Raw genomic sequence first — 144,179 nt, 5'->3', positions numbered from 1 at the left:
TGGTAATTACCTCTCTACAAAATTGTTCCGAAATCGCCTGAGAATTACTTAACTAGAAGTTTAATTCAAAAATTACACTTCAGTTCTATGTTGTTGTCTCGTTTTCGCTTATGTGATAAAATAGAGTACACACTTGTCACTATCAGTCTCGGCAAGCCTCGACTTCTTCGTGACAAGTGTGTAATATATATTAACGTATCTGTCCGTTTTACTTCAATATACTCAATGAAGAGTATACCTGAAGTGAAGTGAAGTGAATCGCAGCGAACCGGCGATTACCATTTTCATCCCATAGCTGAAATGTCTGTCAAAATGAACCTCAAAAATTAAAGAAAATAAAAGCGGAAACAAACAGAGTTTAAACACTCTTCCCTTGCCCACGGCTCACGTTAAGTGACTGAATGCAGAAAAAGACGGCTGTTTCGACCTCGAGAACTAGCGGCGGTCCAAAAGTCAGAGTGGACTGACTATCTTCAGTTGTTTCCGCTAGCCTCTAACACAAGACAGCAGTAAACTCAAATTGAACGAGTATCAGAAGTTTACTTGAACGTGTGGCATCTGCCGATGGAAATTATCAAATCAACATTCAAACCTAAAAACTCACGTACAATTATCCGGCAATCAACCACCATTCACACAGCCCACGAACACCTTGAAAATTCCTTAATTGATTAAAACCAAGTTCTTTCTCGACCGAAACCAATCCGATTGAAAACGTTCACCGATTGAAAAGAATTTGATTTTGCCTCCTGTGCAACAGCACTGAAAGAAATCAGTGAAAGAAAAATCAAGCAGTGAGTGAAGTTCGGCTACAAGCTACACTAATTACCCTTGACACTGAAAGTCAATTTGCAGAGAATGATTTGCTAGCACTCGATCTGCAAAGATCAACTTTAGACGGCTCTATGATCGAAACACCAGACACAGAATCAATCGAGTCTTTCAATCCCTAAACAATAACCGAGTCCATGAAGATATAAGTAGCGAAAGCGATCGTAAGCGAGTGAAGCAATTACATAGGACTGCAATGGCAAAGCGATGATTATCAAGTGAAACATCATTGTAAGCGCAGCTACAAGCGACAAAAACATTGGTCGAAAATCAATTTGTAAAGAATGACTCACTACACCCGACTTGCAAAGACTGACCCTTGAAACAAAACGAAAACACAAGAAAAATTCTCCCAAGTCTTGTTTGAAGCATGTAAACGGATATTCAGGTATGCAAAGCCTACACTTGTCAAAATAACAGTTGTCAACTAGCTCAAAACCACACTTGTGGGATCAGTTCATTACATGTTACAAAATTGATTCCACAATCATGTATATTGAAGTGATTGAAGTGCAAACGATGCATCCAATAATAGTACATTACTTCCAAGGTTCCAAGTTGTGTATTTGATAAGTGGGGTGTTAAATAACAACTTGGAACCTCGTAAGTACAATGCTTTACGTGATGAGGCAATGTAAATGAAAATGAAACGTGCCGTAACACGTAAAATCTACTATATATTTGACGCACTTCTTGAAATAAACCAATTATTACCGAGAACTCGAGTGGTTTAGATCGACTGCTGACACTATTATATAATGCTGTATGCAAATCAGAGGAAACGTACAAAAAGACGAGAATGAAGAGCAACTGGAAATGATGATGTTGCAGCTACGTTCTTACAATTACAACAAAGTTAAGCGAAGCGTTCACATGAATGTTTCTTGTCGCATAAACATAAACTCAGACACTTTTTAATTCACATCGTACGCTCTGAATACACCACAGAATTTGAATGCACAAATAAACCTAAATGTATCTAAAATTTTATCCTCGCATATATGAGAAAGTTTCTACCAAGAATTTCGGATTTTGTTTCCATTTACTGGGCTAATGTATTTAACGAACTGGGATCACAATGACCTTCCAAGTTCAATGTAAGATTTAAGAAATGGTTTAAGTTTGTGATTAACGCAGGTTAAATTACGTCTTTCAAAGAATTTGACGCATGCATCTCTACTATTTGGGTTTATCTGTTCATTTTTCGAATTTTAGGCTTGATTTCCACTAAAAAAATAAATCCCCGTTTTGCAAAATGAAAACGATTTTATGGTAAAATAGAGAGAGTTGGCAAGATGGCGCTTTTCTACGGAAATGCTAGTTCTAAGAGGAAACCAGCATTTTGGGTGCCGATGCTCCTTGAAAAAGCATTCTGTGTGGTCAGTAGCCATTTTGTTTGACAAAATTTCGTTGTTAGCTGATCTCATATTTTTAGCCCCGTACGAAGTACGAAGGGGCTTATAGGATTACGATGCCGTGTGTAATTGATGGAATTCGAAGCAGACGGTAAGGGCAAAGTGTTTGCCTATGTTCATAGATAACGAATCCGCAATAAAAATTTTGTCCGTCCGTCCGTCTGTCACGTCGATATCTTGAGTAAATCAAATCCGATTTCAAAAATTTTTTTTCCCTGAAAGATAGTCAAAATAGTGAGGCTAAGTTCGAAGATGGGCGATTTTGGGTCGACCCTTCCGAAACTGGGGCCCAATAAGTGATTTAACGTTTTCCGAAGATATCTGCGGTCATTCAAAGGCTACACATGTAAGTGATACGTCAAATAAAAGGTATTTACAATACCGATCGACAAAAAAAAGTTTATGGAAATCGGATGATCGACTCGTTAGTTAGACCGCTTGGTGTGAACTAGGTACAGGGCGGCAAGCCGTTTTTGCTTGTAGGTTGGCCAAATTTGAACGGATTTAGATGGATTTTGCTTTATTAGATAGGTATTGACCGTATCAATCAGAGAAAAAAAAGTTCATGGAATTCGGTTTACCGGAGCGTGAGCTAGGTCTCTTGGAGTGAGCTTATATGTGGCTACTCGGCCGTACAGTGAAGGTGGTGTTTTTTGTTAATATATCGAGTAAACTTTGACCGAATTTCATGAATTTTTTTTGTTTGAAAGGTATTATTGAATGTAAAGCAGCTGTACTAATTTCCACCTCCTAACAAAATGGCCGTCGGCCGCCATTTTTGATTTTTGTAAAAACAATAGAAATCGGTGAAAATGATACTTACAAAGCTACTGATCAGTGGGAAGTGATTGGTTATGTGTGTGGGGTGTTTCAAGCATCCCAAATATGGATATCTATTTATAAATATATACAGCTATATTGAGCTATATAACGGTGTAGATAGTTCTTTTGAGCTATATACTAGCATATTTATTCGAAAATTGTTTATTTATAGGTAAATATAGGTTAATATAAATTGTTGCAAAAATTTTTAAGTTTGGGTTACAGTTGAAAGGAACGTCGTACGGGGCTTCGTAATTGCGCTATGCGCAATTTTTAAGACGTGCACATTTCATAAGAATTTTAGGTTAGTAGGTTTAGGGTAAGAGTAGGACGACCGACGAACTAGGGTCGCGTACGCAATAGATGTACGGGTTCGTACGGGGCTCAGTCGCAGCGAACGCTCCGACTGTTCTGACGGCTCGTTTAGATTCTGTTACTGTTATGTATTGCTTGTTTTGCTTTTTTATTCAGTGATTTTTGTAACTTAAATGTTCAGTGCTTATAGGATAATTATAAAAAGTGAAAGAAAATTGTGCAAAATGAGGATGTATCTAGATTAAATTGTGTCGAAAAATTAATTGTTTTTGTGTTTGTGTCATTGTTCGCATCAACTTTTTTTGGAAATTTTCAATAAAAATTTGTTTCTAAAATGAAAGCAAAATAAAATGAATTTCAATTGTCAAAAACCAGACACAATCATTTTATTTTGCTTTTACCTTATCATTCATTGGATTTGGATCTTAACATTTTGGACTTTATTGTGTTTATTTTCACCGCCGAGGACAAATAAATCAAAATTGATCGTAACTGTTTACGGAAGGAACGTTCTATATTTTTCCATTGTAAACAATTTTTTTTTGCACATCACGTGTAATGAGTCGATTATGTTTCACTTCTTGGACTTTCTCATTTGTCTTCTACGTTATTTTGTTTAAATATTAAAAAAAAAACGCTGAAATCGCTCCACTAAAAACATTTTTGTTGTGTGATTCATATCAAAACACAAAATTTCACAGGACATGTCATGTATGACAGTTTGACATATGAGTCAGGGTTCGCTCTCACACAGAGGGAAAACGGAGAGCGTTTTTTTTGTCTAAACCATATTGTGAGTTAACTAAAAAATTCGAAAACCGCGGCGAAACATTATTGAGAATTAAAATTTGCGCAAAATCGCCGCAGCCAATGACAGACGAGATTTGTTCAATTCTCTCATACCTCTCTCGTTCGGTTAGTGTCACATTATAGAAAAGTCAAAATAAAAAATCTCGATTCAACACGTTGCTTTAAGTTTGCGTAATTATAAATAATGGCTGGTGAAAACGAATCAAAGTTTTTCTTTTTTGCTCACATCTTAAACCGTGAGTTTGTCGGCCAAAAAGCGCTAAACGAGGATATTGAAATGATTGTGACAGGTGAAAGCATCGACGAAATTTTAGATCATTTATGGTCAGCGTCGGTTCAGTACATCAAACGCGAAGTACTTATGGTTGGTCAAAACTTTAATTGGGCAGTCAATGAAAAACCAGAACGTTCCGAGGTCGAAAAGTTCCTCGTACTGCAAGAGCAAACCGGCAAGAAAGCAGCAGTGCAAGTTACGCAGATCAACTTGGAGTACATGAGAAAGATTCGAGGAAAGCATGTCAACGTTTTCGTTTACGCCTATGGGAAAGTGATTTGCAACAAGGCGATGCACAAGGAGTTTTCGTCGAAGTTGTTAATACCGGAGAAGCGCGATAGATCGAATGCCGACAGCACAATGTCAGTGATGGAAATGGTTGCCCAGCTGAAACAAATCCACAGCACGCACTATTCGGGAAACCATTCAAGTTGGATGATGTGGGCCAACTATATTCAGTGTGCGCCACCAGCTGAGTCACGCGAACGACTTCTAAACGAATGTCCACCTGCACATTTGATTGCTCTTTTCCGCTCGGTACCATTTACGGAAAATGAACGCATGCAAAGCGCCCGAAATGGCCTCCAAATAACCGACAACATGATTGATGGTTTCCGGAGTCAATTAAAATTGTTGCGTGATGACTTCGATACGATGAGACAATCATTTTTGCGAGCAATGGAAGTAATGGAATGGCGAATCAAGGGAATGGAAGATGTGGTGGAGAGTAACCATAGATTGGTCGTTGCTATGACCAATACTTTGCATCCACAAGAGAATGAGGTAAGTGAGCGACAGGAAAGTCTCATCATGGACTGCGATGATGTCGACCACTCTAATTAAACACTAATTCGGCATCGATAAACGTTCATAAAACTTCACTCCGACACAATGTCTGTAATTTAATCCTTTAATTATATGTATTCTCCAATAAAAGAACTTGAAAACATAAAAAATGCAGCGATTGTCTCATTAAAACCCGAAGAGAGTAGGATCTTGCGTTTGGGCAACGCTTGGGTCGAATCTTCCACTAGCTACGTATCCACAGGATTTGAAAATTGATGTGCAATTGAAGTTCGACATTTTCTTAAATTCTGCGTTCACTTCAAACTCCATGTTCTCGGTTGACTTCGCAAACGTTTTTTTCAGGTGCTTCTTGACAATCCCAAACACAATCTCAATAGGATTGAAAAACGGGCAGTATGGTGGCAAGAATATGGGAATTATGCCAATTGATCGAAGGTATCGAATAATGGGTGCATGGCAATGGATTTTGGCGCCGTCCATGATCCACACACTATGATTACCGGGATAAACATAACATATTCCACCCAGTGCGAAGTTCTTGCAGCAATCGAAAAATTTCTGTCTCGAAAATGTTCCTTCCGTTTGATACGTTTCTATGATGCCAGACTGTCCTAAAAAACACAGCAAAGACATTCTCGGCTTACGATTAAACTCTCCGCGAAACACCAGTTTTTTACCAATTGCACCATATCCCTTCGACCGAATTAAACCACGATTGTCCACAGAAACTTCGTCTAAGAAAACCAGATTAGTGTAATGCCATTCAATGGAATTCATTTCGTAAAAGAATTTCTCAATCTCCTGATCCTTTATTTGAATGGCCCGAATCTCCAATGTCTTCCAGGTGAATTTGTTTGCGTGCAGAAGTTTACAAATGTATGATGCCGAAATGGTCACACCGAAATTCCGTTGAAATTTATGTTTTGCTTCTTCCAAGTACAAGATTGGACATTTCCGGTAAAGATTGAGCAGCCATTCACGTTTTTCATCATCGATTTTCAGTGGTTCTCGGATCGTTGACTTTCTGCACACTGTTCCGCTTGTCTCGTACCGCACAATCCAGTTGTTGATAGTTGTGGGGTCTTTGCAATAAATTTTCGCGATTTTCGATTTGTTGTGCCCCAGAAAAAAATATGAGTACAGTGCATGATATTTCACATCATCTGAGGCATGTTTGTTGCGAACGTTTTGCAAAATTAGAGCCATGATTGAGAAAAGTTAACTTAAATCGACAGGCCAGACTTCCAACAAATGATGCGCTGTTATACACATATACTACGTTTTGTGCTATACTCTGCTGACAAATACTTATTCTGATTGCTTTGCTAAAATAATCAAAATCATAATCCCTAATTATTAGTTTATCAACATGGGCTAAACAGGCATTCTCTCATCCGGTTAGTAATGAGTCTCCTATCGACAATTCAGAATAATAATGTAGAAAATTGTCGCACTTTGGATCCTCTATTGCATAAAACGTTGTATGAATCTATAGTGCAAAATCTTTCATTAGGCATACGAAGTGGGTTGTAACAGTCGACCACAATTACACATCTCACTCCTAAGAAAATACTTCGCAGTCGATTTCATTAATAACACCAAGACCAAGGAAACCAATTAAATTACTGAATAAGGATTACATACATTTGTGGACAGAAAATGCTTTTACTACTGTAACAAGCATAAGATTGTGTCGAGCTCATAAATATCCAGCGTAAAAAATCTAGGGTACCAACCTTTCATAAACTAAAGTACCAATATAAAGAGCGGAATGCGTTTTTAACGCATTTCCACTGTAGTTGCCAGACAGTGCATAAAGTATGACCAGAAAAGCAAAACTTTGATTCATTCTCACTAGCCATATGTGCATTGTCTTTCAAACAATAACACGAAATTTTTTGTATTAAAAACATAAACAAAAGTTGATGAGAGAGAAAAAATTTCGCCACTTCTGATTGGTCGACGGCAATAGTCAGTTCTCATAAATAATCTCCACCAAACTCGAAATTTTGGGTAAACTCACAATACTTTATTGTGAGCTTAATTTCCTCTTACTCCGTTTACGCTCCGTTTAGCTAAACCACGCCTCCTTTTTATTGTTTAAAACGTAAACAGAGTGCAAATGGAGCGTAAACGGCGTAAGAGGAAATCAAGCATTACGCTCGAAACGCTCCACACTCGCCGTTTAGGCTGAATTTACAGTCACTCCGTCTTACATAGTCATGCTAGCGATGCGAAAATACTTATTTTGTCCACTATGAAAATGGTGTTTTGTTGTCACTCTGAGAGGCGCCGTTATAGGTGAGAAAATTACGACTAGTCCTGAAAAATTCCACTTTTTATCACTCAAACGAAATAGTATATTTTGTGCTTGAAGACTGAAATTCGACGGATTTCGACACGCATTCTACGATCGAAAAGTTCAATTTTTCTGTACTTCTCAGATAGATGGATATTCATATACATTTTTCCGGCGCGATCAAGTGTACATGCTTTGTTGTTGAAATGGCTGTAGAATGATTTATAATGTTAATGGTGTTGTGGTTTCGATCCATTTCAGTTTTCAAGCACAAAAATCGTCGTTTGTGACTCGTGATGAAAGTTGAATTTTTCGGTACTAGTCGTAAGCTTATCCTAACGGGGCGGAGCCGAACACTCGTAACAAAATGTACTATTTTGTACGTAGGACTAAAAGTCTTTTTTAGCGTGTGAGGGGTTTCAAATACGCTAAAAAAAGACTTTTAGTCCGTGGTACAGAATAATATTTTTCATATTCGATGGTTAAAAAGTGTCCTCGGTATGAAAAATACTATTGTTGAACTAGATAGATTTGGTGAATTTACAGTTTAAGCATGAAATGCATTTTACTCACTGTTTATTGTTTAAAAAAGACAATGAAAACTGTTCCCACTTTGTATTGCTCTAGCGTGTTGGGATTCGCAAATTTTGTTGTATTTATGTTTTTGAATGTATGTATACCGTACCACCCACCACGGTGGTGTATCTATCTGAATAAGTATCATTACACGCTCTTATACGTTCAACATTTGTAACATTGGTAACGTTTATTCTCTAATATCCTCTTGTGAATTGAATACGAAAAAAGTTCCGTTGTATCGCTTCAATAAATTGTTAGCTAAAACTGCACTTGTGTTTAAATATAAAGTTTTCGTTGTTGCAAAACGCAATCTTGATGAACATCAGACTTTAGCACCGCACCATCATTCGACTTACACTTATAAAAACAAGTTCATGCAACTAATAGTATTTTTCCTAACGCATGCTAACGGGCTTTTTTTAGAGAATGAAAGGTTTGCAGTAAGAGCCGTACTCCAATCCGTAATCCAATTCGCCAAAAAAAATGCCCTTAGCATAAGTTAGGAACAATGTTTTATTATAGTGGGCCGGAAATAAGCGACGAAGTTGAGATTTTTCAACACTAGATAAAGGAAATACTTTTGATGACTTTGTCAAGTCCAGCGGTAATTTCGGTGCGTTGACTTTAGACATAATAAACTGTAATGCTGCTGACCCAGACCTCTGCAAAGACTATTGCATAGTGTCTTTAATACGAACGATTCACGTACCATTGGTGATACAGGCTGATTGAGTATTTTTTTTCCCTTCAGAATATCATAAACGAAGCATTCACTTCACTTAAAGCTACAAAGTCCATCTAAAACCTTTCCAGGAAAAGGAAGTTTCGCGTTGAGATTTATTTCGTGTTTGCAACTATCTCAAGAGACAAATTTAAATCTATATGCTTGTTTGCATCATGCTACCATCACATTGGTCTCAGGAGGAGATTCAAGAGTCAACATTTTCTAAGGCTATCGTTCAAAACCAAACAACATGATGTAAACTTTCTTGGGTCAATGTTGGCTATTCAATCTTATGCGTTCGTATACGGGGTGATTCAGTTCCATAACTTTCCATTGGCAAACTTAAATTTTCACTGTTGTAACATCTAAATTTCGACCGTCCAGATTCAAACGAACCACCCTACAATGGTAATAGCGGAACACCTCACATATATGATTAGTAGAGTTGTCTGTATTTGGCTATATCAAGGCGACGTACATCTTCAGTGATTAATGGTTCACTATTTGATATGGGTGAATAATGGGTGTTGAATGTTCGGCGCATATTTATTTATCGTTGGCTTTCATTCGTTAAAGAACTTTGCTTTAGATTTTGTTTTAAATAATTTACGATTCATCACTATTCGCTCTGAAACATTAAGAATATGTAGACTATTAAATACAGTCGAAACTATAGTCGTCCAATAAAATAATTTGGTGGAATCTAAACGGATTTTTTAAATTTTCAAACTAAAAATCCTTTTCCCATTAGTATTACCAAGATTGTACGTGTTTGGCTCGAAACAACAACATTTTTTTTTCTTCATCTAAACATAGAAGCAACTTAATTTACTTGATCGTACATTGCCTGCCTCTAAGAATTTTTTTTCTTCGAGGAAATCAAGAAAAAAAACTAAATTTCAAAAATGAAAAAAAAAAACGAGAAATTTTAGAAAATTCTAACTTTACCTCACGTTTAAAGTATAAAGTCAAAAGCGTCTTTTTGACTGAATTTTTCCACAAACTGCACGTTTATCTCGTCACACAATAATTTTCACTATAATAAATGTTCACACAAAACATTTCTGCCGTCGAAACTGACAAAGTAATGGTTCCACTTTTTTAAATTTCGTTTTGTAATTTGCACAAACTAATAAAATCCATTTTTATTGAAGCGAATATTCAAAATGGCGGTAGCCATTTTTGTCAGTTCATTTTGAGATTTCTATAGAATTTTTCACAATCTCCGCTACGCAACGCCAGGTGGCAGAGTGAATTTGAATATTTTGGTGGGTGAAAAAACTAAAGGAATGGAAACTCTTAAGAAATAAAAAAAAATGAAAATTAAAAAAAGACGAAATGTTTTCTCAGAGACATACAAGGCATAATAGATACTGTGCTTACGTACGAAAAATTAGAGGTTTATTATGTTTATGTTCTTCTTACTAGTTGTTATAACATGCACAGAAACACTATTTACCTTCCTTTAAAAAATGTTCCTCCAAATTTCTTGGAATTTCATGAATTTTCTTGATATCTAGTTAATCAGTAGTTTCGAGAAACCAATTAAAATACTCTCAATTTTTCTAAATTGTCTCAAATTCGAGGAAATGAGGAAAATTCGAGAAAATTTTCTTGACTTTTATTCAAAAACGTGAGGTAAAGTTGACTTAACTTCACGGAGAAAAAAACTTTAGCTCAAGTTTTTGAATAAAATTTCTTACTTGGCAGTGGAACAAATGATGAAAATTGTACTTCTTGTGTGTTTACCAACCTCAACTACGCCTCGATGGACAAATTTCACACGGGAAGTACCAGTTCCATCGTTTGTTCCATTGGTAAGTAATGTACTATTATCAAAAATAAGCAATGCACGCACAGCAGACAGTAATACTTTATCATCGCTCTTTCTATGTAGTAATTAACTGGAAGTCGAACAGTATTGGGCGGGCGTGTCATTTTGTTGCGAAAACATTCGTTAGTTAATCAGGGAACACATGCACAATTTGCACGATTTTAGCAAGATACAATGGAAAAGCAAATTTTCATTCATACAAGCGACTATTCTGTTACTACTAGAATCTTCCATCTGCTCAACATTATGTATGAGTGATGTTATTTATTATCCTGGATTATGCAATCATACCCAGAATTTGAATAAAGTTTGCGCTTTATCTGTACATTTGCATTCGCTATGTAACAATACTCCAATTATTTTCTACAATCATTTGCATAATCATATGCAATTTAAAATCTCTTTATGATTTACAGAAATTAATTATGGAACATTTTAACGCCTTATATAAATAAATGAATAAATTGGAAGGAAGAAAAACATGGAATCGATGCCGACATTGCTGGAAATGAATGCAACTTAATTTAATATAAAATGCAGAGCATGCATAGCGAGTGTGAAAGTTTCGTCACTATTTAGGAATCACAGTTTTTAAATATTGCCCCCACTCATGACATTATCATTATAGGAGAGCGATGAGATTTATTTTTAGAATCGCCCACTTGTATACAAATTGACGCATTTTGGAATATTGAACTTCAGACACGGTGAGATTAAAAATTTTTTATTCGACCTCCCGTGCACATGGGATATTTTTATGGAAATATGCTCAGGGACCTCCCAGGATGACGAAATGACTATTCCGAAAATTTTGAGATAGGGCGACCCAAATTTGGGGTCAGGCACACTGGAAAAAATATTCCTTGGAAGTAATACGTAGGTCATTTTTTGCATGCAACATCCACTTCTTTGCAATCAGCGACATCTTTGCTTTCCATAGATACCATATACACCATGTCCCGTATTCCTTGAGTATGATCAATAACGTACTTTATCTATTGAAGTACGAATTCTAGCACCTTTTTCGATTGTTCAGGAAAAAATACGCAAAACTTAACAAAATAAACAATAAATTCATTTTTAAATATATGTTTACATGTGGAGGCTATTAAACTCACATACTGCTTGTAACTATTGATCACTGAATTTGGGATGATCATCACCGACCATTTATTTTTTCCATACTTTAGTAAATTCAAAATGTGTCGCTTCTACGGATTGCGCACAATAAAAGCCTAATGCCTCATGCTTTTGTGAACAAAATTCCTGAACAATGTGTGGTATTACTTCCAAGGAATATTTCTTCCAGTGTGCTTGACCCCAAATTAGGGTTGCCTTATCTCAAAATTTTCCCATCGAAATATTTTGGGAATAGTCATTTCGTCATCCTGGGAGGTCCCTGAGCATATTTCCATAAAAATATCCCATGTGCACGGGAGGATACAAAATTTTTTAAGCTCACCGTGCAGAGCAATTTTCTAACTTTTGATGTTTTCTCAATAAAGAATTCCACCAGTCAGTAGCATTCGATTTGTCATAAATTCATGTAGGCTTTTGAGGATTAAGTAAGAAGCTCAAATATAAACTAAAATCTAAGAACCATCGTAGGAGCAGGTAGGTTATGCCGAAAATAATCCAAATTCATCGAAAAACCTTATGGAAGTTAAGAAAGGCTAGAGAAATCACCTCAAATCCAGGAAGCATCATTGGAGGTAGGTTATGTTGAAAATAAACTAAACTCACTTGATGGAAGTTGATAAATGCCAGAGAAATCACATCAGATCCCAAAATCTAGGAACCATTGTGGGAACACCTCGGTTATGTTGAAAATAAACCATATTCTTTGAAAAACTTGATGAAAGTTGTAAAATGTTAGACAAATCACCTGAAATCCAAAAATGTAGGAACCATGATGGGAGCACGTAGGTTAAATCGAAAATAATCCAAATTCATCGAAAACCATGCGAGAAACCCTGATGGAAGTTGAGAAATGATAACGAAATCAGTCAGATCCCAAAATCTATGAACCACGTTGATTATGTTGTAAATAACCAGAATTCAAAAAAAGCTTCATTGAAGTTGAGAAACGCTATAGAAATTACGTCAAAGCACTCCATCTAGGAACCAGCATGGGGGCACGTTGATTCTGCAGAAAATAACCCAAATTCATCGAAAACCCTGATGGAAGTTCATGAATTTTAGTGAAATCACGTCAAATCCCAAAATTTTGGAACCACCATGGTTATGTCGAAAACAATCCAAATTCATCGAAAAACCTAATGGAAGTTCACATCGAAGCCCAAAATATAGGAACAGGAAATTCCAACAAGAGTGAAGTTTTGCGGCTAGAGTGAAGCAAGGGATACTAATCGATCGAGTTGGAATTTCCTATTTTTCCCCGAGATGAACACACCGTTTTTCATGTGTACGCAGTGTGAAATGAAACGAAAACAAAAACAAAGTGACAATTTCTGGTGAGAAAACAGAAAATTCCCGAAGATTTAATGTTATATATGTCACGGAGCGTAAATCCTTGTATACACAAAAGGATAACAGTCTCATATATCTCATAACAATACGTAGTAGTAATCTCAGTGCATTTATAACAGATTGTTATACTGCGTCTAAAAGGAACGACCTGAAATGTTGAGATGGTTGAATAATCGTAAACTTATGTTAGTGTCCCTGGAGGCGAATAGAAGAGACAAGTAAAATGGTTTTCCGTTCAGCACATATTGATTTACCACCTAGCTCTTCAGTTTCAATCTACTTTACTCGGTTTGATAGATGGATTACAGTCTTCTGGTGTATAATTTTGCACATGAAAGCAAACTTCCCGGTACTTTCGTGAAGAAAACGAGAAAAAAAGCGCAGCGATGTGTTTGATACACGAAACACTTACGATATAAATTGAAAACGATTGGTAAATCAATCAAATCGGATGTTTTCTTATCGTAGCTTAAGTTAACACTATTTTCATTGCAGAACTATTCATATCAGGTTATTGCAAGAGATGTGTAATTGACATTTTTCTTTTCCACTTACAAAAGAACTGATATCGGTGTAGGTGACACAGAGTCGACACGCAAAAAGATATGGGTCACAAATGGCAGCTGATGAGGATAGTACGCGAACGTTTAAAATCTTACCAGAAAAATTTTAGGAAGAAAATTATAACAAAAAAAATTGCGTCAAAAAGTGGCAGATGATTTGGCTTTCTTCCGGTTGAATTCCATTCTTTCACAATTATACAAATTTTCCTTACTCAACATCTGCCACTTGTGACGCAAAATTTTTTTTACCTTTGGGGGTAGTAGGAGCAAAGGGGGAAAAATCAAAAAGTTCCTCAGTCCTGCGGAAATTTTTGTTGTCAAATTTTTCAGTGTGAACGGACTTGCGTCACGGCCCTTCACTAACGTACGACCGTGATATGCAAGTCACCAAGGTCGAAATAGAACGGAACGTAAACAGTTTGTCATCAAAGAAAATCCACGAAATAATAACAAGAGTGTCGATCCTATTTATGATTTCGTTAATGAATAGCCTTATTTTCTCCACTAAAATTCGGTGAAAAGATGGTATTTTGTCGAAGCTTTCTCTGATGACAGTTCGGGTGAGAAAATTTTCATTTTCTCAACTCTTGTCACTTTGTTTTGGTTTTGAAATATGATTTAAGAACTTGATGTGTTTGTTTCGCGGATAAAAACTGTTTTATTATTTGCTATGTGAGTGACGTCACTATAATTTACACAATAAGCAGTCGTTGCGTTCACTTTTTGATGTGTTTGCGCTTACATCATTATCAAGTATCATATTGCTACTGTTAACAATTTTGAACACATTATAACGCTAAAAAAAGTTACAGAGTTTACTCGTATCCAAGGTAAATATAGTGAGGAGGTAATGCCATATATAACCGAATCAGATGTGCGGTGGCACGAAAGTTCGATACAAACGCCATCTCATCCCTTCGTTGAAAGCAAAAAATGGAATAGAAAGTCGGGCCATCTGTTGTGAGATGGTGAAAATATTTTTGTGAAATACAAGTAAATCGCAGTTAACCATTTAAAAAAAAGATGTCATTGGCATCGAACTTATGTGCTAGGCCGCGCGTCTAAATGGCATTACCTCCTCACTATATTTACCTTGCTCGTATCAAGCGATCACTGACATTTCGTCCTTATGAGAAATGTCAGTACATCGGTATAGAGGTATATCAAGTCATTTCGTCCAATGAAAGTATAAACCATGTATGGTCTATTCATACAAACCGGAGGACATGAGAGGTGAGTTTGTTTATATGAAATCGCTATGTCCTCCGCTACATACAAAGTTTGACATTCGACCATATCTTATGTTGACGTTCATTGATCTCGTCCATTTCGTATATCGTTATGATGTGTAGTTAATTTTCCCCCTGGGCACGGTTCCCTCAGAATTAATGTTTTTAAGACTTAGTAGAAAAATATATTATTATGCGAAAAATGTGCACACAAAATTCTCACAAAATATTGTTGTTGCAAATGAAGCACTAGAGATTTTCTAGTGGAGAATTGTTTTTAAAATTTTAAATGTATTTAATCGCGAAATTTCAAACACTTTTATGGCCCACCATTGGTGAACGTTTTGAGCTTGTCTCCTCCACTAAATTAACAGAATGGTATTTCCTTTGTCTCAAAGCTCGTTCCTTCTCCTTTAAGCAAAGACGTCTTATTGAAAATAAAGAAGAATTTTTTTTATCAAGTTGACATTTCAAAAAATCTGTCTGTTCAATAAAAAGCATCCGCCCTCTTGGGTGTCTTAACCTGTTCTTTCAGAACCTTGACAAAAATAATATCATAAAATGAAATATCCACCTCCGACCATGGCCTATTTTAAGGAATTTACATTCCACAAATTTCCAAAATTTCACAAATTTCACAAAAATTCTTAAAATTTCCAAATTTTGTTTTTTGTTAGATCTCATTCCGAAGTAATCAGTTAAGCTCAAAAACATGAAAAGCAACTAAAAAGGCAGTAAAAACAACATTTACAATGCAATCTGTTGTGTTTTTAGAAGAAATGACGAAAAGTGATGGAAAAATTTGAGAATTTTTGGAAATTTAATTTCCTTAAAATAGGCCCTGCCTCCGACCTAGGCTGTAAACTTTGGGGACGGTGACGAGAATCATCACAGAAGTTGAATTTTTGTATGAAATCCACCATTTTATCGTCAATACCTGCGCCAAAGTTTTCAGCCTTGCCTCCGAACTCATACTTAGATTTTATTCGGCAGTATAATGTGCTTCTCTAAGCACCTTGGTTTATCCATTAATATTGCTCCCTGGTACAATCGACTCAATTGAACATTATAATTTATGTCACGTCCTTTGAGATGTAACATGACTAAATTCTGAATTACATTATATTGGATTGATTGACCAATGTCCATACTATGATGGACGTAATGTGTTATGTGTCAATATGAATTCAATATATTTCATCACGTTCTGCAACTAAATATTTATATTTATGGAAGAAGCGTCGAAGCTTCTGCTTAGACATGGTGAAATTGAAACATTTATATTAACAAGTAAGACAAGAATTACAAAAACTGGCAGTTTCTAAGTTGGGTAGAGACATCACCCATTCATATGAAGATTAAATTTCATAAGAAAAAATATTTCAATAATCTCATATTTTTCCCATGCTGTCGACAACGCTACCAGAAGACGGTATCAATCTGTAGAGAAAAAAAAAATAACAAAAGAAATTCGGAGCCATGTCACATCAATACGAACGCTTTTGGTGCAAGAAGTCATTCACAAAATACGCACGCCAAAAATTACGATTTTCAAACCCCTTGTAGGAAATAGATTCCACTGAATGTGCGATCGTTTGTGCGAAGAGATTGAAGGGTTCAAGAATTGTGGTTTGTCGTGGAACGTTTGCCAAAAGAGAAAACAGTTAGTGTTAAGCATTGTCCGGAGAATGATTGACAAAGAAAATTTACCCTTACAACACTGAGTGTTACATTTACCATGGGCGAAGCGACTAAATTGACGCAAAATTCTCTATTTGGGAATCGCAAAATATTTGAAGGAAAATAATTTTTTTAGACAAAACCTGTACAGTCAGAGGCAGTGAAATTTTAGCATGAATTTGCTTCAGCTGTTTTTCAGCTGATGCACACATACAATCAAAACAGTTTTGTAATTGTTTATACAGTTGATTGTTTGTTTGGATCAGTTGAAAAGCAGCTGAAGCAAATTTATGTTGAAATTTCGATGCATTTGATCTTCATTAGACATTTAGTGCAAATGACGTATAGAATTTATAAGTCACCTTATAAGTTGGAAATTATGAGTAACCTTCCTGAACTTCTTGTATGAAGATGAGACGTATACGTCGTTTGCGCAAACTGTCTAATAAAAGTAGTGAGCAAAGTGGAATTTCGATTAATACGAACACAAGACTGTACCATATAAGGCTATGTACACAAATTACTAACGCTTTTCAGGTGTTTGACATATAGTCTGGTGCGAGTTGTCATTTCGCTCATATTGGATTTAAGAAGCGATTTTATTGTTGATTATTGTAGATTGAGGGGCAAGGAATTGAGTACCCCATGTTGTCAAGCCGATGACGCACTAGTTTGGGCGGTAGAGCCGATGCCGATGAAAACTAGTTATTGCTATTTGAAATCAATTTTTTCAGCAAAATCAGCTGGCGAAAGCGCGGCACGGCAACTTCATCACAAAAAAAGTCAGTGTCAAATTTGTCAAAATAAGTTAGTATTTTGACTGCATCAAAACCAAATTTGTTTGCTAGAGAGAGTATTGACCCATCGCAATTCAACGCTCGTCGAAGCGCTCATAACATTCCTCATAGAGTTTTCACACCGCACATTCTTTCCCGATAAAATCTTCATTTAAAATTTTGTTCTGCAGACTTATTTAATGTAGTGGAAAAGAAATTGTTGCGAATAGAGAAATTATGCAACGGTTTGATGATTGTAATCTTTACACAAAAAATTGTCATCACCAGTTGTTATTTCCGTTCCAAACAAAAGTCGACCCCATTTCGTCAGGATTTCAATGTAAACCCTTTTTATTGCCGATATATTCATGATGTGGCTTATAAAATGGCCTGACCTAATTCCCAAGTAAGAAAACAGTCGAAATACAGAGGAAACACGAAATGGATACCGATGGTGTAAATTATATCAATTTTTAATTAAAGTATCTTTCACAGACCTACACAACATATGCTGCACAACAATTTAATTCCATTTGCCTTTGTTTGGATTGTAACGAACATGTAAGCTAAGCACAATTAATGAAGTCGGAATTGTTAACATAAACTTACTGAGAAGCGAATTTATTTTTAGATACATGTGTGCTACAGAGGTTCTGCTTCCTATTATGTGATCAGGGTCTATTTTTAATGAAATTTCCTAAATTTGTTTATTTTTTGTCTTATTAGCCAATGAATACAAACTCCCAGACATAGGCTAATGTCATCACGGAGGAAATTACCAGGGCTGTATAGAGTGTTGTGATGATATAGAAAGACATATTTTGACAAGTAGCCCAAGGCAAGTTATAATAAACTGGTCTTCGGTCCTCTCGCTCTCATCATAAGATTTTGAAAGAGAAGCAAATACTTTGACAAGTACCAGAAGGCAAGTTATAATTAACTGGCATTCGGTCGTCTCGCTCCGATCATAACACTCTATATGAGGAGGCTACGGAATTTCAACTGAACCGAAATTACGCTACAATTTTCAGTGGAAACGTTTGTGTAGCGCATTTAATGTTATGCATTTAATTGTCATTTTCACAAAACTAACGTCTAAAAAATGAAATTTCATATAAATTCAGAGAAATGGTACACATGCGGCGATCTTGCACTCAACCCACTTAACATTCTGTATAAATTTTTCAAAGGTTGAGGTAAGCTTCATTAACTCCATACAGCAAGGAAAAGAATTCAATTGAAAAGTACGAATATATTATACAGCTTTTGAGCCTGGACCGTAAAATGATTACGGCTTGGGCAATTTTTCGATGATTATAAATTAAACAAATCAGAATTAAGACACACCGGTGCTTTGCTGAAAATCATACATTTGGGCATTTTTAGCCCCGTACGAAGTACAAAGGGGCTTATAGGATTACGATGCCGTGTGTAATTGATGGAATTCGAAGCAGACGGTAAGGGCAAAGTGTTTGCCTATGTTCAGTTCATAGATGACGAATCTGCAATAAAAATTTTGTCTGTCCGTCTGTCCGTCTGTCACGTCGATATCTTGAGTAAATCAAATCCGATTTCAAAAATTTTTTTCCTCCTGAAAGATAGTCGAAATAGTGGGGCTAAGTTCGAAGATGGGCATATTCGGGTCGGCCCTTCGTGAGTTAGGGCCACCTAAGTGATTTAAGGTCTTTTGGTGATATTTATGGCAAAATAAACGATGGAAATGTAAATGATAGGTATTGTCAATACCAATCCAGGAAAAAAAAGTTTTTTAAAATCGGGTGAGTGGACCGTGAGTTAGGGCCTTAGAAGTGAAATGCTACTAGGGCCCTATGTGTATTTTACATAGAACTCGAGTAAATTTCATTCGTTTTTCGTTATTTTTGTTTGATTTGGAAGGTAATCGAATGCCGAATAGAATGTTGTTGAAAAAAAATTAAACTTGGGTCTTTGGCCTAAGGCCGCTACTAGGGCCCTATGTGTATTTCACATATAACTCGAGTAAATTTCATCCGTTTTTCGTAATTTTTGTTTCATTTGGAAGGTAATCAAAGGCCGAATAGAATGTTGTTGAAAAAAAAAATTGGGTTCTTGGACTAAGGCCACTATTAGGGCCCTATGTGTATTTTACATATAACTCGAGCAAATTTCATCCGTTTTTCGTAATTTTTGTTTCATTTGGGAGGTAATCAAAGGCCGAATAGAATGTAGTTGAAAAAAAACTAAATTTGGGTCCTCAGACTGAGGCCGATACTAGGGCCCTATGTGTATTTTACATATAACTCGAGCAAATTTCATCCATTTTTCGTAATTTTTGTTTCATTTGGAAGGTAATCAAAGGCCGAATAGAATGTAGTTGAAAAAAAAAAAATTGGGTCCTCGGACTGAGGCCGATACTAGGGCCCTATGTGTATTTTACATATAACTCGAGCAAATTTCATCCGTTTTTCGTAATTTTTGTTTCATTTGGAAGGTAATCAAAGGCCGAATAGAATGTAGTTGAAAAAAAAATTAAATTTGGGTCCTCGGACTGAGGCCGATACTAGGCCCTTCAAAAAAATAAAATTTTAGGGCGATTTGAAATTTTTGTTTCATTTGAAAGGAACGTCGTACGGGGCTTCGTAATTGCGCTATGCGCAATTTGTAAGATGTACATATTCGAGGGGTTACTCACTTCTAGATTAAATGGATTAAATGGATTAAATGGATTTAATGGATTAAATGGAATAAAAATTGGATTAAATGGATTAAATAGGAAAAAAGTTCATTTTACCAAATACTGTAAAAGTCTTAAAAATTGTTGATTTTGATCGAACCACGTACTACAACTCATACTACAATGTTAAAAAGCGAAAAAATCCACTTTTAGGAGTTTTTGGTGTAAAGTGGATTAAATGGATTAAATAAATTTAATACAGCCTGTAAATATTTTTCATATGCATAATGAGCACCAGCTGAATATCACCAGCTGGATCTGCTAACACACACTTATTGTATGATAAACAATCAAAACACATTCTTAACAATGTGTTTACTTCATTCATACGTGTTATGTGTGCGTAGATGACGTTAACGTAGAAATGCACTGTGTCTTTGAATTGTATACAATACAAAGTGTTTTTGTTTGTACACCAGCTGGTGATATTCAGCTGGTGCTCATTCTGCATATCAGAAACATTTAGCATTTGTACCATTTTTAACAAAAATTTTTTCCTATACCTCACGAGTACTTAAACGAGCTGGGGATCGTGCAAATCTATTTTTCGCAATTACTTTACAAATGTTTAGGTGGGTAGCCTAATTATTTCGGTAAAACTAAAATTTTTTTTGGATTAAATGGATTAAATGTAAGTGCGTCACCCCTCGTACATATTACATAATAATTTTACTTTAACTACATTAACCAGCGCAATAGGCTTACGGTCAAAGTAGGGTGACAGACGCACTAGGGTCACGTACGCAATAGATATACGGGTTTGTACGGGGCTCAGTCGCAGCAAACGCTCCGACTGTTCTGATGCCTCGTTTTAATATTGGATTTTAGTTTACTTTTGATAATATCTTTCCACCAGAATCCCTTTTCAAAAATGTACGACCGCAATAACAACCACGAATGTGGTATAGCTTTAAATAAAAATTAGTTTTGGTTGTAGAAATTTTACCAGCCCTGAGAAAACTGAGCAGTTTATGAAAATTTCTTTTAACAGCTGACGTTTCTCAGAGCTGGTCAAACGACTACACCCAAAACTAATTATTATATAAAACTACCACATTCGTGGTCGTTATTGCGGTCGTACAAATTTCGAAGGATTCTGATGAAAAGGTATCCTCAAAAATGAAATACGAGGCACACAAATGTAGTCTACAATTGTCTAAGTACCGATGGCTCTTAACCGAACGTTTTCTTGGAAAAATATTTACTTTAAGACAAATCGATACGTAAGGCCTTACCTTACCTTAGGTGCGTAGCACACATATTTATTGTTTTTGATCAAATTCTGAATTGACGTAATTACAATCGAAACAATCTGTGCGTGAACTGTAAGTAATAATATTTGATCAAGTGGAACACTAAATGGAAATCTGTTTTATATAAATAACGAACAATACAGGCGCTACAAGCTATTTTCGTCTTTTCAGTCGACGGTTGATCATTTAAAATGAAATATTTCGGTTTCATCGCTGTGCTTTGCATTTTTCAATCGATTCGCGTTACGTTTGCCTGTGTAAGAAAATGTTTAAATTTTAATTATTATTGCGGACTCGGAAGTATAAAACGGTCGGTCACCGAGAAGATCATATTTTTACTCATAATGTCAATCCCTTACAACTCAGAGTAGATAAGTTTAAAACCCATCAAGATACTATTTTTTTTATGAAAGACTAAAGTGCATGAAATTACCTTTCCAATGACACCTCACTCGAACTTGTACGTTTCGTGTAGGCGGAGATAACGTCATAAGAAAAGTGCATGTTGTCGGTTTTCAATCGTCTCCCACTAGCCGCACAAGCATCGAGGAATTTTTTTGAAAGTGGTTTTGGCTTCTAGAGACCAATAGCTGACTAGGCAAGGTAACTTAAATTTCGAGAGGCTGTTTTTCAAAAGAGTCCCTCTGACTAACACGTTGAGCCTCTCTAACGAAAAAAGTCACCGTCTATGACCAATTTTTTTTTTGCTTAAAAGACTCTTCTTGTCACGAGGAACAATAATCAAGAAAAAAATTGGGGTTACATCTCACTTTCAATTAAGTCCAATTTAACCGCACCGTGCAACAATTCACTTCCTACAATAAATCCCTGTCTTTTTTGTTACGGTTCCGCAGACTACGGCAATTTTTCTTTTAAAGACTTTTTCTTGAAATTGGACATGCGTCACGGCCGCTATGCTAACGCGCGGGCATGATATGATGAATGTACACTGTATTCGATAGCTATTCCGTTTTATGTAACGATTTCAAAAGCTATTCATAAATAAAATTCCATTTATACTTTTGCTATTCGCATTCATACCGTTAAAGAGAGGGAGTCTTATCGTTCCGTTTAAATGCGGTAATGTATTTTTGATGGATATGACCTCTGGTCGTAAGACCAGTGCATTTTTTTGTGTTTAAATGTCCCATTTGGATTCATGGAATGAATAACATTCTTTGCTAAATGGCAGCTCATTCCTGTGATTCATACCCATATATTCACCTCACATTAAAATCACTCGGCAAGGAAACGTTAGGTAAGCATTTTTTTAAATCTTTTTCTAAGATTCTCAATGAATCTGTGTAGCATTTTTACATACAGCCAGCCTGTCGTCGATTGAATCTATCATTTCCTTTGATCAACATAGTTTCAACGTTTTTGCACAAAATCTATTACTTCATTATTACTTCATAAGCAAACACGGGAACAGAATTTAAATAACTGATAGAAGGATGATATCGCACAAAAAATGCGAGATCAACACCTCGAGTGTCCTCAAGGCATTTTGGACATTGGGGAAGAAAACTCTCAAAGTTTGACAACCTCCTTTTATTACTCCCAATTTTATATGAGAACTTTCCGTTAAAAAATCTGGTCTGGTGTCTAATACTTGTTTCAGTGTAACGATACAATAATGATAATACAATGCTACTCATACGCAAAGCGAAGATCATTCAAATTTTCGCTTATCTAGTAAGTTGAAGCGAAAAAAATTACAGAACAACCATCTTCTTTCATTGCATCGTTTCGTTCAGAAATTACACGTGCGGTTTTGTAGATTGGCAATATGGGGTATCTAAGTAAGGTGAAGCAGAGTTTCAAAGCTAATTTCGTTTACAGTGATTGGCATTGTGTTTTGCCTCAATTAGTGGAATTATTGAGAAAAAATGTTTGAAAAATCTGCCTAAAGACTGATTCCTCAGGTCATCATTATTGGTTCAAAAATATTTACAAAAAAATCAAAGAAAAACCTCGAATAACCTTCCAGGAAAGACAGTTCTAAGTACTATTAACCCGGATGTACAATTGACGACAAATTCATTCAGTGGGCGAATGAATAAAAATAGAAAAAAAAGGTCACACGCGTCCACTGACGACGGCTGAAAAATCCCATGTCGATTGACTGTCCACAGAGAAACGTTTCTTCAACTAAATTTGATTAATGTCTTTAATAAATGGCATAGTGGTGTAGCACAGAGAACAGCATTCCATCATCAACATTCATATCACATCTCGAACAGCTAACAAATAACTGAAACGACAGTACCTACCTACCTTATACGAATTCCGAGAAAAAAGAAAACGAAGGAAAGAAAAAATATAAATAAAAACACAGAAGAAAAGTCACCGAAAATGTGCTTTCGCTTTTTATAAATGGGGCTTGTAGGCTAGTCACCTCTACCACTTATCAACGTAGCGTTTATGTTTCCGAATTGGGCACAGCATATTAAACGTAATATGCGAGATGAATATATTAGAATTATTATTTGTTTGGGTGGATCTTGAGTATGTGTGGACCTGAACATCTGTAATATAGTATGTACATCACCATATACAAAGGATGTGTAGGTCCGAACATTTAGATGCGGAAAAAAAACTTGGATAGATAGGCGACCTTCTTACAAATGACGGTCTACAAACTTTGTCCTAAATAATTTGAAGGAAACTTGGTTTAGATTGAAGTTGGAAAAGAATTGCGTTTTTATTTCTATGGATTGTGTAACGAACGGTGCTTGTCTGCGAGGGGTAAGTAACTTTCGATAGAGTTCTGGAAAACGTTGTCAGACAATCTAATTTGTCCAGAATATAGTGAAATTCTTCACAGCACGGAGTTTACGGAGCGCGGAAACTTACGCCGGGCTTAGTCCTAATTCCCACTTACAAAAAAAGCATTCCGTTTTCTATCCGGTTTCACTTTAAACAATAGAGAAGTGCCGTGATTTTTCACGTGGAAATCAATCCCTACTCTAAATGTTCTTTATTCATTCATGAATTTTTGACAATTGAGCCACAGATCAGTTAAATTTAATTAGTTTTTTGATCTCAATGAACACTCTGTTAACGGAGAGAGATTTCGGCTCAGTTACACTTAAGCCAAGAGAGAAGAGAAGATCCACATACAAAATCTATACTTTGAGAAGTCAAGCTTTGAATTTCGATTGATTTTCCATCCATAAATTTTGGCCTTAGGCCTGAAAGGCCAGTTAAATTTAATTGATCTTCTATCTCCGTTAACACTCTGATGATGCAGCGCATTGCAGTACAATTCTAGGCTGTAAATTTTGTGTAGGTCAAGCTTATCGCCATTTTATTACATACGTGTAATCTCACCAGTTCTGATGATTTTAAATACAAAAAAAATTCACCAGAGCATCACGACGACGAAAATCATCACGTGAGGTAAAATTTTTTGAATAAAAGTCCGTCAAATTATCGTCAATTGTGGTGTGTCATCAGGTTTTTCCAAAGTATATAAACACTGAAGGTAACGCAAATCCGCAAGAACACACGGACCCCTACTTTCGAGTGAATATAGTTTTTATAATGTTGGACAAATTCACTGTGTTACGTTGCAAACACATGCCAAAACTCAATACTAAACAACACACTTCCAACAACATTATCACGCCAAACGTCACGGATGCAACATAACAAATCTTATATTCACCCGGAACTTGTGGTCCGTATTTCTTGCTATTCCCTGAGGATTTGCGTTACCTTCAGTATGTATATTTACCTTGGGTTTTTCTATCTTCCATCTGCGTGACCTCCTCAAAGCATGCAGCCTTCAAGTTTTCTTTTTCTTCTGTCAAGTTTGACAATATAACAAAAGAAAAATTTGAATCAGCTATGAATGTTATACCCATTTACATGCTTATGCACGGTAAAGTGCGCTTTACATCACTGTTTGTGACAGGAAAAATGCACTTACCGTCCACAAACATGTAAAATGTGTTACTTCACTGCTTGTAAATGCTTGTTTAGGCACGTGTGATTACTCCACTCGCCTTCGGCTCGGTCCGCAAACCTCACACTTGCCTAAACAAATATTTACAAACAGTGACGTAACATACTATGAAAGCCTTTGTACATTACCCCCCGCTGGTCGTCGGACTTCTTGTTATTGTTACAATACAGTGATGTCAGTGATTGTTAATTTCACTTTTGAAGAAAATTGAATTCTAAAAAAGCACAACAAGAGAAAAAAATGAGCAAACATTTTGCTATGATATCAGAAGTAATCAAAAAGCACGCAGCGCAATTGTTTTTCCTTCCATTCATTATTTTCTTTTCTTTTCGGATGTCGCATAAGAAAAATGTTTGTGTTCGAATTTTGGGATGTTTAACTAAGCGTATTATATATACACCGGGGCTAATATGAAACGATGGTGTTTTATTATTGTACGCTATTTCTCAAGATGTTGTCGAATGTCGAAGTAGGAATTTTAATCAGATTTTTTTTTCTGCTACACAGATTAATGTCATCATAAAGATTGTTGATTGTTCCGGCAATTGGCAATTTTGCTGGAAAAAAAGTCGATTCATTAGTTTTACAAAAGAATTATGACGACCATTTTAGGAAGACCTTATCAGCGATTTGTTCATTTTTTCCGCCTATCTTGATCTATCTTTACTGATAGTTGGTGATTGTCTTATTCAACAAATGGAAATATTTTACGTTTCCCACATACAGGGCAGCATGTGACTTACTTTTCTCACTAATTTTGACTATTTTTGAAAGAAGTGATAGTGAGTCACTTTTTCTTGATTTTCTTACTTTTCTCACTATTGTCAACTATATTTTTAAAAAAACGCAAAAAGAAAAAGAAAAAAGTGTCCTGTGGCCCTTCTGGGAATATGTAGAGACGTCAACTCATATGTCAGTAATGTCATGGTCACGATTTGATTGGAAGATAATAAGTAGAAAAATGCACGCAATAATTTCAAGTTGCTATCTGTTGCATAATCACTGAAGTGCAGAATAAAGTCAAATTCACAATGACACACTAATGATTCTCTCATCAAAAAATGTTCTTATTCGATTGACACAAGCGAGGGAATACCATTTTTTCCTGATCAATCGATATTAAAGTTTGAACGGATCGAAAGTTCAAAAGGTATACTTACCACCATTTCGTGTAATATTTGACTATTAGACTTAGGTAAGTTAAAAACGGTTATTCGATACTCCAATATCAACGGTTCTCGAAACCTAACCCCAAAACGAAATCTGCATGTGGTTTCAGGTCATGAAACGGCGTCCCATTCGCAAACAACTTGCTTTCTGGGAACGCTATCGCAAACGACCAGTTTTTAAATACGATTCAAGTTCATCAGAGGACGATATTGAAAGAAGTGAGAGGAATAGCATAACAAAAAGTTGTACTGCATCCGTTACAACTCAAAGTGAAGAACAAGACACAAGTGCGACATTCCAGCCCAAAACTGGTACAGAATCATCTGCAGCCCAATCAAATCTTGCTTCGACAACTTTTGTATCCGTTTCGGAATCGGAACAACCGTCAGCTAAATCATCGACAACATTATCTACAGCGGCCAGCAGCACAACCGTTAATACCAACAAGATAAAAATCAGAAAGAATCTTAATTTGTAAGGTAAGAAACGAATCGACCTTCTCAACAAGAAATCGACAATTCAAAGTTGCACGAGTCCTAAGTGTGAGAGGATTTTTAAAACGTTTTTCTGATCGTTTTCAGTAAGATGACTGGAAAGTGCAACGTAAACAAAAGTTGGTTCCTTAAAAACGATTTAGACAACTTGCCAGTAAATAGATGGCTAAAAGGTGACCCGGACTCCAACGGCAATGTGCAATGTTCCATTTGCGCATCCATAATTCAATGCAGCAAGAAAGGGTTTCAAGCTATCGAACAGCATATGCACACTCAGAAGCACAAAAAAAATCTACAGTTGAAACTCGCACCCTCACAAGTTCGTCTATCTGCAACACAACCCGGTCCATCGAAATCAATTTCGTCATCACCGTCACCGTCGCGATCGTCTTCAGTTCCATCACCGACATCATCATCGTCGTCATCTGTATCCGAAGAATCATCAGCGACGTCTGTATCGAGTCAATCGAATTTCTCGACCGGTCAGAATATGGTTGGTACACCAGCAAACCTGCCAGTGCTGTCATTGTGTGACAGTCGAAATGATTCCATCAAAGCAGAAATTATTTGGACGCTCAAAGTTGTCCAATCCGGGTATTCTGGCAGATCATGTGAAAATGTTGCAGACGTTTTCAAGGCCATGTTTTCCAATCACATTACCGACCAGTTTTCGCTTGGAAAATTCAAATTGGCGTATATGCTGACTGATTGTGTCGGCCCATATTTTCGTAACCTGTTTTTAAGTGACGTCAATGGAAGCTTCTTCTTTTTATGTTTCGATGAGACAACCAACGAGGCGTCCAAAAAGGAACTTCAAATTGCTGTGAGATATTTTTCTGAGAAAACGCGAAGAGTCGAACAGCATCACCTACAAACATTTTTTATCGAGAATAGTACTGGCGAGACAATCACAAAGTATCTGGAACTGGGCCTTAAAAATGCGAGTCCCTGTTTGCGGTTGATCACTTGCTTACAGTTGGACGGGATGGTCCGAATACAAACAAGAAAGTTGCTCGTTTGATGAGCGACGGATTTAAAAAAGAAACCGGAAAACCGTTAATGGACATAGGTAGTTGCAATGTTACACACTGTGCATAACGGATTCAAAAAAGGATTAGACGTTTTTGGTGACGATGTTAGTGATCTGGCAGTTCATTTATTCCATTTTTTTGATGGTGAACCACTACGGTTGGAAGAATTTAAGAAACTCCAAGTAAAGCTCAACGTTCCACAACACAAATTCATCAAGCACATTTCGACGCGGTGGCTGACTTTACGCGACAGTGCAGTTCGCATTATAGAACAATGGGAAGTAATTCATGAGTACTTCATGAAATGGCTTCCGAAAAATCGACCGAAGGGGACAGATTCACTCAAATTCAAAAACATCGTCAAACACTTGAAGTGCGGAACTATGAAAGGTTGAGACTTTCTACTTTAGTAAAGTTTCATTCTAATCTTTTTTGTTTACAGCTGAAATCTATTTCGTGATTGATAGCGCGTTGATATATGTACCATTTCTACGCTACTTCCAATCGGATCAGCCGCTAATTCACAAGCTGCACGATTTTTTGGCCGAGCTGTTGCTGAAAATTTTGAATAGAGTCGGTCATCCTGAGAAGATTATTAACATTGCTGCGGATAAGATCACATCAGCCTCATTCGAATCCATAAACTTGAAATCAATCGAAAATATCAATTTGAGCGAGGATACAGTTCTAGCACTTAGAAATTGTAAAGAAGCTGAAACGGCGAAATTTAAATTAAATGTTAGAGAACATTTTGTCGCGTCGGGCCTGCACATCTTAAAAAAAACGTCTTACGGGAACCCTATCGTAAAAAGTCTAAAATACATCGCGCCAGGTAATATTCTGAAACCAGAGAGCGGGGAAGAAGTGTTGAGCGTCGCGAAACTTCTCCCATTCCCTACCGCCGACTTTTTGGATGAATGGTGCTTGATAAAAGCATTTGTCAAGGCCGAACGTTTGGATACATTCAAAGGTCGACTTGATGACTTTTGGAACAAAATTTTCGATCTGAAGGACATGGAGGAATATACAAAATTTCCATCGGCTACCAAAGTCATTAAATGTTTGTTGTCCTTAACACATGGGTCTGCCGGTGTCGAAAGAGGTTTCTCCGTTTCCGGAGATGTGTTAACAGAGGATAAAACGTCCATGACAGAGCGAACCTTGAATGCACGCCTGAACATCAAATGTGGCCTTACAATGTTTTTTAAAGATTCGCCCATTTCGGTTCCAATAGATAAGGACTTCATTTCATCCGCTCGTCGCGCGTACCAAAACTATACCTTGTATATGGACAAGTGTAAAGAAGACGAACTGAATAAACAAAAACGAAAAGAACTCGATGAACAAAAACGATTACAAAACATTGAAATGTATGAGAAAATGCATTCGGGCAAAAAAGACATTGAAAAATTAGAACGAGAATTATCCGAAAAAATCAAAAGTCAATCAAACAATGCTACTAAGCTTCTAGCGGAAGCTTCTGAACGGCTTCGAAACGCAATCGCAAAGAAAGACTTTACGGGAATTAAAATGGCACAGGGAATTATCGAAGGTTCGAAGGGGATGCTTGAAGAAGAATCGGCAGAGAAACGAGCAATCGATGAACTCAGAACGAAAATCAACACTCAAAAAACTGAACTCCTAAAAAATTGTCTAAAACAAAAGCCAGAGACTTCAGTATCAGCTAAACGTTGACCGAACAGCTGTTTGTACTTTTAATAATAATAAAAATTTGTTTTTCTTTGAATCAGTTCGAGTTTCTTACTTAAAAAGTAAATTTTTCCCTGAATTTGACTCTGATTTTCTCACTATTCAGTCACTTTTTTCATAGAAAAATATAGTTACAAAACCCACTATTTCCTCACAAATCACTAACTATTTCACTATTTTAAAGGAAAAAATCACATGCCGTACTGCACATATGAATCTGTTGCCGTAACCGGAATCGTCAACGATATTATATTTGTACTTTGATAAATTCAGCTGTATTGAAATCTTATCGGTCCTATTTTAAGACGAATCAACTAGTGTCCCAGTACGCAAATTTCAAAGAGAGTACATTTCCAACTAAGTTGAACTTGAAAAAGAGTACAAAAGAGTATGTTATTTGGGTACAATTAATTTGGCCGAAAGAAAGGCTTCCTTCGTAAAATTTAAAAATTCCTCACGATTTCTGTTCTAAAAATTTTAACATTTGTGACGAGTTTATGATTACAGTTTCAGCATAAATTTGATTCAGCTGTTTTTCAGCTGATCCACACAATCAATTTACTAGTTTGTTGTATTACTGGTCATGGATACTTCAATTTCTTGTTGATTGTGTAGCTTGTAATCCAAACCGAATGAAACTCTTGTTTATCAAAAGTAATTTATTGTCCCGTGCATTCGACCGTTTGACCAGTAATATTCATGGCTAAACAATGAAAATTACAATAAACTTAGTTTCACTTAACAATTATTCCGTGGAATTCTTAAACTTACGTAAAATTCACACAATCAAAACTGTTTATACGTCATTACAAGGTTTAACGACTACCACACGCGTTTAGCAGCTTGAACAGTTTTGATTGTATGTATGGACCAGCTGAAAATCAAGCTGAGATTTCAATGACTGTATTGAACAATAAAACTCCGAATTGAGTTTTTCGTTTGAGGCGGTTTCATTAAATCACATTAAGCTTAAATTTTCAATATTTCTTCAAAGCTTCAGGCTCCAAAGAAAGGACCATACTTCAGAAACCTTCCAGGAGTCCTCTTAGCAAATTTAGTACTCACTGACTCACTAACTCCATTTCCTTTTGCTTCAGCGCTCGAACAAAAGTTTTGTATGAACGGCCAATTTATAAATGTTTAGTTTAAGGCGAAGAGTACATAATCGATGAAATAGTAGCGGGCTAGTTACTTCCAGTCAAAAGTAATAGCAATGTCGAAAAAAGTGCATGTACTCTAACATGAGTAGAGTACGACTGGGATTGTTTCAACACAACGTATCTTTTGTTGCAAATCAGATTTTAGACTATGTTTATTTGCAACTACTTTGGGACAAGATCAAAAATTCGTAAATGAATAAAGGCCGATTCGCCAGAGAAATGATAAGTTGGTACGCCTGTGGCGAGATGGAAGGGCATGTTGAAAAAATTGGCACCTATCTTGAGAGAATTCGTATGTAATTCTCTCCCATACCGTAACCGTACATAATTTTTAACCTCTCTCCAAAGCACTGTCAGTGCGTTGTGTCTCTCGCCACAGACGTACCAACTTATCATTTCTCTGCGGTTCGCAGTCACTCCAGTTTTTTCGCCATTTTCAAAATGACAATTACAATTGTTCTCTCTTTCAATTGTAATTCGCGATTTTAGCGTTCAATAGATCATCTAATAGATGACACCACTTTTTATGTTTTATGTTGAAATACTGTTCGACAAGTCCACACTTGTCCCAACTTACATTTACGAAGCTTACCGAAGCTTGTTGCTCTACAACACACACGTGCGATTGCTCGTATCTCAAAATTGTTCCCTCATGTAATGAATCATTTTCGCAGCATGCACTATAACCTACTATTATGTAATTACATTCATTTTGGCGTGTGACCCACAAATTATTTAAAATTAACTAAGCAGAATTCGATCGGCCCAATTATTGAACCCCAACAATAATATTGGGATTTTGATAAACCAAGGGATACAAAATTCAAAAGTCAAATTTTCGTGTGAATTTTGTTGATCCTCGGTTCCGAGCTCAATGAACACATGAAAAAAAGACTTTTCACATTTATTTCGAGTTCGAGTTTACGTGTTACGGCAATGTAAATGGCGCTTTACTCATATGAAATATGCATTCTAATCACATAAAGCACAGTACGTTCGTGATTCCAAATTTTTATTCTGACGAGTGGGGACGTTATAACCACGGACATAATGTACTATTATAAGTTGATGCCGTCGAAAGTCCTTTCCCATTTAAAGGATTTTTTGTGCTTCGTCGATTCTTGGTTACTTACATATGGTCCTGGATGTTCGACAGAGTTACAAATAGAAAGAAAATCGTTTCAATTTGCTTTAAATGTGAATTTATTTTCTGACATTAATTTAGTAACATTTTCACTATATAAAATGGGTTTACTGGTTATAACACGTTTGACAGTTTGACAGATTTTTTTTCCAATTTCATAAGCAAAAGTTACAGCATGTCTTGTTCTTTCATTTATTTTTTTATTTTTTGTACATAGTACTCTCTAGTAACGGTACAAATTGATTTCATAGAGTAGAGTGCAAATCGGCAAATAGTGTTCAAAGTGCAACTCTAAAATGGTCTCTATAAATATTGTGTCGTGGCTAGGAAGTGCTATGGTAGGTATTATTGATTTTCATCGATTACTACGAAGGAAACATTTATAATTTTTTTGTAAGTTTATAGACGGAAATTTGTTACACAAAAGATTTTATTTTTTATGTTTAGTTTTATGTCGTTTAGAAGGTTAATTTATGTTTTTAAACTTTAAAATGATGTTTATGTGGCGGATTCATTTATTAAAATTTTTCCATTTCAAATACACGTTTCATCTTTTGCTAGCGACGAATCGGCATTATTGCTGGGAATTTGATTCGATGTAAAACATTTAGGCTGACCGTTACCTGTATTTCGGATGACAACTACTACATCAGTTGTCGGTCCATCGCTCGTTGGACTGGTTTCTTCCTGGAAAGGAAACGTTTCGTTCAATAGCGTTCAACAAAGTATTTTTTGTAGAATATATCAGAAGTAGATTCTTGAAATTATCGTGATGAATTTTCGAAAATGCAAAGTGCCACAGCAATGCTCCTAGCATGAACACTTAATTGACAAGTGACAATTTTGGAGGCCTCCGAATATTTTCTATGTTCATGTGCTCATCGTGCAAATAATTTTTTTGTAATACTTTAGCTACTCGCACAATATAAGACTATTCACAAATTTGATTACAGTCAACCGCACCAGCTATCCATTGAACATAAGGATGCCGTGACAGGAAACGTATTCCAAGTTTAATCTTTCTCTTGAACCTAAAGTTGTAGAATAAAATTTGGATACGTTTACTGCTAGTGGTACTACAGTAGGTCGACCTATCAGGTTAACGCTGTAGTTGATCTTTCTGGTGATTAGACTTTGGATATGTTTACTGCTGCAGCACCGATATGTGCATCGGAAATCTTAGTCTGGCTAACAGCAAATCACACTTAATTCGATCTATAGCCTATATAAAGGCACTGAGTTAATTTTGTATGACCTGAATATGACCTGTTCCGAGCCTTGACACATCTTGTGTTATGCTCACAAAATTAAAGAAAAAAAAAGTTTTCTTCCTAGTTCGATTAAAAGTTATCAACAAGATTACTTGACCGTTATAAAAGTAGTATCTATCTCCAATCAAAAAACCATCATCAACCTTTGTCGTACACTGCTGGAAAAATAAATTTCAGATGGCATGGCTAAACTGCATAATTGAATCAATCCATGGATATATAGACACATTCGAAAACACAATAAAACCAAATCGAATTGTAGCTAATGCTACAAAGTCGACTGAAGCGTCCGAATTTTACTGCCGACTACTAATGTTTCACAGAATTCCCATTTAATTTCGCACGTTCACCCAATAAAAAAAAAAGTTTTATTTTTATCTTCCTCGTTCTGTGAACAGAATAACCGGCATAAATATTTTTCTTTCTGGAAAAATATGATTTATATTGTCTGTGGCAGAAAACGAGAACTGTTCCGGTTCATTAAATTATTTTTTTTTGAGATTTTCTGTGTGGCTTTATCTTTTGATTTGAGATCGGAAATGGTTTTGTTTTTTAAATTGTATTGGATTTTTTTGATAGAAGGTGACTATAATGCGATATGGAATAATCAATCAAAGAATGAAAGGAAAATATGGGAAAATATTTTGCACGAGACCGTTTCTTAAAGAAGAACAACTCTTGTCTCCAATTTTTTACATTTTGGGTTAAAGCTATGCGAATGAAAACAGTTTCGTATAAAAAATCAAAATTTATTTCGATACAAATTTTCGTGCATGTGTGGAAAGTTTAACTTTGCTTAAAGTTTCGTTGTTTGTAGCTCACCAGAGACTGACACACTAGTTATCAGGGTTAGTGATGAACTGAATAATCATTTTCAATTATGATTCGCTAGAAATATGTAGGATAGTAAGTACAACCATGCCACAATGTATAAATAAGTTGAATATTCGTGTGACGAAAAATCATATGAGTTGGTAACACTGATTTTGAGCTAGTTAGATGTCAACAACAAAAATTTACAAAGACATTTGTTGACGTTTAGGTTATGTTGATATCTGTGGATGAAATCGTCGTCGTTTTTGTTGTCAAAGTTCGGGTTTACAATTATTTGGAACAAACCTACATGGTGCCACTGTCATAATGTCCTGACCTCTGACGAGAACTCGTTTGAAGTTTTTCGGCGACACTTACAATTCAAAAACAGTAGAAGATACGAAAAAACTTTGTTCCAGGAAGTTGTTCAATAACGTCAGATGAATATCCGGAACGAATTAATAATTTGAAATGGTCGCCAATTAAACCGGAAGTGTCCCTAACTCTTCAACGACCGACACGATAAATCGATTCAGTTTCTTTACTAAAGTTACGGATAGTGCTTTAGACAAATTTGCTATTATTTGAAAAATATAAAATGGCAGCCATTTAAACCGGAAGTGGCTTTTAATCCATATACAATACAATAAATAGATGCCGTTTCTGCACTAAAGTTATTTAAGGTTCTTCCGATAAATTTTCCGTTGTTTTAAAAATTCGGAATGGCCAGTACTTAAACCGGAAGTGACCTCAAACTCTGAAACGACACGATAAAATGATGCCGTTGTTTCACTATAGTTATGGCTCTTCTGCTTAATTTTCCAATATTTCAAAAAATCAAAATGGCTGTTATTGAAACCGGAAATGACACTTTATCTTAAACGGCACGGTAAATCGATTCAGTTTCTTCACTATAGTCGTGCATGACTCTATCGCTACCCAGGTTACAGCTTACAGAAATACAGATCGTTTCAAGGAGCTTAAAAGGAGTTGTAACTATTTCAAAGAGATGCAAGTTCTTATACATTGAGAAAAACTTCAATTACGCAATTTTTTCTTCAAGAAGCACAACTACACCACTCTGAAATGTTGCACCTCACACCTCTATCCAAAAGAGATATTAATCTAGCTACAACCAATTTTTCCACTGAAACTTACTTCAATATTATCCTTCAGCAACGACGTTTTAGTCCATGTACTGTTAACATTCCCGTCACGATCCTTTATCCTTGACTGCCTGGTTGATCTCATGCGTACCTATAACAAGCAACAAATCAAAAACCAACTAATTAAACGGATAAACTTTATTGTGTGTGCAATAATAAACGAATCTAGACTCAAGTGACAAGTAAAGGTAATCCGCACAATACACGAACTTTATTTCCAATTACCATACATTAAATAACGCAGACAATTTCAAAGTCATAAGTAAAATGTTTCGGAAAAGTTTAAAATGAGAAAATTGTTGCTGCGAAAGCAGTCAGTCATCTGATAAATAAACATAATGTGTTTACGCGTTATGGCAACAGAGAGAACCATTCAAGAGTGTATAATATACCAAAGTCTTGTTGACTTTCACGTACACAGACCTATGGAAAATCTGACTTGGTGTAAAATGGTATAAATCAAAATTGTCGCCCATGGTAGGAAAGTAGGAAAAACTCTTCTTCATTTCTGTACTTCTGTTAAAATGAAAATTTATGACGCTCATTTTCCCGGAAGGCTACAGCCAAGCCAGACAATATATTTATAATAAACGAAGTGTAGGTTATAACAACACACAAGAATATTTATTTTCCAAAGAAAATTTATATTTTTTATGAATTGTTAGCTTCGATGTACAATGAGCCACAAAGAAAAACCATCGCCAAGTTTACTCCCGACGATGCGATACCGCAAAGAACGTATATATACAAATATTATGCACAGCTGCCGTAGGGAGGAACTTGTACTTACATAGATCTTTCAAGTGAAAATGTTTAACCAATTTGTTTGATGACAGAATTTAAATTGTGCTGTGTCAGCGACTGTAATATACGCTTTTAAATGGAGTTTTTAGTGACGCCCGTTCTCGTCGATGAGGAAAGTTTTCCGGTTAGGTGAAATATTCCCTCGTTTTTGTTTCGCACTGTGATGATGATGACGGTTTTTCTAAGAAAATTTTATGAGTTGTTCGCTCCATTCCAAGTGCCCGAAGCACTAAGAAATTATATTTAACTGTTTGGGTACACAAAGTAAATATGTTGAAATAATCGCATCAAAGTTTGTTTTTTCTTTCTTTTTTAAACTGATATGGAAGAGATGCGCGAGTATTTGGAGCGGTTATGAAATTTATTAGTTCAGTGCATGGGATGGGGGTTACATTTTTGAGACGGAAATATGTCTCATGGTTGTTACATAATCCGATAAAAGTGAATTGATGCAAAAGAGAAAGTGGGAGAAAGTTTTAAAATTTCCATAACTTTAAGACGAACGAACCAACATTTTACTAGCATTTTATGATGAAACTATTGGTAATTTTTTAATGATTCGTCAAATAATCAGCATACGGAAAACGTAGCAATTCGTTCGAAATATAAATTATTAGTAAATTTATAAATCCGAATTTATAAGTTATAAGTAACTCAGTTATAAGCCAGGTGGTCACCAGTCATAAGTTGTAAGTCAACCACCTGCAAAGTTCATAAGTTTATGGGTCAAAAGCGTGAAAGTCACAACCTATAGAGATAGGAAGATAGTGGATCATGTTGAGTAATTAAACTATAGGAACCGACCCGCAGTGACAGCGTTAATCCCAAAAAGAAGTTCTTGGGCTGAGAAGAGTTAGAAGCGACAGAGGAGGAACAATTGTTACATCATACTACCTAACTTGACCTCGCTTATTCCCAAGGTTAAAAGAATGAGCAAAGTATTTTCTCTCGTCGACCACTTCTAACTCTTCTCAGTCCAAGAACAAAATATAATGAAAAATACTTCACATTTTCCTAGTACGAAGTACCTCTTTGTGTACAAAAACTATTTTATGTAGAAAAGGGATGATTTTATGTACATAAAATGCTGATTGTTTGTGTACAGAGTCTTTTTTTTGTCTTTTTTGTGTACAAAAACGATATGATCAAGTGGTATCGAAGGTTTTCCAAACTCCTATCACGTAGCAAATATTGGTCCGATTGAAAAACTAATTACTGCTCCGGAGTCCTGAGGTCATTTGCTATACGCTAACACTTTATTTGACGAAAATCCTCCGAGAAAAATTTGATAATTTGTCTCTTGATATTACTAACACTGGATCTGATATATTCGTGCCATAGCGACGCGTTTTTACATTGATAACGTAAAATAATAGTTGACGATAAAAATGACTGCCATAGTACCGTTCCAGATGCTGTTCCAGCTGTAGAGCCCCCGGAAAGAAGGAAAAAATCTGCATTTTGGCACCAACTTTTTTTTCAACACTTCTGTGGGCTTACAGCACAAAAGTACTGGGTTCATTTATATGTGGAACGATAGTGGGTGAGGCCAGCTCCAACACCCCATACTCAGTTTCGTGGAACATCGAAGCTGCAGAGAAGGCGGACTCTCCGAACATTCACTACATTTTTAGTCGTAACTCTCGTGGATCTACTCGCACCAAGCGGTGCGTATACTCTACCTGTGGGTCTTTCCAAGGCCGAAATTCTTAAAACATTACAACAATTAAAAATCATTTTTTCTTGAGTTATTGTCGAAAAGTTGTTTTCGGTACCGTCTGACATGTCTTCACTTTTGAATGCTTTTCACAGAAAACAATTTTTTTTTTAGAAAAAGTGAAAGATACGTGTTTCCTAGAATTGAAAGACGAATCCAACGAGCTATCACTCATTAAAATCGGAGACCGCTTGTTCCCCAATCACCTGAAGATTTGGCAATATCACTCTTAAATAAAAAAATTTGCATAGAAACTCATGCCATCTGGTTTGAAATAGGCACATTATTTTGTGCAATGGAAGTAAATCAGAGCGATCAGAGCCAACCATATTTTTTGAATGGCGTCGCCTCCCCAACTATATTTACCTTGGGTGAAACTTTGGGTGTCTTTGTTGTGAAAAATTATGTGATTTTCTCGGAAAGACAAGGTAAAGTTGCGTGTTCTCTGGTGCCAGGAAAGACTTTCGTTTAATTTTATTTTATTTCACTTGAACGATAACTGCGTTTGCGAGGATCACAAGGATATTTCTGAATTAACGAATTACTCAGCAGCATCCAATGTATTCTGATTTATAGATCACTAAAATGACCGCTGGCGTGACGATCGACGGTTCGGTTTTGTGTGCAAACTAATGGCAACCAACTTTGCTTCTAAGGGAATTCCCCGTATTTAGTTCATTTACATTCATTTCAAAGAATTGGACGCACTCACTTATTCATTACTATGTGAAATTGTGAAGTTGGTTTCAATTAGTTTGCACACTTTTCCCACCATTCCTCACGTTTCCGTCATCAGTTTCACCAAACGAAGAGATCTATTGCCTGCATCATGCGAAAGTTGATTAAAAGGTAAAATGAACCGAAAATAATCTTCTTCTAAATGGATTATTTACGCAGGGGCCAAACTGATATGTCATGGTCAACTTTCGTATGGGGTCGACAATAAAATAAATTGTGCCACTAAAATCTCAAGTCCACATCAAAAATGACCTGTGTGACTACGCTTATACTGTCCAACAATTTTTTTTTCTGATGTTTCATTTTATTGGAACCAAACGAGCATGAAATTTATAAATATTCACCCTCTCTGCACACCGTTGTAAAACTACGCACATCTGGCCGTATACAACAAAGCAATAATTTTCATTATTAATAATCGAGCGAAAAACACTGATTCATTGTCGAGATTGGCAAAAAAAACTTGAATAATATTCGACCCCATATGTAAGTCAGGCATCCTATAGCCCGATTGCAATATCTAAAATCGCCCATGGGAACCATTTTCCGTATTTTTAACAGTTAAACTGACGACGTGTGTCCAAACACACCGAAGCTTTCACTATAAAAAGCAAGATTTACGCACTGCCTGAGAGCAATAAACATTTTTGTGATTTAAATTTATTTTTTAAATATTCCGAACCCATTCAACAAATTCTGCTATGGAAATTTCTACCGAAGAAATATGTTCTGATGTTGGCTAAAAAATCACTGTGCGAACTTCAAAAGCTGAGAATGCAAATCATAATTCATGAAGACATCGGGTTAACTGCTTTAGTATTCAAATCGGGTATGAACGACAATTTCTTATGAATCAAAATGCTAAATTGAAACCTGAATATAATATTTTAACCGCAGCCAACAACATTTTACCCTTACGACCATATGGCGGATTCGGATGAATTGTGATTCCAACAACTTTATCTGACTTTCAATGAACAAACGATACATTAGATACAATTATCATCATAGATGGCAAGTGTTACATTTATTTTCCTCGTAGTGAGACCCGATATGCAATCAGAATCATCTTCATCGCACAAACGATTGAAAAATAAAACTATGTCCCTGAACGGTACTCAACCATTCAAACCACATGTGGGTGTGAACGAAAAAACCCGATTTTCCTAGATGGGATTCAATGAAGTAAAATAATCGAAAGAAAAGTGTTGCCATAGCCATAAACTCATTCACATGGAAGTGGAAACCGTACCGAATAGAAAAGGGTGTCGAGACGGGTTGTTTTCATACACAAACTTGAGTAAAAAAAAGTTCTACCAAATTTTTGTGCTAGATTGCAAATAAACGACACAGAAAAAAACTTACCAAATGCGGGTCGTAGCCACTAGTGCTGGAAATCATAGTTTCGCGTACGCTAGATTGTGCCTCGCGTGAAAAGCCATTGGATTTGTGGTATCCATGACGTTTTCCGCACAGTGTTTCCTTGAATGCAACTCGATAGCGATGGGACATAACGTTGTACAATATTGGATTTATTGTGCTGAAATAATTAAACGGACAAAGTTTTAGCAGATGTTAAAGTAGAGGAAAATGTTAACCAGGGAATTAGCGGAAATGGGTTGGTGTTCATTTTAGTTTATCAGAAAGAGAAATTTCATTTCTATAAATTATGTGTTATTAGACAACGGAAAACAGGGTTCGGACTGCGTGTACATCCCAATGAATGAGAACGGTACATGACATAGATTTACTTTATTTAGAAAATTTCTTTGGCCAAAAAAGTTCTTTCGAATAGGGCGAAGTAAAGCATAATGTGTTCAGTTCAGTACAGGCGACCAAAGTCTCACTGTTTATAACTCTGGGTATGAGTGGTACGTTGGTGCAATCGAAATAACGAAGGCCTAGTCAGAGTGTTCAATAGTATGTTGTGTTATAAGTGTTGTAATGTTGCTGCTCGCTCCGCTCGTAAGGAAAACTTGGGTCTAGTGCTGAAAAAATCTCATTACAATACGTGTAACACATCATGCTTTGTGCCAACCGAGAATTGAAATAGACAAATGCCCAAAAAATCATAATTTTCATTGTAAACAATCACTCTTCAAATTTGATCGATCACATTGCTTTGCATTTTCTAAAACGAATGCTGTAATAACTCATACAAATTCCATAACAACACTGCTTTGAGTGTTGTAATATCACATCAAACGGGTGCTGAAATAAGTCACTTTACTACACTAAAATGAATGAACTGAATGAGTATACTATTGGCTTACGTCGGATGTGTCAAACAAACTCATGCCCCCTAATGTAAAAATAATCCTCTCGATATACGAGTTAACGCTTATTCATGAATTTTTTGTGTTCACTCCATGTGATGTAAATATCTATTTTTATTTTTTTAAACTTTGTAAATACTTGAAAATAGCGACAATGTCTTTTCAACATTTATAGTGTTTCTTTCGCTGTGTTTATTCTTTACAAAAATTTCAAAGATTTGCAAACACTCTCAAGTGATGCAGCAATATTTTCTAAGAGTTCAGTTCGAAAGCATTGAAAGCATAAAAAAATATCTGCAAAAATGTATACGCTCCCGTTACAAGATAGATAAATTCATGTCGTTCATATACACTTTGTATGCAACCGTTGTTGAAATCGTATGTTGTGTACAATATGATGCAATAGCTTCAAGTCTAGGATGTGTGGAACGGGACGTTTAAAGCCTTATTTTCGCGGAAATGTATTCGACAATATTTTTCCTGAGAATTGTCGTCGTTCGATTCTATGCAAAAATTGCAACAAACTTGCATTGAAAGAAACGTTTAAAAACCCAATTGTGATGAAAATTGTTGAATGGTATGTTATGTTATACAATATCGGTTAAAATGTTTTTTTCATACCTAAGGACCCGAAAAGTGCGACTTTGTCGCACCCTTTTTTCGTCCAATATGAAAAATACCATTCGTACCAGACAAAAAGTCTTTTTTAGCATATTCGATTCCAGACCTTGCCTTCGGCTCTGTCTGGAAACCTCTCACACGCTAAAAAAGACTCGTAGTCTTAGGTACGAAATGTACTATTTCGGTTCACTTTTTCATCGAATCGAATCGAAGGAAGACCTCCGCACTTTCCATTTTTTTAAAAATCGGGTTAATAATCCCTGTGTGTCTCTATAGCCACTGCTCACCATGTTTTGACGTCGTGGCTTCGAATTCCAGCTGGCAGAATTTTTATGTATAAGAAATGGAACCTAAATATTATATTTTTCGATAAAATGTAAAAAAAATGGATTTGGAAAGTTGGCTGGTTCAAGGACATCAAAAACACCTAAGAAAGTTATAAAACGAAAATAAGAATTTCGATGGGAGTATAGCAAAAGTCGATTCTGTAAGAATTTAAATCACTTAAAGTAGTCCCTGCATCCAATGGAAAGGTATGAAAAGGTGAGAGCTTCGTCACGGTATTGTAAAAACGATTCACAGTGAGATTGAAATTTTTTTTAGTCAAATCGATTTAAACATTGGGTTATCTGTGAAGCATCGGGGACAGCCACACGATGATTTTCGTGTGAAAACTAAAATCGTTGAATTGGGCCTTTTTCAACTTTGTTGATTTTTCCGTTTGTTGTTTTGCTAGTGAACTTTCAACGGCTTTACAGCTTCTGGAAGTTGATACGTTTTTTACACTTTAATTTAATTTGTTATATTTACAAGTTGTTAAGCTGTTAAAAGTTTCTTAGCAAAGCAACAAACCGAAAAATCGACATAGTCAACGCACTTCAAGCGAAAGTGCTTCGAGTGACAGCTGTCAAATAGAGTACTATTTTGTATGGAAAATTTGTCCAGATTTTATTACTGTCAAATTTTGTTTGATACGCTGTTCCGTTTCAGTACTATATTTACAGTACCACTCATGCTTGAAGTGCTTGAAGGGCAAAGTTGATAAAAGACCCAGTTCGGCGATTTTAGTTTTTAAACGAAAATCATTGTTGAACTGTCCCCGATGAGTTCCTGAAAGATAACCCAAACCCAATGTGTAAATCGATTTGACTAATCGTTTTTTCAAGCTCACCGTGGATATTTACAGTCAACAGTCTGAACACATTACCATAACTGTTGTTATTCTCTTTGAAATGAAAAATTATTTTCAATTTGTACGAGTTGCTATTGTGCGGCAATTTCTTTTTCTTTTCTTTTCTGTTGGTAGAGAATTTCACAGGGCATGTTCCATTCATAAAAACCCTGGAGACCTGATCACGTAAATTCAACACCTTCTCACTCAGAAAGTTAAATTCTTATTTTAACGTGAAAAGGAATATTGTTTTCCCTTTTTATATTATTTTATGTTAAGCAAAATTTTATAAATGTTACCTCCACAACAAATGGTGGGATTTCCAACATTTTGTTGCGCTTCGGTTATAACAATAATAACACAAAGTATGTGAAGATATAATGTACGTTACAACTTAAAGAGGAGAACTTTGTTTGTCACGAAAAATGACTTGTTGTTGGTGAAACGAGTCTAGACTTTAAGACGTCTTGGTAACGAGTAATCATAAATTATGTTTTGAATAACTGCAGGTGTTACATGCGAACGAAAAATTGTTATGGGCTTTCACAGCCCCCATGTTTGGCAGTCAGATTAATGGGAATGTAATTGGGGACTTTCACTTACCACGAAAAATAATAAAATAGTCCGGCAACGGAGAATAGCCACGTGTTCAGAGTTTCGTATTCAGGCCAGTCTTTTGCGTAGAGAAACATAAGTCGTTGTGCGTGAAACGGTGCCCAGCTGACAAAAAAGGTGATTACAACAGCAGCTGAAAATGAAAAGTTTCGTTTTTATTTCAGATCGAAAATTTTTGTTATTTGGAAAACTCAATTGTTGGCTAAATAGGAAAACTCTGTTAGTCTGTAGAGGTGCCATATTCTTTTCAGTACTTCATTCTTTGCGCTCGAATTTTTATTGAAATAACTTCACTCCGGTAATTATTCATGAGATGTCATAGCAGTGAAATTAGTTCACAAAAAATAGAGCACTGACATTAGTAATTATGACGAAAAGTACTATAAAACCTATATTGAGAATATCTCGGAATGTCGAATACAAACAAACACTTTTTGGTCATATCTCCCCGAGACCGCATTTTACAATGACCTCATATTGGTGTCAAACTACGCGTCTTGTCAATAGCTTTCAGCAAAAAAAAAGTTTAGTGAAATCGGTTCAGGTTTCGTGAAATAAACTAGAATTTTCAAAAATTTGCTGAAAACAAGCATACATTTTTATGGTGGTATATCCCCGAGATTTTTGGCCCACCGACCTAATATGGGGCTTAAACGACGCGTCTGGTCAACAGCTTTCAAGGAAAAAAAAGTTTGCCGAAATCGCATTTCAATTGGTGAAAATATTTCGAACAGTCACAAATTAGCTGGAATTACCCATATACGTTAAACATACGTGATGTGCGTTTAATTTCCGTCCCACCCGTAACTTGTTCACATTCAACGTACATCATTACAATACGTAGCACATGAATGTTCAAATCTGACAATCGAAATACGTAACTACGTTGTCAACGTGTCCCACGTATTGAAAACATTGTCCATGTATCATATATGTCAATGATGTATATCATACCGTTTCGATGAATTTTACACATACGCGTCAGACTCTGAAGTTTCTTTTTCTGGGTGTAAAGTTTTTGTAAAAGGAAATATTCTAGTGGTCGTTCCACTCCCACAAAGAATAATGATCGAACATGATTTCCCTTTTGTTGTTGTTGTCTCTTAGGGCGAAGACCCTTACTTATGGCGTGGATCTACAGATCCGTTATCAGCCAGGTCAATTCACAAAAAAGTCTAAGATATCGTACGCGCTAATGTCGATCACGCGTACAATTTTCACAAAATTTAAGATGGCGTTGCAGCCATTTTGTAAAATAAAAGTCTAAATTATTTGACTTTCACGTGTTTCCCTTTTAGATGGTAGGATAACCCAAGGTTCTGAAAGAACAGGTTAAGACAACGCTGAGTTGATCACGAGGGCGGTGACACATAATTGCGTCAACGGCTGTGAAGTTTATATGTAAAATGGAACTTAACAAAAACAAAATTCTGAATTTTCGAGAAAAATATTTTTTTCAAGTTGATTGCTTACACTATCTGTTTATAAAATTCGGTGTCACCCGCCTTTGTGGCTGTCTTCAAAGTTCTGAAAGAACAGGTTAAGACAACCACGAAGGCGGTTGACACCAAATTTTATAAACAGATAGTGTGAGAAATCAACTTGAAAAAAATATTTTTCTCGAAAATTCAGAATTTTGTTTTTGTTAAGTTCCATTTTACATATAAACTTCACAGCCGTTGACGCAATTGTGTGTCACCGCCCTCGTGATCAACTCAGCGTTGTCTTAACCAGTTCTTTCAGAACCTTGGTTGTCTAAACCTGTTCTTTCAGAACTTTGGGATAACCAAAGTCTAATTTTCACAAAACACGTTCACTTCAGGGCCCATTAAGGTGGCGGGCTAACCATGACTTCATCACAATTTGAGCTCGCTCCAGTCCCCAAGACTGGCTCAAACATACGACACTCCACTGAAGAAACCTGGGAACCCGAAGTATTTACCAAGGACCGCAAGTCCTCACCGGCCGACGGCTGAAACAAGACTGGATTTCCCTTTTACGTAGTACTTCATACTAACATGAAACTAAGCCAAATGACATCAGTAATTTTATGACAGAATGTACTAAACCAATAGATCTAGAGAAAAATCTATTACGTTTTTAGTTTAAGGACATTATTTCCTATGAAGGTCATTTTATAATTATCACAGTTTTTCAAGGTCTTTATTAAGTTTATAAATTACATAGATAGAAATTTTCCTACACCTTCTGATAGACCCATCTACTTTGATCTGCACTACTGTATTTTTTTTAACAACCTTTAACAACTAATTACTGAGTCCCTAAACAGAATTAATGTCCAGCTCGATGTAATATTATTCAAGGTCGTGTCATGATTACAAGTGAGTATAATAAGAAGCCATGTATTGCTTCAATTTTCATTCACATAGATTTTTACCTTATTTTATGAAGGTTATTTTAAATCTTATAATAAGTCTTATGCCTAAAATCGGAAAATATTTACCCGGCAACGGAAGTTCGTACTTAAAAGAAAAGAATATTTTCATGCATCAATGATTCTGGGAGGATTGTAAATAGCAAATTCTGTGAGGCCTTCCGATTTAACAATTTTTTTTTTTTAGAATTACACCAGCACCAAAATAAAATTTATTTTTTATAAATCGCGAGAATGGAGAGACGCCACAATCCAATAGCCAAAATTTAAAATTTTCTCATCCGTTTGCCGATGAATAAAAATTCTGCATAACAACAACCTCGACCATATCATTTAGATTTTCCTGGTTAAGTATTCAATAAAAAGGCAAAAAATATGAAGATTACAAAACAAAAATGCGAATCTAGTGCGTGTCACGGAATTGTGATTCAAGTATAATCTCTCGTCTCATATTGTAATTTCTTCCAAGAAAAAACTCAATTTTTTTATGATATTTGCCATTTTTCCATTTAATGTTACTTTAAGGATTTGAACTGATTATTTGAGCACATACACACACCCACCGAAAGTGGTAGAAATAAATTGGATTACGTTTCGGAATGAATGGGATAAATTTATGTATACAAATTCAATAGCACTGCCGGTGTCATGGGTTCTATGCATACTCTTGTGTTGTGTGGATATTTCCGAAATTTGCCACACGACAATATTCTCTTTCGTTGCGTTGTTAGAATATAGCGATTGTTAGGCAACGTTTCATACAACTTGTTACACAAAGCTGACGTATTATGTTCTCTTGATCAACATCTCCGTCGACGTAACTAACTGAAAAGAGTAAGCTTGTGGCTTTTCGTTTGGATATTCAATTAGCTAATGAACACAATAATTAACGCAGAACTGTTGAACGTTTTGTTATTAATTAGGGAGAATCAAGAGTGTTACGGCCAGCTTATGTAAACTTCATGATTTTACAATAAAATTATGCGTACTATAGTCCATATCAATGTCACTGGACGGTGGTTAGTAAGATGAAACTGACCAGAATTAACTCTGATGTCTTTTTCATTAAACCTTTGAATTCAAGCCGGAATCATTTAATTTCATAATGTAACAAGAAAACCACATGCAGAACATGGTGATTTAGAATCCGTTGGGGTGCAAAAACAGTAAGCAGTTAGCAGATGGATGAAGTTGTCTGTTATGGGCAAAGAAAACAAAAATAAGCGATGCCGATGAGCTCTCGTAAATAAATCTTTTCTCAAATCAGTGACAAAAATAAAGCTTTTATTGAGGAAAACTTTGCGACACAAATCGATGATAAATGCTGTTTTGAGCACACAAAGTGTATTGTCACACTCAGTCTGCGGCCTAGAGTGCCAAAACAGTATATTGTGTTACAAGTGTTGTAATGTTGACTTTTTCATCACACAACCCAATTTTTTACTGCTGAAAAAATCAACACTACAACACCTGTAACACCACAAAAAGTTATCACACGATGGCATAATAGCTGTTTTTCTAACTAGTAAGTAAATGGGGTTGTTTGCGCACTAGATGTAGGACTGCTGATAGGAGCTAAGCGACTTCCGCAACACATAGTGCAACAGCCCCATTTACTAACGTGTAAGCAACAAGATGTTATCTAATGTGTTAGAATCACCAAAAATTAACACAATTTTAGTCAAAAGATTCATTATTTCCTGCAAAACCACATTGCCAGCCATAACTAGCACATATTGCAATACAAATAGAATCCGCTATATAATACAAGATTAGCGCAAGGACGTGTCAATGTACGCACATGTGTAGCGTCCACTACAATATGTAACATCTGCGTAAACGAACCTGTCAGTGTGTAAATCTACTCCATTCAGATACTCTGAAATGATTCGACGGTTGATATGCTTGGCGTCTGTTAAATTATGGATTCGCAATATCGTAGAGTTTCGGTCTAAACAAAAATTAACGAATGGTTGACTTAAGGGATGCAGCAGAAGTAATTCATTGAATTCACTACATGAGGGATCAATTTCGTGTAACAAGTATGCCCGAGCGGAAGGTGAAGCATGCAACAACGCAAGGCGAAATAATTATTTCCGAAGCTCACACGAAAACAAACGAAAATCAATTAATTAGAACAACAATTGACCAGTATTAAATAGCGTCAATACGAACAACACACACTCTACGGATAATAGCGGCAGAGTCGAAATTTTGCTTGATTTTTGCAAGTGGTTCCAGGTGGTTCCAAGTGGTACCCGTGGTCCAATCGAAAAGTGATGTATGGAAGGTGCCCCTTATTTTTGATAATGAACAAGTCGACCATCATTTTGTCCAAAAACTTCAAATTTAGCCGATATAATTTTGGGTCATTTTGACTCTGCCGCTATTATCCATAGAGTGTGTGTTGTTCGTATTGAGGCTATTTAACCAGTATTATTATCTGGTTTATTACTTCCATCGATCAAAGTATTTCTAATCTGTTGATTTCAAATCTTGTACTTCAATTTTTTAACATAAAGTGGAAGCAAAATGAAATGATCGATTCTGAGTGTATACAGATTTGAAAGCCAGTATAGTCTTACATACCGCCCATTTGAACTGTTTATGGTGCATTTGTTAGGTTTTTTTATCTGTAAACAGTTCCAATACATACGCATAAGCTCGAGTTCGAAGTATAAACGTGCGCGCGCAAGCTCAATACACCGAAAAAACGTTGTGAATGTAATGCAAATCGACAAAAAGCTTGTTATTTAATTCTATACTCGTTTTCAAATCACAATACGCTAAAAATCTTAATAATCGATCATTTCAATTTACCCTGCCTTTACATTTTACTATATATTTTGTTGTCGTTATTGACAACAGATGAATAGCTGTATGTGACAGGTTAATGTAATGAAGGCTTTTCGAGGGTGTGCTGAACATGTGTAATGACATCTTTCCGCGTGAAATATTGTGTAAAGGAAGATTATGTAATTATCTGGAAATTTTTATTTTGATCATTATTGTGGCATTTCGAGCCGAAAGTGAGGAGTACAGCCCCGACACTAGTCAAAATAAAAGTTTCCAAAAGGAACTAATAATATCTTTTGGGAGTGAAAAGTGATTTTTTCTTTAGATTTGTTCACAGTACTCGCTTCTACGGCTACGTTTACAAAAGTCTAAACAAAGATCCGCAATTTTCCAACACACGAGCTTCATTCAGTTGCCACACTCGTTTTTATCTTTTTTTTTTTTTTGGTTCGTCTCAAATCATTTTTATGTCAACGTTCGTTGGTTGGCTTTACATTTTATACTTCAATCTCTTAGAACAATGTCTTCTGCCATCAGATAAATGGACAAAATAAATATAAAAAAAGCTTTTAACTTGTTTTAGCTAAAAAAAAGATTTTTTTTTGCTTATAGCATAAGTTTGCATTTTGAAGCAGCCTCTTGTTATCATCAAATTCATTTATGACCGAATAATTTTCCCCCAATAGATAATAATTCACACGTCGATTTTCTCAACATCACCCCCAGTACGGTAATGTTTATTTTTATCTTTTTCGAGAAAGAGAAAAAAAATTCGAATAAAATTTGCTGGGTAAAAAGTGAAAGCTGATAGCGGTTCCAGTTTACTCGTATAATAAGCTAAATCCACGAATTGATTTTTATGTGTTTTTGGTTAGATTTTCCGGGTTGAGAGAAGATGATTTAAATCGATGAACGGTATCGTCATAAACTTTAAATATAAATGTTTTAAATAATGGGCCCGAGCATCAATATCGATTGTTTCGTTTACAGTTGATAGAACCAGGCATTTCCGAATATTGCAGAGAAAAAGGATGAAAAGGTATGTTTGGTTGATCAGAAGTTAATTTTCTTTGATATTTTTTTTGAGGAGGTTCAAAAGGAAAGTTGGCAATTTGGTCACCTAATTTACCGATTAATTTATCAAGGCCAAGTTAAAGTTGGTTCTGTTGTACTCGCCGGGAATCATAAAAGGAATAACTTTAATCGTTTTCGAAAGCAGTTTAAGATTCAGCAACATCATCTTTCAAATAAAATTGGACGTGAGACCTTTATATAATTATTGTCTCGCTTGGAGCTACTCCCATGATGGTTTCTAGTTTTTGGGATTCAAAGTAGGCTGCTAAGACTTTCCGTTGTATAAGGAAAATGTCACTTTGTGGGTTATTGTGAATGACGCGGCGCGAAATTCCTCAACACCTCAATGCGATTTCTCTAGCATTTCTCAACTTTCATCAGGGTTTTTCGATGAATTCGGTTTATTCTTGATTTGCTCTCATGATGGTTCCAACTTTGTGTGATTCGAGGTTATTTCGCTAGCATTTCATAGCTTTCACCGGGTTTTTCGATGAATTGGGGTTGCTTTCGATATAACGAATCTGTTCCCATGAAAGTTACTCGATTTTGGGATTTCAACATAATCAACCTGCTCCAATGGTGGTTCTTAGATATTGGGTATTGGTAGATGGGTGAGATAACTCCATGAACCTAAGCCTTCGTTATGCACAGCCTAATTATTTGAAGTAGACAAGTCATCCTTAAAAAATTTAACCAGTAAAAAAACTCTTAATAATCAGTTCAGTGATTGTAAAGTGTTCACCGGAAGAGACTTGATTTTGCAGGATTTTCCCCTTATAACTTCCTAAATGTTCGCTCTTCAGCAAGCTTATAGTCTTGTATAGCATAAAATCAACGTACGGATGTTGTTGCCACTTATCATTCTACCACAACCGTATCAAGAGGATTCCCCATAGGGAAGATACATCATTAAGACGATGAGAAGACGTTACGCTATATGTATGTGTTCCATAGCGACATGTTAGTATAAAGATAAAGAAAGCATTTTAACTCCAACCAAAATGAATAAGTGCGTAAACTTCTGACAACTTCAAAAACTTAGCACATTGTTAGCTGACGAAACACATATATAAATCAGAGGCATAAAACATAAATGTTTGCCGATATACGATACCAATCTTCATCATCAACCGAAGAGCGCCTATGTCAACGGGTAAATGTTAAACGAAAATCAATTTTTTTTCTTCTTGAAACACAGAAAGCGAGCGGAGTTTAGTAAATACAATAAATACACAAAAAGAAAATCGTTCGTCGTCATCAATCAAATTGTTTTAAAAAGTGTTGTAAAACATATATACGAACATTTGAGCGGAGTGGAAAAGATTTTAAATTAAACAGAAAAAAAAAACTGGAAACGGAAAGTTATTTAAAGGGAACATAATCTCGTTTTGCCTGTTTTGTTGCTGCTGGCTGCTTAAAGTTTCAATATATTTATATGCGGAGGTCGTTTGATTTATGACTGTAAGGTGACGGGGTTGTAACAAAAAATATGAATTTACTATGGGAATATTAACTTTATTAGATCAAATTCGTATTCATATGGGTTTTTCTTTCGTATTCCCGACCCAACATGGACGCATACGTGTAGGCGACATTTGGAACTTGGAAGCAGAAAAAAAATGTAATTTCTGATTGTCATATGTTTTGGAAAGTGATACGGTTCGGATGATATGGGGAAAATATTTTTTTTAAAATTTGTAACAATTCGGAAATATTTTCTCTTTTGTAACGACTTTTTGGCTGTAACGACCCATTTCTATGATATGATTGTTATAAAATATGCCGTGGAGTATACACGAAGTAAGGTTACGTATTTCGTGTAGGATTGTGTGCTTATTGGTTTGAAAAAACTTTCAAAACTATAGATCATTTTCACTTAACAGTAAACACACATAACCAAGAATTAAAACAAAGGAATTGAGGTTAGATTTTGGTATCGTGTCTGACAGCTCCTTTGTCTTTACTGGTAATATTGGTATCGTGTCTGACGTTTACAAGGTCATGAAAATGATCTATGTGCAAATCCTTCGTTTTGATCAGCTTTTTTGTAGTAGGTTCACCACATACTGTACAGTACTTAGCAAGTTGGCGATGAGTTGAAATTTTATTTCAACTATGATTCGCTAGACGTGTGCAACTGCAGCCAATTGTTATGTTCTTGAAAGTGTGGCTCAATGTTGATATTTCAAGGAAGAAATATTTTTCTGAAGAAGTGAAGCTGTAATCAACTTCGATACATCTTCCCTGCCCACTTCCAATTTCCAAACCTAAATTTTCTAAAATATGCTATTGGATATACTTCTGATTCTTCCGGGGGAGCCCGAGATATAGCCTGGGAAACTCATGCATCCGGTTTTTCAAATTTTTTCCACCCGATGATAGGTGATTTAAGATATTAATTCAAATGTTTTCTGCACAAACATTGCTCCTCTTTTTTTCATGATAAAAATTTATTATATTTTTGTGGGTATTTCACTCAAAATAAGTTCTTATCCCGGCGCTCCTACGTTTTTGCCTTTTTTTTTGCTAATAATTTGTGGACTTGTTTGAGGTCGGATCTTAAAGATAACTGAAGTCAACATGGCCAGTTGGAACAATAAGGAATTTAGTTGGCTTTAATAGTTCCTTCTAAACCTCCTCCTCTTAGTAATAAGAGAGGTATTACTCGGAAAAAATTGCTTTTGGATGATAATGTTGTCGATTGAGGAACAGAAGGAATTACTACAATTTTTCCCAAAAACTATCCGAAAATATTCACGCGTTAGGCGTTACAAAATTGTCTTGAGCATCAATTTCAAAATAATGGACACTCACTCCCTTCGGGATACAGCTCGTGAAATTGTCTAAAATTTACCGCCCACCACAGATACGTAAATAACTATTTCATGCACGCATTGTGCTTTTCTTATTTTCTTCCGTCAATAGGCCATGTAAAATTGTATTTTCTTAACGACTGGTCGAATGACATTTCCGTTGCGGAGAAAATGGAACTTTTTTCGATTGAACTGTCACTTTGGTTATGTTTTCGAAAATGGTCTAGCAGCAAACAATACTCTTATTAGAATTTCCTATTTTCTCCCCTCGGTAGGCACAGTAGTGTCGATGCTAGGAGCAGTGCTGTGTCTGGGCTCCTATAAAGATACAAACAATCGAACATCAAACTTTATATTATAGCCCTTCGATGGATGTTGTGGAACCATTTTATATTCAAAACAGGATTCTTTTCCGGTTCTTCAAAAACGCTCTAGCCTAATTTAATTAGACATAGTCAATGCGAATGTACACATACTCCTCGGATGTGTATGTGTACGATTCCATAAAGGCCTAAGCCTCAGCAAAATGTGACATAAATAGTTGGCTTCAAATGGGAAATCTTTGATTGTATTTGGAATAAAAGAGTCTTTCAAGGAAAACGAGTTTTTCTTCAAATCTTGTAGCCTTGAAAAGCATGAACCACAGTCAAAGTTTCCACTCCGTTAGAAATTCGGGTTGATTGAAATTTCTCAAATCTTCGTTTCCGCTAATAGAGCTATTAGAAATTGTCAACAGGGTGGTGAAAAGGCGTATGGCGTTTCGACACAATGGATCGTTTTTCCATATTTCCGGTTTCACTAATTTTTAAGCTATAAAATATGAACTCGCAGATAAGAAAATACGGAAATGAAAATCAATTATTCGATCAAATAACTCGCATATGAAAGTGATTCATTTCGGTTGACTTGAAGTTATATTTGCTTTGTTTTATTTTATTCATTTTTCATGGCTCCAACAAACTAGGCACCACAACTTGGGTGGGTCAGGTCCCTTGACTGACAAATTTTTTACATAATTCCAGTCTTAGTTTTCTAACCATTTTTAAACGAGCTGCTGTTTTTAGGATCACAAAATTGTAGTCACATGAAAAAGCAACGTCTCTTTTATTTAGAAAACAGCAGCTTGCTTCATTTTACTCAAATTTGTTTCATTTTCTGATGAAACAAAAAGAGCTATGAGTTGAAGGTACTGAGAAGCGCTGCAGATGTGGCGCATCTCTTGCTTGGCTCTGGCCGCAAAGTTCACACTCGTTCAAACATTTTAGGAACGAAAAAAAATCTTTTAAGAAAACGATTTCATGCAAAAATTTACGTAAAATAAATACGTTCAATAAAAATCCAATGTTCGAATTTAACCACATGAATTACGATACTGGTCGAAAACACTTAATACCTTATGTAAACTGAGACCGAACGAAATTATATTTTTGAAGCCTCTGAGAATTATTTGAGTTGTCGTGTTACTAAGCCAGGAAGCAAACACTTTTTTGGGAAGTACTTATAGATTGTTAGACAAGAAATCCAGAATTTCACTACCCGTCAAAGAAGAAATTTTTATGTAAATCCGTTGCAAAAATTTCGTGGTAACAAGTTGTGTTTACAATTACTTCCATCTCATTACCCCAATATTACCCATCTACGAACTTAACCTCATGATTTTCATTATCCGTCGATTAAAACCAAAATTTTACAAATCAGTTAAGAATTCCTCGAGTTATCGCGTTAACAAGTGTATGCGGACGTTTTCTGTATTTAATGTTTTTTGCCAATGTAGAACCTTTTCAAAATATCATCGTGAACTTAGCGTTACGGACATTTAATGTTATTTTCGAGGTTATTTTATTTCACTATGTCCCACCTGTTGGGTGGGTCAGATCCCTTGACTGTCTGAACCTGAACTTCTTAATAGATGTTGTATTGGTAATGATTTATTGGTTGAGAAGAATACTAGAACGGTCTAAATCTCTCACTTCATTTTCTGTTACTATGGCCTGGTCTTATGCTCATATTAGACCGTTATTGTCTATGAAATGATGAATGCCTTCAATAAAAATTAAACTCGTGTGAATTGCGGCCCTCGCTTCGGTCTGGCCGCAAACTTCACACTCGTTAAAGCTTTTTCTGAGAACTACTTCCAGATGGTTGAACCAATACAACCCATTTTCGAACTTGACCTGAGGATTTCAATACTTCGTCAAATAAAAAAAAAAGTTTTTGAAAATCGGTTGAACCTTGCTTCAGTTATCGTGTTAACAGAGAGCAGAAAAGGCTTTTTCTGAGAACTACTTCCAGACGGTTGAACCGATACCACCCAATTTCGAACTTGACCTGAGGATTTCAACACTTCGTCGAATAAAAACGAGCCGTCAGAACAGTCGGAGCGTTTGCTGCGACTGAGCCCCGTACAAACCCGTACATCTATTGCGCACGTGACCCTACTTCGTCCGTCGCCCTAATCTTACCGTAAGCCTATTGCGCCCGTAAACGTCGTAAAATTCTTATGCAATGTGTACGTCTTAAAAATTGCGCATAGCGCAATTACGAAGCCCCGTACGACGTTCCTTTCAAAAGTAACACAAACTACACTTCCCACTGATCAGTGATTTTGGAATTATCATTTTCACCTATTTATATTGATTTTACAAAAATCCAAAATGGCGGCCGACGGCCATTTTGTTAGGAGGTGGAAATTCGGTTAAATTTTACTCGAGATATTAACAAAAAACACCACCTTCACTGTACGGCCGAGTAGCCACATATAAGCTCACTCCAAGAGACCTAGCTCACGCTCCGGTAAACCGAATTCCATGAACTTTTTTTCCCCTGATTGATACGGTCAATACCTATCTAATAAATCAAAATCCATCTAAATCCGTTCAAATTTGACTAACCTACAAGCAAAAACGGATTGCCGCCCTGTACCTAGTTCACACCAAGGGGTCTAACTCACGAGTCGGTCATCCAATTTCCATAAACTTTTTTTTTGTGGATAGGTATTGTAAATACCTTTCATTTGATGTATCACTTACAAGTGTAGCCTTTAAATGGCCAGAGAAATCTTTGGAAAACGCACTTATGGGGCCCCAGCTCTGGAGGAGTCGACCCAAAATCGCCCATCTTCGAACTTAGCCTCACTATTTCAACTACCTTTCAGGGAAAAAAAAATTTTTGAAATCGGATTTGATTTACTCAAGATATCGACGTGACAGACGGACAGACGGACAGACGGACAGAAGGACAGACGGACAGACGGACAGACGGACAGACGGACAGACAAAATTTTTATTGCGGATTCGTTATCTATGAACATAGGCAAACACTTTGCCCTTGCCGTCTGCTTCGAATTCCATCAATTACACACGGCATCGTAATCCTATAAGCCCCTTCGTACTTCGTACGGGGCTAAAAAGTTTTTGAAAATCGGTTGAACCTTGCATCAGTTATCGTGTTAACAAAGAGTAGAAAAGGCTTCTTCTGAGAACTACTACCAGATGGTTGAACCGATACCACCCAATTTCGAACTTGACCTGAGGATTTCAACACTTCGTCGAATAAAAAAGAGTTTTTTAAAAACGGTTGAGATTAACTCAAGTTATCGTGTTAACAAAGGGCACAAAATTTTAACATTTAACGTTTTTTCATCACATTTCAATACATTTTTTTAATCATAGTGAACGTGTTATGTACGTTGTATTTGTTTTTGTAAAACCCATGACTTACAGTCAAGGGAATAAGACCCTGACTTTTAGTCAATGGAATTAACAATTCCGTCCAATGAAAATACCCGTAAACAAGACCTTTGGCTTACACGTGCACCGTATTATCATTGGTCTACCGTTCGTTGTGGTAAATGGAATTAATTATTTTATTTTGAGAATAAATACCAACTGAACAAATACTCTCAATTGGCTCGATATACGGAGGAAGTTTCACCAGAAAAGTTATTTTAACAGCGAAAGTTCTTATTTTTGAATCACTTTCTGAAAAACAACACAACAGACATGTACGTTCCATTATTGATTATCATTTTTGGTGAGTATCGTTCTAAATAAAATTTTCCAAGAATTTCTTCGACTTCTACTATACAATCAATTATATTGTCAGTGGCAACAATAACTTCAGCCCAATACACTACTCCAGTTTGCCCCATTGTTGAAAAGCCATGGTGTGCAGTTAGGTGTAATGTAGATGTGGAAGAGCCAATCTGCGTATTAACAAGTGGTTGTAAAGGAATTCCAATTACTTTACGCAATATGTGTGTAATGAGTGGTTACAACTGCAAGTGTCGATCATCACGTAAGTTAAATATTGCGCACCGACGTTCCCTGGCAGAATTAAATGTTAATTTACTTTATATAATAGCGTTAACACTCCTGCACGAAGGTGTATGCTAACCGGTTGGGACTTGATTATATCAACAATTAATGCAGTTTTATTAATTGGAGAAACTATAGGGTAACAGCCCCCTCGATTTACGAGCAGTGAAAGTGATGCCACTGTTTGAGTGAGAGAGACAAAACAGGGGCTCGTACATATGTAAGCACTGCTCGTAACTAAGATTCCTTCCCTATTACAATAAAACAGTTGATTAAATCAATCAGTCTTTGTTTTGCGTGGCGTGAGTAAAGGGATACAAAGCAGAGTGCCTTTTATCGAGCGCGTGGCCAGCTTTCGGACGAACTAATAATCAATAAATATGCCTGGTAATGACTCACATCGATTTAAAGCGAATAATTCCAATATTTGTGTAGTTTTTTGCTTCATCTAAATTTACTGACTCATTCACCAATGCACACGACATATTTAGAGCAAACAATCCAAAGACACGACGCGTTGGTATCATTTATTTACGCTCATAACTCGTATCTATGTGTCAGCACACTCGACCAGTTGGTAGATTCAGATGGTGCAAACTACTGTTGTTATTCAGTTTCCTTATTTTTCACATCAATGGCTTCGATAAATTTAGGAATTCATATTAACAGGCGCTTACACCACTCATATTTATATTGGTCTACAATTGCGGTAAATGAAATAATAAAATTTTATTTTGGGAACATCATCTGAACAAATACCCTCAATTTGATAAGTCTCATCAGAAAAGCAAAGTTTTATTTCGCATCACTTTCTGCAAAACAACTTAACAAACATGTATACGTTCCTCGTTCCATTATATTGATTATCGTCTCTGGTATGGTACCTATCCTAATCATTTCAATTTCCAAGAAAATCTGCGACTCTCCTATATTATCGCAGTTCAAAGGTATGAATGAAGTGAGGAGGGAGCGCATCCAATCTGTGGAGTGTTCATTCGTGTAGCGGAGGGGCGATTGATTCTATGAATGAAGTAAGAGTAGTATAGCCCTAAGAAATCATTCCGGACTCTGCGTCACTTTTCTCTCTCGCTTTATTCCATTACAGTGCATACGCAATACAAGGATGCCAGACGACAGAAATCCATAGATATTCCACGACATAGCTTAGTATTGGTAATTTACTGACAGAAATAGTAAAGGGCATCTATTTTTTTGTCAGCAAATTCATTCTTTTAGTAGCAAAATTATTTATTTCATCAGCAAATTTATTCTTTTTTTCTGCAAATTTATTTTTTTTAGCAGCAAATTTAATCTTTTTTATCAGCAAATTTAGTGTTTTGTATCAGCAAAATTAGTCTTATTTTCAGCAAACTTATTAGTACTCGAACAGCATATTTATTGCTTTCTGAGCAGCAATATTACTGACTTTAAGCAGCAAAAATAATTCTTTTGCAGCAAATCCCTGACAGCAAATTTATTACTTTGTAGTCAGCAAATTTATTGTTTATTAATATGCACTTTTAATGCCTTCGAACAGCAAAATTAATACCTCGAAGTTATTGCTTTTTGTCAGCAAATTTATTAGTGTTTCAATTGCAAATTTATTTTTTTATAAGAAGGAAAATTACTATCTTCAATCAGCATATGTCCCGCAGTAGGACATATAAAATTATATCACTAACACCACTAACACGAAAACGTCAACTCAACAAGCGACGAAAAGTAGAACTTTCCGTTGCCTTTATTGCGAAAAACGTTGTACACAACTCGGTGATAGATCTTTTAGGCACACGATGTGTATTGTCACGCTCGACCTGCGGTATCGAGTGACAATCTACACACCTAGTGCCTCAAAAAGCATTTATCCCTCGATTTGAATGGGGCTTCGTAATTTCGCTATGCGTAATTTCTAGGATGCACACCTTTCATAATAATTTCACTTTAACTAAGTTTACGGATCGCTCGGCGTGTTAAAACGCTCTTTATGGGCAATGAATTACACAGACTAATTATTAGACGATGCGAGAGAAAAAAAATTAACTCCTAAGTTACCGACACCGTTCCGGCGCCCGGCTCGCATTGCGGCCCTCCGTTTCGCTCCGGGGCAATGGGCCGGATCGCTCGGCGTGTTAAAACGCTTTTTAAGTGCAATGAAAATTGGTATCCATTTCGTAAAAAGAAATGAATTGTCCGTGTAGTGTCAATAACTATTTACGTTGACGTAAGACGTGAAATAGTAATTTCTGCAGCTAGTTGCGAAAAGTGGTAGTTTGTGTCACTAGATGTAATGTTATCAAACGTGCGAAGCGAGCGAAGCATGTGACAAAAACTACCACTTTCACAACGTGTTGCATACAACGTTTTCTGCAACCAGCTGCGAAAAATGAACTTTTGAAAATTGTTACACTGCGATTATATATCTCAATAGCCGAATGGTTAGAGGTGTTGCTCGATAAGCATTGGGTTTTGGTGTCCATTTCACCACTAGTGACGAAAAGAATATATGAAAATCCATTTCACCAAAAATAGATAAAAAATAGCTAAAATAAACAATTAATTTTGCTTATGACAAGAAATAAATCTGCTGACAAAAGTAGAATAAATTTGCTGTTGCAAATCAATAGAATTGCTGTTAAAAAATAGCTAAACTAAACAATTAATTTTGCTGATGACGAATAAATAAATTTGTTGACAAAAGTATTAACTTTGCTGATAGAAATAAATAAATTTGCTGCTAAAAAATAGCTAAAAAAATATTTAATTTTGCAGATTGCAAAAAAATAAATGTGCTGACAAAATAAGATTAAATTTGCTGCTTCAAAAAAATAAATTTGCAGACGAAGAATTAAATTTGGTCACAATAGCAATAAATTTGCTGAACTAAAAGAATAAATTTGCTGATAAAAAAAATAATTTTGCTGCAAAAAAAGAATAATTTTGCTGACAAAAAAAGATTTCCCAATAGTAAAGTTGCAGAAATGACTGACAAAAATTCCCCGTAAAAGACCCTGCCCCACGAAAATATTCCATCCTTTGTGTATGAACTGTAATGGAATAAAGCGAGAGACAAACATGAGCCAGAGTCCATAGTGGTCCAAAGACTCCGAGAACCTCAGTGACAATCTGGAACTGTATCGGAATTTATTTGAATTCCTAAATGTTGCAAAACAGTTCCTGGCCCTGCAATCATATTCATGTCTGTTAAAGTGTTACATGGGCTGGATATAATTCTTTCATTGACCTTACAGAGTCAACGTACGTCAGGTCTACAGTTTCGTATCGGGTTGAATTATCGTTGAAATTATGGATGTGCTCTGAAATGTTGCACTGCTGTGGTGTTATGATTTAAACGAATAAAACAAAGAGAACATTTTAATACTGATATTCCCTTTGTTCTTTCAAACGAAACTAATCTGAAAGAGTCTGAGATACACGCGACATCAAAAATGTTGTCTGTAGTACAAAATGAAACAATAATGAGACGTGTAATGCAAAACCTATTGTTGAACTGTTGTTGCTTCAACACATAATAGAATGGAGGCAACAAAACAACTCATACACGTGATGGGAATCACGTATATAACATAAGCGATTTCTTAAGTGAACACTTTGTGAACATCACCTTAAGTTACGAGAAGTGTAAACATATTATTCTCTTCATAATGCTCTCTTCTCCAGTCTTGTTAGTTATACACGTTTATGTAGCAACAACAAACTATTGAATGATGTCCATTATGACCAGTTTAGTTTTGATTTTCATAGTGGAGAGCAAACAAAGAAATTGTCAAGTTGTTTAGAGCGGTTTTTGGTGAACAAAGAATTTTTTTTATTTGCAAGAAACGTACAATATGTCAAAGGACACATCATCGAAAGGAACAGGAGGTTCAGGAAGTGGCGGTGGCGGTAAGTACATATTGGTTGTAAAATGTTAACCAAGGCTCAAGACCAATGATAACTCAGTGTATTGAAATCATAATGATTAATTAATTCAATTGTTTTTGTGTGAATAAGGTTGTCCATGGAGTGGTGGTGGTTCTGGAGGCGGACAAAAATGTCCGAAAACAGGAGCTGTAGGAACAAAGGCTCAGTGCACCGGATGCAACAACTCCGGTAGTAAATCGGGAAAATCTTCTAAATAAATTGCGCAACAAAATAATTTGAAAAAAAAAAGTATTCCAGCAATTTATCGTCTCAGTATTAGAACGATGGCTTCACATGAAATACATGGATTCTGTTAAAATTAAAAAGATTTGTTGTTTCTATTATTTGATGCGCAGATTGGAAGTGTGGGTGTGTGGGAGGTGACATAAGTGTAAAACATGAGAAATGAAAGCATTGCAACGTAAAAGGCAAATTCGCAGTCACTCCGTTTTGGTCGCCGTTTTCAAAATAACAATGACAACTCTTCTCTCTTTCCAGTGTTATAGCGTAAACGGTGAGTAAACGCAGTGCGTTCCGTGCTGAAGGTTCAACTCAACCTCATAGCATATATGGCCATATAATAAAGCGAATGGCCTCTTACCAATATTCGGCACGTATTGTTCTTTCCTTGATAAACTTTTTTATGAATGAAAGAATAGTATAAGTTGCTCGACTGATGGTATGTGTCTGGACTTCATAGTCTGGAGGGTCCCGCCACCCAACGCACATCAAGCCTTGATTGGTACTCTATGTAGGGTCTTTAAACGCGTGAAGATATTTTTAACGTATAAAAGAATATATTTATCGCGTGATAACATTTTTAGCGCGTCGAAATATTTAAATATTTTTTCATTATAAGTAATACCGAGCAAAGTCGGTGACACTCTGCATATATATTTATGTAAATGTACGTCTAACACGTACTATACGGCATTTATCATAATGAAATTATTGTGCCTACAACTGACAATAATCATCCCAAGTAGCTTCCATCCAAAAAAAAGGCGATAGCATAAGAAAATAACATCAAATTCATCTAATAAAATCATATCATCAATTCAACATTTAATTCAATGAAAACATCAAAGCTCTCGAACCGTACAGACTCTATATCGGTGCACGTACATACTGATTACACTGCTTTGACTAACGAAAGACAATTTATGTACTTTTGGTGTGAAGTGGAAGATTAATTTCCACTGTGTGTTCATATGTGAACAATAAATCGAATCGCTTTTCCATTATGTTTAATCAAAGGGGAATTTCTTTGTTTCGTTGGTGGTGTGAGGGAGCTAGGAAACTTTAGACTAACATGCAAAAAGAGTGTGTGTGTGCTTGTCGAGAGAATGAGAAAGATAAATTTATGGTGAAGGCATAAACCCGCTTCTAAATTACTGAAAATTGAGTAGAATTTCCAAGAAAATTTATGAGAAATTACCGTTTGATTTACGATTTTATTGAGTTTTTTTTTATAAATACTCAGCCTTACACGCTGATCAAATGGGTAAAAGGTAAGGGACCCAGGCCCGTACTAGCCATATAGGGCAAAATATAAAACAAGAATAGACCGGCTGAAGCCTGGTGAGGTCTTTTTCATTTTTTTTCAATTTCTGTTTACTACTAGCTTGGTACTCATTCAAGTACCACTTTGGTATTCAACTACCAAATTTTGGAATTATGAATAGGCAAGCAAGCCGATTAATTTCATCAGTCGGTGTGCAGCTCTCAAACAGTAAACATATCTACAACATCCGTATTAGTAAACTACCATGTTGGTAGTCAACTACCACTTTGGTAGTCAACTACCACTTTGGTAGTCAGTCAACTACCACTTTGGTAGTCAGTCAACTACCACTTTGGTAGTCAGTCAACTACCACTTTGGTAGTCAGTCAACTACCACTTTGGTAGTCAGTCAACTACCACTTTGGTAGTCAGTCAACTACCACTTTGGTAGTCAGTCAACTACCACTTTGGTAGTCAGTCAACTACCACTTTGGTAGTCAGTCAACTACCACTTTGGTAGTCAGTCAACTACCACTTTGGTAGTCAGTCAACTACCACTTTGGTAGTCAGTCAACTACCACTTTGGTAGTCAGTCAACTACCACTTTGGTAGTCAGTCAACTACCACTTTGGTAGTCAACTACCAAATACTCGATTTATAAATAGACCAGCAGGCCGAATAATTTCGTCAGTCGGTGTGCGTCTCTCGAGTAAGAAACATCTTTGCTGCTATATAGTTTGGGGGTCTAACTACCAACAACTACCAAATTGCAATGTCTGCTATGAGCGATTGGTTACCAGATAACAAATAATAATTGATTTGCCTGGTGTTGGTTTGCTCATAGTAGCATTGCAATTTACCACCGAGGTAGTCAACTACCAAATATTTGAGTTATAAAAAGGCAAGCAGGCCGAATAATTTCGTCAGTCGGTGTGCGTCTCTCGAGTAAGAAACATCTTTGCTGCTAAATATTTTGGGGGTCCAACTACCAACAACTACCAAACTTTCAAATTGCAATGTCTGCTGTGAGCGATTGGTTACCAGATAACAAATAATAATTGATTTGCCTGGTGTTGGTTTGTTCATAGTAGCATTGCAATTTTAACTTTTATCAATCACATTTTATTTGTGACACAGACGGACGGACGGACAGACGGACGGACGGACGGACGGACAGACGGACAGACGGACAGACGGACAGACGGACAGACGGACGGACGGACGGACGGACGGACAGACGGACGGACGGACGGACGGACGGACGGACAGATGAAGTGCCCACAATAGGTCTTTTTTTCCTATGGAAAAAAGACCTAAAAACCTTTGAGTTTCATTAATTTAATTCATTTTGCTATATGACGTTTTGCCTTTAACAGCAACTTTTAATCCCTTCAGCCCCATTTCACATGAACGTCTTTTAGTAACATGTTCGGATCTGTACACGCCAAAAGGTATTCTAATCGCAAAAAGACGAAATCGTTTAAACTTTTCGACGGGTGACTCCCTTCTTATTTCACCGGTCAATTTCATTCAATATACACTTTCCAAAACGTAACTAGGTACTGCCGAACATCATATTCCCGTACATTTCCGATTTAATGGAAAATTGTTTAAAAAGGCTGAATTAAATGGAGAGTGCACCAACCACTGTCTCTCATCGTCTCTTATTTATTTAGGGACTTCAATATTTGTATTTTCAGTATAATGGAGCAGCTCTACACAATCAGCATACATAAGTAATGGTTGGAAAGCACAAACAACAACGAGAATAATTATGTTTTTTTTTACTTCGCTTCTATTAGCAGTAGCTGGATGTTGCTACCATACACACCATCATCCTAGAAAATGCCTTCAACCGTTATGCTTAAGTAAGTGAGGCGAAAAAAAATTGTTTTGTGGAAGGTCCTCTCTCTACATGTAGTTTTACAGACGATTTGCAGGATTTCCACCCAAAATTCTTTTCCTTCAAACGAAATTATTAGTTCGGCAAGATTTACATGTAACGCTGTGCTTCATTTTTTTATTCATTCATGCCTGTATCGTCCTGTAATCTATTGAATTTTTTTAAGAGATGAGGTGGGGACTCTACCATAAAAATTTCCTTAGTTCAATCCATCGGAGTTTTCCTTTCCATTAATTTAGGTGATTGTGACAGATTCAGAAAGCCATAGCCGGTGAAGAAACATGATCGATTCGAGTAGTTAAATGCAGAAACGGGACGTGTTACATTAGCGAGTTATAAGAAAAATAAAATTTCGTTAATTTAGCTCTGCTACGACTGGGCTGCTTTTGCTTTTGAACTATTAAAAACAAACTTCTATTGACGACGCGTCGTCAGCCTATTTGAGGAGGAGCTAAATGAATAAAATTTAATTTTTCTTAGAAATCACTAACTGCACACGTGCCACGTTTCTGCATTTCATTCACAACCTTATCACAATATTGTTTCATTTGGATGCATTTAATTTATTAGCATAATAGCAAACTAACTGTTTATACAAGCAGAGAGTTCATTGCAAAGTAAAAACCATATTCCAAATTCCGCTATCAACTGTTCAACTAAAACAAGAATCCTTGTCTTATCTAGTGGGAAACTTCGCGCTGAGTACATCCAAAATGAAACACAGAATTTTGTAATTTAATTAATTCACCTCTCGAAAATTTATTGAAGGTAATTATGGAGTGGGAAAGCTGAATAATATTCAGTGAATATCTTTGGTGGAGTAGAAGTGGGGGGTTGTGTGTGTGTGTATACATTTATTTGCTTGTGAACATCTTATGTGCGTACCGAAGCATACAATCATATAGATACACCTTTTACCACATCTTTACACACTAAATTTCTAGGCGAATTGAATTGAAAAATAAATTTCCACTGCAAATGAAAGTGTTAAATTTGTGGTTTCGTTTCCTTTATAGCAGTTTATAGGTGAATTTTATATATCCATTTGCCTGTAGGCAAAAGAGAAGCTACTCTCTGTGAGACGTTCGTGAAATGGGTTCATTTTGATTAATTTTCCATTGAAAGTGTGTTCCGCATTGTATTTAATTTTCGAAAAACCAATAAAGTGGCAATGGGTAACCGCTCTACCGTTATGAATGGTATTTTTTTGCTAGAGGTAAATACGTGTTTACCGAACCTTTCCTTGGCAGATATAAATTGCGGTCGGTATGAATTGCATGTCAATCGTGTTCTACCGTGAGAAGTACTACGAAATTGTAATGCAACGACAACGACAACATTAAAATAGGGTACAGTAATTAACAAACTTTAAATTGGAGTTGGCGCTTTGTCTTTATCGCTCGCAATGTGTCTTGGCGATGAATAATCAGTTAAGCCTAGAATTGGGGGCGAGCAACGGGACCGCTTTTGTTTTTATCAAGTGATCGAAGCTTCTGATCGATGGTTTCAACCATTTATTTTCATAGTTGATTATGAACCGCGACCAAAAATTGGTTTGCTGATGGCCATGGCTCTTATAAGGCAAATAGTTCAGGAGCAGGTTATTGTTATCCTGGATTTACTGGAAAATCTGTGCAATTTTTAAAATGAATTGAATAGGAATTTTGTGCTGCTGTAAAGTAATACTGGACAACAGTTTCCTTGACCGCGTCATCTTCATCCATACGCCTAGCCGAGATGCTATTAGAGATCTCGATGGTTTCAATTCCTCATCTCTATTGCCGCACCAGCCTTGAAGGTCTTACCTTCAATGCTCCAAAGCTTCATCAAGGGATGGAAACAGAATGTTTTCAGGAAGCGTTGGAATTATGCTTGTATGCGGATCAATGATCTCTGCACCAAAACTATGATCTATTTCAACAAACTTGACCGATCTGTAGTTTCTTACCTGACTCAAATTTTCAGGTAATTAGATGAAATCTGTCAGTTCAGCCAGAACTAACTCTATGCCAATTTTCAATTAGTTTTCGAACGGGGCTTAGCAACATCCACGCATTTGTAGAAAATCGCCAATTTTCCGTTGTAAAATGTACATTAAAAATTTCCAGGTCAACGGGTCAACGCAGGGACATTTTCTTAAATTTTCACATATTTTTCTTAATTAAAAAAAAAAAAAATTGGATAACTTTGACAAAAATGTAGAATAGGGGGGTCCAAAAAATCAAAGTGTCGAGGAAGTTGGCGGACCCTGAGGAAAACAAACCTTTATGGCCTCCTGATAAAAATTTTTTAGCGACAATATCAAACTTTTTTGGTCCAGACAACTTAGATTAGATGCAAGAGCAACAAAAATGCGTTGTTTTCATTTTTTGGAATTTTTATATCGTCTGGGCACACCTAACAATATTGATATATACAAAAATCGACAGATAATTTCCAAGTAATACAAAGTCAAACGAAGTCACTCTTAAAATTAAGTGTTAGATGTCGTTGTAAAGGTAATGACTGTGGCTTTCTAACGAGCCCACACACAATAAGTTTCAAGTTGGTGTCTTGACGTAACAGTCATTTGAAAATTGTCTGAGTTCACGACCCTGACATTTTTGCACCAAAATCGATTTCTATATAGCTTCAAAAAATTGTTTTCAAAAAAATTTCTTTTTGCAATGAAAGCTTATGCCATAAGCTCTCGTTAGATATGAATATATCCGATGCACATCCCATAAATGTTTTGGAAGAACCTAAAGACTGGGTGAACAGATTGGGAAACTTTGACTGACTTGGGAGATGCGAATGCACTTACAAATCATTAAATCGGTCTCTTTGGATTATTCTGAAGTGAAATAATCCAACTCACCTTAAGAAGTGACCTCAGCATCTGTTAGTTACGTTCAATTTTTCTTTAACCCTCATTTTCGTGGTTTTTCACATATTGCGTCCTTGAGCGACCCATAAATCAACTCGGATCACATCGGCCCCATATACATTTTTTATCAGTGGGTCATATAGGTTCGTTTTCCCCGGGGTCCGCCAACTTTCTCGAAACTTTTATTTTCCCATACGATTCTGGACCCCCCTAATGTAGAAGAATTCTGGGAAAATTTAGGAAAATAAAAAAGTTTTTCCGAAAATAGTCCCTGGGTCAACGTAATAACTGGGTCAGGTTAAGTAATCAGTTCATGTAAGTTAAAATGTATAAAAACCTGATTCGATAATTTCAGGTTGATTCGTCCTCGAAATATGTAAGGTTTCTTTAAGATGTGACCAGTGTTAAGTTTTGTCTTTTTTGTCTCCATTTTCTGTCTCTATCATTATCTATACCAAACGTTACACAATGTAAACATGCTGCATGTTACATGCAACCTCCGCACAATTTCTCTTAAGACTTTCGATTGGGGAAAACTTAAGAAAGCGATAAACTAGATACAAAAAGCCACTTGAAAGCGAACGAAAGTCGAAATACCGAAACACAATAAATTCAAATTGAAAGGCTTCGAAGGTACTGAGTGTTAATTGAGAAGAATATATAACTTTCCCAAAGTGTATTTCCCTGTAAACAATGTGCTATAGTATAGCACTGCTATACGGAACGACTACTATGCCTAGGCCATGAAAGTTGAAAGTCGTTTACTCGTTTTAAAAAAGGTGAAAAATTGTTGGTTGAAAAAGTAGCTAGAAAATCCGCGGTCTTTTTTTTCTGTTTTCGTAACTGGCACAAATAGGGATGAGTGAAAACCCATGGTAAAGAAAGAAGCGTAATAAACAAAAATGTTGTTCTTTTATGGAGGGGCAGCAATGTCAGTAAAATGCGATATAACTTGATTCTTCGTTTCGCATGTTTATTGATTTCTGTTGTGATAACAGCACCACTCTGTTTATTGGAATTTTAATGAAACATTTTCCGTTCGACTATTCATTTAATTTAATTTCCAAACACAAGTCAAGTATAAATTGACATACATAAGCGCAGCTCCATTGAATTGAGTATCAAAAACAACGAATGGGATTCACAGAAGCTTTGTTTGTTTGTTTTTTTCTTCTTTTTTGTTGAATTTATTTTTTTCGGTTGATGAAGTTTTACAATTTTAATAATTAAAAACATCAAGCCCAAGCGTTTCAATGTTTTTTTTTGGAAAATTACATCAATGTAGATTTAGATACGTGCAGTGCACATACACACCAACATACCCTATATCAACAAAATGTAGGCTTAAAGATTTTAATCGGATTTGCCTGACCTAACTTAGAGTTTTTCATCAGAATATTCCACATTACCATAATGGGAGAATTCATCGATTTGCTGCTTTTTTTGCTTCAAAAGTTTGAACTGTTTCTGGTGTATTATACCAGTCGAAAATGTATTACAAAACTTTCATTATTTGGATTATCTACTTTAAAAAAAGAAAGAAAAATATTAATGGAGAATTTCAGTTGATCGTCTGATGCCCGAGCATCATCTAAACTTTTATTAGCCAAGTTTACGAAAACAAAACCAAAACAATTTCAATTGATTTCCGTAACATGTATATTCGTTCCCTTCCCCCGTGAAAGCTACAGTCGTAGAATTTCTTTGTGTTCCAGCAATGTGGCTTTTTACGGGCTATTAAGTTTGTTACAACGTTTGTACCAATTCCGATTCCAGATCAACGTAAGGGTTGATTGTTGAGCCTGAAATTTATTCCAAAGTTCTGCACAATGTTTGGATCAACAACTACACGAATCATGTCGTGCTTTGTAAAGTTTCAGTAAAACGGCAAAAATTATTGTTAGGCACTGATCCTAGCACGGACACTCATTTTTCCAATGTCAAAAACCTTCAAATTTTGAAACGCGTGTACGATTGGATGTGTTGAAAGAAATGCATTTCCTCGTTTCCGAATATTTGTTATCTATTTCCACACGGTATGGACCTCTTTCGTTAACCGTGGTGTACTTCACTGAATATTATTCAGCTTTGCTACTCCATGATCACCTTCCATAAATTTTCGATAGGTGAATTTAATTAAATTACAAAATCCTGTTTCATTTTGGATGTACACAGCGCGAGGTTTCCCACTAGAAATAACAAGGATTTTTGTTATAGTTGAACAGTAACTTTGATGGCGGAATTTGAATTCATTCAATGTACTCTGTGCTTCTAAAAACAATTAGTTTTCTATTAATGTAGAGCTCTTCCGTGACATGAAATTTTGCTCAACGTAAGTACTCAGAAATGGAATGCACTATGCACCCAAATGAAACAATGTTGTGTCGGGAGCCTTTGTGAAAAACGTTTACCTTTTTTGAAAATAATTGCATTTATTATCATCTCTTAACCTAGGTTGTGTGGGATACAATTCTCGAGATAAGAGTAGCAAATTGCATTTTCTCAGGTGACTAGTGGTCCTCGCTACACTCAACAAAAATTACTTAGAAATCTTTTCACGTTATAACCGTTCTTCAACCTACCAATTTACAAATACAATCCACGTTAGATTGAAACATATACAGCAACGACACCGTCTGTTACGGCTCGGTTACTGGAAAACGTTGTTATTGCATTGAAAGCGAATGAGTTTCCACTAAATATGGATTATAAATCAAAATTTTAATAGAAAAAATTCATTTTGTCCGCCAGTTGCATCAAGATTAGAATTTTTGATTGAATTTTTAGGCATATTCCAAATATAGCAATTGTACAATGTACGGAAGAGGACATTCACACGCACAACAATAAACATATGAAACGGTCTACAGTAGTCATTTAAAGCCGCGAAAATCGAAATATCAAAACAGTAAGTGCTATTTGTGCGACTTTATAGTACTGTGGCTATTCTCACATTGTGCGACTAGCCAAAGTATTATAAAGTGGCTATTCGCACAAATGACTCTTACCATTTTAATATTTCGATTTTCGCTGCAGTATACTGCTTACTACACAATGTATAGAATAGCATTTTCGTGTCGTAATAGGGACGGTCAGGAAAATGTAGTTTTTCATTACTCTGCCAAGCGAATATCTTGCAATATATTTCAAGCTGAAAACAAACTGGTAAGAGCAGGGGCGCCGACTTCTAAGGACAAGCGAGGCTCGGGCACCACTACTGGAATGATGAGCACCACTACATCTTTCCAGTTTTACTTGAAAGAGCACCACTACTCCCAGATTCGCTTGTTGTATGAGCACCACTACTCCCAAACACAAGTCGGCGTCCCTGGGTAAGAGTCTCGATGTTTGTTGAAATACATTGGGCCTCTGTAGAGTATTTGTCGGCTGTCCGTTCCGGGTAAAATTAATTTTTTCAAGAGAACAACTCAAGATTTTAAAGATTATCAAAGGGGTGGTAAATGGTCGCGTTAGAATGGGTCATTTTCTGTTATACCTCAAGATCTGAGGCTTTGATACAAAAGCCTAAGATTGTGAGGTATAACCGAAAATCCCCCATTCTGGCGTTACTATAAAAGATCAACTCGAAAACTGACAAATGACCAGAAATTGTTCAATAGAAAGTACTAGACTAGACTAGACTAGTAGACATTCCGTAGCACAATTATTGCTTAAAATAGTGTTTTACTTCAGACAAAATAATTTGTGAAAACTTCTATCTTCCGTTGGCGGATATTGATTTTATTTTCTAATGAGTTTTCAATCGTAACTGACTTCGGACGGAATGTTTCCCTGTACGTTGTGTGTTCTGATAATTTGGTTCAGTTTTCAATTTTCATTAGCCATGATGCACACATTGCCCTGCCAGCAACCAAAATTTATAGACTGACACGCGAGCATGATTTTCCATTCACCAATTTACGATTCGAACACTTTTTTTTTGGTTCACTTCAGTGAGTTACATTGTTTGTTGAATCAATGGAAGTAAATCGGATGCTTTGTCCAATCCATTTCAAGAAACTGTTTCACCAAATCCGACAACTACACACTTCATTTGGGCACGTGTACACACCTAAAAGACTACACGCACCTCGAATATACAATGGTCGAACTTCGGTGTAAGCAAAGACATCTCATCCCCCCATTGTGTTCGATTATTTTTGTTATTTTACAGTCAGTCCTAAGTCTCTAATTCGACATAAAAAACTTACATCGTTGTCCTGATACAAAGAACGAAGAATGATTTCCGTTTTTTAAAACGATAACAGTGCAGATAATATATGATGATGGGAAAGCCCGATTGAGAATACAAAAGGTAAACAAATTTCCAGCCGATTTATATACAGTCTCTGGGGTAACACTCCGTTCGACAATAGGTGCATTAGGGTAGAAGAAAATACGTTTCAACATTAAACAATAGAAAGTAACACTGAAAACAATCATCGCATGGTGGAACAAAGAGGATTTTATGTGTATGGGATCTTCATAAATCCCCTATTATACACACAAAATACTCAAATGTTTGTCAGATTTTCGACTTTAATTTTAAAACATTAAAAATTGTGTTGTGATGTGTTTGGCGGGGTGGTGGGTGTTTCATTAAATTTATGTATCCACCTGCTTTGAGCAGAGATTTTGTGCGAAAAATGTTTGAAAAGGTACCTACCGTTATTTATGTCGCTATTAGGAATACTAACAGACAGTTCAATTTACCGCAAAGAAAAGAACAATTTTTTACATTTCCATAGGAAGAATAGGTTAAAGGTTCATTTGCTATTGTTCGGTCAAATGGCAAAATGGTATTTCGCTATAAATGTGGTGGAGCAACATATCCATATACCGAATTATAATACATAAAAAGAAGCAATATTTCACTACCAGAGAGATTAGCTCGAACATTTTTCCTTATTTCGGTTCAATTCGATTAAAAAAAAAGATTTTTTTAAGGGATTTTCAGTTTGATTTATCCATTTCATTATGATTATTTCGTACCAAATTCTATTGCACATATATATGAGAAACAGCAGATTTTATGGCAACATTTGGCAATAAAAATAATGCCAAGAACTAGCTTGCAAAAATTCTACGCTGGGTGGGAAGTTGCATAAAAACCACTGAGAATTCCTAACAATCAAAAAATCCTGTAGTCTGTCTACAAATAGTCAAATATTTGAATTAAAGATAGAGATGAACAGCAAACGTCAGTGAAATTTAGTCATGAATTTGCATCAGCTGCTTTTCAGCAGTTCCACATATACAAACAAAACTGCTTCTTATACGTCTTTATGCTCAAAACAAACGAGGCATTGAAAACGTGTTTTGGTCCTAGTTTTCATTGACAGATGCAGCAGTCGCGATTTTGAATAGAAAAAATTCTAACTTCATTTGACAGTTTCGAAAATTTCGTCATGAAAAATAGGACCAAAACACGTTTTCAATACCTCGTTTGTTTTGAGCATTACTGACAGTGCTTTGCTTTATACGATTTTACCACTACCACATGCGTGCACAGAGAAAAAAGTCAGATTAAATGTTTAATCTTTGGAAAGATTACGAACATTTTAAATTTTTCTAAAGATTTCATTTCAATCTTTTTTCAAAGATTACAAAAATTAAATCTTTCGATAGATTACGTTTCGGATTAAAATGGCTAAAATTGATAGTAGCAGTGAGAAGTGAAGTTAAATATAGAAAATTTTGCCAAGATTTTTTTTTTTTTTCAAAGGACGTTGTTATGGTACCTAGAGTTTATGATTAGAATCTAGTAGATGGTAGATGTGTAATTTTTTGTCATATGTTAGCGATACTAAAAACCACAGCACAGAAATATTTGAGACTTTTTTTTTGCTTTTCTTTAGGAATATTAATTTTTGAGTTGAAAATCGTTGAAAAATTAAATAAATTCTTCCATGCAAATTGGTCTGTTATACTTCTTAGTCAATTGTACAATTAAATATGGGGCGCAAAATATCGTTTTATTATAATATTTTCCTACTTTTCAATACTTTTGCCAGGCTCAACTTCCTTATCGTTGCTTAACCAGATTTATGAAATATAATTTATTAAATTATAGCATTTATTGAATAATTTAAAAAAAATGAAGAAAAAAAATGTTGCCTTCGATTAGGATTTGAACTCGTATACTATGATGGTTACCTCAGTCGGTACAAAGGTTTCGTTCAGAAGATTATTTTTTAATCTTTGAAAGATTAAAATCTCCGTAACAACGGTTCGAAATTAAATCTTGCCAAGATTAAGAACCCAATAGCTCAGTGGTAAAGTACAGGACTGGAGATACGGAGGTACCGAGGTGAAAGAGTTCAAATCCTGATCAAAGTAAGTAAAAAAAAAACATTTAATTTCAACTAAACAAATAAAATTCTCAATTTCAGAATAAATAAAACAAGTAAATCTGACTCAATATTCAAATAAATGTTGGGAAAAAATTTTTTAATTTCAAAATAAAAAAAATTAAATCTCTTGCAAGATTTCGATCTAATCCATCGAAAGATTATTTTCGAAAGATTAAATGCAAGTAATCTTTCGAAAAATTAGATTTCAATCCAAAAATAAATTTGGTCCTATATGTAATCCGAAAAAGATTTAAATCTAATCCAGGATTTCTCTCTGTGTGCCTATAACTATTTCACCCGTATAAACAACTTTGTATGAGTGAGCCAGCTGAAGTCTATATTTCACTGACAGCGACTGTATCTTTGTAAAAATCTAATAGATGATCAGAGCGGCAGCGCTCACTGATAAAAAAGATTTTGGCGGTGTACTTCGGATATGTATGATATACTTCTGTTATGCATAGTATGCGTCGGGTATGTATGGCAAACCTGTCGTATGTAAGTTTACGTACGATATGTGTGCCATACATCTCACGCGTGTAGTCGACGTAGGACATGTGTAAAATTTTGGTATGTGTAACTTCATCGCAAAATTACCTCATACGCCCAACACGTTTGAGAAAAGCACACGTTTAGAATGTTTGTATACGCATGGTAAGTATGATGTCAAAAGATCGTACTTGTTGTGCGTTCACATTCGTACACTGTGCATTTTATATTAATAGCAACTATGTCAAGTCCTTTACGTACATGAGATGAATGTATCTGTATCAGGATTTTAGGATTCACTTAAAAACAGAAATATTAAATTCATTTAAGTCATTTAAATTTCAAAACGTCTTATTCCCTGAGTTCCAATCTCTCATACTGTTGAAATATCGAAATATTACGCAAAAAGAAGAAGAAGGAATTACGATTAACGATTCTCGATATTAGGTCATTGTCATATACCATAGTTCTAATTAGAATAAAAGAAAATATTTTCAAAGTTTCATATGTGTGTCATGTAAGTAAACGTATAGCATGTATAAGTACTTTGTGTGCAAACGTGCTCCACGTTTACCTACTTCTACCAACGCTTCACAATACAACTATCAATGTAGTATGTCTTAATTGCAACATTGGTTGAAGCGCCGCTTTGAGATCAAGAGGTCCCCAGTTCAAACCCAGCACCAAACATGGAGAAAATTTTTATCTAAGAAAAAGTTACGATATAAATGAATAAAAACACGAAAAATAAAAAAAATAAAATTAAAAAGAACGAAATTTGACGAAATAATGTACATCAAAATTTCATTTTATTTCGATACCAGAGCAAACGTACTGGACGTTTACTGACGCAGTGCACGTGTACTAAACGTTCCCGAAGTTCGATCCAAAAATAGCTGTCTGCCAGCCAATTTACACGTCCACTACGTACAGTACACGTCCAGCGCGTTAACTTTTCTATCAGTGTGGAGAAGTATCATCGTAATAGTAGATTACTGTACCAATGAAGAGGCTGACGCCCTCGTATACTTTTACTCATCAGGATAAGAGATATCAAATTCATTCACATGTACAGTTCTATTTTTCGAGCGATGGCCACATTACCTCACTAGTAAAGTAAAATAGTTTTTATCTTGTCAGACTGACCGATTTACATTTTAGATAGATTCCGTGAAAAAGGAACTACTTTGGAACATTGCATAAGTGTTAGAGCCGTAGCACTGCAGTGCGTTTCCATCTCCTAAAAATGTGTACACTATCTCTAGGAAGAAGCACTGAACAGTCATTTTAACATGTTATAAACGGCTATCATCTGCTCTTGATAAAAAACTCAAGCAGAAACGTCTAGCTCTGACTAATTCAATCTTATATCAAAAAGCATGCTCAAAGAAATGAAGTAAAAGATTTGAGGTTGCTGATGAGCGTGAATGAAAACTCTAGGCAAAACAAAGTCAAGATTTTGACTATATATTCAGACCAAATGAAGTAATAGATGCAATAGTAAAACTCCTAATGTTCTTGTCGCCTGTGAAAGGTTAAAGGGTCGAAAACCTACTGCGAATTCGTTTTTTATTCCTTGATTATTTTTTTTGCTGGGACTGAGAGCGCTTGCCTCGCTCGATATTTGAAACGATCTACGACTCTACGTCTACATAATGTCAATCATGATGGTAAACACGTCCCATTAGTCTTATGATCCTTTATGATGTTTTATTTCATTGTTCCACGAAAATGAAGACAAAAATAAGCAACAGACATAACATAACCCACACTAGGAGATGTCGTTCTTTTGATACAAATATTTATAAATATTTTTGTTTCACAGTAAGTAGTTAATGACCAGGATTACGAATGATTTGACACTGTACCCTTTACGGTGGTATTGTTTACAAATCACATTCATTGACAGAAATTTTCCACATAAAGACAATTTGACCGTTCTCGTCGGTGCAAGTGGGCATGGTAACCATTCAGTAAGATTATTTTGGCAGTTTTATTGTTTTATACTAAGAAAGAAAAAAAGTGTTCAACGAACTTACCCAACATTCTAATTATAGCTTTCCTAGCCTGTGATTGTTTAGACTCGCCATGCTGCGATCCTTGTTGAACACCTGGAACACATACAATACATAATTTCTATCATTTTAACATGAAAAATACCTCTAAGATCAGACAAGATGAAACTACAGACAAATATATTGTCAACATGTGGAGTAGGGTCACAGACATTATCTATAGTTGTGTAGAAGCACAACTTATTATATTTTCTTGTGGTTAAGCATTAGGAATGAACGAAAATTGTTTCCCTGTTGAAGATTCTTGTAGGTAATAACTGTTAAGAGATACCGTTTCAATGGCACAGTTGAAAAATACACTTGCAAGTAGCTTTCAACTGGGTCTGCTTTCAATTCGAAGAAGTCCGCTGGATTGATAGTCATTTTCACGTCTATTTTTTTACTTTCAATTTATTGTCATTGCGTTGAATATATGAACAAATAAGGGTACAGATAACCTGTCGACAACTGCTGTGTCAAATTGAGTTATAAGAGAATGGTTATATAGATATAAATCAAGTATAACTGAAACCATGCTTTCCATTCCATACTCTCCCTTAACAGGTAGTTCTTTCAGTTCGTGGAGAATTCTAGAAATTGAATTACATTTCCCGCTCCACTGTGTCACATAATTATTCTCTTACCCACCTCTCATGTTGAAAATATACAAAAGATTTCTTTGCAAGCAAACGGATGTCCTCTAACAACTCATCAGCCGACCGATTTTCAAAAAAAAACATTTTCAATTGCCAATTCATTATGCGAAAGGACATCCACTCGCCATGTATTTACAAAAATAAAATTTCCAGAAATTCTCTTTCTACTTACCCAAAACTGATGTATGCTTTGATCGAAATCTGATTTGAAGACCCATCCGGCCATACAGTATTATCATAACGGCCATTGGTATGGCAAAGAATACCAGTGATGACACTTCCCACAGTGGAAATCCGGGTGGATTTGAGAGCATGGCACAGAAAGCCGAATCCAATATTTTTCTGCCATCTAATCCTCGGCAAAGAATTTTTTTTCATTAATGTAAGAAAGTTAAGTTCGTATGTGGTAGATATAGTCGGGTGAGAGGAAAAAGTTGTTCGGTTCGCTGGTTATTGTGTACGGAATTTTTTTAATTGAGTTCTGTGGAACTCAGTATGTCATCAGATCTCCTTTCGCATTAGGGAGCGTTCGTAAATGACTCCCGCATTTTTTACGCGTTTTAAGACCCCTTTGCACTTTTTTTTTTTAAATATAAATGAACGTCTTTATGTAGTGTCTGTATTCATAGACCCACTCCCCCAAACGCTGACGTCATTAATGAACGGTTCCTTAGCATTTTGAACTTTTTTGTTTTATTACAGTCCCTAAGTAATTTCCACATGCATAACTTGCTGATTTTGCTTCAACTGTTCTACTTATATGCGCGTTTGTATCCACAGTACTAACCGAAAATTGCAAATGGTACTAACAATGAATTATGGAAACATGATGGGGAACCGTTCCTTGCTAGTTATGTACAAATTATTTTAGGAATGTATGTCGTTGGGCAGGGTATTGTCTAATGGCAGTAAGGGCCATTCATAGATTGGCTTTTTGCGACATAAATGTATGAGAACTTCCAAGAAAAAAAAAATTTGGAAAGACTGTTACGCCTTCACCGTTACGTAATTTATCAACAACACCTATGGTAATTTGCCAGAACTTTGAAAATAGAATGAAGACTTCCGAAATCTGTTTTAAGGAACAGATGGAACCCGATTTGCCTCTGATTTTTTCATGCAATTCACGCCGTAATTGCGGTCGAAATTCAAAATCTTTCGCACGCAAGTCTTTCTAACGCAGCGTCATTTTGACACAAGGAAGCTTTGAAATGGATTTTTCGGTTCACTTTTTCATCGACTCGTTCACTTGAAATTCAAATTTTAGGCACACTAAGGGCGTGAATTCATTCAGCGAAAAGCAATTTTACCATCTATTTCACAAATCGCCGCATCGGTCTTTGGGTAGTGAGTTCCGCTGGACCTTTACTGTGTCATAAATTTAGTGTCGTGTGCTCCTCTTTCTATCAATCCACAATAAATCAGCAAACAAATAAATATCGTCGCCAATACTAGCGCGAATTGATTTTCCTTTTGTCAACTCGCACCCTACTATCTGTTATCCTTGCTCTTTTTAAATGTGTCTGCAGATAAATACATTATTATGGATATGGTTTGAAGATGAATATTTTTTGCGGTGTTTTGTGTTCCTTGAGTGGAATATAATATTATTGGTTTTTCCTGTGTCGTAGCTGTATGTTATTTGTATATTATCTCATACTTTTCTTCCCCGATGGTATGAACGTCCTACAGCAGATATATATATATATAATACGTACTACTCATATGAATAGAGTGTGTAGTCTGTAAAATGTGCGTATGATGGCACTTGGAATGAAAATAGGTAAATGGTAATATGTACGACCGAAAAAAAAAGTTCGATGTTTGTGACGGCTGATGGAGCAATGATGTGAAGTTTTGGTATGGGTAGGCTTGATTGAATGTGAGTCAATATATTTTATGTAAAATATAAATAAATTGAAGGCCAACAACATTGTGATTCCAATCGATATATACCATTAGGCATCAGGTTCGCATCGATTGTAAGAAAAGTTTTTTTTTTGTCAATTATACATTCGGAGTAGATGTCACGAATCATCTCATCTCTAGTCTGAACAAGTTTATTTTCGAAAACTTTATATCATGCTCGTTTTTCGTCATCTTGTCTCAATTTACTCTTCAATATTTACTTTTAAATGACGCATATCGTCGGTGGTAGAGGAACGAGATTACTTTGTTGTGAGTAGCTTTTAGAAGAAATTTCAGATTTTCCACACTCACACTTAGTTTTATAATGCTGTCTGTCAAATTAAAGCAGGTCCGTTGCTAGACAGTAGTTTTAGGGTGGCTCCAATGCTGGAAAAAGTATTTTTGTATGTGGAAATGAAAGAAAGATCGGAAAATAATATAGAAATCTCAGGCCCGTCCCACCTTGGCCCCTTAGTAGAAATGGCCCTGTTCAAGCTAACAAATAAATAAAATGAGGAGCGTATTCATACTCAACGCTGCACTAATTGCTTTGCAAGTTACCGATAAAGTTGTTGGGAGAATTCATTCTTTTCGTAAGTTCATTAATGTTTAGTGTTCTTTGAAAATTCTTTGCAAACTATTCGTTGGAATGATTAAACTAGGAGTCTGTAGATAACAGTAAAGGTATTTTTAAAGGAAATCTTTTAAGTGAATTGTTTGACGAAAAGTTTCATTAAAAGTTTTGTAATGAAACTGAAATAAGAGCATACTGCAACGTAATTAGTGCCTTTGTAATTGTGACCTCAAGGTAACGCAAAGACAGGTGCTTGAACGTTTATTAGATGAAAGGGATAAAGATGAGAAAAACAGGTAAACGAGAGCTTAGCAGATAAGGATGATGAAGAAAGTGTGCTTTTCCGTTCTGCTGCATTACACTAACGATTTATCCTTCAATAAACAACCAGGAACCAGCCGTCAATGGTGACATTTACGCTTGTTTCAGATATCCAGTGCGGTATCATAATACAATATTTGTGTTAAAAACTCTCGTTTTTTTGTACGTAATTATACTCACACCCTGGTTCAAGTGTAAGTATTTTAATGACTACCATCGGTTGGGGTAATTGTTTGGTTTAGCTTTTACGATTAAATGCTCCGCAAATAAAAAACTGAACTTAACATCGTTCATTTTTGATTTTGTAATTAGATTGGCAGACAGTGACTTTTAAAGGACTAACTTGTGTAGACGATTGATAAAAGGGCTGTGTGTATTGATGATGTCTCTTAAGTTGCGACATTGTAGTCGATTCTCGATTATATTAAGAGCGCTCACCCCTTGGCAATTTTCTAGCCTACATTTGTGCGCAAAAATATTCGTTTTTTGACGATTTCTCTGAACCAAAATCTTTTTTTGAAAAAGTAAAACCATTAAAGCATGCAAAGATGTGTTACTTTTAAGGGAAAAATTGGTTTGTGGTCGATAACTTAACCCACTTGGAGAAACCTTTGCAAAACACATAAATTTTCACATTTGCAAAGGTTTCTCCAAGTGGAATAAGCTACCATCCACAAACCAATTTTTCTCTTAAAAGTAACACATTTTTGCATGCTTTAATGGTTTCACTTTTTCAAAAAAAGATTTTGTTTCAGAGAAATCATCAAAAAACGAATATTTTTGCGCACAAATGTAGGCTAGAAAATTGCCAAGGGGTGAGCGCTCTTAAACATGAAGACAAGAGCGCTCGTTTGAGAAAAACATTTGATTGTTGGAAGATAGGCATGGATAGACAAATATGTAAAAATATCAATCTATTTGAGATTACATTTTTCAATAAACTGTTACTGTTTTGCACACGTAAAAAATCCCAATTTCGTATTTAAATTATTCCTGGTTTTCCTGACACCGATTTCTCTCGTTTGTCATTCAAAATAGCATATGAAAAGAGAGAAAGCAGAGAAACGAATAGAAACATCAGTAACCAGCTTAACTACGAAAGTGGAATTTTTTACGTGGGCGTAGTAGTCATAGACTGTTAAACAGTGTTAAAGACAATGGAAAACTCAGCTACGCATATAATTTTTCATGCTTCAGGGCCGAAAATGAGGGCAATTTTTGAATTTTCTCTGGTTTTCAGCACTCTGCATGAACACTTACATGTGTACCTGTTTTGGACGGTTGATTTAAGGCACTTTCGCTGGTAAGCCTCACTACGTTCGGTCTACAATTCGCGAAATTGCCCAAAATCAATCGTCCAAAACAGGTACACAAATAACTATTCTGTTCACCTTCACCTTCATGTAAGCAATCATCTCTATAGTAATGAGTGAATTTTCTGTCAAAACTTTGGGTATATCAGTTAAAGCTCAAGTAATCGAATCGCCCTAAGAGTATTTGCACGATGCTTTCGATGTGAATTTCTTACAACTAATTTTCGGAAACTCACTCAATTTATCAAAACTTCTGCCAGAGCAAGAGTGAGAAATTACCAGTTCGAACGGCAAAACCTTTGCGTTGATGTGTTATATCGATTACACTTTCATATCATAAACAATCATTCAAACAATAACCACTAACCACCCATTTACGTTGCCCAAGTTGAATCTTAATAAATCATCACATAATAATACACCAAAGGGAATTAATAAAACTTCCCATAAAACAATAAGGGAATAAAGAATAAAATCCACCACATTAGTACCATTCGTTGGTCCCATATTTTATTATTAACTCCGAAGTCAAGTTATATATCTTTTCCGATCTCCGCATATAATGCGTATGGTGTATATACACACACAAACACCCTAAAGTGACCAAATCCATTATCGCCCAACAAAAATAAAATCAAAGCCACACATAAGTTATAAATATATTAATAAGCATAAGAAACATCATCGGATGTAGTAGATCCGTGCGCCGCTGTGATCTGTGATGTCCGAACTGTCCGAATGAAAGCGGGGTACAGTGACATGGAAAAAATGGAACGCACTCGTCATTTTATGAACTTTTCCGTCATTTTTCCATATGCTGTCATTCATCCCCGAAGGGCATCTAGTCTTTTTTCCGAACTTAAAAGGTCTATTTGATTGCGGAGACCTCATTGAAATCAATTCGCTTTATGTGTCATCTACAGAGCAGATAAAACACGAGCAATTCGTGTGAGACAGTTGTGCTGCCTTTCTCATTGTCATCCGATTTAAAGCCATCATTACACAATGGTTAAACAATGGAAAACGCGACCTAATTGTCGATCTCAGAAATGCAGAATAGCTCGTGAACTTTCAATAAGAGCAACGCACTCCAAGAACAGTTAAAAGAACAAAATTTAAATAAGAGGCCTCCTTGACGCAGTAGTCCAAAATTCTCATATAAATTCAGTTTCTAATGTTGGTATTATGACACTGCGTTACGGATGTTCCATACAAAATAAGAGGCCAAATGACAGTTAATAAATCAGTTCCTTTGCCTGTTCTTGGAGTGCGATATAAGAGCAATTTTATGGTAACATTCATGGAGAACGTTGTATTACTCGAAAAAACCTTTTTCGTATCGCAGCTACACATCGTACAGATTGATTTAAATGATAAGACCAAGCCGACGCACACATCTAATTGGACCCGAAAAAAGGTCATTGCGGAATACAATATTGCTATTTGTTATAAGAAAATCAAAGACAAAGAAGCTAGTAAAAACAATGAAGAGGAGCGATAGAAATCGTTTAGGCTTCTCGCAACAACATTTATCCATAAATCATTTTTATTCCAAATTATATTTGTGTAGTTGACACATTTTTGGTACATAGACAACAATAAAATGAGCCATACCACCAGAAAGCCTCCGCATATCTCGATAAATGTGTCCCTTTTTATTTGGATCATTTCGGATGTGGGCAAAAAAAAGAATTTTGTCTCCCCAAAAACATAATTCTCGATTCGATGTTATTCCATGTTGTATAACTTACACCGAGACTTACACATTTTTCGATGTAAATCACCATGTGTTACTTGTAAAAACTTTGTAACCGTGAACCCAACATCTAAATAATATAACTTTGAGTTTCGGCGTACTTTATATTTGCACATGAACACGTTTATTTTGATGGGATTAAATCCGCTAAGATTCGTTCAAGGCATCAACCATCTTAAAGTGTCAATGAGGATTTGGTTCTGGTGATGTGCCGTGAATGAAGAGGGAGAAAAAATAAATAAGAAATAAGCAAAAGAAAAAGTCGCGTCGATCAGGCCTGGTTGGGAGTAGTGGGGCGATCGGGCGGAGATCGAGAGACTGTTTACTTTTTTTAAGGGGAGCTCGAGCCAGCAGAAACATTTTCTTTACTGACATTTCAGACCCCCACCAACACTGCAAACGTCAACAAGTGTTTTGTTTCTGTGTCTGAAATTAATTATACTTTTTGTAGACAGAACTGACCAGAAAAACGTTTCTGTTGGCTAAATCTCGGTTATGAAGTGCCATGGTCGCCGGTAAAGTTGGAGTTCTCGTATAATCATCCAATAAACCAACGTTTTCGTGCGGCTAATGATACGGTGCTCGTCATAACCTCACAATGTGTACGCGTACCGGTGAAAAAATAGTGACAGCTGGAACCAACAGAAATTCACGACGAATATTTCGAGAACATACTTCGGTGAATTTTTGAACGCTGTGAGCGGAATTTCTTTGCGAGTAGACATTAGGAAGGCTTGGCGAGATTGGTACTCTTCTCAGTGGTGTGTCACTGCCAGGACTCTTAGTTGCTTTGCCTCACTCGCCAGCTTTAGCTCTCGGTTGGTTCATGGTCTAAAAGTTTACTCACTGATGTGGCTGGGTCCTATTTTGCTTCTATATGAGTAAAATCATCCGGACTATTCATAGAGCTTATGCTTTCGGGCTGGTTGCTAGGAATTTCGCGCCGCGTCATTCACAATAATTGACAAAATGACATATTTTGTATAAGGAAAATGTCACTTTGTGGTTTATTGTGAATGACGCGGCGCGAAATTCCTCAACACCTTTCGGGCTATAGAGTGGACAAGGTCGACGGATGGATTGGTGGTGTTATGCCGCTGAAAGGGTTGCTAGGAATCTCGCGCCGCGTCATTCACAATTATTCACATTTTGACACATTTTGTATAAGGAAGATGTCACTTTGTGAATTATTGTGAATGACGCGGCGCGAGATTCCTTAACACCGCTGAAAGATGCTAGTTTTTCCCGGCTTTTATTTTGATTCCTCGCAAAGATAACGTACACTCGATCAGGGTACATCTCTCTGAATTTATATTCGAGGAATGTATTCCATGTCGTGCAAAACTCTTTGCAAAGGGACGATATGGTCGCCGTGTCGGGTCGTTGTGCTATTCAGTGGTGTGCCAACGTCTGGAAACGCTGTCATTTCGCTTTTTGCCCCGAAGGTCCTCGTCTCAAAGGTGGCTCGTCCGTCAGTCTAATTTGGAAGTAAGGGCTTTTGGGGTAAATAGTGGTAAAGTTTGGCGGTTGACCTTTTGGTGATGCGTTGCTGAGTGACACTTCTGCCTGGCTCGGCTTTCATATTGGCCCACTGCAGAGAAAGCTTACGTTCGAACGGGCTGGTCTTATAAAATATGAGACTGGACCAGGTCAATATCGAGCGGAATGTAAATCACAGGCTTTATCAATCCCAATGACAAGGACTGTGATTCGGGCGACAATGTTGCCTTACTCGCTGTCATTAGTGAATTTACAGTCTAATGAAACGAGGTTGACGCCAGTCACTCTTTGCTTTCTGCCCTAAGGATTAGCTATCATTTTGGTACCTAATCATAGGGATCAGTTTGCTCGCCTGGAGTGATTCGTGTAGAGGAGTTGAGAAGGAGATGAGGTCCTGAAAAGGGCTTCAAGATTTTCATGATGACAGGGTAGCACAAAGGATCCCACGATCTGTGTGCATTGATCAGAAATGATCACCCTAACTGATTAAATCTTAGACATTTCAGACTTCCCGAACGGCCGTTAGGTAGTAAGTCCGGCCCTGGTGTCAATGGCTGCAATGTATTTTTTTGTGCAGACTTAATCTTTGAACTTTTATTGTGCAGGTGTGAAGACAGTAAAAGACATTAATTTTACGTTTTTGTATTTGTTCTTTTGTTGTCTCCTTGATGATGTTTTGAGTTGTGAAAGAAGAGGACTAGTCATTTTAATGTTCATTTATTATTGGTCACGTATTAGGATTTTCTACCATTATATACTCAGTCTCGCCCTCAACATTGAATTGCTAAGCCTGATTTTAAATAAATTTATCTTGCCGCTGTCACGGTAATGTTAATTTAAAAGTTTTATTAATAAGCCTGGGTAATGCGCAACAAATACGCCACTTTCTTTTCGCATTATTTTATTATTCGCGCCAATGATTTCGTATTTAGAATTGAGATGAAGACAGTACGAGAATACATGGAAATTCGTTTAGCGTTGTGATAATTTTACCAACTGGCTGGCAAAGATTTAGACCAATGTTTCTCGTGATGCTTCAAATATACGATTTTAAGTGTACAACAAGTGTATATTAGGTGAAATGTAATTTTAATAAAAAAAAAAAGTTTGAAACATTTTTGGTGTTAGGTTAAAAGAAATGACACGACGTCCATTCCACACCGATGGCGGCATGTGACTTACTTTATTGCCTATCCACCCGGAATATTGTTGTTACACGTACATTTCCCACCCGCGGAAAGCGGTCGTTACATGTGGGAACTTTTTCATTACATCACAAGTGAAGGAATAGTCAGATGAAAATTCATTACATATCAGGAGATTTTCATTACATACCAGCAGAATTTCATTACTTATCAGCAAAAATGTATCACATGAAATATTCTTTAGCACTGAAATCAAAACAATGACTCGCGATGTTATTTTAGTTTTTATACCAAGGTGGTGTGCGGGCATCTAACAAAATTCCGAAATTAAAAATCTAGTTCTTCATTAGTTAAACAAAACATGTGGACTGCCACGTCAAATCCCAATACTTTTCATATGTGCGGCGTGATTTACGTTACAGGCCATGATATATTGCGTTATATTGTCGATTGATCGAATGACATTTTTAGTGAGAAAAGTGCAGAACTTTCTATCCCGTCCGTAGGCAGAAAAACGGTAAATCACACGTCGCTTCGTTCGTACCAAAATTATCACTCTTGTTGGAATTTACTATTTTCTACCCTCAGTGAACAAATAACTATTTCTTCGATTGTAAATCAACACAGCTAAACTTTGGCGGTTATTGTACTATTATTGTTTCGGTGTACGGTTTCTTCTTTTACGGAATGTCGATAAATTCGCAACATTCCCAATTTTATTATAATGTCTTTGTGTTTCAGGGAAAAGTAAACCTAAGAAGATCAGAAACCCACTGGTAATCAGACCACTCACATCCGGTTGACATCTTGACATCACCATTTTCAACATATAAAAAGGTGAAAAGCTGTCATTCCATAAGAAATTTGTTGACCTGAGACGAAGACTGAATCAAACCGATAAACAATTTTTCATCTTTTTTCCCTAGAGTTAAATGTTCCGCTTTTCTGCGAAACACAATTTTTCATTTCGATTTTTTGGGATAATATCTACACACTTTATGAATTTTTTTAATCTAATTCGACACTCTGTGGTCGTTATGAACAACATTGTTGCAGAATATAATCTCACTCACTAAGTGTAAACTTGCTTTACTGACTTCTATCCAAAGATAAAATAATTCATTCCAAAAATTGACAAAAATGAGTGGATGCTATTAATCATGCTCGAGAAAATATAATCGATTTTGCTGAGGACAGCTTAAATTTAAACTTATGACAATGTGTATTATAGCGATATGATTGATGTTGTTCCGGGGCATAATACAAAGTAATAACATATCGTCAGTGTGTCAATGTAGCTTGTGTGTATTATGTGTGCAGCTGATAGAATTATGAGTTCTGTACTTACCTGGCGGATAGTATATGTAGTCGATTTTACTATACACCCCGAAAGGCACAGCACTCAAAAAACTGATCACCCATAATGCGGCAATAATTCGAACAGCTCGTTTGAAACCACTCATTGCGTATAAGTGAAGTGGATGGCATATGGCTGAAAATGATAGCAAATTTATCAATTTATCATTCTACTAGCATCATGTCCTTTGTCATTCGATTATTTGAAATTTAAAGGAAAGACCCGCAGCACTTTGATAAACCCTTTTCGGTGACATTGTCATCATTCGTCATACTTGGGAAATTTAGTTAAATGGCATAATGAACAAAGCAAAATAACTTTGTGCTTTAAAGGAGCCATCGACGTTTAATAGAAGAACAAGAACAGAGACGGGGACATGACTTTAATGAGACTGTAAAAGACGGACTGGATTTGAGACTGAAAGAAATTGGCTCCGGTCATAAGTGATTAGTGGAAACGGGCTGCCCAAAGCTCATGCCACATGCCCATGGGTAATTTTCATGAAATATGGTCGTGACACAGAAGACTTGGTTCGAGTGGTTGTGAAACGTTAAAAATATTAAATGACCACCTCATCATTGCAAAACTTCAGGTCATCCAGTAATTGTTGGATGCTCCAAAAGTAAATCCTTACAAGAGGACCTCATGATGTACCCAATTTGTAACAGAAGTCAACTCACAAGCGTGTTTTGGAGCAACAATCTTCGCCAACTGTCTTTTCGTCAAGTGTAGATGTTGTATTCCGAGCCGAAGATGAGGTATGGAAGTACCGCAACAAGTACACTTGTCGAAAAACAGTTACGAAAAATGAGACGCAAATATTGATCATATAATGGATCGTTTTCGCAGTGTGAAAATTACTAATAGACAATTTTCGCAGAGGGCACTCTGTAAAATGATATATGAACGAACTGTGCTCTATTGATACAAACATGACACCGTTACCGGATTCATCTCTTCTACCAGTTAAGCAACTAACATAACCACTCTTTGTTACATTCTACCCGACCACGGAATGACGAGTTATATTCACGTAGAATGTGTGCTTCTATTGAGGCTATGAAAAATCCTTTAAATTTGTAATCAAATTTTCATACCTAGAAACCTTTCCATTGAAAATGCGACTATAGTCAGCACCGACACATATGTAGAGCTGCGTATATCCAAACATGCGGCAAGAAAAAAGAAAATTTATGATTGTAGAAAATTGATAGATACAAAAAAAATAAAGAGAAATGAGAAACAAAAGACTCATCGTCGTTTTGTGCTTTTCATTTCTCCGAGGTTATTAAATATTGCGTTTCCTTTCCACTTCTTCGCATTGGATTTTTATGAATGTTATTCTTTCACCGGGTACGATATGATTGTTAAACCTTGAAGGAATAACCATCTTTATCGTTTCAATAAAAAAAACAATATTGACGGAAAGACGATACACACGGAACACGGAATATATGTGTGTATATTATGTCATAAGTTTTGGGATGATATAGCATCAATAATATTTTCAAACAAAAAAAAATGAAATACTAAACATACATGCACGCCTCCCCAATAATATTTCTGGTTCAAAATGGTTCTGACAATACTCATCCAGCATATATCTTTGTGTCAGGACATAATTCAATAAGAAAAATTCAATTTGACGGAATGAAACGAAACCTTAAAAAAGCTTGAAGTTCTTCCTCACAGTAGTCTCTGTGTTAACTCAATAAAAGGATTTTACTGTAAGGTTTAAATAAGTTTATGGAGAGCAATACATTAGATATAGACTTGGCAAATCGATAAAATAGGGACCTAAATTGCGCTTGGCTTTATACAGTGTTTATTAAAATAAGAGTTCCAAGCACCCATATTTGCTCATTTTAACCTCTGTCTAATCTATAGTCTATTGTTAGGAGTAGTACTTTGATGTTGAGTAAAGGGATTTTATTCTTATTTTATAGAGACCTTCTATCAAAGACGGAGGCGATTAATTATGTGCGATCCAAATTTTATTCGTTGTCCCACCCAAATCTTGATTTCGTTACATTCTTATACCGAAAATTGCCTTTGAGATTTGTAACTTTTTGCCACACTTTTCTTGAATTATTTTTTCGTTTTTCGATGGTATACTTTGAGCCAAGGGTTTTAGCGAAAAAGTGAAAGTGACTTTTCCTTGGGTTTCGCGCTATCGCTGTCGCGATTTAGTTTTTTAAAAGCAATCTAGATGATAATATCCACCTGGGTGATGACATCGTCCAGATTTAAAGGGAACGTCAGAAACGGAATGTCCAAGACAAACGATTTTTCTTTGGCAAAGTTTTATTGCCCCAGAGAAAAAATGTTTCTGTTTCTGTTGGACATTCGGTTTCTGTTCAAAGAATCTGACGCAAAATAAATTTTAAACGATATTATCACCCAAGACGATATTTTCATCAAAATCGATATTATCGTCCATTACAGTTTTTGTCACTTAATTTGTAATTATGAAATAAATAAATGAAAGGAGGATATTCCCTGATTCTGATGAAAAGCCTAATTTTCCGAATAATTCTTTTAAGGAAATTTTTTTTGATTCGAATGAAAATCTTAATTTTCCGAACAGTAATTCTTCTAAAGAAAATCCGAATGAAAAGATTAATTTTCCGAAAAGGAATTAATTTTTTAAAGAATTCCTAAAAGGAAAATACAGTTTGTTCATTTCATTTTTACACAGTTTCTAAAGATTGTCGATATGTCAGAGTTTTTAATGTACCCAGTCAATTAAGTTCTTCCCAAATTGCGCAATATTTGAATTCGCGATAGAAATTTTAAATTTTGCGCCAAAAATTCATAATTTGGGAAGAACTTAATTGACTGGGTACATTTAAAACTCTGACATATCTAAAACTGTGTAAAAATGACATGAACAAACTGTAGCTCGGATGAAAATATTATCGCCCGGGACGATATTTTTCCATTGACTGAAAGCAAAAGGGATAAATTTTCAGCAGATTTATTTTCTGAAAAAGTGTTATAATGTATAATGCGAAACGAGGGCAGCAATTCACATCAGTTTCATAATTTTTATTCAACAGGTAAGCAGGCAATAAGACTTAAGTATCGCTTTTAAAAATTGTGGGAAAATTTGTTTTTAAGAGCAATCTTCACATGGCAAATTTGCAGCCTACATTTGGGAACAAAAATGTTACATTTTTGACGATAATATTGCCCTCGCATCCTTTTTGGAAAAAGTAAAAATATCGTTTGGTGCTGAAATGTGTTAGCTTTGAATAAAAAATAGAAAGTTTTGTGATGCTGTAACCTAAGTTGGAGAAAACTCAATAGTTCATGAAAATTGACACAAATTTTGAGTTTTCTCGGACTTAGGTTACATCACCACACACCTTTCTATTTTTTATTCAAAGCTAACACATTTCAACACCAAACGATGTTTTTACTTTTTCCAAAAAAGATGCGAGGGCGAGGACATCAAACGATCTGGGCGAAAAAAATTTCAACGAAAATATAATTTTTTGAACGTCGTGAAATTTTCTTTGTTCAGTTTTCTAACGAATTAAATGAGTAAAGTATCGCATTAGATACTTAGCATTAGATGTTGTCGTAAGTTTCAAAAGAAACTGTTCATTATTTTTAAATGCTAGGTGCTTTGATGCAGTTTTTTTTTGACAATTTTATATTTTCGTAAAAAACAAGTTGTCAAAAAATTATATGAAATTATTTGCATAACAACTAGGTGAAATTTCCATTCAAAAGTTTCTTATGCAAATTATTTGTTGGAATTTTTGTTTTGAAGAGTTGTTTCTTATGCATTTTTTATTACAAATTCTCCTAAGAAACAACCCGTTCAAAAACGCCAACAAACAATTTGCATGAGAAACACCTGTTTATTGCGAAAATACGACAATAATAACATATGTATATAAGCAGTGAACGTATATTACAGGGTATAGCCGCCTTGAAAATTTCCTTCGGAAAAATGTGCATAAAATTTTTATGTAAAATGACCGGTGGCGCTACAATTTCTGTTTGCTGAAAACGGAATCATGATTCGTCGATTTGTTTACATATCATATTTTTGTGGGCCATCTCGTTCAGGTATGAACTTTTTGATAGTTTGATAGAGAGAAATGATGGCAACACTCATTTTAGAAACAAATTTTGCATGATACGACCATACCCTCCTATTAAATGTTCACGGTGTATAAGCAATTCAAAAGGAGCTTAAGAAAATAGTTTCGAGACGGTAACTATAGTCACGGTAACAGTAGAGATTAATGCGTTGCAAAATTCACTAATCTAACTTCAGTAGTGATATGAAAGAACATTGTCATCAGTAGATACCTATAGTTTATCAGTTTCGGTATAGAGATTAAGAAAGTGCGAAACAACACGATTTACATCTGAACAACAACTCATAGCGTAGTCATCAGTTGACTAAGTGAAAAGCACAAGACGAAACATTGTATTTCCGCGGAGAATATTTGACTACAACGATGCAAAATTATTTTGTTGGCCTAGTTGTTTGGGTAACGATCAGTTCGTGTACAGGTAAATATACCGTAAAGCTAAGACCGGAATAAATAGCTTTTTGATGAGTGTGGTGTGAATAATCTCAATTTGAAATGCTTTGAAAAAACAATCTTTTGTTGACGTTTTGTCTTTTGACAAGTCAGGTAAGAGAATATCTGTTTTCTGTCCATATTGAGAAAACCGAAATTTTATCAACTGAATTGTCACGAACTTATGTTTATGTGAGGAAAATCGGTTATTCACACCGAGCACAAATGAAAAAAGTTCTATTCATCTTGGTTCAACTAGCGCTGGCACTCGCTTCGCTATAACCGTAAATTTCTCTCTAATTGAAACTTCCCATTTCCTCGTAAACAAATTAATTTTCTGACACTATCTTTTTGGGTAACCTGAAGGATTTGTTACAACTACTAATCAGCTCATTGGATCGGGTCCATTTCCATTTGACTATCTACTCGGTGAATACAGTAACTTCACTTCGACCGCTGACGTTTTATTCGTAGACCATGACATACCAGAACGAAGTATTCGTCAAATAATCTCGTACGGAAAGACAGTCATTTGCTATGTGAATGTGGTATGAGACTGAAGTACATTTTTGATTAAAAAAAAGGATTCTGTGGTGTAAATTCAATTGAAACACATTTAGGGAGCCTGGGAAGATTGGCGAGACGATGCAGACGATTTTCCAGAAACTGTACTCGGCAATGATTATGATGGTTGGCCGGGAGAACGATGGTTAGATGTGAGGAACTTGAAGGTTGTTTTACCAATCATGCTAAGACGATTCCAAGATGCTGCTGCAAAGGGATGTCAGGGTATTGACCCAGATAATATGAATGGTTGGTCCGTGGACACTGGCTTCCCAATTTCGTTCAATGACCAATTGATATACAATCGGGCGATTTCAAGGGAAATAAGAAGGTTAAAAAAATGTGACTGTAAATGGAAGACTTTTTAATGTAACACACCAAATTGAGTAGATTAGGAATGCTGTCAGGCCTAAAAAATGACAACGAGCAAGCGATAGCTTTGGAACCGTACAGTGATTTTGCTGTAGTTGAAGTATGTGTCGCATTGGATCCTTCATCGTTCTTTCATTTTACAATTTCACCTCTGATTGACAGGAATGCGTTCAGTATAGGGAATGTGACGGCTTCGACATATTCGTTGAAAAGAACAAGCCAGTATTTGTCGTAGAATACACAGAGTATTGGACGGAAAACAATTTTAAAAATCGAGTTTGTCCACTTGTGGAGGACACTGGAATGGCGTTCATTTTGAAGGAACTCGAGCTGCATAATGATTTCATAGTTTCGTGTATGTGAGAAAACAGTGTAAGTAATAAATCAATTATATTGCTACAGTGTAACAAATTAAAATGATTAAAATATCTTCAATATCTTCTGTGGAGTCTCGCACTGGGAGAGTGTCTTTTGCATTTTATCATGTGTTGAGACACTTCATCGAAAAACTGGTAAACTGTGGTCTAAAAAATGAGAAAGAAAAAAATTTCTTGGAATTAGGGGATTGAAGTTTTGACCAATTCGATGCAGAACGTTATTCTAAGCACAATTGTAATTGTTCTACGGTATGCCTCCAAAATGCACAGATTTTTTTAGAAAATTAATTTTGTTTACAAAGTACGACCCTAAATCGACCCAATTTTGTCAGCCGCCAGTCTTCAGTCTCGATGAAAATAAGTATGTGTAAGGTAGTTCTACAGGAAGAATTACATGGATATCGACAATTCTGATCAAAAGAATTTCTAAAAACAGTGTAAGATAAAAAATATATGGCCGCCATTTTGTAATTTTCTTACGGCCGGCTGTACGTTTCTACGTTTAGACGAACTTATAAAAAGATCAGTGCATTTTAGAGACATACCGTTGAACAATTTTTTGTTTAGAATAATGTTTTACGTCGATTAAAAATAACTTATAAAAACTTCAATCCCTCATTACTGGGGTAAGAAAACCAACTACATTTGAGTACCCTGATATTTACAGAAACTTTTGACTTCCCCCTTGGCCCCAATGATTTCAAAACAACAAAAAAATCATCACAAGTAACAGACGTTGAGGAAACCAAACCACTTCCAAGAAAATTGAAAGAAGTTTATGACGCTGGGATAAGATTTTCTTTTTTTGAGCTCAGACGAAGAATGTGTCCACCAAGCTATACACACGATAAACTTATAGATTTTTCATCGTTATTCAATCCACAAATACAATCCAAAACAATCCATATGCAATTTCATTGAAACATCTATTACACATACACTTATACACGCGAGACATCAGTAACATGTAAGAAGTACGTTCATGGCATGTACGAAGTCTTTTATGTGGATAGAGAAACTGTGGTATGTAAGTAAAGGGAATAAAAGTTTCTAAGCTAAAATTTTCGGGTGTATCAGTTATTTTGTAAGTAAAGACACAAGGACTGTTCACAAATGACGCGGTAAAGAGTAGGGTGAATTTCTCACAAATTTGATCCAGTTTTGACCCTTTTCACGTGACGTCAAAAAATGTAATAGCATGACGTCATTTGTGAGCACCCAATGACTTGCGCTCCATTTCCCCTTAAAGGGTTTTTCTACTGATCTGCTGCTCTGGAAAGTATTTTCCGATGAGTCATTAGAGGACGCCAGCTTTTTTGGACAAAAACGATAATGTCCAACAATAACAATAATTCCCAACAATAATGCCCCGACAAAAATGGCGACCATTGTGAATGCATACACATGCCCAAGTCAATTTTGTATTTATTTTTGATTTTTATTCTAAAAGTGCGTCCGGATCTATATTTTATTACTGCAATCCGTAGATCTAATTTGTAGGAAGCTAACGACATTAAGCTGTAAAAAAATCTGTTCATCTTTCAACGCGCTGTTCGACAACAAACATCATCCAGTACACAACAAACACGTGATTAACCTGCAAGCGGAACATATAACGTTTGTCGTCGTACAGCGTGTTGTAAAGTGAAACAATTTTTTCCAGCTCAATGTCGTTAGCTTCCTACAAATTAGATCTACGGATTGCAGTAATAAAATGTAGATCCGGACGCACTTTTAGAATAAAAACCAAAAATAAATAGAAAATTTACTTGTCCACGTGTATGCATTCACAATGGTCGCCATTTTTGACGGTGCATTATTGTTGGGAATTATTGTTATTGTTGGGCATTATCGTTTTTGTCCAAAAAAGCTGGCGTCCTCAATTATATTCTCAAATACATGAACAAGGGAGGTGAGCTTCAATACGACACATCAAAACTTAGTTTGCACTGATCGTCTACTGGAGAATAATTACACTCAAAACCCTCGTCTCCGCAAGCTGTGCAACACTAACTTCTCTTCATTTTAGCAGAAAATCTATTTCTTGTCTCGTTGCCGTCTAATACAATTTACTTGACGAGCTTTAGCGTTAAAATAAATTGTGTAATGTTCCGTAAATAAAGATTCATTCCACTTTCGATAGGCACACTAATCGCCATGAACCCATAACCCGCTTCAAAGTTTTATTGACTGTCCCAAAATGTGTCTAGGATTTCGAGCTTTATTTTCTAAAAAAATCAATTTAGTAATCGAACCTTGTTATGGTTATGTGTTGTAAAATATACCGCCCCAAAAGAAAAGCAACAATTGGGCTTTGTAGCTCCAGTGCTCCACATATACACCAAACCTACATCACAAAACAAATTTCGTAATTTATGTAAACGAACCAACCAAACAAACCCATCATTTGTGTTCCATTTAGTGTTTTGATGGCAAAAAATATAGTTTTTCCCAGAAATGACACAAAAAGGAAAAATCAAAATGAAAATGTGGTGAAAGATCTCAATATACATTTACAACGAAATCCATTTCCCGTATAATAACAATGTGTCTGGATGTGGAAAGTGGAAACGAAATATCAAATTCTTTTTGTTAAATTTGGTTTTATTAAGGAAATATCAAATAAATTTGGATATAGAAGGGAAAGAAAACATATTTACTTACGCTTCCGATATCAATGCTCTCAGCTTGCAGAATGCTAATCCCAGTGAAAATGGATATTGATACCAAAATAGACTTAAATCATATGGAAGACCTGAAAAAAAGGCAGTTCAGCTATATTTACATGAAAAACAAAATTGGAATTAGCTTCAAGAAAACAAACAACAACAACAAAAAAATTGTAGATCCTTGATATATGCACACAATGAAATTTTACCGAGGAAAAAGTTTGCCTTATTTTACTGTAAACATTCACCCTTTTTTATTAGGCTAACGGCTGTCTGTGTCGTAACATAAGAAATTGTTTTTCTTTAACAAAGATAAGGTCGAACTGTGTGTATAGACTTAAGGGGTGTACAGTACACATAATGTGTATAGTACATATATTTCGCCTTCCTATTGTATAAGAACTGTGTTCACTTTCACACTTTGCAGAAAATTAATTAGTCGAGAACAATAAACATTTTTGAATAGCTTAATAGCCAGTGAGTGTCACTAGTACTGCTTCAATATCATGAAATATTTCCAGCAGGATCGACTTCAGACATTTCAGAAAATTTGTTTGTAATATGAGTGAACAGGCCCCATTTGCTTTTGACAGTTTAGTGACTTTTAGTGTCGCATAAAGTATCACAACTGTTTGATAGCTATCGAAAAATTACACTCCGTTTCCATAGGGATGCTCCAATGTTATTTCAGCTGCCAAAACGTCAACCATATAGACATAACCGAAAAATTATTGTTGACGGAAGGTTAACAAAAGCGTTGAGCTTATGACTCTGTGGATGCTCTCGTTTGTTTTCGGGTTGTCAAAAATCGTTTTTACAGTACGATGGAACCGACTTATAGGAGAATCATCTTGATACGAACATCAACACCTGAACTTGTAATGAAAATTGAGCCACGTTCATTTTGTGTTATGATTCGCTAGAGTGCTACACGCATAAGATTATCACTAGAAGTGGACAGACTAGTCACAATACAACTACGGTCGCCACGCCTTGATGAGATGACAGTGAAATAAATGTTTTAAACTACTTTATTCACATAAGGATATCTCTTGTCTGTTCGAAACAGTGTGCAAACCTTCCAACAAATATGAAGTTGCTTTTCTTGCAAATAATTCACCACAAAGCTTGATGGAGTTAACCACACAACATTGCCGTATAAAGCTCTATAGCGAATAGTTCTGCAGAGAAATATTTTGATCATCAAACACAATTTTCTGTAAAAGCTGTCTCGTACACTGTCTATTGCATAGCTAGTGTCTATTTGATATAAAGACTTTATAAATAGAGCTCAAGCACTGTTTTCTTTAAGAGTTGGATATAACAATATAGAATGGTTCGGGCATAGTGTGTCAGAACAGAGATCTGGCGATTCATATTAAACTTTTGAGTGCATTTCTGTCAGAGATTATAACTGACTTCAAGCTAAATTAATTGTTAAGTTTAAAGTGAACTAGTTTATCTGACATCCATTTTAGCAATCTTTCGGTTGTGTTCGGTCATGCAAGTGGAAACGAAAATTTGAAACTAATTAGTGAAAAAATATTATCCGCTTTCCTTGTATTGTCATATACTATAAATCAGCTTTTGACATCTACGTTCGTACTTTATTATGGTTGAAATTAAATTTCCCCCAAGATGGATGACGGTATACTTTTCCGTTGCTTTTGGATTTATATTCCTTTCCGAGAACAGAATAAATATGCTGGAAAATTTTTGTTGATTAAGGTTGTTCATTTCTGGAGAAAAATATTTTTATTTGTAGTTGGCTTTACGAAAGAAGAATATATAAAATGGAAGGAGAGTAGATTTTGAAGTCTATCCTAGAAATTGCGTTTTATATTAAACATTAGAAACAGTGCAAGACAATAAGACAGAAGAGGATTTGCAAAGCTGCATTCTACGATAGTTAGAATCGTTAAAACCGTTCAATGGCTATTGACTATTAATCTTCTACTTCATTTCTTTACTACCCAAGCAATGTATACGTTTCACTGACTTAAGTAGTGAATGCATTATATTACACGCTATAATACACAGTCCAATTAGTTCGTACGATGAGCACGCCTGAAGAGGATTTACTTTTGATAAATAACAAAGATACATCAATATATTTACGCTTAGCCGAGACGATAATTGCAGTTGGTTGCATGGTGGATATTGTATGAACGTGGGTAGTTATTTACATACTTTGAATACTTATTGACTGTGATTCTATTGCATGAGCAGAGGCAAATTCGTTGATGTATATTTACATCTCAGATTGATGTTTACTTGGATGCAATATTTGCGCAGAAGATTGTATTTTACGCGAAATGATGTCAAGTTTTTTTTTAAATAACATTAACGAGGTGTGTTAAATAAGTCGTACTTCGGTGAAATGTGAGTCTACATTTAGGCGTCAAAACCTTTTCATGTTTTTGATCTAGATTTGCATTTTTTGTGTTGAATGAACAGGTAATGTGATGTATTATCGTTGATTTATTATTATTATTGTTTTATGTGGATTTTAGGTTGAATGTAAAAGTCTCATCCGAAAGGCATTCGGAGTATTGAATGGAATTCGGAGGAGCGAATGACATTCGAACTATCAAATGTAATTCGAACTATAGAGAGGCATTCGGAATATCAAATGGCATTCGGAGTATCTAACGACATTCGGAGTATCTAATGGCATTCGTAGTATCGAATGGCGTTCGGAGTATCGAATGAAATTCGGAATATGTAATGACATTCGGAATATGGAATACGTAGAATCGAATGACATTCGGAGTATCGAATGGCATTCAGAGTATCGAATGGCATTCGAAGTATCGAATGGCATTCGGAGTATCGAATGGCATTCGTAGTATCTAATGGCATTCGTAGTATCGAATGGCATTCGGAGTATCGAATGTAATTCGGAGTATCGAATGACATTCGGAGTATCAAATGCCATTCGGAGTATCAAATGGCATTCGGAGTATCAAATGGCATTCGGAGTATCAAATGGCATTCGGAGTATCGAATGACATTCGAAGTATCGAATGACAATTCGGAGTATCGAATGGTATTCGGAGTATCGAATGGCATTCGGCGTATTGAATGGCATTCGGAGTGTCTATATTACATTTACACCTTACATTCACTGTGAAATCCAGTTGTAGTATTTATAATTATCCTGAGCAGTGATTTAGAGGAATTTTATCACCTAAAGCTGAGATATTTAGCATATGTATTCAACGGTAAATAATCTTTTCGTGTCATCTCGGTACACATTAAAATAGCAAATAAAAATACGACAAAAAAACAACAAAAATGTACTCACCAAACATTAAATAGATAAGATCTGATACAGCTAAACTAAATAAATAATAATTCGTTGCGGTATGCATTGACGAATGCCTTATTATAACCACACAGACAATTACATTTCCTACAATACCAGCTATGAAGACACCCACGTACAGTATGGTAACCTATAATAAATGAGAAGAGACAAAAATACGTTATTAAAGATAGATTATTTTTTGAATAAAACAAAATGTTTAGTTCGTCTTTCAAATGTCGAATCAGAAATAACATTAAAATGCCGTGTAAGGTCAAACATACACAAATATAGGAAATTCTTTCAGTCACACTAATATTGTAGTTAGTTCAACAAACCAAATGGGAAGCATATAGTGAAATTTCATGTAATTTAGAATTGTTTTTTTGACACATTATATTCGTTTCGTATCCTTCTGATGATCCACACACTTCTGAAATGCGTGGGACTTGCAGAGAAACAGATAGTAATGAAAGCCTTTCTATGTAATTGGTGTCAAATTGTTTAAGTGAAACGATTTTGATGAGTGGTTTGCCAGCCAGCCAGCCACTTATATTGTAAATATATTCAAAAGTGTTGAGAGAAAATCGATTGTATCGAATTTTAACAACTTTTTCGGGGTAAGAAAAACTGCTCAATGAATTCAGAAACAATCGTTTCCATCCTTGCGAAGGAAATCTGCAAATAGTGATAATTTATAATCGTTCCTTAAAGACGTCAGACGTTTTAGAAAAGATTATCGATCTGTCATGGACAATGGCAATGAAGAACTCTAAATGCTTTCTTATATATAGGAAAATATATGCAAAAACAAACGAAGTGATAGAATTTGTAGCTAACATTAGAGGTACGTAACCTATATTGGTAACATTTTGATCTTTCTCGTCAATAAGAGCAAGAGTTGCGTTGCTAGCTTATTGAACTTAACGTTGTACTGCATTCGAGTTCTCATTCAGTGCTGATGACTTTCAGTGAGTGTACGCATCAAGCGCGAGAAGTCAACATGTGGATGTTTCATGAAATTTTGAGTGAGGCGGTCAAATAATATCTTTCAAACGTTCAATAACAACCGAGTTGATACACATCCAGGTCAGTCGTAACTGACCGACTCTCTTATGCGGATTTTTTTGATATTAAGAACTGAATTGATACACATTCAAAAGCCAGTCGAATTCGACTGATCAAATTTAGTAGAGTCGCTCATCACTGATAATACACACAGCAACCAAAGAAACCAGGTCAAGTAATTCCAAAATCGCTCGGCATCTGCCCAAATCGCCTATATATATCAAATTTAAATAAGTATGAACTGTAAATAGCTTGGAACCAATAATTTGAATCTGATCTCATCTAGGGGTCGATACTTCCAACAAAGGAAAGTAGATTTGATTGCCGTTACGAGGGGTAAACCACTGGCCAAAAAAGTGGCAAATCAATTTCTAATTCCTTTCAATTCAGTTTAATTACCGGAGCAGCTCGTCTAATTGCCGGATTCGCTCTATTTCCTTTCAATTCCGTTCAATTCCTTTCAATTCCCTTTCAATTTTTTTCAATTCCCTTTCAATTTCTTTGGGTACTTCCTGTCAATTTCTTTCAAATCCCATAAATTCCTGTCAATTCCATTTAATTACCTCAATTACCGGATCAATTCATCTAATTGCCGGATTCGCTATACTTCCTTACAATTCATTTCAATTTCTTTCAATGGGTGACTGAAGTTTTGACAAGTTATTTTTAATCGACGTAAAACATTAAACAAAAAATTGTTCAACGGTACGTTTCTAAAATGCACTGATCTTTCTATAAGTTCGTCTAAACTTCGAAAGGTACAGTAAAAAAATTACAAATTCGCGGCCATATATTTTTGATTTTACACTGTTTTTAGAAATTTGTTTGATCAGAATTGTCGATACCCATGTAGTTCTTGCTGCATCGAGACTGGAAACGGCCTCCGGCACATTTTAGGCGGCTGACAAAATTGGGTCGATTTAGGGTCGCACTTTGTAAACAAAATAAATTTTATAAAAAAATCCGTGCATTTTAGAGGCATACCGTAGAACAATTTTTTGCTTAGAATAACGTTCTGCGTCGAATCGGTCAAAACTTCAATCCGCCATTCCCTTTTAATTTCTATAAATACTAACTGTCAATTTCTTATAATTCCCATTAATTCCTGTCAATTGCTTTCAATTCTTGTCAATTCCGTTTATTTACCGGATTCTCCGTCAATTCCGAGCAGGGTGTGTAATCAATTACCCGAGTGGTGTCCCCCTCGCGTTTATATAATCATAAAATCTACAAATTCCAGTAAAACTGTATCAAAGAAGAAAATATCACAACGAATAATGCATATGTCTTCTTTCAGGACACATTTTTAAATTTTCCTCGGAGTGTCTTCAACATCTGTCATTTGTGACGTTGATGCAATTTTTTTTGGTTAAATAATTTTGACTCAACTTATTTCCGGTAATTTCTTTGCGTTCAGGCAAAGAATGCCGCCCAAAAAATGATATCGCAAGTTTAATTGAAGGAACTGGCGTCACGCATCCCTTTTTAGAGGTTTTTGTGGTTTATATTAAAGGGAAAACTCTGTGATTGAAATGGGTAAGAGAGCGAAACAATTGAATCTTGAATAAAAATAGGCAGATCAAACGATGAGTAATAAGACATTAATACGACTTGACTACTTTTTATTACATTTTGCATTACAAAAAATGCAAAGATCAAGTCCAACGCATACATGGGATCAATGGACTTGGTTTCTCTCTTACACACACGTGCATGCAAATTTAATTTGGTTTTAAATAAAATTGTTATACTTACTGGCAATACAATAATAAGCGGCAGAGTTTGTGGTCCCCGATAGAACCGCAGATATTCCTCTGCAGTGCAATTGAAATTATCATTTCTCTCGTCAATATCACACCGGTGGAAAGGCGGTGGTATTTCGGTTGTTTCGCTCACATTCTTGTAAATCAATGATATCACATCTTCTGTACTAGTAAAATTACTTAAAAGATCACTTTGCATCATAGCTGGAAGCATTTCGATTTCCAACCAATTTTGTGTTACATGCTAACAGTGCTAGGCACCCGAAAACTTTTCTTTTTTTTTCACTTTAATTTTTGGTTTAGGTACCTGATTGGGGCTGTTCAATTAATTTGAATATTTTTGGTGAATGATTCTATTTTTGGTTACAATAACAACACTGGAAATAATTTTATTAATTTGTCGATTGAATCACAAAGCACACGATATTTGATTGTTGTTGATTGTTCGCGTTATTTGTATTCGGTTATCTTGTCGTACATACTCTACCCACAAACAATTAGCTTTATTGGTATTTTTATTGACTGCATGTCATTTCCCATTCATATGGATCATTATGATAATATTCAATCAAATTGCGCGCACTTCACAAAATTAATTCAATTTGGTTGTGGGTCGTTTTTACAAATTTTATGTTAATTAAAATCGATAATTGTACATCATTTGCTCCCACACATTTTTAACGGCTGCGTTTCATTTTCATTTATTTAGAAAATGTGTATTCGACACATGATGATTCAGTCGTAATTGTTTCTTCAGTTTAGAAGACTTTAAAAATAGAAAATTTTCGTAAACTAACAAAGAAAGAAATGTTGAAAAATTTGGATTTATTGGACAAGTGGTGACAGAGACGTGAAAAGGAACTATTCACAAATGACGTTCAACACATTCTTTCCAAGTTTTTCTCCAAAGCACCTATGTGCTTTTTAGCCAAAATATATAAACACTGAAGCAAATGCTCATCGGATCACGGAAATTATGGGACCGAACTTTCGGTTGCGTGAATTTCCCTTCAGTGTTTATATACTTTGCTCTTAGCATGATGGTAACGATTTATACTGACCTCCATCCGACAAGTGGACGTCATTTGTGAATGGCCCCAAATTGTCAAATTGAACCATATATACTGTGTGTAACTGTCAGGCCCGGACTGGCTCAAAAAAGCCCTTCGGGGAAAAAGTCAAAAGGCCCTTCCGTTCGGGCGACTTTTTCCAATTAGGCCCTCGATTCTTATGATTGAAAATTTTGTGTAATTTCTACAGTGTAAGTGAATCACACAGTTCCGCCACATCCCACGAACAATTGGGACATTTGCCTAGGGCGCAGCGATTTGGCGGTGCAAAATTTTAAAAGAAAAAAAAAGATTGTGGAAATAGCTCAAAGAAACATTTTCGAGGGGAATTTAAAAAGTTTTTTTATTTTTAAAAGCGAAAAAAGGCTGCAATTTAAAAATGTACAACCAACGAAAAATTTATTTAAAAAATTTCGCTTTGTGTTATTTTTCTTTGAATTCCAATCGAAATTTTCCTACTGAGACCTTTCTCTCAATTTTTCTTCGATTTCCAATCGACATTTTTCTACTGAAGCCTTTCTGTTGACTTTTCTTCGAATTCCAAACAAAATTTTCCTATTGAGGCCTTTCTCTCAATTTTTTCTTTGATTTCCTACTGACGCCTTTCTCTCAATTTTTTCTTCGATTTCCAAACAATATTTTCCTACTGAGGCCTTTCTCTCAATTTTTTCTTCGATTTCCTACTGAGGCCTTTCTGTTAATTTTTCTTCGATTTCCAAACAAAATTTTCCTACTGAGGCCTTACTCTCAATTTTTTCTTCGATTTCCTACTGAGGCCTTTCTGTTAATTTTTTCTTCGATTTACAATCGAAATTTTCCTACTGAGGCATTTCTGGAAAACAAACAGAAAGGCCTCAGTGGAAAAATTTCGATTGGGAAACATAGAAAAAATTGAAAGAAAGGCCTCAGTAGGAAATCGAAGAAAAAATTGAGAGTAAGGCCTCAGTAGGAAAATTTTGATTGGAAATCGAAGAAAGAATTAACGGAAAGGCCTCAGTAAAAAAATTTCGATAGGAAATTAAAGATTTTGACTATGATCGCTAAAATGGACTTCATTTGTTTGAACAATAAATGGCTGAAATTCAAAAAAGGCCTCGTCGGGACTTCGCCCGACTAAGGCAAAAGGCCCTTCGGGAATCGCCCGAACGCCCAGTATGGCCAGTCCGGGCCTGGAACTGTACTTGAGAATTTGTGGTGTGGAAGTTATTTTTAATCGCTTATGATTGATATCTGGAAAATATTCCGTTAATTTGAAAATTTGTTACGGCTAAGCTTTATTGCTGCGCGCCTACTGTGTATTTGGAAAAGTTTTCTTTTTCCTTTAAGAGCCATCGATTCTTTGCTGAAAAGCATACATTTAGGCGTTTTTTAAATACTGGATTTTAGTTGGTGATATCTTTCTACCAGAATTCATTTTCAAAATTGTACGACTGCAGTAACGACTACGAATGTGTTAGCTTTCAACTGAAAATAGATTTGGTTGCAGCAGTTTGACCAGCTCTGAGAAAACTGAGTATTTTATGAAAATTTCGTTGAACTGCAACCTAAAACTAATTTTTATTTAAAGCTACCACATTCGCGGCCGTTATTGCTGTCGTACATTTTTCGAAAAGGATTCTGATGAAAAGATATCATCATTTCACAAATTTCACAAAAATTCTTAAAATCTCCAAATTTTGTTTTCTGTTAGATCTCATTCCGAAGTAATCAGTTAAGCTCGAAGACATGAGAAACAACTAAAAAGGCAGTAAAAACAACATTTACGATGCAATCTGTTGTGTTTTTAGATAAAATGACGAAAAGTGATGGAAATATGTGAGAATTTTTGGAAATTTAATTTCCTTAAAATAGGCCCTGGTATCAACATGCAATAAATGTCATAGAAAACCTCCATCGGCATGCAAAGACACATCACAATTATTCTAGTACTTCATTCGTTATTTCTCTATTTTCTGGTGAAATAACTTCAAGCTCCATTAAATGACATAACGTGAAGTTCCAGCCATCTCTGCTGACATCAGTAATATTTTGACGAAACGTACTAGAAATGTGATTATAAAAAATCTATTACATTTAAGCTTTAGTTTCCAAGCACAATTTCCCTATTCGATTCAAATTTCATTGTAACGACCTCTCTTATTCACGTCATCCCAATTCGGAATCACATAAAAAATATTCCAGAAATTGGATTTTCATCGTCCATTACATCGCTTTCAATATTTTTGTTTAGATAGTGAGATAGAAAACTATTGAACGTACATTCACAGCAGCAGAATAAACAGTAGAAAAACTTTTGTTGATCGTAATTGATACGGGAGACCATTTTCGTCCATTTTACCGTTTTATGGGCTCGTTAGATTTGTCTACATCAAATTATGGATGTTTTTATGCAAATGTGTTAAACAAAAGTTATCCAACAAAGTTGAAAAAACCTCTGTCACATTTTTGAACATATCCTAAATCATCCGATGGTATTTATAGAACTAAAACCAAAATGCAAATGGATAAATGTTAAGTAAATCTAGCGGAGAGGAGAAAGAAAAAAAATTATGGATGTGAAGAAGAAAATTGCCTGGGATCTAATAGTTAATAAAATTCGCAACATGACGTCCTCTTGGATGTAAAATGTAAAAGAAAAATGTTTCTCTTTTCCATGAAACGTGACCCTTAGTGGAGAACTTAAGTATATTTATGCAACATAAAATAATGAAGTTTTCTTTTCTTTACATTCTTCAATTCAAAATAAAAAGAGGAAAGAAAACATTCCTTCAAGGCATTGAATTACATTTGCATAAGTGAATGGGGGTACAAGGAAAATGTAAAAATAAACAGTATTTTAATGTTGCACAGGGAAATTACGCAGAATATGACTACTTATGGCTTGTACAGAGTACAGGACCTACAACATTGCCAACCATGGCAAATGGATAATATAACACCCACTTCATCGCATTTTAATAAGTAAATGCAGAAACGGGACGTGTTGCACTAGCGAATTATAAGAAAAATGAAATTTAATTGACTTATGGACGAATAGATTAACGATATCAATAGAAGCTTTTCTTTGGTAGTTTACAAGAAGCCTATTCAGAAAGGAGTCAAATGAGTGAAATTTTATTTTTCTTACAATTCGACAATGTTACATGGCCTTCTTCGCATTCTATTCATTTTGTTAGAAAGCCGCGATAAATATAAATTGGTTACAACTGCCCGGGTAGCTACAACTAAATGTCCATTCATAGTTCAGTTCTTTATGAGCGGCTGTAAGTTTCGAATTTTAAATGAAGTTACAACACCGGAGAGACCGGAGAACAATTTTTTGCTTAGAATTTAAAAGGACTAGTATTATCATTTACAGTGGGTCGTTCATAAATCACTTGACACAGAGAAGGCTTCCGTGACGATCCACTCATTTTTTGTGGAATTTCCTATTAATTTTTTATGACAGGGGGTCTCTAGAAAGTACTGGTTTTGGCGCTAATTTTTAACGGACTTTAGAGGTCAAACACAGCCTCTGTCATGGGAGTAATACATTAATTGCAAATTGTTTGTTTTTTTTGTGTGTGGAAAATACGCTGAACAAATTGGCGTCAACTTTCCTTCTATGTTCTATGTTTATAGATATGAAGACCGTACAAGACCGTACGGGTCTCACATACCTAAGTACATTTGTTTTCCTCTCCCGTAGTGAGAAGTGTTGTGGCTTTGAGTCCTTCGTATTTCTTACTCTCTTATTTAAATTACATTTTTAAATGAACGCGATAAGAATGTCGCACAAATTGCCAAATTCTGGAAAAAAAATTCCAATTATAATACAGTCGTGAGAGCCGAAAAAAAATCGTCGGCGGCGTCCGCCGAAGTAAATAAGATTGGCGGCTGGCGGCTAGATAGGCTAAGCCGTCAGGAAAAGTCTGGCGGCGTCTTTGCCTAGCCGCCGGCGAAAAAGCCGGCTGGCGGCGGCTAAATTCCGAATTTTTAATTTTTTGTACAAAATTTTCAATTTTTAATGAATTTATAGAAAGCAGGGACGATTTTGAGGAAAACTTTTTCCATTTTTTGCAATTTTTCAACTTTTTCTTAATATTTCTCTCATTTTCCCGAAAATTATTTTTGGAAAGAAATAGCAAAAATATGGGAGTACGTTTTCCTCGCTCTCTTCGGTGACTTAGCGAGAGGTGACGCACTTTATTTATTCCATTTTGGAATTACTAACCTGAATTGTCAGGTCGTTTGATCACCGTGTTTCCTACAACGGCTTTTTAAATAAGAGCGACGAAATTTTTACTTTTCGTCACTCAGTTGAGAAAAATCATGTGTTTTCTATGGCAGAAATTCAACCTCAAAATGATAAGAATTTAATTTAAAATTTCATTCTTCTACATTCTTTCCGATGTTTCTTATTTTTCTGTTATATAAAGCCTTTAGCCGCCGTGTCAGCCGGGCATGACCTTCGGCGGCGTCTATAGCCAGCCGCCAACTTTCAGCCGTATGAAAGTCTCGGCGGCGGCGGCGGTACTTTTAGCCTCCAGCCGCCGTTTTTCGGCGGCTGAACTTTGGCGGCTCTCACGACTGTATAATATCTAAAATTTACGGAAAGTCAAGCCGAAAGCACCAGTTTTCTAATTAAAAATGAGAATCGGTTTCGCAATAAGAACATTATAAATATTTAATGCCTCGAAAGTGATATTAATTGGAACAATATTTTCATTTCAAAAACGTGAACGGCAATTTGATTATGCCCTTTTTAATTGTTTCATCATCGCGGCTCGATGAACTTTACGTAAAGCAAATAGCTATTTTGCTTTCTGTTTGTTTGACAATTATCGACAAACGGAGGAACGAGGAAACCCATAGATAGGCTTTTGAGACAAATTTTTAGATTAACTCGATTACATGATTGATGGTTGTTTAAATTCGAGTTCGTCTTTTATTTATGCGCTACAGTGATTAATTAGCAATATCATTTTTCAAGCATCAGTAACGAGCCGTGAAAATTACTTTCAATCTACACAGAAGAGGTTTTCATTCATCAATTAAAAAATCAAAACTCGACACGGTATATAATTTCAAATCGATTGACTCATTCGCAAAGCTCGAAACATACGAGATGGTTGAACTCAATATGTCTAGGACGGTGCATATTGAACATATTGATGGAAAAGGTTCCACCAAAATTTTTGATTACCGTACTATTTGGTGCAGTGGAATCCACTGCACCTACGGCTGCAGAGATAGAAAACTGATTTGGATTGTAAACGGTAGCTGTTGCAATTCTGATAGCAATGTATGGTACAAAAAATGATGGTGCCAGAGAAGCTGGTAAAGATTTGTTGAAGATCAGAAATTGCGATTTTTGGAAAATCGCCTACGTCGGGTATCATGCTAAGTACATTTTTTAATTGGTCCTACAGATGGCCAATTCTTTGAACAGTCAACGCCTGCGCAAATCGTTTTCAAGAATGATTTCAAGACCTCCCTTTTTTGTGATTCACATGGTCATCAATCTGCCGGACTAATTAGAAAATATATTTCCCATAATTTAACGTAAACTTCCATCCAAAAATCGTATTTTCTGAACTTCAACAAGTATCCACCAGCTTCAATCGCTTACATCCCATCCATGGAACCAATTTCTCTGTATCCGCTGGTGCAGTGGGTCTGCACCGAATGATGCGGTTGAAATTCTTTCTTTTTTTGTGGAAACTTGTTTAGGGTTCCAAAATTATTCATATCCAATAATATCGAAAAGACATGCTTAATTAAAGCTATTTACCCGCACCGTGCCTATATTAAATTTGAGCATTAAAATATTAACGACACACTCATGTATAACCGGAAAATGAACTGTGTTTGGAAGCCAACAAGAACAAATATAGATCCGTTCTTAGACCCGTACGAAGTACTGGGGTCTTATAGGTTTACGCATACGTTTGTAACACGTCGAATTGGACTCCCTGAGTAAGGGGAAACCTATTGTGGTTGTCCAGAGATGCCAAATCAGCAAGAAAAAAAATGTCCGTCTGTCCGTCCGTCCGTCCGTCTGTCTGTCTGCACGATAACTTGAGTAAAACGCATCCGATTTTGAAAATTCTTTTTTTCCCCGTTTGGTAATGTCAAAAGACAGGCTAAGTTCGAAGATGAGTGATTTTGGATCGACCCCTCCCGAGCTGTGGCCCAATAAGTGCTTTACGGGTTTTCGAAGATATCTCCGGACATTTAAACGTTAAACTTGTAAGTGATACGTCAAATAAAAGGTATTTACAATACCGATCGACAAAAAAAACGTTTATGGAAATCGGATGACCGACTTGTGAGTTAGACCCCTTGGTGTGAAACAGGCACAGGGCGGCAAGCAGTTTTTGCTTGTAGGTCGGCCAAATTTGAACATATTTCGTTCGTTTTAGCTTTATTAGATAGGTATTGACCGTACCAATCAGGGAAAAAAAAGTTTATGAAATTATGTTCTCCGGAGCGTGAGCTAGGTCTCTTGGAGTGAGCTCTTATCTGGCTACTCGGCCGTACAGTGAACGTGGAGTATTTTGTCAATATCTCGAGTAAATTTTGACCGAATTTCATGATTTTTTTTTGTTTGAAAGGTATTAACGAATGTAAAGCGTCGGTACTATTTTCGGTTTCCTAACAAAATGGCTGCCGGCGGCCATATTGGATTTTATTAAAAGTGATATAAAGTGGGAAAAATGATGCTTAGAGAGTTTCTGTTAACATGGAAATAATTTGTTATGTGTGTGGGGTGTTTCAGGCATTCCATATATGGACATCTATATATATCTATATTCACCTATATTGAGCTATATACAGGCATATATAATAGCATATTCATCTGTGAAATGTTTATTTATAGGAAAATATAGTTAAATATAGCGGTATATAGCTGTTTATTATATTTATTTACTTCATTTCGTCAATGGCTGAAGCCCCCTGACTACTTACAATTTATACAATTTACAATTTGAATAATTAAAATAGAAACAATAAAGCGCGACATTGAATTTGCAGGGAAGATGAGGAATTCGATAGTTCGGATTGTTTAGCTGAATCGATGCAATAATGATCCACCTGAAAAAAAATGATTAGCAAAAGCCAGTCGACTAGACTAGCAGATATTTGTACAAGTCGGCTAGACCTGGAATTCGTGTATCAAAGTCGTGAGACTCGATCTGACTAATCAGTTTCTGATCAGAGTAAGAACCATCGGTTCAGCGTATTAATAATAAATTAAGAACAAACAGAAAATAACAATCTTAAAAAAAAGGTCGGAATTAAAATCAAAAAGCGAAACTCTTAGTTTAGTTTAATCAACGTTTCAGAAATTCACGAGCAGTAATACCTTCAGGCCACAGCTTACTGTTAACTATAGAGCCAAACATTGCAGAGTTCACAGTAATCTTAAACGATACAAAGCTGAAAATAGGAATTTATGAAATTTGACTTCGTACGGGGCTGTCTATATTGCCTCCGGCAATTTAATTGTATATGATAACAAGGCAAAGAGTGGATAATGTAAGTGATTTTAAAGGGAGAATAGTTTTTCAGCAGAGAAGAAAATGAAGTAAGAGAAATGAAGAGTTTCACATTAAAGGCTTTTGATACGAATAGGTGTTTCGTACGGGTCGGCGTTAGCTATGTTTCAATTTCAATTTGTTCGGGGTCTAATTGGATGTTGTTTCTTTTTTTTCTTAATAGAAAAGCTAGCTTTCAAAAGCGCTATTAAGCTAACAGAAACATCACTTACGCTAGTCACTGTATATTAATAAATTACGGATATTCTGTACGTGCCTAAGTTGTTAAATGACTTCAGTGTTTAATACACCTGGTCGTAAAAATGGTTCTGGAAAAATGTTTCTTCTTTTTACCTTTTTAATTATACCGACAAAATCAATCTAAAGAAAATAATCTCTCAGCAAATGCCATGAGATTGCAATTAGGTTTTGTTTTTCGTAAAATATGAGACACTATAAATGTGTGCCAGTGTGTGTGTTCACGCCTAACACAAGAAAAAATCATTTCAATAGTTCGTCAAACCATAAAGTCAAAAATGAGAAAAATATTTAATGATAAGGCGAATTGCAAACAACGAAAGATAAAAATCTGTTTCGTTTTTTCAAAGAAAACGGTCATGACGTAAACAATATGCTACACAACTTGTTCCTAAGAGCGACCCATACAGAGGACTCGTGATGAAATTTTGCTATTCATATCAAGAGTAACATTTTCTCAATTTTCAAACATGAATTCACCGTTTCAGATGAGCTTTTTTGAAGTAAGACTGTTGAAAATATTTGCTTTGGGTACGCGAGTCATTAATTCAAAGATAATTCCAAGTTTTTATGGTCTAAGCTTTTGGCTTCAGTTCTTTCGCAATGTTTCATTTGACGTCACGATTATGGGTATGTAAATCAATGCTAGACAAGGTAAATCAACTTGATAACTTACAAATAGTTGACAAGTCATTCTTACAACGATAAGAAGTAGAAAGGTATAGTATAAGCCATTGTATCTAAAAGTACACTTTAGGTTCTTCAAAAACAATGCTTGGTTCCCCGTTATATGGTTTATCTTAATTTAAAACTATAAAGATAAGTCCGAGTATTTTGATATTGTGACTTTCAAATAAGCCGCATATGCGGTTATGAGCTTTCATTCCACAAACATTTGAATGTGAGCTTTCAATGGAAAGATGATGATTGTGAGTTCGTCTCCCACCCCGGCACCAGCATAACTGATTGAATGAACAATTACAATTACACGAACAAATAATTTCGGTCCGTATGCAGCATAGTTCGACGCTAAGATAGTTATCTCTGATTGAGATTGAGAACATAAATATCGAAAGTATTCCTTTCAAAATTAGTTTAAGCGAAACGAAAAATCCAACAGAAGTTCACCATTTCGGATGAAAACCCGTATTCGCCAAAATTTTTTTTTAAAAATGGGTTAAGTTAACTCACTCAATATACTCTCGATTGACGGACTGACTGTCTCTTTCCACTCTGACATTCGATAAAATAAATCAGCAGCAACTTGAATGGGATAACGTTGTCAAATGAACCAAATTCAAATTAAATTCCACTACAGCTCGTCTTCATAAGCTTTATTTATTGCAATTTACGGAATAACCAATATTTACACATTTTCGAAAGACGAAAGCCACTATCTCGAAATAAATCTATAAAACTTTCCAAATTCATTTTGATAAATTATTTTTAAAAAAAAATCGCTTCTCTCGTCTACGTCGCAGACATCGCACGTAAACCCTTTTCAAGTTTAAAATAAAACCGTGCGTTGGTGAATGGATATTCAAATTCATCGATTCGGTTCACATTTATAACTATCATTTGGGTATGAAAACAACAAATAGTTACAAAATGCTATACCGCCGCCAAACAATCAAAATCCCAAGAACCGATGATCCGACGCACATTAATATTCACGGTGTGTCCTTGATAAAGTATTTCAATTTCGGAATATGCAATGCAAATCATTAATTAAACCTACCCCGATATTTCATGATTAAGAACTCAATTTAAATTTCGGTGGCTTTGAGAGTTCGCAGTACACATTCATTTCATTTCACTGCGTTCTCCTGACCAAAGTATTAATAGCTCCCCATGGTTCACACATAATCATTTCGCACGTTTTATGAATACTGATGAATGATACTCTTGTAAAAGTCAAATAATAATTTTCAAAGTTTACTCTGCAGATACTTTACACATCATGCTGATGTTGTGTTCGAGAGGGTATGCTTTTGTTTGCTGCGACGTTGGATACACACTTTAGATGTCAACTCCCCATCGAAGAACAATTAATACGAAATAATTTAATTAACGAACAATGAACTGTGATCACCACAAAATGATAAGGTGTAATTGGTACTGTAACGATATACTGAAGCTACATTTACAGTCACTATATTGAGGGATTCTATTGAAAATGTCCTCGACGAAATCGCACCGATTTCTTTCAAGCATATTAATTTGATCCCTAGTAGGTGTTGTGATCTCTAGATCTCAAAACCGGGTTCCTAATTTCATCATAGTTTAAAGGGTGCCCGGTGGCTTGCCTTCCAAAGTCGTAAATTTGGATTTTTCTACAATTTTTTGCGGAACAGAAGGTGGGGCAGAACGATCAATTTTCATCAATATTTTTCTTGAAAACTGGCTACTCCTTATCTAGTCGACTTCAGCTCCTGATCTGTAAAAATTTGTTTAAAAAATCCACACTATCGACTTTTGATGACCCGCAACTGGCTACCTTTGTGCAATGAACCGTTGTATCCGGCTCAGAGACCTCTATAATGATAGGAAACTCCCCCGAGAAAATCAGTCCGATTTCGTCGATATCGGTTTTAAAAGAATCCCTCAATCACTCAATGTGTTTGCATCGATAGTGAGTGCGTCTGTTAAAAGTAATTGGTTTTTACTGTTAGCTTTAACAGTCAAATGAGTAGCCGGAAGTTTGTTAGAAATGAAGTTGTACTGTGGTCAATAGGAAATCTTTGGACAAATTATTGTGGGCAATGCCTGGCAGGAGATGCCATTTTTGAATCCACATAGAAATTTGTGTGTCACTCTGAAGAGTGAATAATTGATTGTTGAACTAATCTATATATTCATTGGCTGTAATGTAATAGTTTTATGTTGATATTTGTGAGTTAACGCGTTAACTATGTCAACATGTATCGAACGAAAAATAGTTTTTTTTACAGATAGCAAAGCAGTGAGAATCCTTCGTTTTTCGCTACTAAAGAAATGAAAAACAAAGAAAAGTGGAAGTTTTGGTAAACCGCATCTCCTACATATTTTGTCAATTCAATCTTGTATGGGCTGTCCTATTGATTAAAATCAGATCTACCCTCAGTAATCTGTTACGGACGGCTATCATCTGTTATTGTTAACAACTTCAAGAATAAACAATATGCTTCGACTAATTAGTTCTTATACAGTAAAAGGCATGTTCAGAAAAAATGAAGTACAAGATTTGAAACCAATTTCCTAAAATATTTAGATCAAATTATTGAAGTAATAGATCTGATAGTATAACTGTTGATACGTTTACCATCTGTGACAGAGTAATAAAATTACAAAGTGATTTAATGTGCTTGTCCTAAAACGTATTTGTCCGTTAATAGGAGAATGAAGTTTAGAAACTAAGGGTAAAATCTATTAACATTTAGTACTTTTCATCATCAAAAGTCTGCTGTCACTGAATTTTTTTTTTCATGAACAAACTTCACTGCTGTGACATTTCATGGGAATGAATCAATGTGAAGTTGTTACACAAAAAAATAGTCCAGTGAGATTGAAGTACTATAAAAAAAATGTGGCGCCTCTACAGGCCAACCGACTAGGCGAATTCATCACGTTCAATTTTGTATATCATATTTACAGAAACCTAAGAACATACTTATACCCATCAAATCTGTCACACCCATACCGCCAACAATCCAACTGCGAGAATGGAAAATTAATTTCATGTTTGAAAATCCAACAAAAAATTAAGTTTAATTTGTTATTTATAGATTCACAAATTTTTTACGACACAAAACAATAACCCCATTAATCCTTTTGGGGAAAGACAACCTTAACCACCCCTACCAGCATAGTCGTTCGACTCGCATTTTCATATTGTTTTGTGTCCTATATTTTATTAAATTAAAGCGCCAACTCTGCTTTTCACATTCACAATAATAATAAATTATTCAATAGCAAAAATCGTCCATTAAGGAATAGATTGTTCGGAATTAATTAAATTTCCCTAAAATTTCAATGTGTCTGCGGGTCAACATTTTTGTACGGAGCCATATAAACCGTACAATTGGACTCGGGAATTATGGGCGATTCTAATTGTAAAAACATTTTTCGTTTGTAGGGAAAAAGTTGATTGTGGTCGTTAAGTCGTCGAGTGATAAATAAATCAGATTTTTTTTTTCAAATATTTCCGCAAAAGAAAATTTAAATGATATTATATACACACAGAGAACAGTCGAATGCTAATGACATGCGAATTAAAAACCACACAAAGTCATTTCCCGGAAGGCAATTACAATTGACAAATACAAAAAATAAATTATTGGCGTCCTCTTTACTACGGATATATATTTCCATCGATTTCAGATCAATGCTTTACTTTATTGTCATATTATACCGAACAGCACAACCGTAAACATTATTGAGTTACAGCTTGCAAAAAGCGCTGGGGGTGAGGCGACACAACACAGAGAAAAAAAAATCCGGATTGTGTTCAAAATGGTACATGTACACTTAAAGGCAATAGAATGTGTGTCGAAAGTTGCTTCGAAACTGTTTTATAGTTTCACGCACGTGGTGGGTGCAATAGAGCGTTAAAAGAGAGCACTTTTTAATCAGTTGAATATAACTTGCCACACATTAATGAGAGAGGATTTATACGATCGGGGGTAAAAGAGAGCACTGTTTGATAAGTCGAATACAACTGATCTCGATATCCTTTTGATTCATGATTTTTTTGACAGCTGACTCTTTGTAATTGTAATCGACCAATGGTACAAAACTTTATTTTACCTGGAAGCCAGACTAACTCCATTGGTCGATTACAATGCATATTAGATAACGCCACCCCTGGAGTTAGTCTGGCTTCCAGGTAAAATAAAGTTTTGTACCATTGGTCGATTACAGCCTGGAGTTAGTCTGGCTTCCAGGTAAAATAAAGTTTTGTACCATTGATCGATTAAAAAGTTAAATGTATTCCGTTCTTCTTGAATACGCTATTGGACAAACCGTATAAGCACACGTATAATAGGTGTGCTTGTATAAGAACACCAATTGGTAAAACTTCTGAACTTAGACACAAATTCGGTTGACTTTAACTGTATCGTTTGAAATTTCATCGACGAGAAAATCCGACTGAAGATCTGTAATATATGAATGATAAGAACTTCAACTTGATTTTTGTATTTTCATGAACTTATTGCATGAATTTAGAGGCGAAAGTCGGTACAGCACAAATTCTCTTTTGACAAATTGTTAGTAGTGCACCGATATGATTGTTAGGGATATCTAAAGATTGCAGAGCCTATTTTTGAAAAATATTTTCCTGATTTTTTTTCGGATTTTCTTGATTTTTTTTTCGAAATTTCTTGAAAACGTTCTTGGTTTTTTCGGAAAGCATTGTCAAGAAAGTTCGAGAAAATCGAAAATGCCCTCCAAGATTAGCATCACGCAGCCACACCAAATTTCTCGGACCTATGCCATTTAGATGTCATTTCCAACGTTCGTAATTTCGACGAAAAATTCATTGATTCCGTTTCATTAATTCTATCATCATAAATACTTTCAACTTCAACGACCTAAAGGAAAAATCCATTTTTCTTACAGACCGAAAACAAAAATTCAATAAAAGCCCATTGCCAATCAATACTGCCACATTGCCATATTGTTTCCCTTTTCCATCAACAATTCCACTTAATTGATATTTGATCTGGTATGTGTGGTTTCGTTGTTTGGATTCTACTGATTACACAACAAATAGACGGTTTTCTTTAAGTATTACATATAAGACATCGATAAACCAACTCAAATGAATGCTTAGCCAGTAACAACTATATCGCCACCAGAATGATATGTTCCCGTTGCTGAATATTGAACGTATAAATTAAATGCCCTTTCCATAGGTCACTACTTAATTACACAATAATCGCAGTAATTTTACCCACGCAATTGAAGGTTAGACTGATTAATTGATCGTAATTTAGGGGTTCTGGTTGCGGTACATTTTTCATTTCGAGTGTGGCTTTCGTACTTGACATGATTGTATCACAATCAAATGTTTATATGAAAACGGAGAGCTTATAAAATTTTTATAATCTTAACGAGAGAAACAAAAGTTAAATTGAGAGCTGGTCAAATTATAGTTCAACCAATTTATATGTTGGAAATATGGACAATATTGTTGAAATTCAGAGATTTTAGATGGGTTTTTCGTTGAAGAAATAATTGAACAGAAAAATAAAACTACTCGTAAAGCCTCACGTAACGCAAACGACGACCGCCGTCGTTCTAACATTTATTATTTTATGGCGAGTAATTATTTTATTGTTTTTTTTTACTGATAGCTGGTACCATTTTAACCATTTGTATAAAAAATTATGTTTCACAACACAGACAAGAAAATAGTTATTTTCATGCCGCAGCTGAAACATAGAGCCCTAGTTGTGAAAAACGTTGTGTTGATCTCTGGAAAGAAGTAGGAAATTTAATTTTCTCAGGTGATCCTAGCTACGCTCTGACAACAAATTTTCAACTTTTTTTTCCCTAGGTTGACTAATAACTATTTCATGCGTGCGTTGTGAATCACCTTATTTTCTCCACTCAAATTGCGATTTGTTCAGGCGAGAAAATTTCTACTTTTTCTGCATCTTTCCTCCCGTGGGGAGAAAATAGAAACTGCGTCACCTGAATTGTCACTTAATTTCGCAAACTTCGCTCTTGTCGGAATTCCGCATTTTATCCCCACTACAAACAAATAACTACTAGAATTTCGGAGCAGGCAAAATTTAAGTGACAAAAACGTTAAAAAAACACCGATAACCCAACCCGAACTGGGCAACCGAAAAACCAGTCCGAATAAGACTTTTGAATCCCGATAACCCAAAAAGCCCGAAAGTGACCGGATCAGGATAAAAGTTCGGGTAACCCGATCATTTCTTGTCGACAACGTTCCTCTACGCCGAAAAGTGCATTTTTTTGTGTTGGGTTCCTTTCTAGTCGCATAAGAATGACTCCTTTCAGTACATTTCAGGCAAAGGTGCTTCGAGTGTCAGCTGCCAAATAGAGTAAAATTTGTTTGATACACTGTCCAGTTTGAGAACTCTATTTAGAGTATTATTCATACTTAAAATGCGTTGCTCATTTGGAAAAGAATTCGCAAGTTAATTAACTGGCTCAAAGTACAAAACTGTAACACACAGCTTGAGACGGTCAGAACACGAATTTACGAAATAAAGGTCTGGACTCTAGAGCTATAGATATGATAAACAGCTGCAGGAGTCCGCTTCTCATTTCTTTCGGTTTATCGAAATAAAAATTGGCTACTTTAGTTCGAACATTTTCAACATCGTTTTGAATACATTTCACAAGCTGTCTGACAGAACATATTATCTCATTTCTACATTTGCATTTTACACAATGTCTGTCCTAATCCTAGGCTTTTGGGTGTGCTTATGATCGTTCACAACATCGACAAAAGTAACGCTTCAAGCAACCTTAAAGTAGAATTACGGTTAAATGTGTGTATCCGTTTCGCAAATCCTTATATGATTTTCTCATGAGATTTGTGACAATTTTCGTTACATTTGAGATTGTCGGTTCAGACGAACTGTGAAGTAAATGCGTCTTCTAAGCTTTCACCGAAGCTTCATTTGTTGATTGAAGTTAATCTCGCAGAAGCTTAAAGTTTTATCATTTTTGTTTTCTTCGCCCGAAAAACCTTGAACTGAATTTTAAACTTGAAAAATCTCTCCCGTGGAAAATGCCCATTTGTCAAAATTAATTATTTTTGTAAATGCCTTTAAAAAAAGCCCATAAAAGTCATAAAAATAATAAATTCGTTATAACCACCCTCCCTCCGCTACTTATGCCATTAATATAATTAGTAAACGTTTACATTTTTTGTTAAACGAGGAATGATTTCGTCAATTTATCTTTTGATTGCCTAGCTCCACTGAAACGTAATTTCATTTATACGACATAATGCACAGAAAATGTAATCTATATGATATTACAGTACTAATACAGTACGCAACATCCGACATCTTTTCTGACAATATAGTCGTTTTCCATGGAACTAATCACATAAAAGGAACTAATCATATTGTGACATTCATATTTTCATTTCGGGGATTTTTTCCCTTCTTTCTTTCACTTTGGATTGTCGTTTGATATAGAGCGAATGTAGATTGGGGTTTAAGAGGAGTTATTAATTGAGTCTGACTTTCTTTCAATTCGGACGATGGAAAAGTACATGGACGCATTGATACTGGATAGCTTGAACCTATTTTCACTATGGACGATAATATGGAAAACCGAAAACCATATTTCGATCATTTCGATCAATAACTGGTATAGAAATGAAGTCCCTTCTATTGTCATATCTTAGGCTTTTGTTTGTTTCGTTTTTTCTTTGACAATTTTTTTGTCTTCATGGAAATACAAAGTCATAAATTTGGTATGATTGAGGATTCTGTTTAGGAATCAAAATATATTACACGTGACGAGTATTTTTATCTTTTTTTTAACTCATACATGCCAATATTTGTTACGATCGTTTGGTGGAATGTATCTTGGCAATAATTTAGTAAAAGAAACAAATTTGAAGAGAAGTGTAAAGTTTTATATGTCCACGTGCCTTATACTTCGGACACTTTTACGCCACTCAAGCATTTAATCTTCTAAATCAATGCCACTTAACAATAGACTTACAAACTGAGCTTTTAATCTCCAGAGAGAGAAAGAGAAAGAAAGAGAGAGTTTTCAATCTTCAGTGAGTGCTTTTAGTCTCAACAGATATGTTCATCTCCAGAGAAAGAAAGAGAGAGATAGACATAGCTTTTAATATTCAGGTAGAGCGTTTAGTCACCTGAGATATTATAATCACAGGAGAGAGCTTTTAACCTACATAAAGAGTTTTCTAATACTTGAGAGTGATACTTTTAATTATTATCTAGAGAGAACTTTTAAACTTCAGGTAGAACTTTTACATCTAGCGACCTTTAAATTCTCTAGAGCTTTTCATTTTCCAGAGCAGCTAATCCTTTTTGAGCTTTTAATACTCTAGAACTGGACTTTTAATTATCTAGAAACAGATAAATAGAGCTTTTGACACCCATAGAGAACTTTTACATCTAGCGAGCTTTTAATACTCTAGAGCTTTTCATTTTCTAGAGCAGTTAATCCTTCTTGAGCTTTTAATACTCTAGAGCGTGCTTTTAATTATCTAAAACAGATAAAGAAAGCTTCCATAGAACATCCATAGAGAACTTTTACACCTAGCGAGCTTTTAATCCTCTCGAGCTTTTTATTTTCTAGAGCAGTTAATCCTTCTTGAGCTTTTAATACTCTAGAGCGGGCTTTTAATTATCTAAAACAGATAAATAGAGCTTTTGACACCCATAGAGAGTTTTTACATCTAGCGAGCTTTTAATCCTCTCGAGCTTTTCATTTTCTAGAGCAGTGAATCCTTCCAAGATTTTTATTGGTATTTTAATCATTTAGACTAACCTTAGGAGATTTGAGTACGAAAAGTCTTTTTCCGAGAACAGTGACATCTAAAATTAGAACTATCTATAGCCCGTAAAGAATAGTGTTCAACGCAAAAATTAAATTTAGATTGACTTGAAGACAAAGCTTTTTACTGGACTGGCACACAGGGTATAGAATTTCTTTTGTCCTAAATGTCATATTTGAAATAGAACAAAAGAAATTCGATATGTACGTCGCTGTACGAAGCTACGGTTACATTTCACGCAAAATGACTTTCTATTAAAATTTTCAGTCGTAAAAAATAACGATACATCCAGCTCATTATCAAATTAAGTTTGCAATCTTCCCACAACATATTTCCTCTTTTACGATACAATTTACGCAGAGAACACATTTTCAAAGGGAAAAAATTTGGAGAAAATGACGAACATAAGCCACGAGACCTTATCATCATCGCAAAACATTGCGTTCCGTGTTTTCTTCACTTCAACTTTCAGATAATCTCTTAAACTACAAGACGATTACGTTTTTTTTGTTGTTGTATCTATCTGACGAACATTTGGTTAACAATGTTAAGACAATATTGAAACAATTTGGCCGTAATTACAATCTTTATGACGTTAGTGAAATTGTTATTTCTTGTGTTTTTGCTGTCATTCACAAGAGCAAACACAACAAAAATTATTCATAATGCAGTGTCTAGTATATCTTGCTAAATGTCTCGCGTGTTAATTGTTTCCCGTCTTATCTTAATTATACAAGAAATTAATTTAATAATCGCAGAAGAGTTTTTTCTTCTTCTTCATTCGTTCCCTTTGTTCGGGTATTATTAACCCAACTACATTTTGATGGAGATGTCAACGCTGATAAATGATTAAATTATAAAGGCAGGTCTACATTCTCCAACTCAATGTAACGAGGAATTTGTAGCACTTGAATTGGTGCTTTGGAATCACAATCTTAAACTCTATCGAGAAATTGTTCGTTATATTTTTGCCGTAGATTTTGGTCTAGTTCAGCCAGAAAGATTTAAAGAATCGTAGGACTTGGTGAGTTAATTTTACCCAAACCATTCTTTAAATCTTTTCAACGTGAAGCCATGTCCTACATTTTTCTTCATTTGGTCAAAAAAAAGTGCCATCGTAGCTTCACCGTGAAAATCTTTCTAGATGTAGAGACGCAAAAATTTTAAACGAAAGTTTCGAAAAGAGGTTGGTGTTTTTGCGAAAAAAAAGGTGAGATTAGCTCTCAATTTACGTGGCAGTTCAAACAATAGAAAAAAGGTGTAAATATCATCGTTTTAAACCAACTGTCAAGTATATGGAGTGCTAAACGGCAAAGTGCGATTAGAACCTAAAGTATAGATTTCTTCCAAGCAACGGTTAAGCCGAACAAAATAAACCGAACACGAACCGATGTCATCCATAGAACCATAACCACAACTTATTTTTCTTTGTTATTTTGACAATTGCATTGTTAAGTTAATAGTGTTGAGGTTATGGCTCTATGGATGACGGTTTGACATTTCATTTCACCATGGAAGAAACCTATGGTATCCACTCAACAAAAAGTATTCCGTGAGAGAGCCAAGAGAGAGCGAGCTGTTAAATAAGTAAACAAAGCAAAAATTGAAAAATTCAATTTTGTCTATCACATGGAGTATACTTGTTTTGTAAGTGGAAAGCAAGCATAAAACTTGCTTTCCACTTACAAAAAAACCACTATGTTTTGTCTCTGTTTAGCTAGACCACACTGCTTTTCTATTTTTTAAAGTTCAGCGTTTAAAGTGTAAACGGAAAGAAAACGGAGTGTTTTTTTTGTAAGTGGAAAGCAAGCCTTATGCCTGATTTCCACTTATCAAAAAAGTACTCGGCGTGAGAGACAAAATTGATTTTTTTTCCCAATTTTTGCCACGAAACGCACTACACTCCGTTTACTCACCGTTTACGCTATAACAGTGGAACAGTTTTCATTGTTATTTGGAAACAGTGAGTAATCGGAATGTAGCTGTGTAGTGCGATTCACACTTAAGTTTCTGAAAAAATAAGTGAGCAAAAAAGTGAGTAAACTCTAAGCTTTTTCACTCAACAAACAACAAGTGCAATTTCTAACTTTTCTTCCCACATTGAACCAATGACTATAATTCTCTCGATATCGCTTCTCCTATTCAACTCACTCTGAGGTAAGTATGTGTGCAGTTTGTATGAAGTGTAATTTAAGATAGTCTTTCATGACCAATAAAGGAATTATGTTCTTGTAAAATATCGCCAAAAACAAAGTTGCCAAAAAATATTTTCCTTAAAGTGAGACATTCCTTATACGAAATACGACAGGAAGTCAAAGGATCATCTGTATATTACAAAATGTACGGTATACTTCATGGCTATAGGAATTATTGTAATACTTCTACATTACAATATCAAACTGCTTGAGTTGCATGGTATTTGGAATATAAATTCTAAAATAAATCTCTTCTCCTTGCGACTAACGATACCTAGTATAGCGTTATAAAATCCTTCATTTTAATAGGAACTGGGCCACAAATGTGAAGCATTTTCCACTACCAGCCTTCGTACTAAATAAGTAGGGAACAACAACATATACTTATTATATGCCCGCAAATGAAAATTTTCAAGTTTTAGTTTTTGTATTGTACATAGAATAAGGTAAGCGATGTAGTAACTGACCGGTTACACAAAACTCAAAAATTCACTTTCAAAAAATGTCTCAAATTATTTTTAAACGTCTGTTCACTCTTCTCATTCTTTATATGTCGAGGTAACGAATTAAACTGCACCAATCCCTTTTGAAACACTGAATTCCAAGTTTTTCCCTCGTCCTGCATGCTACCCTGAAGTCATAACGTTCTAATTAATCTTTGGAGCCTACAGATTAATTTTTTCATGAAAATTGTACATTTCTTAAAAAAAACGTAGGATCGGTGTGGCATAAATTAGGGTTTTTATTGACAAAAGAATTATTAATGGACAATGTTTTGGTGTTTTGAGGTAGTAAATAGTTCAGAAGTTAATGCTAATAACATCAAAAGTGTTAAAAAGTTAATATTTGATTAATTACATGGTGGTCATTGGTCAAAACACTGCATCGAAAATATGCCATGTTTGTGTAGCTGACCGCACGAAATTCCGTAAATTTTTCTTCATGTGACAAATTCACCTTCCATGTGCTTTGTTGTGTACAAAATGATTTGATTAAAATTCGTTGATATTTTGCGAAATTATTGCGAAAAATCTAATACAATTTTTAATTTTGTGGTCGTCAGCTACTGCAACAGACATGGTCAGTTATAGAAACACACGTTTTTTCCTGGTCAGCCACTGCATCAAAAACAGTGCTTCAGTGAAATCACTTTTTTACAATAAAAAATTAATTAATTGTCAATATTTCTGATATTCTACGGAATGGGAACAGATCAGATTAATTCTGACGAAAGAACAACTTAGCTTCATCGAAACCATCTGGAGATATTGATAATCAAAGTTCAAAAATTGCTTAGCCGGTCAGCTACTACTTCACTTACCTTACTCGGTATAATTTACGATCAATATCTTAGCATAATCCTATGCTATGCGTACAATTATATTTGACAAACAATAAAAATTTAATGAGTTTTACATGGATGAATTTCAATTTGAGTATTTAAGTTTAAAAAAAAAAAAATAGAAAAATGTGTAGCACAACTTGATTCTTGGAAAAAAGGTCGCAGTAAAGGATCATTCATAAATATTACCTGCTGATGACATAAAAATTAAATTTTAAATAAACTAGAGAAAAAAACGCCCTACAACGTTAAAACAATATGCTATCCCCCATTTACAACGGTAAGGGTATATTGGTGAATATGACATTTTCCTGACTTCGCAGAGCATTTACTTCCAGAGTCCTTAAGATTTCATTTTGATGACAGCACTCTTACGTTATTTTTAAATGATCCCTTAAAAAACCCTAGAGCTCCAAGACGTTAACCCCAAATCAAGGAACTTTACTCATAATCGAAATTATTTAAAATCTACGTGAAATTGCAGTGCGTCTCTCCGTCGAAATACGTGAAAAATTTTGGAGACCAATTGGAGATGACAATTTTAATTCTTTCCAGACAATGTCTGATGATAATTTTCCAACGGAATCCGGTAGAAAATTTCCACCACAATATTTTGTCGTTTCTACCACGGCAGAGTAAAAGTAACCCAGACAGGAGCGCTTGTTTGACTAGAGACCTGAATTATCTAGTAGCCCTATTTATTTTGCGAATTAAACTTCTCAACTTATGTCAGTGTTCATTTGAGTTCATTTTCGTACAGTTTATAAGGTCCCTTATTTGACGTTTCAAAAATGAACCGCTCCTGCCTGGTTTATTTTACTCTGCCGTGCTTTTACACATTTCTTAATGTCTAAGAACCACATGCGATGATGCCCCATCTAATAAGTCTAATAGGCCCAAAAGCTCAGTGCTCCAATATATAATAAAAGAGCGGTTCAAATCAGTATGGAGTTCCCCCTAGAACTTTAATGGTTGTTTTGTGATATTTATTGACACAAAAACTTTCATTGTCATCAAATCATTATCAGTGATATTTAAATGGTTGACCTTTGAACTCGGTAAATATAAAGACTGTTTATCGATTTTGGATAAATTTCCATTTAGTAGTGTGAACAGGTTAGTTACAAGAAATCTCCTAGTTGCGAGCACTGAAAGAGAAAATCGACACTTTGTGCTTTGAAAGAGATAAAACCTGGAGCTCATAACTAAAATAACGCGTAACTGACCTGTTTATGCTAATTGAATTGTAATACCGATTGAATGATCTAGATGATCTTTATATCTCGAGTCATCGCGATTGATGCTTGTGGTAATGAAAAATTAAAAAAAAATCATTTCGAGAGTTTTCTCACCCCAAAAATTATATTTCCAACTTTCAACCCAACGTTTCTCACTACAAAGGCTCCCGAAGTTTCAGCTGAAAAGGATTATTATCTCGCCTGCGTTGTGGAACGTCTTGCACTGTGTATCTGAACTGTGTACCCTACGGAACTATCTCCAAGTCTCATTTAATTAATCGTCCGCAAAAAACGAAAAATGTTATTCATCGGTGCAATGTTTACCACTCAACCCTCTCTACCCGGAATTAATTAGACGACATCAAAAACTAAACACGCTAACGTTAATTGTTACGAAATTTCTTCTATTTGCTCACAAGACAAAAGATAAACAAAAATATATATATTTTGTAACAATTTAAATGAGCTCTCTAGCTCCGCAACGCCCCGTCTAATTACTTGTTACTCGTTTTGTGTGTACCAAATATTTAATTTATAAATTCTTTCAATTAAACAAAATAAATTATTTCACCATAATATTCATCACTCAACCCTTCTCCGGCCCTACAATAAATTGTAACAGTAATTTTTTGACTTTGGTTGGTAAAAGAAAATTACAAATCCCCGTTTAGTGTACCCAACTTTGAACAGAATAAAAAAAGTTTCCGACTAAAACCTACCCCAAAGCATTCAATTATTCTTTTACACATTCCATTAACATCGTTTGAAATTTGTTAACAGAATGATAAATCTATGGAAAGCCAAACGACAAAACGTTCAGTTTTTTTTATTATTAAATGTACATTTAATACACAACGAACCGCCAAGCATTATTGTTAATGGGTTGTCCATAAACAAGCTTTCCCTATAATTAATCAAAGAAAGTTATTACACTCACAAAAACGCTTTCAGCTTACGTTTACATCGCCCAAATACAGTGCAATTAAACCGTCGATGATGGCTAATACACAAACGGTTTGACGATAAGTGTCCACCACACGACATCGAAATTAAAAAATAAAGAAAAATATCAAAAGGGCATAATAGATTAACGATATTAACCCAGTCGGTGTAGTAATGATCACTAACATGGGTCGGTTAATAAGTAATGACCCAATCGGAAATAGAAATCATGAAAATAGAATAGAGACATAATAATAAATGATTATGGTCGTCAATTTACTGGAATGTTTTTTAGTTTATCACTTCTTATAATATCACACCGAATAAGCCTGGATTGTATATGAAGCGGGTGTTATCTGTTGTATCCTTGTACACAAGCAGCCCACATTAATGCAGATTCTGAATTACAACACTTCCTTTAATAACATTTGCATAATTTGAATAATTTTACTTTTGTTTTTGTTGAAACTCTTTACACACTGATGAGCGTACACACCGATGGTTTATAATCTACTACTTCTATCAGTTTGCACCATAATTATAAGGTTCACCGAAATTGGAGTTCTGCTGAAACCGTTACAATTTCCCTAACTTTTTATTTTCACAAATCTTTCTTATCTTCAACAAATCATTGCATCAAATGCGTTACACAATTCAATTCCCCGAACCGATCGTTGTTGCATCCAAACATCGACTGAAATTCCATCATGGTTATCATGGTTATCAGTACGGAATGGTTGAAGCTTTTATCGCTAACTATCGCTACCATACATTGTATAGCATGGGGAATCGCCCAGTGGTATCATTGTACATTGTTTCGGTTGGATCTGTGTACAATTCGAGCTTTTTCTATCTCCAACTTTGAGGAGACATTGACTTGCGCAGTGAAACATATTTATGTGTTTGGAAATTTATGAATGAAAAGTGTCGTCGAGGACGCTGTTATACATAGAATTTGTATTCAATGTTAAGGTTGATAAACGTAGGTACATTAAAAATTGTAACAATGAATTAATATGTCACCGTGCCCCCATGGATGTATGTCATAAATTAATAGTACGGAATGATGAATGGTAATATTTTCAATATTCATAAAAGCATTGACTAACTTCGACCGTTTTTCGGGGTTATATAGTGGCTAGTATTAAGTGTTGATGGTTTAGAAGAAAATGGAGTAAAGGAAGGGAAGAAATGGTGAAAACTCGCTGCATAGTCCGTCCCGTTCGGGAATAAAATCCAACAAAAGTTTGTCATTGAGCTTCTCTCGATCCATTTTTTAGATTTCTTGGCTGGAACGATCTTATTTATGACCTAAAAACACAGATCTGTTGATCCTTTGTTTCCTCCTCGGTCATCATTTAAATTATAGTAGCCGTCACGTCGCCACCATAATTCTATCTAAGGTGACAGGTCCCAAAGCGACAACTTCAGATGGTGTCGATTCACCGGCACTACTGGTCCACGACAAAATGTCGTATGTCGTAAAAACGAGATCTCGAACAAGAAGATGCGGGAATTTGAAAGAAGATTAGGTTCAAATAAAGAGACTTGAATATTCGTATCTTATTACTAGCTTCTTCATATTAACGATACTACAAAAAAATACTTTTCTTTTGCGACAAATCATGTCGTAATGGAACAATTAAATAATAAAATTGCCCAATGTTTCTGATTGCAGTCCTGTGACGTAATCTTATTAAGACATTGACTCTGACGTCTTCATACCATTCTTTCACAAAATTAAAAACTCGCAAAAAATACGTAATAATTATAACGAACGAATAAATCTAGCTAACTCTTATTAATCGGTGAAAATAAAATCCTAAAATCAAAAGATTCTGCAACCAATTTTTGAACTGTTCCAAATTTTAGAAAGTATCTGGATTTTCTTCTTTCAATTGAGTTTAAAACCATCATTACCAAGAAAACGACAATATTAGAAAACCAACAAATCAATTAAAGTGGTTGAAAACCAAAAATAATGAAAGTACAACAACCGAAAATACACGGCACATTATGTCAAACATGCAATAATATCACACCAAACTGTAACAATATTACAGAAGTTGCAATAGTATTCGTTTGTAACGCAATAAGATAACAAACGAATATTATTGCATCACAAAAATGCGGATTCGATTTCTGGGGCTATGGAGCGAGATTAAATTTTTTGACTTGTGTACTTTGAAAGAGCTCATGAAAGTTCACAAAAGTACGCTATTGAACCAAAAAAAAGTTTGGTCCAAGTCCTTAGGTTCACTCACTGAACCCTCCAAATTCCGTAATAATATTGCAAGATTACAAGGTTCAGCGAGTGAACTTAAGCATTTGGCCCAAACTTTTTTTGGGTTCAATAGCGTACTTTTGTGAACTTTCATGAGCTCTTTCAAAGTACGCAGGTCAAAAAATTTAATCTTGCATATTGGCCGTAGGAATCGAAGGTGCGTGGCTGTAATAATATAGTTACGGGAACGTTACAAACGAATACTATTACAACTTTTGCAATATTATTACGTTTTCATGTTTGTTGTGTTGGTAAAACCAAATCGTTCATTTTTGTTTGTCTTCTTATTTTCATGTAATGTTGACAGTGACTTAGTTGGAGATTGTGTGCATGCAGGTGGATTTGAGAGTTTAATTGGCTTTAATGTGTGTGCAAATTTAAAGTGTTTGGCGTGAATTTCAGTATTAGGGTCAAAGTGAAAAACTTTATCTGAGAAAAAGTTTAGATTTCTGATGATGTGAATTAGAGTAATCATTGTTTTTATTCTAAAGTACGAATTTTAATTTTGCTCAAACTTTTACTACTTTTTCATCCATTCCGAAGAAGTAAGGTAAACATCCTCTAAAACTGAAAGTGCACTAATGCTACAATAAAATTTCACGCATTGTAAGCTTATCAAATTCTTGTGAATTTTTTTTATATATTCGGAAATTGTTGACACAAAATCGAATCTCGGTAGCCTTTGTAACAAGCATTTTTCATCGTTCCCAATTCAGAATTTGAAAAATTAAATTACGTAAAGACGCCAGCTGATTAATTAAATTCTCTTTTTTTGTAATATCCCGCATCTTCCAACACACTGTGGATCTCTATAGAATCGTAAGAAAAATGAAACAAATCCCATGCACACGAAAAATCATTCGACCAATTTTGCACTTACAATCTACGATTTATTTCCCTAACGCAATGTTTGTGTGTATGTAAATCAATAAATATGCCGTAAAAAATAATTAATTTTCCCTCAAAAAATATGAAAGATTACTCTTGAATACCCTAGTCTGGGCGTCTGTTAGACTATTTTCATTTGTCACAAGCCACTGACTTTACACCCTCAAAACATGCCATGGCTATGAAGGGATATGCTTTTTATTACATTTTAAGCAATAAACTGAACTAATTTGAAGTATTCCTATAATTTCTGTGCTGTTTACACCAAAGATTAAGAATTCCAAATTTTACGAGCACTTAAAACTTCCCGCTTAGCTTCAGCACGCAACAGGCCATTGATTTTAATGTTTTTTATTGTTTATGGCAGCAGATGATACACATAAGACGTTTTATACACAACGGAAATGCAAGTGAAAATCTTGGATTTTATGGGGGGAAATTCGGAATGGAATTGTCTAATTCGGTGACGTGTTGATTATAGTCATTTCGAAAAACACACGCGGGATAATGCTATGTAGTCCTATTGAATCGTACTTATTAATTGCAATAGTTTCGTAAAGACGTGCTACTGGCTATACTTTATCATGGTTCACCCCCCGGCCATATTAATATTGTGCCGCAGGTCTAATATTACAAATCAACGAGGTTTGCACCGATATCTACCGGAAATCGTACGTATAATAATTAACAAAGATTACGAAATCGGATCAGTTGGTTTACACTGACAAAAAATATTTGAATATTTCACCTGCTGCAGGTAATTTGGTCTCCACTATCCAGGTAATCTGCATTATGTTGCCACAGAGGTATTTTTGGTAGATAGACTCGAGTGAAATAGTCACAGTATCATTGTGGATGTCATTGCCATCCGCTCCATGTTGCACAAAAAGTCAATTCTACTTCACCGGTAGGTTTCTAATACAATTCGTAAAAGAATGATGTATGAATACAGTAGGATCAAACGAATACAAATAGCATCCACAAAAATTCTGACTATTTCAACCATTGGGCAAATAGCATCCACAATATTACTGACACTGTTTGCACCGGAGTGCAAAACGTTATTTCAGGTATTTTTTATAAAGTGTTGCACATGTGTAGATTTTGTGGATTACCTGGAGACAAAGTTACCTACTGCAGCATACAATTATTCAAAACTTTCGCATTCAACTTTTAGGCTCGAGTAGAGTGACACTAAAGAAAAATAGGAAATAAATCAAGCTCTTCTGGAGAGGGATTACGGCGTCAGTTCTCTTGTCTCTATTCAATCAAAACTCTACTGATAGAGAACGATTCACTCTTTCACTGAAAGATGTCGCTGCAACAAAACCATTGTCAACAGAAAAATAATTGATTTTTTGCTCGACGGATTTCAGTAAAATAAAATGCCATCGTATAGCCCTTGATCTTAGGACTACGGAACAGCAATCAGTTTTTCAATCGGCTATATATCGGTTCAGCGATTAAAGTTTAAAAAAAGAATATGATGCAATGACAGAAAACGTTTTTTCAAATCCTTATCGCCAAGCCGATATAGGTTCGATTGAAAAACTCAAGGTAAATATAGTGAGGAGGTTATGCAATATATAACCGAATCAGATGTGCGGTGGCACGAAAGTTCCATACAAACGCCAGTTCATTCCTTCGTTGAAAGCAAAAAATGGAATAGAAAGTTGGACCATCTGTTGTGAGATAGCGAAAATATTTTTGTGAAATACAAGTAAATCGTAGTTAACCATTTTAAAAAAAGATGTCATTGGCATCGAACTTATGTGCTAGGCCGCTCGTCTAAATGGCATTACCTCCTCACTATATTTATCTTGGAGAAACTGATTACTGTTCCGGAGTCCTGAGATCATGTGCAATACGATGGCATTTTATTTGACTGTAATCCGTCGAGTAAAAAATTATTTTTCTGTTGACAATGGTTTTGTCGCAGCGACATCTTTCAGTGAAAGAGTGAATCGTTCCCTATCAGTTGAGTTTTTATTGAATAGAGAAAAGAGAACTGACGCCGTAATCCCACTCCTGGGTTCAAAATCTATTTTTTAGAGGTCTAAAATCAGTTCAGTGGACCGTTATAACCGAAACTGTACAATTTATTACCGCAGTGATTATGTCCTTCTCTTTAGTTTTACGTTTACCATTTGAAATGTTCTGGAAACTTTCGAAAATCACCTGAACGTGTGAAGTTTTTGTTAAATTTTAAAGCAGCAATTATACGGACCAAACACATTTCAAACTAAATTGCGCAATTACCACAAATGAAAATTAAATAGAACAATCAAGGTGTTGAATAAAATGAAGAATACAAAAGCGGTAGAATGTGTAGAACAGAGCCAACCAATTTGATCCATTTATCATCCGTAAAATAGACTCAATTTTATTTCTGCGAAAAAGGTTTCCGTGTGCGCCAATAAAACAAAAGAGTGTATGCAATAAAACCTTCTTCCAACAGTAGACGATATGTGTACACAAAAATATAAAATATCCACCTACAAACGGTCGGACGCATAACCACACAAATCTCTCGATCTACAAAATTCCATTTAGGTTCGAGAAAAATATATGAAGACTTATTGACTTCATTTTATGTAAACTACGTATACGCGTCGGTTGTACACGTTACACCGCATAAAATGGATCTCTCATTTCAAATTGTAAAGGGTTTTTATTGTTCGGATGGGAAACGGTATCTCTGTGTTTATTCAACATACTGCCAGGTTTTTTTATGGGTTCATATACAATTGTACGTTCTTGCAAGCTGATGTAATTGAATCGTATGCATAGAATACACACGAAATTGGTTATTTAACCAGTTTTCAATTGTGATTGGTTCATTTTTTTTCGGTTTGTTTTTATATTTATATTTTTTACACCTTCCAAGTTTTCCATATCGATATACGCAGCACGCAAACAGCTATATTTCCTGGACAAACAATGCATTTCTTCTGCGGAAATAAGCAATTTGTCGACAACAATTGAAAATATTTGAAAGGCTTCGGTTTGGATATCTTCATTTTCTGAGAATCGGAAAATTGAAAATTTTGCTATTTTACTTTGAAGTACGCATGGTAGTTTCACAACTAAACGCTCAAATACTACATTGAAACGGTCGCCAGCAGGAGAGGAATTACGGCTTCAGTTTTATCAATTCTATCTCAATTCTACCGATAGAGTACGATTCACTATTTCACTGAAAGATGTCGCTGCATCAAAGTCAATGTCAACAGAAAAATAATTCATTTTTGATCTTAGAGTAATTATACCTAGAGAGGAAATTACGAACAAAATTACGTAAAAAAAGTGGCCCCTACATCACATACGAATTATTTGATAAGGTGAGTTTTTTCCTACTAATTTGCCCACCAAAATTAGCGCGTAGAATTTGAATTTGCCTCTTAAAATGATTATATTAGTCGGACATTGAATTACATCCAAATTGATCAAAAATTTCTATAGATTATTAACCCCATAATTTATAAATTTGCTGAATATACCTGTCGTCACACAAATAATTCGGAAAAACGGTCTCTGCGCACAAAATTATACCGGAAAAATGAACATTTGTTGCCTCTAACGCTCCTACTTCGGCAGTCCTTAATAAAATATATTCCACATGGTACAATGCACCGTATTTTAATTTGAATGATTTAATTGAATTGAATATTTAAATTGTTTAAACAAAATTAAAAATCACAACGCGAAAAACAACAACAACATGGAAAATTGACAACTATCAAAATAGTCAACGCCTACATGTGTTGGTGTAAAGTCATACGAAATATGAATATTATACAAACTGATGTAGGGGCCATTTTTCGCCGTACGTAATTCCTGTCTAGGTATGATTAGTCTAAGTTTTTGATCGTATATCTCGGGACTCCGGAAGAGTTATCAGTTTTTTAACCGACTCAAATTGAAGTTAGGACTATTTTTTGGAGACGACAGTGTTGAATTACGTTTGTAAGTGGGCGGTTCGCGTTTACGTAATTTCGTAATACATGTTGGACTGAGTAAAAACGGAGTATATTGAAATATGTATGGATAGATGTTTCATGAATACAATAGAACTAATAGCCAAGTCCGAAAGTACCGACCAACACGGGTGAATAACGAAATTACGAAGATAAGAAATTACGTAGATACGAAATCAACACTGCATCGAGTAGTTTAAATATTGCAAATTTATTGCAGAATTTAGGGTGAATTTGACACAGTGCCAGATTCCCGCTTAGCAGGAAGAGAATGCACCAGTTAACTTTCTGAGGACGATTATAATCATAATATGCGTGCCAAATTGTCAAATTATTTAAAAATGGGGGTGTCAACTAGTTATTTATGTATCTGTTGTGGACGGTATAGTTTAGGCAAATAAAGCCGAACGAAATAAGGGCGACAAGCGAAAGTTCCTAAGATCAACCGTCCACAGCAGATACGCCTACAAATTTTCATGTAAGTGACCCAAAACACGAAAAAATTTCTGCAAAACCCTCATTTTCGACCCCGACCCATGAAAAGGTTTAATGTGTTTAAGGTGTGTGGGAACAGGAAAAAGTGGAATTCGTGTGCGAACTACTAAAAATTGGTGCAACGCCTGAGCGAGATTTTCCGAAACCTTAATTGTGAGTACTAACAAATTTTAACTGTTGTAAACTGGTCGGTCCTGTTGCTACCGTAACTGCGTCAAAATGGTACCATTTTATCTTTATTCTTCGTTGATAAACAGTGTTGGAGGCGTTGGAGATCAACATAACAATCAATCTGTCATGCCTCGACGTATCAAACTTTCGTTTGTAAAAATACTTACTCCAACTTATGTCATGGATTCCTACGGACTGCAAAAACATACCCAAGACCTATCGTACAATCATTGTGCAATATTCGAGACAAACGACAACCATCAGAGTTCAGAATCTAGAGACAAACCGGCCGGTAATTAATCATCCAACACACAAATACCAAAGTTCACCAAATAGGTCACCGAAAGCGAAACAAGAGAATTAAAAGTTTTCAAAGTTTTGCCAAAGTCAAAACTCTTTCTTTTATACAAGCCGCCTTCGGCTCATCAACCATCATCAAATGATAATATAAGCAACCGAAATTCAACAGACCCCAACTCATCATAAATCTGGTCTCTGGTTAGTTTAAATAGTAAAATTCACAAAAGCCAAATCTCTACAGGGACACTGCGAAAACTCAACCGTCCGATATACAACCATACATAATAATGAGAATATATTCGTTACAGAGCGCTTGAAGATTTATATTCCGTTGACTGCGGCTCCAGAAACTTTGCCAACCAAAAATGTGAAAAAAAAATTAACCTTTTTTCGGTGAAAATTCATCTGTATACACTACCCCGTACCCCATTAATTTACTTTTATGTTTTATTTTCGTTGACTATTCATGACGACTGAATGAAAAGTGTATTACGTGAATATCATGTCTATACAACACAGTTGAAGATATAGAACACTCTCCCATTTATATTATTGTGTGAACTTACCAGTGGTTCGGTATACATTATTATGTAAACCACACCAACGAAATTGTAATCCACAGAAGGGAATCGTTTTTTTTTTGCCAAGAAAATATTTTAAATGATGCTGTACAGGAAGCAACACAAATTTTTGACTTGATATACTGTATTATCACACGTTAATACGATGTAATTCAGAATGACTGATGCATAAATGAATATGAAATAATAAATAAAAAAGTTAGGGCATTAAGTGTACGAGACTTTCTCACAAGAAGACTGTTCAAATGCGATCTTCCTTTTCAAAAACTTTTATGGTTTACATTATATTAACGAACTTAGGTGGTTATTTCATGGTTTCAATCGTTTAGTGCGACATTAGCCTATATCAGAAAAGTTAGCGTATTCTTTCATAAATAACAAAAGTGCCACGCATCTACATTTTAACACCATATTAACTATGATTCGCTAGAGTTGTTCGTGTGCAAAATGGTATAGTGTGCATAGAGTATTGTATAGACAGGTGGCATTTGTAATTTTGCTTGGCTGTAAATTTGCGGTAACTTGGAGTTATCTCTGATCTTATGTCACCGTTTGAAATTTTCAAGCTTGTTTTGACCTTGAAGCTTTTAAAATTTACAAATAGTGTTTTTTTCACATCATTCCATAACTTAATTAAACCCATCGAAAGTTCGGCCAAAATATTATCCTGCAAGCAAACGGCTTTTTTTGTCTAGTATCAATTCCTAGATTTCCTAAGATTTTTATGGATCATCAGTGATGAATTTCATCACCAGACGTAAAGTGTGAAATTAATACATTCACCGCCAAAAATGTTAAGGTTCATGAGATATCTAATTCTTCAAGGAGTTTCTAGGGATTCCTCTTTAATTCATGAAACGATATCCTTTAAAGTTCTTTATAAGTAATCTGTATATTGTGTAGAAAAACTGAGGAACTGGCTTACCTACCAATTCATATTTATTAAAACTGTTATTTTGAATCCTTATTGAAAAAGAATTCATAATAGGAAATGCTGGAAATGTTTTTTCAGACCACATTCTGACCAATACTTGATTTTCACTGGTCTTTGTTCTATGAAAATAAGGAATAGTAATAATATTTCTCGAAACTCAATTTCATTAAAACTTTGGTTTATTAAAGGAAAATCCCTATGAACCCATATAAAAGGTTGCTGCATCTTCATTTTTGTCGGACTCATCCAAATAAAATCCGACCGGACTCACAGATCAAAACAGTTAGTGGTCGAATATCTTAAAACAATACCTTTAATTCTCTCGTTAACATGTCGTGAACTTTGAGTTCCGATCCCGTTAACCTTTTACATACTGCAAGTATATCAGCAGTTTTACTTTCCAGATCTATTACTTCATTTTTGAACTTAGTATTTTCAAAACATTTACAAATTTATTTTTTACTTTGAAGCCATGATGGCTCATTTTTGTGCAAATAGCCTATGCCAATCAACTTTAACTAATGATGGCATTTTAAAGGTCCTCAATAGTGGTGACTTTGTCACTATTTTATTTAAAACCGGAAACATGCGCACATTCAAATAAAAGCATTTCCGACAAAAAATCGCTTTTAAAATTAACTGTCAAAATAAATTCAGTTTTGTGGTGTCACTTACGACTATCTTCATAACAGACATGTCAAGAAATTTAGTTTACCTGAATGGCAACATATTTTTGTATGTTTTCTTCACATTTTACCGACTGAATTAGCACGAAACGTGTTGCAGGGAATTTCTAAGCATATAAATTCAGGAAATAGAACATTGATTTGCACATTTTCACAACACCCACAATGTTTCACCAAATTCGACTTTAAAATTATTTCGGAAAATTTATCCCAAATTCTGTTTAAGACACTAAAATAAGCACATTCGGAACTATTTTTTGACCGAAATTGAAACTGAATCACTTCGATTTACGCGAAATGCTACAAATAAACGTTATTATCATTCGTTTCATAAATTATTTTAAACAATTTTTTTCTGCAATTTGGTGATAAAAGGTCCAAACTTTAATATTTTGTAGTCCGATACGTGTCTCGGTGTGAATTCCGTTCAATAATGATTACACAAATTGTGGTTTATTTTATACAAAAGACGCTGTTTACACGAAGCTTTTCAACAGATGGCTCTCAATAAGTAGTATGCCATCTTAAGATTAAAAATTTACTGTTATGTGGCGATTTGACATTTCTTCAAAACAGAATTCTTTGAATCAGTGAAAACCAATGAATGTACAAACCAAGGCTGTATACTTTGGGGAGGTCACGCAGACCGCCATTTTATTAGATACGCGGGAACACACCACTTCTGATGATTTTACATGTAAAAAAATTCGCCACATCATCAAAACGACGAGAATCATCAGAGTAGGTGAATTTTTGTATGAAATCGGCCATTTTATCATCAACTGTGGTGTGTAACCCGCGTATCTGTATCTGCGTGACCTCCCCAAAGTATACAGCCTTGGTACAAACCAGGTATGGTCTATCCATACAAGTGGGAGGAAATAGCGATTTCAAATAAACAAACTCACCTCTCAATGATTTTCATTGAAAGGTGAGTTTGTTTATATGAAATCGCTATAAGACCATACCTTGTGTATATGTACATTCATTGGTGAAGACTGGGTGAACTGAGTGAACAATACTACTGTGCTGTACTTTAATGTTGCAAACTTAAGACCTTATGTGAAATTTGAGTGGAAAATGGCGCAAATCACATAAGGTCGCTGACCATGATTTGCGGATGCGAAAATCTGATCATGATTTGCTTATGTAAATTTACATGTAAAACAAATTATACCGCAAATCACGATTCTCTTGGACTTCGATTTGCGGTATAATTTGTATGACGCTTTAGATACCTCCAAATATCGGTCTCTATTGAATTTCATATGAAATACCGCAAATCACGGACACCATAACGCAAATCTCGATCCAATTAAAATATTAAACTTAATTAAAGAAATTCTTTAAATATTGATTAATTTTTGATTAATTGCGAAGCCAAATGTTCAATCTTCATAATAAAGTTAGTCATTACTCCTGGATGTCAGAGGATTTCAAGAAAACGACAAAGTCAAAAATTGTCACATCATGGCGACCTTATTTTAGGAATTTATAAAAGGAAAAATCTTTCCTGTTTCAAGTTTTTTCGTCAAAAGCAGAGACACGGGTATGTTTATTTTCTAGTTTTACTACTTTATAAAAAAAAAATTGAGAAAGAAAGTCTTTTTGGCATAGTCTATTATGAAAAATGTGGATCATGGTGTCTTCTAAATTTTTTTACATTTGAATTTATCAGAAGATTGCATTAGGAATGCCATTATTTCATGATTCGAAATTTTTATCTCGAGGGATATCTATTCAACAAACAACGGTTTCAGGCTCGATAATTGTCCTTTGAAACTGGATCAGCACCAATTCATAAGTCACTATAGTTCCTGTTATCTGTAACAGTCAATGAAAGTACAGTTGTGTGCATTTCATCAAACTAATACCAACAATCATTACCGATAGAAGTAGTTTTCTGGTTAAATGAAAAAATCGCATACCAGTGAGGGCGACTTCCGAATTCTGAATCTGCTCCAAAAATCGTTTGGCCTAAACGTTCGGCGAAATATTCAAAATTAGATCTTTTACGACTCGCCTTTTAGTCGAACATACCTCTTTGTGATATTGCTCCTGCGGAATGTTTCTGATAATAGTCATCGGTCGTTTGGATTCATCGTGAATTTTTGACGCATTTAGCAACACCGACAGAATGCGCCACAGCAAAAAGGATAGAGAGAACCAAAAGTAGACACTTTCAATCAAACTGCGTTTCGGTCTGAAAATATGATTTTGAAACAATTTTCGAATGTTCGATCGGACCATTCGAAATAAAAGCTGAAACATACAAGAACTGATGCACTTACTGGAAACTGTTCAGAAGCTGCATCAGAATGTAATACATGTTGTTCGATATGCACAGTGTAGTGAGAATCGATAGCGCCTTATCCACCGTGGAAATCAAATGACACAAGTCAGTGTACCTTTGTCGTTGCTGTATCCAAAATGATTTCGACATAGCCTGAAATTTTAGGGGATTTTTCTGCCACAGAAAAGTGGTTACATCTTTGTGACAAAATAACTGTAAAGATAGACCCGGGACACGCTAAGAGCCAATCCTTGAAAATTGTGATGGTGAGAGAAATCCTACTCAACTTATTGTACAATGTGAAGCTAGTTGCTGCCCGATTGAGCGGGGTTCTAGGGCCACGTCAAACCATAGAGTTATACTTGAGAGGTGACATGGTGGGCTGTCGATCAAAGGAAACCACAAAAATATATGCGAGATGAGACATGTTCAAATAATGACAGCGCCTCTAGACACCCCTCTAGTGTAACTGTATGGGTCAAACGTTAACTAAAGAAAATTTGCATATTTTGGCAGCGCCCTCAAACCCGAAAGAAAAAATTTATTTTCAAATTTCTCTCCGTATAGAATAATCCCTCTTCCATTGTCAAAAAAGTTTACAAATTATTACTTGTGACAGATAATCTAGCTCTCATACAAAATTTGCATTACCTGTCACATTAACTGCAGCTAGATCTGTCAAATTTTTTGTCAGTGTCAAGCTACACTGTATAGCAGCGAATGTAGTGAGCAAAAGACAATTGGCACTTGAGGTGCAAGCTAACCGTTTACGCAATAACAATGGAAAGAGAGAACAGTTCATTTTGAAAACGACGACATAAACGGAGTGCCTGCGAATCGGTCTTTAGCAAAGATCACGATACGTCAAAAATATATCTTTATTCATACTCATTTTTTCATGGAAAAGTGATGCAGTACAGCCCAAGTGACAATTAACAAGCTAATTAATTCGACGTAAGTGAGAGAGCGTTCTATCGATCGGATGATAACATTTTCATATAGTGTATTAGGTCCCTTATTTGACATTTCGAAAAGGAACCGCTACTGTCTGGTTTATTTGGTGTCGGGGAATCTCGCACACGCGAATCATAGTATGCGTCCTTTTACGACATGTAACGAAAAGTCATGACTGTGCGAGATTCACTACTTAGAGGTGAGTCTCACACACCATGAATTTCGCACACCCTACCCCGTTTATTTTACTCTGCCGTGGTCTCGCGATTTTTTACTTTAATTTAAACTGAAAAAAACTTAAACCTGATTTCCGAAAGCCTATTTCTATTCATCAAAATTAAACATAAACTGAAAACCAAAAATAATGTGAAAAACACCGGACGAACGCCCGTATCTCGCTGTAAATGCTAAATTAAAACATCCAAAAAAAACACCACGAAACACTGAATAATTCATACCATTCCATTAAACTTCGATAAATATTCATTGAACTGATTCAATCTCGTTGACAGACATTTACTTATTCCAACGATAAATATGTCCATAAATGACCACAAGAACGCACAGTAATAGTTCACCAGTTCGGCAAGGAACTCTTTCCAACCGCCCGAATATTCAGTAACAAAATACATTTGGGGAAAAGCTTGACGAAAATACGCTTCAACATTTGTTGTGTTCGGGCACAGTCTACCACGATAAACCCCATTAGCGATGGACATTGAGTGTTCAACTGCATGCGGTTGCGGTTTTGGTTTTATAAAGATTGAAAAGAAAAAAGAAAATGCAAAAGATAGGAAAATGAAACACGACAGAATGTTTGATATTAAAAATTAACCCGTCACAGACTGCAAGCATATTAACAGTTTCACTATCTGATCTATTACTTCATTTCATATAAGATTTTCATAGATTGATTTCAGAAATCTTTTACTTTATTTGTTTCAACCATGCTTTTTGCTATATAAGACCTCTTTAGTCAGAGCTTGTCGTTTATTATTACTGTCGTTGCCGATAACCGATGACAGCCGTCTGTAACAGGTTAAAAATTTCCTTCCTACCGTACCGAATACCAGTGCAGATATGATGAATGTGTAGCATTTAATTTGATTGGAAAATATCCTGTTCCGGTTCTTGCCACTGTAAGCCGGAACATTTTTCTCAATTTGATACCAGTATTGCATCAGATCTGGCCACTTTCTAGCAAGGTTTATGAAGTAAATCATGATCAGTAGCTTCGAGACGAACCAGATGATCGGCTCTGAAATTAGAAGTTTTCCAGAAACGTTGTTTGTCTGAACTGAGGAACTTCGACAAAATTTAATAAACTACTTTTTGCAGTGACTCTGATGCATCTCCGTTTGCCTCTTACGTCTTAAGACGTATTAATTTTTCTACTTAGATCAGGACCTCAGGATACTATGAGCTCCAAGATGAAGATCTACCATTTTTGGATGGCAAGCGCCTAAACAACTTCTTATTCAAAACTGAGAAGGAAGCGAAGGAAGGTGACGGAGTATTGATCAAAGGATCTAGGTTACCGCTTCTCTTGAAGAAGGCCACTACAAATCTCATCTAATCTTATCCAAGATCGGGCCTAATTTTTGGGACATAGATTTATGGCATCTGAGTTTTCCTAGGGCGGTTTATAAATGCCTGGTGCTCTTTACAGAGTCGAAGATGTGGATTTTTTACACAGATTTTTACGGCGCTAGAGGGGAGTGATATGGTTGAAATCTGACAAGGTAGATATGGGTAAACCACAGCTTTAAAGAAATAGTGTCATGTAAAATCAATATATGACACACAATCGAAATTATGATGAATTTTGAAGAACTTTGATAGGAACTAAGGCCTATCTAGGCGTATATGAAAACCACTAACGGAAAATCAAAGTCTAAGAAACACAAGTAAATAAGGAACAAAAAAAGAGGGTTTTGTTTGTGGAATTCGTTAAAAATGCGAAACATTTTTAACGTAAGTAGATTTTCATTTGTTGATTTCTTACTTGACAACCTGCACCACAACATCTCAATTTATACTTACCGATTCTCTTCATGCTTAAATCACTAGACGCAGCCCACAATATTGATAAGACAGCGAACAGTAGCACACCCGACAGAACTGAAACACTGTATAACATTCGATAATTTATCCAATTAAATTTCAACCCAGTTGCATGCATTGTTCGTATTCCAAATATTGGCATCACAGCAAATAATTGGGCCACAATCAAAACTGTAAAGTTAGAGAGCAGCAATATGCATTAAGTTTTAATTGATAGAAGCAGCAATATAATTTGCTGTTGTGCTGTATCACATTAAAACGAAAACGTTTTAGTCGAAATTTAAAACAATTTACCGGGAGATAAAGCTTGATGGGAGCTCAGTTGTAAATTGATTTCAGAATTTTTGTTAATTCTATTTTCCATTTGGATTGAGTTGATTTGCTCTGTGTAATTTACGGACAGAAAAAAAAAATAATGAAAAAAAATATTCACCAATTTGATTATTTATGAACGTTTTTGTCTCTTCTTCTCTTTTTTTTCTGGATAATTTAATTACTTTGTTGAAATTTGCTTTGTACGTGAAGTGATTCGGACTGGGATTGCAACTTTGCTGTCCTGTAAATGTTTTTTTAATGTTAAAAAAAACGGAAAATAAATAAGTAGATTTTCACAGTCAATTACACGACTTATGGTAGAAAGAAAAATGTTGGAAAATGGAATACTAATTGTTTTACTGTCCCGTTACACACGCAACGTTGTTAAATATTGTAATGATGAATGATAATTTGATGTCTTTAAAATGAGCCATATTTTCTTTATTATTCAGCATTATGCTCAGGCCAATCTAATATTGATTGAGATTTGACGAAATCGAACATTTTAACGAAAGAAAACGGACGAAAGAAACTTTAAGAAAAAGAATTTCATAAGAAATTTAACTCGGCAAAAAACAACAAATAATTTGCATAAGAACCTTAAGTTTCTTTTGCAAATTAGGGCAGTCCAGTGAAACCAGGTTCCGGTCACGTCTGTCCTCTAAAATTACCTAACTTAACCTATTTCGAGCAGAGATAACTTATTAAATAGCACTAGATCTCTATGGAAATGGTGTGGAAGTGTCTGACTGTGTACGTTTAATTGGTTTAATTTCCCGGGAACTACGACAACAGGGAAATTCTCGAATCAAGATTATCATAACAGCAACGAATCATCCATAAACACTCACTACGCGACAGCAATGAGTCCTCTAGCGTAAGTTATTAATGAGATACTCAAATCACGATAATTTGGTATAATAAACTCATGATGCATGTTTATAACAATTACAGCGATTGCACAAGATATTCGAAATATGATGATTTTACTTTCAAGGTCACACCTTCGATACAGACAACGGTATAACAATCATTGGAAAATAAAATGTACAAAGCGAAGAAACTAAAAAAAAAAACGTTTATGAGGTTCATCTTGGTCATGTGAGGAGGAAATGGTCGTATTATACAAATGGGACAGCAAAGAATTTATAATTTATAATTTATTTTTGCGCCACTGTGCAATTTAGCAACAAACTTACTGTACAATTTCATTTGGAAACTTTGAATACGGCCACTTTCTCCTAATATTTATGGCAGTTTTGAATTGAATTGAATTGAATTTATTTCACCGCCAAGCCTGGCTGTATAAAATTACATACATCTTACATCTATTACACAAAAATTGAAAACTTTACAAAATACAAAAATTGAAAACTTTACAAAATATCACTGTCAATTGTCATTTAGCCTTTCCATAACTTTATTCTTAAACGTCATCACATTAACACATTCACTCACGACCGTCTTGTGTTCATTAATCAATCTAATTAGCCGCACTATTGGTTGATTCGATAAGTATTCGGTCGTCACCCTTGGTTCAACCAGTAGCTGTAATGTAGATTGTCGAAGGTTGTAGGCGCTTTCATTCCGGACAAAATTTGGTGAAATGATGTCATCCTTGATGTTGCCCATATAGATGTCGAAAGCAAGCGCGGCATCCGCTACAGTCCGTCTCTTCTCCAAATTTTGCAGTTTCAGCAACTTGCAACGATCCTCGTACGGTGCCAGTCTATAAGTCGTTGCATTGCTCCGGCTTTCCAACAGATATATAACGAACTGTTTCTGTACGGACTCGATGTCGTCAATGTATATTTGTGCAGTTGGATTCCAGATGGTCGATGCGTATTCCAGTCTTGAACGCACATATGCCACATATAGAATACGTTGAGTTTCTTTCGTGAAATTTCCGTTCGAAAAGTGCTTGATACATCCAACCATCTGTCGAGCTTTGATCGTCATTTGTTCTATGTGATGTCCAGGATGATAGGATTTGTTGAACCGAACACCCAGATCATTCATTTCTTCAACTCTCTCAATGTCGTGATTGCCCATAGTATAATCAGCCTTAATGAACGATGAATTGTGTCGGTATGCACTGAATATGTAACATTTGTCATTGTTGAAGTGAAGACGATTTCTCTCATTCCATCTGATCACATTGTCGATGTCTCGTTGCATCCGTACCGTATCTTCAAAGTCACGTATGATTGATGCCAATTTCATGTCGTCAGCGAACAGTAACGTGCGAGCAAATTCCACAACGTCGACCAAGTCATCAATGAAAATGGTGAACAATACCGGTCCCAGTGAACTTCCAGGTGGTACTCCTGATGGTGACTCGTATAGCCTGGATATAGATTTCCCAATCTGGACAAAATTGGTTCTGCCGATCAAGTATTGCCATATCCATCTTGCCGTTTTCTTGCCAATTCGAAATCTTGCTAGCTTAATAATCAATAACATGATCACCAGTTTGTCGAATGCTGCCTTGTAGTCCCCATAAAACGTATCCAGTTGACAATTGCGCTCGAATGCTTTATGTGCAAGTGTTGTTTGTGCTAGCAAGTTCGTTACTACGGATCTCCTGTTTCTGAACCCATGTTGCGCGCTCTTCAACTGAGGCTGAATCAATTTACTAATTTCACGTTTGACGGCAATATCATGGACTTTCATCAGAATGGTTTGAATGGCGATTACTCTGTAGTTTTTGACGTCTGATTTGGCACCTTTCTTTTTGTAGACAGCAACAATACGCGACATTTTCGATGCTGCAGATATTCTCCCACTGTCGAATGATTTTTGATGCAGCAGCCACATTGGCCAGGCCATTGCTGAAGCACACATTTTTATGACGATCGGCTTGATCTCATCTGGTCCTGCACCGCCCCTCCAATCGAGTGAGTAAATTGCTGCTTCGATGTCAAATAGTGACAAGTTGATATCTTCTGCATCACTCACCGGAACGTATCTTTCCTCGAAGCTCCAGTTCTCTGTATTGGGCACGTATAGCGATTCAAAGTAATCTGCAAACATGTTCACAATTTCTTCCTTAGAAGAACCAACTCTGTCACCGAAGTTCATTGTGTCAGGATACTTTTCGGTTCCACCATTCAATTTAGCAAATTTCCAAAATTCTGCAGGGTTCAGTTTGATGTTCTCTTGAACATTGTCCATATGTTCATTGAAACGGCGGTCACTTTCATC

The 144,179-nt window shown here is 35.6% G+C and overlaps 3 protein-coding genes and 4 long non-coding RNA genes across 8 annotated transcripts; 4 read left to right on the top strand and 3 right to left on the bottom strand.

Annotated features, from left to right (window-relative positions):
- Positions 1–32,139: 32,139 nt before the first annotated feature.
- On the bottom strand, positions 32,140–125,723 carry LOC119073573 (neuropeptides capa receptor). Of its 2 annotated transcripts, XM_037179136.1 has the most exons (12): positions 125,485–125,723; positions 100,956–101,340; positions 98,133–98,283; positions 94,821–94,911; positions 87,397–87,452; positions 86,291–86,434; positions 76,598–76,774; positions 75,755–75,826; positions 43,274–43,418; positions 39,968–40,142; positions 35,336–35,434; positions 32,140–32,780 (listed from the first exon to the last, which is right to left on the bottom strand). In XM_037179136.1, exons 2-12 carry the CDS (start codon positions 101,175–101,177, stop codon positions 32,628–32,630), a joined length of 1,485 nt encoding a protein of 494 aa, XP_037035031.1. In that variant the 5' UTR covers positions 101,178–101,340; positions 125,485–125,723; the 3' UTR covers positions 32,140–32,627. The 2 variants fall into 2 exon arrangements, with proteins under 2 accessions (XP_037035031.1, XP_037035040.1); XM_037179145.1 differs by lacking the exons at positions 100,956–101,340; positions 125,485–125,723 and adding an exon at positions 98,564–98,660.
- On the top strand, positions 44,380–45,182 carry LOC119073610. Its single transcript, XR_005087053.1, has 2 exons — positions 44,380–44,601; positions 45,078–45,182. It is a non-coding gene; the product is annotated as an uncharacterized LOC119073610 (long non-coding RNA).
- LOC119073604 lies at positions 51,408–70,986 on the bottom strand. Its single transcript, XR_005087052.1, has 3 exons — positions 70,975–70,986; positions 52,442–52,454; positions 51,408–51,562 (listed from the first exon to the last, which is right to left on the bottom strand). It is a non-coding gene; the product is annotated as an uncharacterized LOC119073604 (long non-coding RNA).
- On the top strand, positions 56,197–56,894 carry LOC119073598. The gene is made up of 3 exons (XR_005087051.1): positions 56,197–56,395; positions 56,468–56,659; positions 56,726–56,894. It is a non-coding gene; the product is annotated as an uncharacterized LOC119073598 (long non-coding RNA).
- Positions 60,399–60,927, top strand: LOC119073591. Its single transcript, XR_005087050.1, has 2 exons — positions 60,399–60,582; positions 60,691–60,927. It is a non-coding gene; the product is annotated as an uncharacterized LOC119073591 (long non-coding RNA).
- Positions 90,708–92,200, top strand: LOC119073582. Its single transcript, XM_037179156.1, has 5 exons — positions 90,708–90,832; positions 91,210–91,391; positions 91,464–91,738; positions 91,798–91,879; positions 91,942–92,200. The coding sequence occupies exons 1-5, from the start codon at positions 90,778–90,780 to the stop codon at positions 92,140–92,142; spliced, it is 795 nt and encodes a 264-aa protein (XP_037035051.1). The 5' UTR covers positions 90,708–90,777; the 3' UTR covers positions 92,143–92,200.
- Positions 125,724–136,835: 11,112 nt separating the features above from the next.
- LOC119073564 (gustatory receptor for sugar taste 64f-like) lies at positions 136,836–137,811 on the bottom strand. The gene is made up of 4 exons (XM_037179123.1): positions 137,641–137,811; positions 137,390–137,552; positions 137,237–137,326; positions 136,836–137,173 (listed from the first exon to the last, which is right to left on the bottom strand). Exons 1-4 carry the CDS (start codon positions 137,790–137,792, stop codon positions 137,090–137,092), a joined length of 489 nt encoding a protein of 162 aa, XP_037035018.1. The 5' UTR covers positions 137,793–137,811; the 3' UTR covers positions 136,836–137,089.
- Between the last annotated feature and the right edge of the window lie 6,368 nt (positions 137,812–144,179).

Source organism: Bradysia coprophila, chromosome II (genome assembly GCF_014529535.1).
Source record: "Bradysia coprophila strain Holo2 chromosome II, BU_Bcop_v1, whole genome shotgun sequence".
Lineage (NCBI taxonomy): Eukaryota > Metazoa > Arthropoda > Insecta > Diptera > Sciaridae > Bradysia > Bradysia coprophila.
This window is presented reverse-complemented; position numbering and strand designations above follow the sequence as displayed.

What these genes read in the sequence shown, in the direction of transcription:
- LOC119073582 (XM_037179156.1), top strand. Translation starts at nt 90,778, where the DNA reads ATGCAAAATTATTTTGTTGGCCTAGTTGTTTGGGTAACGATCAGTTCG. An exon ending in AACGATCAGTTCGTGTACAG is followed by an intron (nt 90,833 to 91,209) that starts GTAAATATACCG and finishes GGTAACCTGAAG; the next exon opens with GATTTGTTACAACTACTAAT. An exon ending in TCATTTGCTATGTGAATGTG is followed by an intron (nt 91,392 to 91,463) that starts GTATGAGACTGA and finishes AAACACATTTAG; the next exon opens with GGAGCCTGGGAAGATTGGCG.
- LOC119073564 (XM_037179123.1), bottom strand. Translation starts at nt 137,792, where the DNA reads ATGTCGAAATCATTTTGGATACAGCAACGACAAAGGTACACTGACTTG. An exon ending in AGGAGCAATATCACAAAGAG is followed by an intron (nt 137,327 to 137,389) that starts GTATGTTCGACT and finishes CCGAACGTTTAG; the next exon opens with GCCAAACGATTTTTGGAGCA. An exon ending in CCAGAAAACTACTTCTATCG is followed by an intron (nt 137,174 to 137,236) that starts GTAATGATTGTT and finishes TGACTGTTACAG; the next exon opens with ATAACAGGAACTATAGTGAC.
- LOC119073573 (XM_037179136.1), bottom strand. Translation starts at nt 101,177, where the DNA reads ATGCTTCCAGCTATGATGCAAAGTGATCTTTTAAGTAATTTTACTAGT. An exon ending in TTCAATGGAAAGGTTTCTAG is followed by an intron (nt 86,435 to 87,396) that starts GTATGAAAATTT and finishes TATCATTTTCAG; the next exon opens with CCATATGCCATCCACTTCAC. An exon ending in TGCTGAAGGATAATATTGAA is followed by an intron (nt 32,781 to 35,335) that starts GTAAGTTTCAGT and finishes TTTCCTTTCCAG; the next exon opens with GAAGAAACCAGTCCAACGAG.